Here is a 144,179-nt window from a genome sequence, read left to right on the forward strand (position 1 = left end):
GTTGACACACAAGTCCTGATCTGCTATGGGACGGCTCCCCAAGTACATTCAGGAGGCAGGACTGAAGTATGGATTAACACAACTCATGTGGGTCTGTGCAATGAGTACTCTCAGGAGCAGAAAACCACACACACAGAACATATTGGCACTGGCACACAGGGTCCCCAGAGAGTGGAGTTTAGCAGGGTTTAGAAAGAGTTTCAACATTCACACATACGGGACCCTAAGAAAAACTGTTTATTTTGCCCATGAGCTAATCCGTGAACCACCTGGGTTAGTAAAGCTCAAACTGACTACAAGAGCTACAGATCAGTTTTCCCATTTGACTCAACGCTTAAATAATGACCCAAAAAGGTCATCCTGGGCAGTGCTGCAGCACAAGGATAAAACACGCCTGCAAGAGATGCCTTCCTCAGAGATGATATTGGAACTAGTCCGGTTGTGCTGCACATTTTGGAAATTTCAAAATGTAGAGTAGGTTTTATCCTTGTGAGACAGAAAATTTTGCTGGAGTTCATGCTATTCAGTTTTGTAGCACTTTTAGTTATTACAAAGAATCATCTCACCTTCTGTACCATGATATCACATTCTCCCGTTCTCCAGCACGAGTAGGTGGAGATGTCTGAAGAGACGGCAATGGAGATTCCCTTTCCTATGCAGGCTGTACCAAAGACAGCTAGAACAGGTGTCTACAAACATTTTTTACCCAAGTGGTTCAGAGTTCTCTGGTCTCTCCTAACTTATTTTCAAACCTATGTCTGCCTGTATTTATGTCAGGTTCTAAAAATAAGTGGCACCGTTCACATTTTGAATTTGAGTTATCTGCTGAATATCTAAAAAGATAAGCTGGAACGGGAAGCCCCTCTGTGAGCAGAAGTACAATCTAGTTAAAATGAGTGAAATTTATCAGAAAAAATGAGTAATAAGCAGTGAGAAAAACTGCCTCATTTCGCTAATTTTACTTTATAAATTATCTGATTTGACATTCTGTGCTAAAAATCTGCTTATGAACCAAGAAAAGCAAGGCATGTGCTCCACTTGGTCAAAACAGAATCTATGGCTGCAAAAATCTTTTCTGCATTAGTACTGCAGCATGAAATCCTGTGCCACCAAAATGAAGGCTCTCTTGGTTGTTTCTAGATCGCTGTGTATTTAGAAATAACTGGGTACACCAGGCTTCAGGTCTGAGTCTACGCTGAGCCCCCTGGTTATCTGCAGTCACATCAGAACTGCAGTAATTTCACCACGCAGGTGTCATCAAAGCACGGAAGCATGCAGCAAAGCTTTCCTTTCCCCTACCTGCACCCCATTTCAGGAATAAAGGAAAAGATAAAATGAGTGAAAAGATTATTCTTAATCCTTAACTGCTATTTAATGCATTTTTCATGAGCTATATTGAGACCATCAGCCCATTTTATTTGTGCACTTTTGCCTGGGACCGGTAATGAACTTTTAATATTAAAAGTTTTTTTCACAAGAAAGAGGTGAAAGGCTGCCAGAGTAGGCTATAAAACTAAGCATGTGTAAATGGCATCTGTTACAAATAAGGCTGGATTCCACTTTCCATTGTCTTACTCCTTTTTCCTCAAGTTGTTTAAATTTTCCAATTCAAAAGGAATTTGGCTGAAGATTTCCCTTACTTGGTCTTGAGCTCAAGGAGGGCTGCTTGCAGAAGAGTTGTACAAAACCTACTATGAGCCTTTAAATAGTGGAGTTGTGAGAGGAAAGGAATACAGTTGTCTTCTGGGATGTTCAGAGTAGAAGCAATTAGGTACAACAAAGAAGCCCACCCAGTCCCCCCATTTGCTCCCCAAAAAGTCCTGCAGCAGATCTGTCGATACAGCTGCTCCAAAAGCTGTTCTGTGCAGTGATAAATACCACAAACTGTGGCATTTAAGTTACTCACCAAGGCACATTGTTTTAAAAGACTTCAAGGTTGCACTGGTGATTCTCCAAAGGAAAGCCCCCTTGGGTTGTCACGTAATACTGAAAGGAGTATATAATTTACATGATAAACACCTTGTTCTGAAATAAATATACCATTTTGGACCCACTCTCTTAATACCTTTGTTAAAGACAAGCTTTTAGATCTCTCAAAATAGCACAAGAGAAATGGAACTGAATTGCACATATCTTTCTTTAACCCTTGGCAGCACTATATAAAACCAGAACTTAAAAAAGGTGAAGACAGAAATGGCTATCGTGTTCCCTTATGAAACTGTTCCCTGTTACTCCCAGTTTTGCCTTTTATTTCATGCCAAAAGAACTCTAGTAAGTGATGCTAAGTCAGAAAACAGCCTGTTGACCACATGAAGCCAAAATACTCTTAACACGTAACACAGCTTGTGCAAAATTATTTTTGCTTATAATTAACCATCTAGCTCCCTTTTTTATGGCTCTCTTTAAGAATGTTGAAAGAAGCAAAGTGTCCTGTGTTTGCACTGCAGAAGCATTTCTAGCTGTGGCCAAACTCATGTGTGCACAATTTGTACTAATGTTTGATACAGAAAGACAGGAGAACTGCTAATGAGGCCATGGCAGGTAAATTAGATCACCTCTTTATCACTACATGGACAGGCTGGAACATATCTAAGGATGTTTTTATCTTTGAACGGTAAACACACCAAATTATCTCCTAAAAATCTCATAAAGGAATTTCCAAGTTACAATTATTTTTATTTTCAGAGGAGCGTAGCCACCCAGAACTCCTCCAGTTACACAGCTAGACCAGAAATGCCAAAGGACCAAAGTCCTAGTTGAAGTCTATCACCACGTTAAACAAATTCCCAAATATTTCAACCTATATGGAAGGCTGAGTAATTCAAATCATATTTGCATCTTACTAGTTAAATAATGCATGTGCTGTGGCTTGCTTTGACAGTAGTCAGTGTCTATTACTAACTCCTGACTAATGCTAAAATTTTAAGTGCCGTACAGGAAGTACAGTTCCTAAGAACCAGAAGCAGATTGCAGATGCTAGATATCCTCAGGGGTCTCTCCCTCTATCCCTGGATAAGATGCACCTCATCAATCAGATCCAGAGAGCCAAAGCTTTACAAGGTTAAAGATCCAGATGTGAATTCTGAATCTCAGGCTTCAACAGGGGCACTGCATTAAGTTTTCAGTTTCAATGTGTTCTGATGAGATTAAAGATATTTTCTTCTATTTTTAATAGATATTATGCAATGATAAGAGCAAAATAACAGTTATGTTTATAGTGTGTAAAACATGTAAACCCCCTCCTTTCTAGGGAGTCCAGAAATCTGTTTGGATACAAAGATGAGTATTTGCATCCATTGATAAAATCAATATTTAATATCCTCAGGAAAACAAAGCTAAGAGTATTTTAGCTGGACATATCCAAAGTTGTGGTCTGGAGTTGACTTGAATGTGGTCTGGCAGTAGGTTTGGAAGCATAAATCCCCTGTGCAGGACTGTCTCTGATGATCATGGTAACCATGAGAAAAGGTTCTTGAAGTTTCCTTCTTCATGGGGCCAAAACTGTATCAAGGAAACTGCAATCTTCTACCTTCTTTTAGATTAGAAACAGAAAATGCCTATCAGGACCTTCAACATTAAAAAGGAGTTGGATTTCAATACATTCAATGTAAAAACGGAGTTGAGTTTGTGAATACTTTTAAGATAAATTTCTTAGGGCATTGCTTAGTTAAGTATTAGACTTTTGCAGGTGAGGGATTTTTTACTTCTCAGGCTCAGCAGTGAAAGAGCTCCATGAAATTCTCCTATCATGATTTTTTAGAATATTGCTATTATCTTGCCCTTTATATCAACAATCAATTCTTATTTTTGTCCCCCTAAACATACATAGGCCTCACTACTTACCAAGAGAGCAGGGAAACGTGCTTTAGAGATTTTTTTTTGGTTCTGGAGGTGAAAGGCTGCCTGGGTAGAAAACAAAACAAAACAAAAAAAAATATCTCACCTTCACCAGAAAGTACTCTCTCTTCAGGGAGATGCAATAGCTTTGGCAAAGGTTAAGAGACTGGACCTGTTTTACAAGGCCAACACGTTATGGAGCAGCCAAAAGCCCCCTGCAAAGCACAACTGCTTCTTATTTCCTTCTCTGTTGCCATACAGTGAAATTAAACTGCTCCAAGTCCTGGGAAGATGCAAGGGGTTTAGCACGCAGAATTCAACCTGTTTGATCCTCAATTATCTCATGCCTATTCTTATCCTCAAAATTCAGCACAGGCATGAAAAGTAGCAGGACTGTCATTCTTTCTATAATTATAAACCAGGAGGCTTTTAAAAAGCTATAGGAAGATGTTAAACTTGGACAATGACACACTATGAGCACATTTCATAAATGATTTCTAAAGCATGTAAATTAAAAAAACATTTTGTGAGTGAGAAGGAACAGGATTTCTTCATTCTTTTACGCTACTTATTTGAGCTGTTCCATTAAGTTAACCCCCAGATATGTAATGACTTTTCCCTATATTTACATTTTTTTTCCCATCACTTTACAGAGGGATTAAAACTTTTTTTCCTGTGTTGCTCCCTAATTACATCAATGCAGCATTTGTGTTTTACTTCCTCTTTGACTACCTTTTGAACTACTCAGGACTACTCAAAATAAATGTCAAAATATAATAGAAGAATGCCTCAACATCTCCAGAGGCTGAATATCTCAACACAGCATATTATGGTTGAATTTTCCTGTAAGTCTCTACTTTAAGTCAGATATATTTTACAGCCTTATTACTTTCTATATTTCACTTAAGTAAAAATAAAGCACTCTAGGCTTTTACTTCAATGACAATTTTTTTCCAGTTTGTATCAATTTTAGCTCTTTCTAGAGGTTCAAAGTTCATGTAATAATTCACTTTATTTTCCCTTGTACTGTTTTCAGCATTTACCTTGCTTTAAATGTCAGAGCCTTTCACTTCTGTTACTTTGATTTCCTTGCTGTGTCTCTTCTCTGCAAGCTGTAACTGACGATGTATTCTGGTGTGGTCTCCCTGTCTTTTCCCACTTTCAACAACCCCTTTTAAACTTAATTGTACCTTCTAACAGTTTTTTATTGCAAAACCCACACTGACCACTTCTTGTTTTTTGTAATGTTCTTTTCAGAGGAACTGCAGCCTGCTCTACATTGGCTATGAAGCCTCAGGAGTCCCAACATCCCTTCTATGCAAAGGGATTCCAATACCCCCTGTTGCAGCATGATGCTCACTGACTTCCTTAATCCACAAAGTGGATTTATTCAAAAGCAGTGCTCTGACTTGACTGTGAACATTTATTCATATCAGATGGGATTCAAGGAATGTTTTGATTGATTCCACATTATTCTTGTTGCCGCCAACGAGATGTTCTGAAGCATAAGTTACTTCAGAGAAGCACCTACACGAAAGTCTGGCTTCAGATTTTAAAGACAAGCAACAAGCTGCTGCAGTAAAAGATGAGTAAGAGAATGATCTTACAATACAGAGATGTCTGAATGTACATTAAGACAGTACAGACAACAGAATAGGTTTTCAATACTTAGAACATGTCTGATACGAATACAGAAATTGTAGACTGGCAAAATTCAAAGAAATAATACTTCTTGGAAAGTGAGGAATTCAAGAAGAGATTTTGACCATATTTCTTAATATTTTATTATTCTGAAGTGAAATCTTTTACAGAACTGGATGACTGTTTCAGTTAATATCAGCAGTTCAGACTATGACCACCGCAGAATGGACAACACTTAACAAAACAACATTGCTCCAAGTGCTGAATGATAATAACATATACTTGAAGTCTCACACTTCCATTCAACATGCTGCTACTACTTACACAAAACTTTTTAACAAGTAACTATGTGTGCATCAAACTTGCCCCAAAATTGCATTTTATAGGAATTGTATGCTGCATTTGTAAAGTACATAATTGAACTGGCAGAATAAATGAGCTGACATTAAGAAATTGTTTGAAAACTATGCATCATTCCTGAAACGATATACCCAAAATGACCGTAATTACAGAAAGAATATATTATTACTGCATTACTTAATTCCAAGCCATGATATCAATTATAAAATAAAACCCATTTGTTACCCCCCCAAAACAATGGCAGCAAAACTGTTCTCTCCTGAGTCCCTATTTCCCCCCATACAAATCCAATAACTAGTGAAGAAAAGAGAAAAAGAGGACTGACTAACACGAAGAAGACAGTGGTAGTAAGCCTGTAAGAGCAAGGAAAGACAAGAAGAGTAAGAAGCAAAACAAATGATGTGTTGTGCTCCTCCTTACTATGTGAGAAGCTGTTAACTATTCTACTCCTCAACAACGAAGAATATTTTATCTGGACATTTTTTCTACTGATCTTATAAACTTGGAATGCTTTTCTGGTAATTCCCAATGAAAGTAGATTTCAGATGTGAAGATTACCATCAATACTTGAATAGAAGGGAGAAACATGAAAGGCAGCAACATGTTTAATTAAAAACAGGTAAGAGAATAAAAGCCCCCAAGAAATAAGACTTACAAACACCAAAACTGTAGATAAGAACAGAAAAAAAAAAAAAGTTACCATTTTTAAATGCAAAAGAAGCAGTGTACTTAATATGGTATCTGGACATTTATTAGTCAGCTCTAGGGGGCAATGCTTATTACATACTTTTCTATAGTTTATTGAATTTGTGTCTTCCCATCACTTCAGTATCCTCTACACCTAGAAATTAAGATTGATACACTGAACAACATGAGTAATACTCATATTTAAGCTGACATTTGCTAAAAATACCTTTCCATGTATTTTTAACAAGTGAAACTGAGACTGCAGAACAGTGATGAATATTTCTTCATGAACAAGTGTATGTAAACAAAATTGACTTAATTACCTCCACAGAGTGAAATACAGAAGACAGAAAACCATTTTATCAAAGTATGTAGGAACACAAGTCTGACTCAGCAGGACACCACATAACATTACTGAGAAAGTTGTGTCTCAATTTATTTTCCAGTGGGATTATTTTTAGTTTTTTTAGGGTGTTCAAAGGAGTTGAAGTAGTCCAGAAAAAATGTACAATGTTTAAGCACATTTGTCTGCATTGTATTGTTGTCTATGTTTTCATCATGGCTGATGAAGAAGCTTGGAAACAGGTCAGCTGCAAGTGCATGCTGCTTTTGAATTTGTTTAGCAGCTCTTCTAGTAACCTGCAAAGGGAAAACAGTTACAATTTTAGAAGATTCTGAAAAGGGAACAATAACTGCAAGTTTTGATTATTCTGTCTCTGACTTCAGGTACGCTGTCTGCTTTTCTTGCGTAGCTGCATCGCAAATTTGGGTTCTCAGGCTTGTTTTTGGGAGGTCTTTTTTGGACTTCTCTTAAGTATTAGGACTGAAAGATCAGACTGTTCTAGGAGAAACATTAATTCACCACAATCATGTTGTTTTGTCCCTAACAGATAAACTGTGTATGAGTTCATTTAGGGGCATAACAATAGTTAATTTACATCTACCCAGCTGTCAAGAAAGTACCTGGTGTAGTGGATAGTATTTATTATAATCCACAAACTACAGGTGTAGGAGCAATGCTGTTGATGTTGATTGTAGAAAATATTGATTGTAACACTGAAGATGCATTAAGTTATTTTAAGGTCTTGGCTGGGTGTTTTATTTTCTCCCTAATCTAGGGAATAATGTGATCTCTGAACTTTCTGCCCTATTTCAAAAGCAAGCCATATTAGGCAGACTTGTATCACCTGAACCTTTTGGCATGCTGCATTGTTGAACAGCAAGTAACAACAACAAAATATACTGTGTGTTAAAAACAACAACAACAACAAAACTAGCCCAAGAATAGCAACTTAAACCAAAAAAATCAATATCTGCTTCCTCAGTGGGTCCTCTGGAAAATGATCACGTCCACATTAATAATTTAGCATCATAGTAGTGATTGTGAATGAACACACCCAAACAGCTCCCAGTCAGAGGACAAATGTGTTATTTTACACAAATACATGTAGATTACAGTAAGCTGCCTGGAAAAATGACAACTGACATGTAGTGACCTGGGAAACAGAACAAGTTCTGCACTGTCTGGGGCTCAAAACAATGAGGCAGATGTAATAATGATGCAGTTCTTGATTGTCATTTGTCTCACGAAGCTCAGATGCTTGTGACTAAGTGAAAAAAAAAAGTCTACATTTCTACAGGTGTTTTGGAAAATTTGAGTTAAAAGATCTCTCCTTACTCAAAACTGATTTTAACTTTAATAAAGCATAAGAGCTAAGTAAGATGAGGAGGTATCTTGAGACTTCTTGTGGTTAGCGAAGAGCAGGTTTGACTACATAGACAGAGGACATCTGGAAGAAGGCACAGACCATGAGCTGCACTATCTCTTTATGTGTCTCCAAAATATTCTAAATTCTGACTGCTAAGTGCAAACTGATTTGATGCAGGAAAGTACAAGGAAACCAATCTCTAGTTCAAACCATCTATACTAACACTACTCTACTCATTACAAATCTGTCCTAGTTTTACTCTTTATTATGCTGTGGTTGTAAAATAGACTACCGTATACCAGGCTGGACACAGCAAAGCAATCTGTTTGTCAAAGGCTGTTGTGGTGGAAAAGGAAGAAGCCAAAATTCCTCCTCCTGATGTTAACTAAGAGCCACAGACCCTTCTTATTTGTTTTTGAAAGGAAACATGCCAGTTTTATGAGTTCGCCATACATCAGCTTGCAAAAGCCAGAACTTTGTTCTCAACCATTTTTTTAATTGCTACTAAATTCAGTGAAACAATACAATGGAACTCACAGAAACCTTATGATTAACAAGGAAGGCTAAAGTAGACAGACACTACAAGACAAATACAAAGCTACACTGAACTGATAAGACTAGGACAGGCAAGCAGGATATGTCACAAAGCCATTGGCTCCTCTAGGTAATTTAATAGGCCATGAACAGGGCAAGGACTGAGCTTTTTCTTGGTTCTGTCCAAAAAGGCTTCTGCTCTGTAATTCAGAAGGGATGATAATCAAATAGGATGAAAGTTAACCCTTTTATAACAAAGTTTTCTTACAAGAGTAAAAAGCAATGGCTCCAAAGACCATAAAGGAAACAAGAGGATGCATTGTACTCACTTTCTGTCAGTTCCACTTGAGAGCTGAGGCAAGGCTTCCAAAGCTTGCTTAAAGCTTGATCTGCAAGGGAAACAAAAACACTCATATTCTGCTATACAAGACTCAGCATTACAGTTTCTCTCTCTAAATCCTATGGAGAGATGCTATATTTTATCCATTCTTTTTTTCAATAAATTGACAAAATATTTACATGAAACCTGACATCCATGTGCAAATTGAACATAAAATAGTTATGGGGTCAAGCATGTATCTTGATATTCCTAAAGTAAAGTACATCATATATCAACAAAAAATGTTAAATCAGCAGCTCACTGAAGACTGTCACATACTGGACTGCTCAAAAATTAACAGGTAGTGGCCAGCCTGCCTTCTGCCTAAAACTAAGTGACCATCAGTGTATGAAGAACAGATAAAACACTGATTTTGTCTCTGTGCTTAGCAGACAAACCACCGCATTCTGCCTTACACAAGGGTGCCTACAAAGAGTATTCCAGTGGTTTGCATTGAGGTAACATAGAGTCATAGAATAATTTCGGTAGGAAGGGACTTTAGATCCAGCCCTGATCTCAAAGTAGGGCCCATTTCAAAGTTAGAGGAGGTTTCTTTGGGCCATTATCCAGTCAAGTGTTGATAACTCCAAAGATGAGTTCCTACCCTGCTCTGGGCAACAGAAGTGGAACAGAAATGAGGAAACAATGCAGAACCTGCACAGATAGGTGGAATCTTGTCAGCAAAAGATTAATATGGTGACTTATGGCAACTACTACTAGTTACAAGTTCAGCAATAAAAAAACCTCTATGAAGCTCTGGCTTTCAGGGTTCACTGTACTTTGCCCTATTACAGACAATATAATTTTGATTTTATCCAACCAAGCCAGTGCCAAGTAGTTTTCTTTTAGAGGCCTTTGTCACTATCAGAATAGGGAAGTGAGTACTCTGAATTGGAATGCAGTGACACTATCTGTGGACACCAGTGGACACTACGTGTGACTCTATGAAGACACATTAAGACTGCGTTGTCTCCCACAAAACTGTTGATTAGGTAAGATGATCAAATTACCACCTGCAGGGACATGTAATGCCAATCTTAAAAGAAGTGAAGGTAATTAAAATAATGAATGAATCTGCCCATATCCAATTCCCACCATAAGCACCTAGAAATTTCGATCAATCAGCTTTCCTCAAAAGTGCTGAGAGCTACCACAGCCTGTTTTTACAAGCCTTGGCTGCATCAACCATTGATGGTGCTCATGCTTTTCCTTCTCCCTTTATATGAACGTGTGTGAGTGCTCCCCACACTATTTATCTTCGGTCTTGTCTCAGTGAGAAATGATAAATTGCTGAAAGCCTTTTGAAGGCATTGACTCTAGGAGACAGTGTGAAGCTGAATTCCCTTTCCCTGATTAGGTGTATGGAGAAGGAGCAGGGCATTATATAAGCCTATGGAGAGCCCTAATTCTCCATACAGTTGTAAGGGGGCCCTGCCAGTACCTGGGTCTGTAGACCCTCTGATAAATCTGGCAGGTTATTTATGTTTTATGAGAGTGCTGTGAAAAACTGGATAAAACTCATCAAGATCTGCTTGTGTCTGGCTTTAGCATAATTATCCTCACCAGCTGTACTGCTGTTAAGAAGTTTTACCATTTGTTTTTGGTGGCAAATATTAGTTTGTGTCTAAAAGTCCACATAAAAAAACAACAAAAAAGTAACCATTTTCTCTCAACTGATAAAATCTTGCTAGGCATCTGGTTTTTCTACATTTACACAGTGGATTGTATATTCTATTTGAAGCAAAATTCCTTCATTCTAAATTTACTGTATGTGTTTTTGCATGTTTACCAAGGATTCCATTACACTGCAAAAAGTGACATTACAGCACATCTTACTTGCTTTCAGGTGTTAGGTATATGGCCACGGTATCCCTCAACGCACAGATTTCAAGTTTTGCCTAAAGACAGAAATACAAATATTGAAACAATGACACAATGTCCTTTCACCAACTGTATACAAGTATCCCAGAGCATCACCTTTTTGAGAGGCAAATACTATTGCACACTGCCCTTGTAAGCAGCCTTGGCTTTTAACAGTTTATTTCCTGTATTCTTTGTTGCCATGCTACTCTGTCAGGAGACTGCTCAAAGGAACAATGTCATACTTTTGATTCAAGTCAAACTGTTTAAATGGTCACTGTGTAGTAGTCAAAAAACACTGGTTTGTCTCTCAGTAACAGTAACAAATCTTCACTTCTGTTTCACCTTTTCTGTACTGTGATAGAAAGATAGATGCAACTTTTTTTTTCTTTTTTAAAAAATTAAATACAGTGAGCTTAACTTCTCACAGCGCGGCTTAGCCAGGGAGAAAGGAAACACAAAAGTACAAAAATTTGTCAATACACATTTTGTGCTTGGTTCTTCTGGTGAATTTATTTTTTTCCATCAGATGAGGAAGCAGAATTATCATACTTTGTTTCTTTTGTGTCACCTGGCAGGCAGAAGAGCTTGGGGATTTTATTCCTGCACTGTACTGTGTGCCCAGGTATTGATTTTCACTTAGGCAAACTGTGGAGGAGACTGAACTCACAGATTAAACCAATTTCATAGACCATCCATTGGACTTTGAAAAGCAAGCATTATCATCATAACTTTTATATGAAATAGAAACATTCTGCAAGAGACTATGAAATAATTTCATTTAAAAATACAAAGAGTCTTTTCTACATTTTAGGAGGGACCACTATCCTATTCTCAAGTACCACAGCCCAAGTAAACCTGGTGGAAGGGTGAAAGGTGAAGGGTGAAGGAAGCCCTGCAAAACTGTAGGTCATGGGATGTGGGAATACAGAGTGAGGCTTAAATGATAATTTCTTGTTCAGTCTAACAAGACTTGGATGACTCTCATGCTGCTGCTGTCTGTCAGAAAGGATTTTCCATGTTCAGAGGAACAGAAAACGACCATGAGTGACAAACTTACAGTAAGGAGAGAAAAGCCTTTCAATTATGGGCTTAGGCAGCAAGTCCCTACAGTGGGCTGTTTAACCAGACAAAAGGCACATAGGTGTAGCTTTGTTGTTATTCATGGATTTGGTTTAAATATGGAGTCAATCATTTGGCTATGATCTTCCTATACTAATTCTTTGTCCAATGTCATTACTAGCAGCAATTGGAAAACAAGGCTTACCACTGGATATTATTTTCCCATCATAATGCAAGAATTCTGTCATGTACAATGAAAATAGGGAGTTTGCTCTTTTTCTGTTACAGCCATAGCAATCTGACTCAAAGGGATTTTTTATAAAGAGGTGTTTTTCTTTGAGTCCTTTAAAGCTTACCCAATAGCAACACCATTCCATCTGTAAATAAAGACAGCAAAACTATTCTACCCATGTTACAACTACATGGTATTGTAGAGAGAGTAAACCAAACAGGTGACTAGTCCTGCAAAGTCTTACAAGATCCTACTGCATCCTGTTTTAGGGATTTTTAAATCTCAAAATATCACAACATTGTTTTTTTTCTTTTGAAGTGATTTTTTATGTCAGGCCAAAGAGAATATTTGACAACATTTCAAACAGATATCATTATGATGCTTTTTATTTAATGGAATACAGGTAGCCTTTTAATGCTGTCTAACACAAAGATAACCCTAAAATATAATAAACCCAAGAACCAGTATCCCAAAGGGTATTCATCAATAAATCTGAAATAGGTTGTAAGCTAATCCTTTTTATCTCCTTGCTTTCACTGCTACAATGCATCAAATACCCAGATTATACCTCTGTCTGTTATTCTCAGTTTTCTAGATTCAGATGTTTGACAGTACAAAGTATTCAGGTACCTGTAAAGCTCCATTCTTGCTGAAGGATGAAACACACTGCATCAGTCGACTCAGTTCTTCAGAGACTGCTTCTACAACCCTTGACATTACCCGAGGAACTAAGTCTTTGGAAATGGTAAACACCTAAGTTTAATGAAAGAAGAACCATGAGCACAACACCTGCATTAACATTTCAATAAAAACCATAAACATCTTTGACTGAAAGTCTCCTTTATTTTTATCAACATGCCAAAAATGCAAAAGAAACTAGAATATGAAGGATGCCTTTTGATGCTTGCCCCGCACTTCGACCAATCCCCTCTGCTAACAGCAAATTTGGCTATGTGATTTGTGATAACCTTCTTGCTATACCAAAAAGCAGCTAAACTTCAAAATATGTGCTTTTGGCTGATGGATGCAGGTAGTCAGGTGGCTGTAGACAGACTGCTGTCTTGTAGATAGCACCTTTAATTCAGAGTTGGGTGTCTGACTGACAGGTACACATTCAGTCACTTTTTACCCATATATTTTGCTATTTCTTCTAGACTCCTTTATATTTGACCACTGTTAAATGGCTAGTATCATTATACTCTGTGGCAGAGATAAACATTTGACAGCTTGTGTGAGTATGAGAGTGTCAATGGATTTTCATTTAGACTCTGCCACTGCTGCCATTTATTAGTTCCCTGGCAAAAAATTTTAAATCCTACTGGTTTTCCCATGAATCAAAATCATCTTTTTAACCACTTATTTGTGTAACTTTTAAAAGTTGCATATTCAGAATAGTAACTGCAACACAAATTTATTAAATCTACGCTTGAAGCAAAATATGAAGAGACCAATCTTCCTTAAAGGGAGTTTTACAGAAGTGAGAAATTGTTGTGGATTTAAAAAAAAAAAAAGTATGATTTTTCTATAATGAATTCGGGAAAATGCAGACCAAGAGGCTGGAATACAGGAGGAAGTGAGATTATAGGTTAGACACACCAAACTTGTGTCAAAGTTTAAAGGTGATGATAAAAACTGCATTAAATTGCACAGGGCTGGAAGAGAAGATGACACATGAAGCTGGAGTGATGTATGTAAGCTTAAGTATGTGACTAAAGTGGTACAAGAAGGAAGATGAGATGTATGAAGTTTTGAAACATTTCCCCAGTTTCTGCTTTGAAAAACTCTAAAGAATTAAGTAGTGGACTGTTTTGCTGAAATACCTTTGCTTTTATGCAAAGTTTAGATCCCACGTATGACAAGGAAATTTACTAACTGAGCGAAGATTTTAACACATACCTGTAAAAATCAACAAGGAAAAAAAAAAAAAAAACAAAGAAAAAGATTCCTGCAGAGTTTTCAGTGATTTAAATAATTGTGTAGCAGGCATCCCATAAGGCTGACCATTCCAAAAAACAGGTCTGCACCACAGGCCAAGTTCACCGACCCCATAAATCAGCTACCAGCTGTTACCAGTGCTGGAAAGGGGTAATCTTACTCAGCACCAAACACTGGTGACCAATTCAACACAAGCATACCAGGAACATGCCCAAAGATCTTCTCCTGAGAAGAGACTATTTCTGCCTGCAACGAGCACTCTTGAAGTTACTTTACAGAATCCCAGAAAAATAATTGTCAGCAAGGGTGAATCATCACAAATTTGCAATAAGAAGCCCTTATTTTGATTTCGGCAAAATTTGAATGCAATGGTAGAGAAACAATTTTCTTTCCATTTCAGTCTATTCTTGCTGTTCATCTGATAGTTAATTTTTGCTGTTTCAAAATACAGAAACTTGTTGCCTTGCTAACTAAACTTACACCTGACCCAGCTTAACAGAATTTCACCAGTGGAAATGGGAGTTTCATCTTGACACACGTTCTGATATTTCTGCGTATTTCACATCTAGATATTTATGAAGCAGTGCTATTTAGGCCAGAATCAGTATCGGTCTCAATGAAGAGAGCGCATCAATGTACCTTTCTGCTGCAGCATTTTAAAAAGTATGCATGTTTACAAGCCTAGTTCAATAAGTCACAAATTACTTTATATCTTTTTAAAACAAAACCCCTTATTTCCATTTTAATCAATTTCCACTACACTGAAACGCAGTATTAAAAATTGGTATTATGTTGGTGTATGTTTTTAGTGTTTCTAATTGCCTCATTTGGAAGCATTTGGTAAAATCACAATGCTTCTGTGAAAATGCTTCTGCTACAATATAACACTGAAATAGTATCAAAAATACTGCAAGTTAAATTTTAAGTTCCTGAAAATATTTTAATTTGTAAGAATCCTTGTTATTCAAGAAGGAATAAGATAAGTAAAAGCCTCAAGTGAATTTCATTATATTTTAATTACAGGGAAAAGGTAGAGCAGCCATACTTGTGGTGTTTTGGAAGGTAAGAGTGATATTACTACCAATGCTTCTACCAGGAGCAACAGTAATCTGTTAACACTCTTGATGATTAGAAGGAGTGATTATGTAAAACACAGGCTCTAACTTAAAGAGCCATAGAAAATTCCTGCATAAAAACCCAAAAGACTAAATAACTGCAGCCCCTCCGAGCTCATTATGTTATAAGCAGTGTTTTAACATGCACTCGCTAGCCTAGGTAGCCATTACCTACTGAGGTATTTCAAGCAGTATTTGTGCTTAGAAAGACTATAAAACTTTCTGTGTTTAGCTTTCCTATTTCCATTGGATGTAGAAGACTGACATATATTGGCTTTTCACTCTGAGTGGCATGTGTTGAACATTTCCTTCAAGGTGAAACAGAAGTTAATTTACAGATGTTTTGGAAAATAAAGATAATCAGAGAAAGAGAGCATCATAACTAGCTACATATCTATATATTATCTGCATGGAAAGGGAGAATTTAACTTTAGCATTTGGCTTTCCTCTTTATCAGATAATGGAGACAAAAAGGTGTAATGGAGTGATAGAGAGGATAAACAGGAACTACTCATCTCCGTCTGCCCATGAAAAAGTTACGCGTTGCATAACAGGTTGGCTAAACCTAATCTAAAACACATCAATAACAAAGATACCTCAATAAAAAAAATCCAGGATTTACCAGCAAAAATACACTGAAATCATATGAATATAAGCATGAAATGACCTGAAGTTTCTCCTCACCTCTGCATGCACAGCAATGATATTCACTAATGCTTCTTTCAAGTAGTTTCTGACACCTGAAACAAGAGAAACAAAATAATTACTTTCATTCTGTTGTCTCAACAACACCATAATATTCTGCTGTTCTTTTATTTTCATTTACTGTACTTTTTATTTTCATTTTTTACTACTACTTTTGCAATCATAGGCAGAAAGAGAAAGTTCTATAGCCACACCACCAGACTATTTCCTTTTTCAAATCAAAGGGAGAAAGGCACATTTCCTTACAGCAGAAGGTTAAAAAAAGCCAGTAGGTTCCTGTTTTAGTGTTCTTCTCTAGCAAGACAATTTCATCAACTTTGCAATTTAATAAAAAAAAACCTAGCATTATTAAAAATAAATTCTGGATGCTTTGCTAGAATACACACACCATGGCACAGAACATGCACCACAGTCTGATAAGTTCTAAAGAACAAAGTCAAGGGGTTTTGTTTGTATAACAGTCTTCAAGATCGTACTACTTTATCAGCTTCTCTATCTGTGAATTATTACAGATAGGAATAGCAAGGTCTCTTGTTTATCTGAAAGCGGTTCAGAATATATTACTCATGGCAGTTTATAGGAGATGTCATGCCTTAGTAGAAATTTCCTTTTGGGGAAGGTGGAGAAGTCAAATAAGCATTTTCTTGCCAAGCTTATGAAACACTTGTCAATTTACACTAAGAAGTGAATTCTAAACAGAACATCCAGCAGCATGTGCTTTAGTTAGGCTCTTAGTACTCTCTGCTGCTGTAATTCTGTAACTTTCCCAGCCTGTAGTCCAGTCATCTAAGATTTAAAGTAGGCAAAAATCTAAAACTGCCTCACTTGTTTTTATGGCCACTTCACTCTGTAGGCAAAGGAAAATCAGAAAGCATTCAACTCATTAAAGCATGTATAAATGCTGTAAGTACAAACAAAGTAATGAGAGAGGGTTAATGATCCACATGACCTCAACTTGTGATTTAGATTAGTCTACCCCAAATGAGAGAAAGTGCAATGACCCCATCCCTCCCTTCAATAAATTCAATCAACAGTAAATACAAGAATCATGGACAAAGCCTGGAGAGACCATACAGCTCAGAGATCACAGTGTGATTAAGACTAATGCTATAAAAATTACAAAGTGAACCTTTAATCAAGTTCATCTTACTTGCTCTCAGATAACACCAATGCAGAAACTTAGTCCTGATACAAAAAACAGCTTTAAAAAGGGTTACCCAAGATAATCAAAATGAGCTGTTCTGTGAGAAGAGTAGTATCTCACTACTGCCACCTCAGTCATGCTCATATCTTTAACCATTGATGCCAGAACTTGCCTCAAGATCTAAAAAGGTGACACTTTTTCTTTGTTAGACAATTACGGATAAAAATGTTATCAAAGCAGGACACAAGGATGGCAGGACTGTCTTGCATGAGGAACAAGCATCTACAATGAGCAGTGGGATGCAGCCTGGACGTCAGAAAAATACAAGCCTTTCTCCACACATTCCAAAACATCTCTAGTGCTCTAGGTGCCTTTTCTCTTTACACCTTTATTATTCCCCTTGAAAATTTCAGTAGTTTTTTTCTGCTTACATTAATCCAAAGACAAGTCAAACAGTATCATATACCTGCTTGCAAACTTAAAATTTTTTTCTTCTTAGCAAGGTAATGAGGGAGGAATAAAGCAAGACCAGAAATTTTGCGAAATTGACTCTTTTTCTCCTGCCCTGTAACCTTGCAAAACAAAGCAAGAATGTTACACACCAATACTTGAACCACACCAAAAGATCACAGGTATACGTGGAAATGCAACACCCCCTTCCTTTTTCCTCTTGTACTGTTTTCCTACTTTTACTTCACTCTGCCCCTGTTTAAATCCTCTGCATACTTTATATCACAGAGGTCAAAATTTCTATCACACCCCAGAAACAAATACAACTTGACCAGACACTGAACAATAGTATGCATACCACATCAAGAGGTATAGGGTGAATTTGGGAGCTGGTTTGCAGTTAACCTCAGGGTGCAGTGTTGCTTTTGGTCTACAAACCCATATGGTATTCAGCTTTTGGCTGTCTCCCAGCCTCATCTTGTGACAGTAGGATCTTTCACGGGGAAACTGTGATTTTACATTTGCACAAATGCTGAACAAGATTAAGACTTTGACAGTCTCCCTTCTCTAGGGATACCTGAGCACTGCCACAGCACCTTCCTCAGTCAATCAAAATTTCAGTTGTGACCTAAGCAGCATTTCTTTGGCCCAACTGAGTGTTCCCTAATGAAGTATCTCGCTCAAACCCTGCTACTGCTGGGGAGCAGCAAGGAAAGTACAGAGAGGGGGCTGCCATGTCAAACAGAGAGGGCATGTGGGTCTCCTGTAGAGGTGGCCAGCAGGCTGAACTGGGAAGAAGTGTTATCAACGAGGTGAGTGAAAAGCTGGACTGGATAGAGACTGAAATGGGTTGTATAAGAGGGTGATGTGGTTTCAAGGAAGAATCCTCATTTCCCACCCATCCCACCTAAACCCCCGAGGTAGCGAGCCTCTTCTCACACATTTGTGCAACTTGGCTCAGGGTAGGAGCTGCTAATTCTGTCTGCTGCTGCAAGCACCCAAATTAAACAGCTCTTGACTGTGCTAGTAAAAGTTGCCTATCACTGTATCTGCAGAAACTTTCCGTAACATATTTCACGAAGAGTGAGTTACCAAGTTGCCATCACTGCTATAACTACCTAAGTACTGTTATTTCATGCTTTTAGAAATTACTAGTATCAGCAACATTAGCGCCAGGTGTTGAACACCACTGTCCGGTGGTTCTCAGCTAAGGTAAAATGGTAATTTATGTCAGAGCTCAGAATCAATTCAGTAAATGGAATGGAGATAGAAGCTATGGTAAAAATGAAGTGAGAGTAGTTTAGTATTACGTATTGTTAGTGTATCCTAGCTGCATGATAAAATAGTTAACTTAAACCTCAGTGAAAAGGCATAAACAGACATATTCCATCCTTGTACCATGCACAAGGACAAATGGGTGAGCTAAGAACTTAAAGGAGATAACTGCTACTAGGATTCCAAAAAATAATTAGGTGTTCCTGACCTTTCATAGCAGGCTCAGTCCTGCAATGACTGCAGGATCAGGGAGCTCAGTACCAGCACAAATCTTTCCTCAGTTTCTTCGACAGGTGTTACAATTTAAGAGCAAATAATTCAGCACAAACTGTACAAAGCTATGCAGTTTAAAGACAGTCTATGTACATGAAACTGCAGTTGCCTTAATTGCAGCGTTTAATAACCTGGAAGACCTTGTCGTGGTAAGCTAAACAAGCCAAAGACAGAAAGAACACGCAATTGCACTCTAAAAATGCCAGTTAGTGGAACCAAACAGGGAAAGAAGGAAGAACTGTGCAAGGTGAAGAATAACACAGTCACAAGAAAGAAAGGAAGGTATACATGAATGGCCATCAGTGAACTTAGGCTGGAAATTAAAGGTCACTGAGTAAAGGTTTGCTCTAACTAAGTTATGAAAAATGTGGTTTTATGACAATCATTGCTCTTGGGGGGTCAGTTTCCTACCACAAATAGAACATAAGTAAAAAGGGCATTTCCCCCCATCCCTCTCTTTTGTCTTATTTGTGAAGGATTTAATTTTTGGATGTGGAGACAAAACCAAACAGATCAGAATGTCAGGACCTGCAGGCACAGTTAATAACTGTATTATATTTTGAAAAGTTACAATTAAAAAATATCCCATTTCTGATTTATATCACTGTACTGTTTGTGGCAGGCTTTGCTGAAGCAAAGTATTACTTTTCTGGAGTATGATTCACTGGAAATACAAGCAGTGGCATCCAACTGTGAATTTGTTGTGAAATTCATTTCAAAATGAAAAAAATTCTGTCTAGAATAGAATTTTTGTGCAGCTTTCTCTACAACTGTTCAGCAGCCCACGCAATTACAGTTTTTGGGACACCATGCTGCCAGTCCTATTATACAGCACAGAAAGCTAATGCACCATGTAACTGTAGATTGCAACTATTAGGCTAATCAAGTGAAACATAACATTCTTAAGTCTAAAATACCTCTTATTTAGCATATTGAAGGACAAATACAATGCCTTTCCACTGCTTCTGACAGAAATGTGTTATAGAAAGTCTCAACAAGCCCTTGCAATTTCTCTGAAGAAAATGTTATTATTCTGTTACAACATAAATGCATTCCACTCCCACTCTATTCTTAATACCAAAGACTGACTTGCTGGAATTCTAGCTGCCACTAACAAAGCCCCAGCATTGCTCTAAAGAAAAATGAATGGGAAGACTTAAGAAATAAAAATGAAGGACAATTTCAGCCATCAACTATCACAATGGCTGACAAACTTTAAAATAGCATCTTCCAATTTTGGACTCTCCACTGTACTTTTTATCAGAGAAACATATAACAAAATTATCCATTAATCTCCAGTTTATACCACCTATTAATTTTTTTCTTTTTTTTTTTTGTTTACATCTTAAATGTGTCAGTCTACATTTCAAAGCAATTTTAGCAACACTGTAAGGCTGTAGCATGGACGACTGTGTGAATGATGGGAAAAGCAGAAGGGAAAAAGGTTTGTGGTTCCGAGGAGTAACAGAAACCAAACTTTTAGCTTGCTAATGCAGGAGTCATTCAGGAGATCTTCAGATGTTGTAGTGCTACCAGTTGTCCCACTTGTAGTTAGTTCTCAGAGATATGTTTCCCCCAAGTACTTATATGACATTGTTATACTACGAAACCCCCAAAGTGACTGAATAAGCATGAAAGAGCTGGGACTCCAATACCACATGTGTAATTCTAGAACACAGAGAGGTTACAAAAACTTGCGTGCAAGAAAAGAGCAAAGGTTGCACACACAGTAAGACTGAACTCATCAGGCTGCTTTTTCTGTGACAGAAGTTAGCTTGGGGCTTCAAATGTTCCCAGTCCTTCTACAGTAAATTGATAGCCTGAAGGATGATATGAGCTTCAAACATTTTTAAGCCTTCTGCAGACTCGAGTTCAAAGAATGAGCTCAAGTTCAGTGAGGACAACTGAAGCACACAGGAAATTTTAACCCAGGCAGATGGGGTTTGACACACTTTTAACTTTTGTGAGATTGGAACCTCATTTGAGATGGACACCTGGGAATCCAACCTTGCTGCTGCCTCTTACCAAACCAGCCTTTTAGCTTGCCTTTTGTGCAAAAAGGAGGAGGAGAGGATAAATGCACGTAACTGTTTAGAAAAAGCAGGTGATGTCAGCAGGTACCTCTGCTTATTAGCAGTAAAACATGAGGACGAGAGGCTATGAAGGATCAAAAGAAAAGAAAAAAGGCAAATTTAGTTAGAGAAATCATGCAGGAATATTGAAAGCTACTGTTCCTTTCTGGAGGAGCTAGAAAAGTCATCCACAGGAAATTCTACAGTTTGACAGCTGCCACTTTTTTTTTTTAAATAAAGCAGAGAAGACTGAACAGTTCTTAATATGTTGACTAAGCTACCAGTCCTGTTTCACGACTGAGTTGACTGACTTATTAGAAACCTAAGCTCAGAAATGAGTGTTGGGTAGGCACAGAGCCACCAATTTAGGCAACAACAGAGAGCATTCTGAGACCATTCTGTAGGAGGTCAATACTTAACTGGGCAAGCAACCGCTGCTGGTGGTAGCAATGTTTCTTAGTGCTTCTGAAAAGAGAACACTAAATTTGTTGGCCGTGAGGCTTGAGCATGACTTGGTAGAGATAGGAAAACTGATGCCTGGGAGTCTGAAATTTTGCATTTTAAGACACATCCAATTGTACGCAATATTTTTTACAATTTATTGTTCTGTTTGGTGGGTTACGCCAGTAACAGTCAATCAGTCTGAAACCTTTTTCCTGATTAGTTTTTAATGAAAACTTTCTGAAAAAATAATAATGTACAGAATTTGGCGATCCAAAGAGATTAATATTTTTCCTATTTAGCTGCAGAACAACAATAATTGCCTGTTCCTGGACATTTCATTTGTTAGAGGAGGGTGAATGCAAAAAAGTATTTAATCTGCTCTCTTCTAATGAAGGAACTGGCTTTTAAATTTTTGTTTAATATATATTCTTTTTAGTTACATTACATCCTACTGCCAAATTTAAGCAAAATGTTATTGGAAATGTTAATTTCTAAGCTTCAGATACAGCCAGCCAAACTTTACAGCGAGTCACACACAAAGTTTTCTGAACTGTCAGTTAAGCTCCCACAGCTCTTCTGTAAGTTTTTAATCTGCTATGTGAAACTGTTGGAAAAAAAAAGCTGCACACATCTACTGCAAGTCGTTAATCAGTGCTGCATAGTGTACATTAAAAAAGAAACTAATGAATGGTATCCAAAGCCATGTGGATGTAACTTCTTTAAACAGTCTGATTTTAACTGTTAAGTTTCCTCTAGGTTCTGGCTGCACTGCAGCTGCAAGACCAGTATTTGATGCCTGCTTTTACTAAAATTATCCTAGCACAATTTCTAGCATGGTCACATTCTTCTCCAATGCAACTCCTGTTGCAGAAGCAGTGCTAGGGGCTAGCAGGATTCCTTTTGGGATGGCAGACAATAATTTGTATTTCTGCAGCTCTTGAAAAGGCAGTCTGTGCTCTGCAACACACCAAGTGAGCCCTGTCCTGCCTGTGCAGTGTGAGAATTTCAAGCTCAGATGGATGCCTCCTGATAAACCAAGCTGCCCCACACACACCACAGAATTTCACTTTTCAATCTAACCTAAACAATAACTTCCAGCTAAAATCAAGTAATCTCTTTCCAAACCCCAAACATTTCCACAGGTAAGGCAGAATGGGTGGGAGGGGAAAGAGGCTCTACAGAGTAAAACACTGAGGTCACAGCAGGTCAGCAGGGCAGTCAGCACTGCCTCCATGCAAAAGCTTCGGGAGCAATTTTTAAAAAAGGTTAACTGTGCAGATGTGTCTTGGTAGAAAAATTTTAATTTACAATATCTACAGATAATTCCAGGCTTCCCATACTTACAGATCACTGCCTGACACCTCCAGTGCGTGCGAAGATCTATCAACTATCTTATCCCAAGAAATGAACAGGAAGCAGCATAGACTAAAAGTGAAAATTCAAATGAACACCAAAATATTTTTATTTTTAGGCTGCAGAATTCCATATAAACATGACTTATAATGTACCTTACAAGAAAACTATTTCAGAGACTCAGGGTACTGGTCTGTGAAGTACATATATCAAAAACCAGTTTACATTATGCTGGTATTGGGAACGTATTTATGAAGGAATATTCCTTATATGAAGGAATAAACTTATTACTTGAATTTTTCAGAGCACTTAACTTGGATTTGAAAAAAAAAAAAAACATAGACCAATTTGGATTTAGAATGAAGTGCCCAGGATGACATGAAAAAGGCTGATATCTATCTAAGAGAACCAACAGCACAGCATGCCTGAGGCTGCATTAAATGCATTTGAAAAAAGGTGTTGACCCTCAAAACTATTCAGAAATCTAACATTTATAAGCAGGGAAATTTTAATGTGACTGATAGTCTGTTTAACTTTGTAAGTTCCCAGAACAACAAACTGTATTTGCCTCATTAGAAAATTTGCCTCATTAGAAAATGCCCTAAATTATTTAATGTTTCTGGAAAATTATTTTGAAAGCTAGCAACTATTTGCAATTACTACACTAAATGTGATACCCCATTTAGAAAAGTAGTCTTTTAATTTCCAAGCAGCCTACACCTTGCAAGATAGTTCCCTAACCTAGAGGAACAGACAAACCTGTTTGCATGCATAAGCCTTCCATGAACTACAGCACTGGTACATGAGTATTTCATGCTGTTTTACTGAAGTGCCCCCACCCACACAGTGATATCATCTAACCTGACACCCCACAGATGCTAAAAAAATATATATATTAAAAAAAGTAGAGACGTGACTTGGAATTTCCCCATGGACATAACAAAGCAGCTCACCTTTACAGCAGCACAAAGGTTTCTCCCTTAAAAGACAGTTGATAGGAAATCAGCTTCAGCTAACGGCACTACCAGTGGCCTGTTTTCTAAATTAAGTCAGCTACACAAGCCTGCTTGTTTCTTCCTAATTACTAAAAATACATTTGCTATCATGCTTTGTTGTTTGCCCTGGATAAAAACATTTCCAGAAAACTGCTTGCAGGATATTGTGAGCAGAAGACATAGTGGCAGTAGCTCTCAAAATACAGGAGATCCACCAGGTCACAACCTTTACCACCACCTAAGTGGCCTTATTTGTTTATTATATTCCCTACTTATTTCAGCTCACTAGTATTATTCAAGTTGACTTAAAAAAAGTTAATAATTAGTAGCTGTAAAAAAACAAATAATAAGCAGTGCAATTAATGGGTATCATTTACTTATTGCTTTTGTTTGCCCAAAGAAATACAGACACCACCTCTTAATTCTAGAGAATTAAATGGACATTATCATGTTCAGTAAATTCCTTACTTCACAGTAAGATTTATGCAGTCTGATTGATAACACTATTTTAACAATAATTTTACACAATTTTTATAATCATGTTGAAGGTTTTTACAACCATCAAACATGATTATAAATATTTTTAAAGTATGTGCATAATATATTAATAATACAGATGATACCATAAATACCATAAAAAAAATACCGTATATAAGAAAAAGGTAAGCTAAAGAAAAGTAATTATTTAAAACCAGTCTAGAATGAAAGACATAATTACAGCATTCACAGAATTTTATGGATCCATACGATACACCTGAGCCAAGTTAAATGTCACACAACTGCTCCATTGTCATTTAAGAAGAAAAATCCACTTAAGTACAGGGACTCCAGAATATAATTTCAATTTAAACAAGAATGTGAAATTTCTCACTAGGCCACTTCCTGCTATTGCTGGAAACATTCCCTCCTTTAAACGGAGATGGATTTCAAGGTACTGTACTTAATGTTGTTTTGAAAGTATATTAAGAAGAAAATGTGAACGTGTAGGCAAACTGGAAACTCTCTGGAGAGATTACCCACTTATTTAACCACATTTCCTGTTTTTTAACCCATTTGTCCTAAGTCAGTCCTTAGACTACTGACAAAAATAGATACAAGTGTGCTATAAATAGTTCATTAGCAGGTTTTTCTCAGTAAAACTGAAAATGTTTTGATAAATCTATTGTTCTTACTAGCTCCATACTAATTAAACTGTGAATCAGATTAATGTTTTCTTGAAATTCTTGTCTGCATAGCTCATGGTAATTATAAATATAGAGTGCCTTAGGAATCTGAGAAAAAGTCCCGAGAACTAATAGTGACCTAAAAAATAGCTATCAATAATTGAAATTTAATGAAGAAATTACTGGTAACCTATGTGGCAAAGTGCTTTTACAAACAACAGTTCTGAAGCAAGAGAAGAGGCTGATCACACAAAGTCACAACCTTTCCAAATATTTTGAGATCTGAAGGCCTGAATGCTACATCATTGAATTAGTCACCTTGCACTTATTTTCAGCCATGGTAGTGTGTTGATCTAACATAGTGAATGTCATTTGAAGGACCCGACACAAATAGCCACAAAACTAATTTCTAATAATATTAAAATGTGAAGGCTTTTCAGACTTATGTTACCTGTAGTTTTTGAACTACTTTAATTCAATCAATTTAAATTATGTCATGACAGTCAAAGAACCTGAAAGTTTCTGTGCTTCAGCTGCCTTGGACTGGCAGGAGCTCTAAAGATAGCCAATACTTCGATTAATATCTTCGTCTATGCATTCACTTCAGTCTACAAGAGGAAAGCACCAAGAGAATAATACTGGTTCTGTGCCTTCCTGCACAGCCCAAACTGAGATATCTTTAAAATTGAAGCTGCTGAGGCTCTTCTGAACTTTCTGCTACCCCATTAAAACCACAGAATGATCTGAGGGACTGTTGAAGAGGTCTACCCAATATTACTGCTTTCCTTACAGATAATAAACTCCACTGCTTCTGGGATAGGATAGAATAGAGTTTCCTTCATTATTAAGAAGGAGCAAAATCTGCAATTGTCAAAGACCACAACAGAAAATGCAAAATCCAACAGTGCTTCACTTGGGAAGGAGAGATGTTTGCTTGCATCAAATATTTAAAAGAAGAGCAGGTAGCTGAAGGCCAATTTGATATGTATGCATGTTCTTGCAAGGATTTTGTTAAGAGATGGATTTATTTTCACTTCTTCCTCCAAACACAGAAACAAAGCATAAAAGGCATTTTACCAATGCACATGTGAAGGTCTTGAGCAAAAGAAGCTGCATATCATACTTGGAACTGAACCATGAAGACTGTCAAATTACTGCACAGTCAGCAAAATTTCAACCTACTAATCAGATAACAAAGAATGTAAATGGTGAAGGAACAACAAACAAAAAAGCCCCAAACCCCATAAACCAAGAATTCCGATGCACTAACATAAAAAAAAAACCCCAAAAACAAACCAAAAAAAACCTACTTCAGAGGTTATAGCCATTCATACCTCTCCATCTAAGCATACACCGGTTTCAGCTCACTCCCCACTGGTAAAGAAATGCATTGATGATCGTTAGATGAACCCAGTACTTGAGATACATGACCCACAGAAATTTGCCTTTTTGTTGCTGTCATTTAAATAAGAACAACATGGTCTGGCAGAGTTACAGCCTTTACAGTGCTCTACAAGAGCAAGCACCAATGTGTAGCTGTAACACATAAAAGCAACCTGGTGTCAGAACAAGAATATAAATACTTCACAGCCAACAGTGTGCTGCTCTATAGATTTAGCATTACTAAAAAAATACCTTACTGTTTCTACTTCAGCATTAACAGCTTTGGGGATGTTGAGTCTTTTTTTTGTTGTTGTTGAATTAAAGTGGGTACAATTTGACTGAAGGGAAAACCCAACAGTAGAAATGAATTACAACTATTAGATATTAAAGTAGGTGGTTTGAGGAAGATGAAAAAAAAATTGCACTACAAGAAAAGACATTTCACCTGACTAAAACATAACATCTAAACCAAACCCATTTTTTTTCCTGAATGTAAAAAAATCCAGGTTCTGAAGAACGAAATTTATGCATGAGACACTCAGATATAACAAACACTCCTCCTTGACACGAAAATGAAGACATCTAAGGATGACTCAGTATTACCTGAACTTTATCTACCAGCAATCCATTTGCTGTAGAATGCTGCTTCATTTTCCAGAAGAAAAAATTTTAACAAATTTCTTCTCTCTTCCCCCCTTGATTTTCAGCATATAAAGGTCATAGCATATAAAGGTCATAGCATATAAAGGTCATAGCATTGTGTATTTAAGTATGTATCTATCACTACATTTCCACTGTAGGAATAATATTAGTGCTAAAGGATTTTATTTTGATAAAGCAGAGACTACTTATAGCCAACAGGTAAAAACAGTGTGCTGAAAACAGGGCACACATCCCTGGTATGAATAAGTTCCTACTGGTTTTAGCAATTTATAAGACAGGACTGTGATCCTTCTGTGTGTATCCAGGAAATGTAGCAGAGTGGAAACTTAATGGCTCTTTCCTGGTCACCGAATGTTCTTAAGTTTCCAAAGTTTGTAGGCAAAAGAAACACTGAGGGACAACACAATATTGCACATAAGATGGAACAGACTACAAAGTGTATATAAATATTTGCTATGTATTGGACATATTTTCAAATAGCTGCATGCATCAACAGTTTTTTCATGAAATAAAGTTAGATTATGCTGACCAATAAACTGCTCTGCTGCTTAAAAGCTGTCTTCCTATTTTTTTTTTCAGGTTTAAGAATAATTGGGAAACTGTGAAACAGACCAGCTGGTGGGTAGTAGACAAATGAAGAGCATCATCATCTTGTAAAACTAGTGCCTACATACCTCTGAAGCCTGGCACTCACATAATTTCCAGTACTGTAACCTGTTTGCCATTTATTTTCCAAATTCTTCAAAAGTGAGCCTCTTAAGAAAAAAAAACCCAAACAGTTGTACCCCTTGACAACTTTGAAATAGGCTTCCAAAAGTCTGAGTGTGGTAACTCATCACACTTGGGGGTCCTTGCCACTCCCAGACGTCTCTCACTTTACAGAAGTGAAGTCACACGTACCGTGGTGTCCGTGGGGGTCAACGCCAGCAACACGGACAAACCCCTTCAGACTGCCCCCAGAGGTCTGCACACAGGAAGACTTATGACAAGAATGCCAATTTAAAAAGGTGTTCCACAGACAAAAGAGTAGCTGTATTCACCCCATAAAGATAAAGGATGACCAATTCAACAGGAAAAGCCAGACACTCCTTTAATTGTAAGGTAGACTAAAAACCAACATCTCTATCAAAATTGTGAACAGTTGAATCTAAAAATCTCAAGCAGTATTTCCTTTCATTAACACAAACCAAGCATAGTCGGCAAGAATATTCATTTATTTCTTTCAAACACATCAATTTTAAGGCACCCTGAAGGTGTCCTTTCATGATTTTATAAAACCTAAAATTATTAAAACCTTTCAAAACACAGACTCACTCAGGAAACTGTGTGTTCTTCTCATAATTCCTTAAGTCACTGGTACTGTAATAATAGCCTGTCAAATGCAAAATGACAGCAATTTCATAAATGAAGAATGGGCTTAGAGATATACTATGTTTATGAATTTACTTTGGTTGTCACTCAAATATTATTATCATAAGAAATGAGAAAACTGAAGTCAACTGATCCAAAAGAGACTAATTTCACAAATAAAGTGTTTGGAACAATACAGACACTAATAATTTTAGTGCCCAGTTTTGCTCTGCATGTCTCTAACCTTCAAGTTACTGAAAAAAATTTAATTACCCATGAAACATGTCCTGCATTTATTAGAGTGACTTACGACAGATATACTTGGGTAAGTAAAAGAAAAGGCAAAATTGGCAAGAGAAAGTATAGACATTTTAAAAGACTTTTTTAAAGTAAGCAACTTCAAAAGTGGTGCTTTGAGAAAAAGCTTATGAGAAGCACTAAGATCCACAATTTTCATGGTTTTACAGTATGTTTTGTTATTAAAATTGATGATTTTTTTTTGAAAGTTGCTATTTCTATTGAATTACACAAATGTATAATGACAACAAGTAGGTGTCAATGCATAACGTAAAAAACCCAATACTTCTGGAACCTGATTCTGCAAAGGTCAGTGAGTGCTCTTAACTCAAAAAATTCAAGCAGTCACCACACTGAAAAAAAGCACAGAACCGGTTCTTAATATTTTTACATACCTTCTTCCAAATTGCTTTGTGTACCAATTGTACATGAAATGCATGAAAGTATATGAAATTTTTATGCGTCTTAAGTAACTAAATTCAGCAAATTGGCAACTAAATCAAGGTCACTGTATTAACTTACAAACACTAACAGGCAGCAGTATTTAGTAGGCAGGATGGAAGTATCGCATCATGGGAAAAAGCTGACTGAAGAAAGGGACTTTGATTACAGATTCAGTGGATTCTTTGGAAAATGTGGTAGGAGGTTGTGCTCTGCTTCATTTCACCAAATTCTCAAATTTGATTTCTATTGCAAAATCTAGTTGTTTGTTTGTTTTTTTTTTCCACAGACTTGGTAATTTGGGATGACCTTGAAGGGGCAATCACCATTTTGCCTTTCAGACAGCTCTTACTTCTACCAATGTACGTATTTAAAAGCTGCAACATGTACTGCAGGCAAATGCACATAGATCAGCATATCAGGAATAATTACTCACAAGAGTATGCCTTATTTATGGCAAAAAATGTCCTAAGTTGAATTTTATATATATCTTTACTTATCTGTCTGCTCAAATAACCATGACTTGGAACCAGATAACAGCAGCTTTTAGAGACGTTACTGCAGGAAAAGAAAATCAACCAAAACCCCAACAACAAAAGCACCCAACCAAACCCCAACAATCAAAACAAAAAAACCCACTGCACCTTACTGTCTTCTAGTCTGCTATGACAAAGGAGAAAATGAGAGAAAATTGTTGTAGGAAACATACAGTATTCGATGAGATCACATATTAATCCTATTTATTAATGTGAAGGTGAGAACTTGCACTGACTTCCAGTGTTAGTATTTCACTGTTTCTCACTTCCAAGCTTACTGAATCCCCTATAGCATTCTGAAAAGGGCATGGATTTGAAATGAAGAATGTTTCTGCATGACCTGAACAATAGATTCTTAAAAATTATTTAATCCAAAGTCAACATTTGGAAGCTATCTTGACTCAGGAGTGACCCACAATAACTGGAAAGCTTAAGATTTTTCGCAGTTCAAAGTAAAGGCTTTTAATATTTTTGAATTACTTCAACTGCTGAACAATCCCAACACTAATTTCATCCACACATCAATAAAGTTTTAAGTGTTTCATTAAATTTAAATTGCTATGCGTGGTGTAAAGAAATTTTAAGCTAATGAAATGTTTTTTATTACAATGAATTCGTTGTACTGTTAGAAGCCAATCATATTTTCCCACTGAAAAAGTAACAGTTCAAGGGCTTGATAACTTGGCTACTGAGAGAATATGCTCCAGGCTGAATTTTGTATAGAAGTTTTGTATAGAGAAAGCTGAGGTATTTTGTTACACTAGAATTTTTAACTTAAAAACACGCACACCCTTGGGCAAAAAGTGTTATGAAGTACTGAGGAGACAGCTGTTCCCCACTGTCCTACTAGGATTCTGCAAGTCTCGCCAGCTGCAATGTTCATTTTGGAGACTATTTTCATCAGTGCATTTAAAACGTTAAAAACAACAGCATCCTTAACTACTGCATACATTCAGGGCTTGGAAAATAGTTTTTTACTACTCCTCCTTCATCTTGAAATCAGTATTATTTTATGTTTGACCACAGACCCCTTACGCAAAACTTCAAACCATAACTGAGAATGTGAACTGACCAGTGGGCTCACTAAGGACATCAAGGTTATTGGACCTCCTCTGCTGTGCTGTCTGGGGCAAATCCAACATGTATTAAGATGATTGTCTGCATCTGCACAGAAGGTAGTATAATGCTGTATTTTATATGGCTCTTGAAGAATCTCCACCACAAGACACTAAGCACCTTTATCAGGAGAGATCACTGTTACGGATTGTTTCTAAAGAGCACCTACATGCTAATGGTTAACAAGACAAAACCATTTGCTAAGCAGAACAATTTGAATTATAGGAACTACACAGGCAGCTCCATGCACAGAAAAATGGGTAATTTTGACAGAGCTGAGTTTATTTGGACAATACCAAAGTTTTAACTTGGGACTTTCCATCTAAATATCACACACAAATCCCTGATCCTTTATAATTTGAGCTAGAGGACTATGACTTAGCTACAAACACCAGCAAACCAACCTCTCCTACAGATGAGCCTTAAATGGGAGCCACATTCACCTATGAATAGGTAACAACAACACAATTAAGTTTCACAAATATTAATCGTGACCTGTAAATGCTTCTTGATCTCACAGTGTTCCCATGCACACTGCCTTCTGAAACCGTGATGATGACCCCAGTAAGATCTGGGTAAAGATTGCCAGAGGGACTTGGAAACAGTTCTGGGTAGAAGAAGAGAGCACTCACAAGACCTTTTAGCAGCTAACACTACCCAGCTGCATATTCTGAGAAAGAGAAAAGTGCCTACAGTTAGCACACCTGTGGAAAAAAAATCTTTGAAGGAAGAGAATAAATCCAAGCAAAAAAGTCTAACTAGGAACTCCAGAACAGATCTGATACCAGAGTTTGGGACTACAGGTAATTTTACTTTTCATGTGACTTACTTTCGCCACTCCACTAGTTTCATTACACATCAGTTTGTTAAACATTGCCACAGAAACTACCTTGAGCATTACCAAGATAATAAAAAATCTGGTTTCTAAGAGTAACAATTGAAGGAGCAGTCTAACATAGCTCACTCAAACACCTCACTTACAACCAAGGTTTGAAATTATTTTGGCTTCTAACCCAGCTAGTAATGAAATAAAACCAAGTAGTAGTAATAGTGACTATTGACTTGGAATTCTAAGCTTTTTTGCCTATTATCTTCTCATACCTCCCTCACCTCCCTAGTCTTCAGTTCTGGTTTCCAAACCCCTCTGAAACAACCCCATTGAGTTCGTCCTCTCGCACACTTCCATTCTTTCACTTCTGCTCAGTTATCTAACCTGCAAACCCAACCTGCCTGTGCTCCAAAACTGCATCATTCCATAACATTGGGGCTCCCAAAGAATTTAGTAAATCAGACAGGAAACATAAAAATGCCATTTGTGCCTATCAAATGCAACATAAACATGAAAGCATTCACTATGCCAACAAGCTAGACCACGGAGTATTGTTTTGTTGATGACACAATTTATTACTACTTTTGTTTTACTGAAAGGGCTGAGACAGTACAAAACTTGTGTGGATATACCCTCATTCGTGCTTGTAAATAGTGTGCTGGAAGAGGGGGGAAAATATGCTTGCCCTTTCTCCTCTATGCATTATCACTGATTCCAATCTCCAATTAGCTTTCTGCTTTGAGCAATGCAGGGATTAGATCCTATTACCAAAGACAGTCATAAAAATACTAAATGATATTAGAAGATCTTAAGTGTTTCTCAAAGAGAGTATGCTTGAGGGGCTAAAAAAATTTAGGTCGCCTTGTAACAAAATCAAAACCAAAACAAAACGAAGGCTATTGACATTAACACATGTCCTCACAAGACAGAGGCTGACTGTATAAGCAAGAAAATGCTGAACTGATGACAAGTATCATACAACTTCCTACAACTGGCTAGACAACAGAAGAAGACAAGTCAGAAGAGACTTCTGATTTGTCAGACATGCCTGATAAGTAAATCCTCTGAAATTGCAATAATTATAATCTTATGCAGGTATTCAAGTGACTTGTCATCAGTTAGAACACGTACTTGAGCACAGAATTCTCAAGCTACAAGCCTAAGCTTCTGTCTGACCAAGGAATCACAGCAAAATTTCATTTTGGAAGTCTTTAGTCTTTAGCAAGGCACAGACACATAGACAGAAATGCCACAAGGTATCCTAGCAAGAAGTTTGACAGGTAAAGCCAAAGAGAAGCTGGAAGAGTGATGGATAGCAGTCTAGTAAACAACTACTGGTAGGCTTAATAGAAGAAAAAGCCACAAATCAGAACTGTGAGTGAGGGAGGGCATGTGAAAAGCAAGAGGAAGCATAAGGTATAAACCAGGTAAGATGCAGATAAACTCTACCGTACGCTTGTACACGTGGAGTCTAGAGGCTGCTGAGAGCAGTCAACAGAAACTTCAATCACAATTAGAAGCAGAAAATCTTGCATGCAAGAAGCTGGGGAAGCACAAGAAGATATCAATAAAGTGAACATACAAGTGCAACTCAGTGTGTAGCAAGTAGGAACTGAAAAATGTGATGTCTCTCCAGGATGGTTTCTAATGGGATTGCTATAATAGTCAGAAATTCAAGGTAACGTGTTGGTAGAAACTACAGGAAGCTGAAGCGCCACTGCTTTCTTCTGTTGCCACCTTTTACAAGGACAATGTGCATTCCATTTCATCAGCTACAATAATCCTTAAATTTTAAATTCAGTCATGAATATAACATGATAATACAATCTTGTGAGAAATGAAAAACAGAATGAAACCTAAATGCCTCAAAGTGAAATTGAAGAAAAATTTCAGGTTAAAATGAAATTACACAAGTGAAAGTATTTTGAAACATGCATTGAAATTTGTGCTTATGTTTTAAGCAGTAAATTAATTTTTTACAAAAAATGGCAAGGCTATAATATGAGGGCCCCTGACATTACAATTTTGGTATATGATTCTACTCTGTGAAGAATTATGTGTAGTAAACAAATGTAAGAACTGTAGTCATTCAACACATGGATTGTCATACTTGCTTACTGAATGGGTCATTTAAGGATGAATTAATTCAACTCATCCAAATACAAATTTGATTGTTATATAGTTGGTATTTCCTTACCAGAAGGACAAAACATCAATTTACTAATGTATGTTGTAAGAGCAGTTAGCTTGAATGAAAACCAGCACATTTTAACTGGACTATTTAAAGACTGCTGTCTATAAGAACCCTCTTGTGTCATAAACAAACTACTAGCATTTTGTAACAAAAACCCCCAAACTGACAAGTCCTTTAGCAACTTCATTTGCCATTACAGAAGACTTTTTTCCCTTAACATCATATGCAACAGACCTGCAAAACATCGTTTTCTTCCTGTTCACATACATGGCACATCATATCCCTGCACCAAAATGCAGCAATCAAAATTTGGCCTTACTGAAGCATAAAAATTCAGACAATTCCTAAAGACAAAACATCAACAATTTGAGGACTGTTGGAGCTCAAAATCATCTACCTGATGTAAGTGAGATAATTCTGAAGCCATCCTTTTAAACGGTTAGGAGAAATCTAAAGGGTTACAGAGATTTCAAACAAAATTATTTTGCACATTTCAGTCAAAAAGTAATTGCTTATTTCTAACCAAAAAAAAGGAAAGAAAGAAAAAGAAAATGATTTGTACTATATCCAAATGTTTTTAAGATGCAAATGCACTTGTCATCTTTCACGTAAGCAGGGTGCTAGTGCCCTAAATTAAACAAAAGAAGAAAAGTTAGGGTTGACAAGTATGTCGCTGCGTAACTACAAATTAAATATGCCTTTTGATATTTAATTTTTAACTGCTGAGTACCTTTTCATCAGGCTATTGCCATTAGAAGTTTTTTATTAGATTATTAAATTAGACAAATAACAGATAAAAGATGTGACAAGTATAAAAAATCTGATTTAGCAGATGTGACGCACTTAATCTTTTACTGTGATAGTGGCATTTCATATATTTGAAATGTTTCAAACAATGATCTCTTAACACACCAAAGAAGAAATTCAGCTATAACTTGACTATATTCAATTTATGCCAAGTACGGAATGAATATCTAAAAACCACAAACACCTTTCAGTTGAAAGTGCAAAATCACCTAAAACTTTCAAAGCAATGTGAAATTTTAAATACTACAACCCCCCCGAGTATCTGACAACACAAGTGAAACACAGAAGACACATATTTAAAAAAGACTGTTAGAATAGCAGCTGAAAATCTGTATGCTTGTGAACTCTGAGTGAATGCTGGCTAGATTGCACAGCAGCCAGCATTTCAAAAGCAAGTTATAAAGAGATATCACCATTATCTGAATTGTTCAGAAAAATAAATGAACATCAACCTTTTGTGTGGTAAACAAATCCTCACATACTACTGTCTTACAGAAATTAATACAGTAGTTGCATATGTAAACAAATTAAATATAATCAGGCTTGCCATATTATGAAAAGTAATTTTCCATTTGCATGCAAAAGCTCACATTAATATTCTAAACGACTAAATGCTCACATACTACAACTACCTTTGATTGTATTACACAAACATTAATACACAGAAATATTTTCCACCCAAATTCAGAGCAACCACCTCATTTACTCTCCAAAAGTCTATAGCCTTGCAAGTCAAAAAGATCAATTTTTTAATATTAAAAAATCATGCAAAAATATAAATAAAAAAGCTGTCTAATTTTGTTACATGACTAAGACATAACTTATGCTTTTTAAATTAGAAATAAAAAACCCACAACAAAACACAATTTACCACCAAAACAGAGATGTATGAATAGGAACAAAAAAACCCCTTTGTATGTTAAACTATCAGATTGACCAGTATATACAAAAACCAATCTAAATACACACTTGGCAACTGATTAACACTATGTTTCCTTTGTTTCTTTCATCTATTTTAATTATGTTAATAATGTAGAATAAATCAGAACAGTGTTTCAAACAAGAGAAAATAACTAAACTAGATTTCACTGCTGCTGGATGTTAAAATTGAAGTCTGTCTTGTAAAGACTCAGAAGTCTACATTGAAATTAAAGTGAAAACTTGAATAAGTTATTTATTAACAATAAACCTAATTAAGTTAATAAAACTGCCTTCTAACACCAGCAGTCACACCTTAGATCAAAATAAAGAGCCAAACAAAATCACCTTGTGCACAAGTTCTGACATTTAGATCTTTCTTACTGAAAAGCACATGTATGTTGAAAAACTAAACAGTAAATGTTTTAATACATAGGCTAAATTAAAATTTGCCCCTTGCAAACAATTAATTCTTTTTTATATTTAAAACTGTAATAAAAAGCATATGTATTAGGAAATATCTGATAATTATAGGACAATTGCTTAAATGAGCAAGGCATAAGCGTCTTCCACACTGACAGAAGCAGAGTACCACACATGAATAGTATATTTTTCATATTTTTCAAAGCTTGCTCAAAAGGCAGGCTTCTTGTCTTTATTCAAAATTCTTCTTCAGAACTGTTCATTTAATACAGTTCTTCTCATTCTTGTATTTTCCTATGAATTTTGTGATGCAAGAAATTGCTGTCCCCAGTACTTACAGCCAGATGCCTGCAGAGCTGCCAATGATAAATAATGTCAAGGTTTTTGGATAAGATTTTTCTAAATGTTCTATAACTTACAAGACTTTAGCTAGTCAAATTAATCATGAATGTTCAAACAGACAGGATTCAAAGAAGGTGGTAAAAATAGGGAAAAATGCTTAAGTGAGTTATTTACATGGCATAGCAAACTCTGTAGACAGAAACCTACCTGCATCTTATTTCCCCACCCAGATTATGCTTCACTCATTTCTCAAATTTTGTAACAGCTCAGGATAGATTTTTGCCTGCATCAGTTCCACTTAATATAAAAACCAGTTGTATTTCCAAATCAGCTGTCATTTTACGAAGCAAGTCAAGTGCACTCATGTGGGAAAAAACATTATTTAAAGATGGAATTATAAATTAGTTAATTTGTGTAGTTTTTCTTTGTGCGTGAGTTTTACTGATACGGAAAAGGAAACAAACCAAAAACCAGACCGGAAAACAGCAAATTCTCTTACTGCATTGGTCTACATGGCTCAGCAACAATATTGGCAATAAGTACATTACATTTCTGTACAGGAAATTAATGTGGATTTCATTCATTTTCCTGATGATATAGACCTTGACTTTTGAAGCCCTGATTCTCAGAAAGAAAAAATGTTGGTAATGCTGTCAAGGCATAACATTTAGGTAATTGCTGTGCTACTCAGTGGTATTGCCTATACATAGCATTGCCGGTAGTGTACTCCAAGAATTCATATATAACTTCTGTAAGCTGTGCAAAGAAAGCAATCAGTGATATTAATAGGCTGTTATCCCTAGAGGATGAAAGTGCAAGATTGAGGGGATTTCTTAAATTACACAGCAGCCTCTGGTAAGCTCACTTGTCTAGTGAGTATCAGATTTCTCTGTCCTTTTATTTGCACTTCAAGCCTGTCTCTTGTTTGAATAATCCTGTGCAATCCATTTATATTTCTAAATAAAAATAGATTAATTATATTTAATTTAATTTCTAAATGCTACCCTAATTTATGGTTTTAACTTGCTCATCCAGTCCTGGCTTCTCACCTTGCTCCATCTCGACTCCTTGCTTGATAACAAGTCTTCATCACAAGCTTTTTGTTCCAGTCTCTCTCTCTCTCTTGCAGTTACATTATTCCCTATCTCAGCATTAACATCCTCCTCCTGAAAAACTCCATCTACCCAAAAGCATTATTTCCAATAGTCCAGATCAGGTGGCTTCTGCAGAGAACTGTTCAGAAACAGCTGTAGTGTTGAAGCTCTGGACTGGACAGGAAATTCACCACCAGAAAATTCTTCATATTGTTCCTAACCAAATCATGAGTATTTTCATACACATTTGCAAAAGATGTGTCATGGCATCAACATGCCCCCAGTTCTGGTCAGATTTTCAGTGGCCAGATGGCTTGAAAGTTTCAGACCGAATCAGGGAAGTTATTTACCTTTTCCTTGTCTTTTACATATGGACAAATTGATGTTTTGACCTCCTCATTCCCTTCAGAAAAAGAACTGTTCTTGTCAAAGTTCACCTTTTTACTACCATCATTAGTACTGTTTGAAAGCTGATGCAGAAACAGCACATAAAAAACTTCATGCCCAACTCTAATGTCCTGGCAATCATCCAGTCAGGATACAACACTACACATCACTGATAGCATCATTCAGGAACACAGCTGAGGCCGAAATAGTCTCCCTTGCCATGCCTTTTTCTTATAGTTTTAAAAATTAAGACTTTGAAAGTCAAAATCCAAACCAGGAAAATGAAACAAATCAAATATTTACAATTTGCAGACATAAAGATTACTGAAAACAGATAACAGTTTCCAATATACAATTTTTTCTTAACAAATCAATATGTCACTGTTTAAGAAATCCTTGAATGAACAATGTGTTTGACTCAAGTTAGACCCACTCCTCGTCATATGTATGGTATTTCAGTTTAATAAAGTAGGTATTTTCAATGCTGTTGGAGATTAAGCGTAACATAGAGCCTCGTTTGTTTTGGGATTTCCTAGAAAGAAAATAAAAAAGATAGCACATCTACTGCAGTATTAACTGCATTGTTTCGATTATGTATGAGTATATTTTTTCAATTAAAATCTTACATACAATTTAAAGTTGTTTGTGAATACCAGTTTATTTAAAAAAATCAATTCTATGGCTCTTGGGTGATCTTTTTTTCTTTTTTTTTATTGAATACTGGAAAAAATCTGATTCTCATTTGCCCCACAAAGAGGCTTTTTTCATCCAGTCCTTTTCAATTATGAAGTTCCTCTACCTTCATGAAGAGGTTACCTATTAATCACTTACAAATTTTATCTTCAGAGCAACAAGTATTTCCAGGGTCAATGAACCATTGCTATAATCAAACAAACTGAAGGTCCTCAAAGCTACTCTTTGTCTGGGTTTTGGCTGGGATAGAGTCAATCTTCTTCCTAGCAGCTTGTATAGCATTTACTGTATTTAGCATGAGAATAATGTTGATAACACATCCATGACTCAGGTGCTGCCGAGCAATGCTTACACTAAGTCAAGGACTTCAGTTTCTCATGCTGCTGTGCCAACGAATGGGTAGGGATCCATGAGACTCTGGGAAGAGACACAGCTGGGCAGCTTTCCCTGACTGGATATTCCATACCACATGACATCATGTTCAGTATGTAAACTAGGGGGAAAGCTGGCTGGGGGCAGGCTGGGCATCAGTCAGTTGTTGGTGAGTGACTATTTTTCATTTGCATCACTTGTTTTTCTTTCTTCTTCCTTGTGGTCTATTTATCTCTTTGTTATTTTCCTTTTCATAAAATTTATTATTATTATTTCATTTCAATTATTAAATTGTCCTTATCTCAACACATCTGGTTTTTTACTTTTACCCTTCTGATTTTTTCCCTCATTCCACCAGGGCAGGAGAGGTGTGAGAGAGCAGCTGTGTGATGCTTAGTTGCTGGCTTGTGTTAAATCATGATACTTCTATACCAGTAGTCAACAGAGTTAACATTTAACAGATGTTAATTAATTGGAAAGGTAATTAATTATCAAGGTGGAGAAGCACAGAAGTAGTGTCTGTATGTTCCTTTTTAACATGTCTAGCTTGGGGATTAATAAAAAAGCCCCAAATGACTTTTCTACTATTTTTAATTGGCCAACACTATGATATGCAACCTGAAGAGGCGTCTCTAATATTCACTGTCTTCACTTCAATTTTTGCCACAAAGTTACAGAGAAAGTACGTTAAACCAAAATTAAATTGGACAACAAGAAGGCTGAGGCCTACCTGCATTAGAAATGCAATATTCCCTTTAAACAAAGAAAAGACTGTAGAATTATCCTAAAGGCAATGTGAAACTAGAAAGTAGATGCCAATGCACTAGATCAAGAAATGAGCATATAAAAAGCTGACACAATGTCTTGGTTAGCTGGTGGGAATCCAAATGTGCCAAGTGAAAACATAGTTCACATATGATGACAAGTTATGTATTATTCAAAAACGTTTTTGAATGTGCAAGATGAGTATCTCAGTTATTTCCGCACTACGTTGTATCACAGCATATATTCTGAGCACAAAAGTATTAACAAGAGATGGAAGACACACTTCTATCTAAAGTAATAAACCCTAAGATCCTTTTGCTTTTGAGCAAACAAGCACCTGCAGCTCTTGATTCACAGATTACCAGTGTGTCCCTTGTAATTACCTCCATATCCAATTTTCAAGTACCACAGAATGTTTACCAAGTCTGCCACATACAACTCCATTAAAAAATCAAAACAAGAATGGACAAATTGATTAGGACAAGATCATCTTCAAAATGCCATGCAATATGTCACTGCAACTTATTTCTACCTGGTATTAACCAGGCATTTATGTGATAAGGAATTCAAATGTATCAATTATGCACAGGACAAATTAAGTGTTCAAAGGGCCTAAGAGTGCACAGTATTCACCGCTGCAAGAAGAGACAAATTTACATATTTTTATATATTATGCTCCTTCAAAACAGAGGACATTAAAGCATTTAAATAATGAGTAACATCTCAGTCATTTTAAACACCTTATACCTGCCCTTCGATGGTTTAACATTCTTTGCTGAACTACTGTTATAATATGCATTTTCTCATAATTTTACCTTTCGAGAACTGTAATTACATCTATTATCAAAGTAGCCAGATTCTATTGGAAAATATCCCAAACTACCTTAGTGAATTTCATAAGAAAATAGCAAAGATGGCTTTTATAATTCTTTCTATTATATACAAGCAATGAAGCAAAATAATCACAAAAAACAAGTATTAAAGAGATTATCAATAATGAAAGCAGCTTTAATCATTTGGGGGTATTTGAAAAATGATTTAGGAATTAAGCAAAGTCTGTGAGAAAGAACTCATAATAAGAACATGTCAAAAGTTAAAAACACAGACTAGAAAAAAGTTTTTAATTGTACAGTATATTTTAGCTCCTATCAATCACTGTTAAAATCATTTGAGTTTAATAAGCAGATATTTACCTGTTGGAATGAGACAATCTTTCCAATCAAAATATCCTGCATAAATGCCAGGTTCTAATGACCCAACTATTGGATCTGCCTTGAATTCAATGTACATTTCAAACAGTCTTTGATCCAGCTCTTTCAACGATTCCATACTAACCTAAAAAATTAAACAAAAAATGAAAAGAGAAACAACATAGTAAATAGTCATTAACTAAAAGAATTTAATCACATACCCAAAAAATAACATCATCTTTAATTTCAGCAAAAAGCAGCAATTACTGACATATTTCAATTCATAATTACGTATATAAAAACTTCAGAATTTCCATATTATCTGTCCATCCCACCCAGTATAATTTTTTTTCCTGATTGTATTCAGCAGTAGACATTTCAATGAAAAATACAAGGAATGCCTAAGCAGGCAGATCATTCAGTAACTGTCTACTGGCATAATTTTTTTCCTGCATGTCAGGAGGTGTTTATCTTGCAAAGTAAACAACTGAATTTTGTGAAAGCTTTAAAATATACCCATAAAAATTTCAATCCTTAAACATGAAGATTTTTGTAAAATACTTTAGCTTTATCAATTTTAATTTTACAATTTCTCACTATATTAAAAAAATACATTATTTATTTAGAAGTCTCTGTCCTCTGAAATTGAACCTATGGACTTTCCCTCTCTACTTCAACAAGTGTCTGTACAAACAGGAACAGACGGTGCTGCTCATTAGCATCTGCAGAACTCTTTAACAGCTCTCCATGCGCTTCTTTGTAATTCACACAACTTAACCACACTGAAAGCTAAGGGGATATGGACAGTTTGTTCATTGTATCTGAACAAGTTTAAATTTTATACAAGGCTTTTTATTAAACAAAGGTACCCCCTGTAATTATAGCTTCTACAATGATTCTGTAACACAATGCATATCACGAAATGTTGAAGCAGAACACTAGTATCTAAACATGGTAATGGATGCTAAATGCAAATAAAATGAAATTAAAATTAAGATCAAAATCTCACATGACCTGCTGAAATGTATTTACTTTTATAAAAAAGAGCTTAAGCAACACAAAAATAAAGCTTTTCAACTAGTGTTCATTTTCCTCAACAATTAGGGGAAAAGGCGCACACACACATATATATATGTATGTATGAATAATAATTTCCAGAAATAAACGGGTTTAAAAATGAGTTCTGCTTTAAAAGCAGGTCTCTAGATCAGACTGGGATTTCACAAAAAGAAAGGACTCTTTATCATTCCTTTCTAAGGATTTAATACTGCAAACTGTAGAATAAGGGTTGAACCTTATTTACTAGAGGAATGTCTCTAAATTGTGCTCTACTCTGGTATTGCCTACATTGTTAAATAAAGAGAAAAAGGAACTGCAATATTTGAGTCAGGAACTGAAGCAGAGATGCTTTCAGGAAGGAGATCACAAGTGTAAGGGAAAACAGTTGTTATTGAGTTTAAAGTTGATGTTAGGAAAGTTGGGATGGTGAAGCTGGTGCTCAGAAAGAAGACACATGACTTCCCTGCTTTTCTAGGTGATGAAACTTCTTTGATTTGTCACAAGAGGATCTCTATCCCAAACGAAAGCTCTCTACAGGGCAAAAGAAGATCAAGCCTATTTTCTTTCTCTTTTCCTTCTACCTGACTGCCTATTTTTAAATAGAAGAGTACACTTAAAAAGGTACAGAAATCTTGCTCTTTTTTCCTCTTACACACATATCAAGACATTTTTCACTTCAATTTCTTATGATTAGGGAGAACAACAACCCTTAGACCATTCCTATTTAGCTTTGAACTAGTGAGAAAAGTAAGTTTGAGTGCAAAGCCTCTGCAAATATACACCCATTCAAAGAATCCGTGAAAAAACTGCTTGCTTCAGTGTTCCTCAGCAAAGTGTTTTAGAATTAAGTAATTCGACCGTCCACTTTTGCAGTCATTCAGTACAAAAGGTCATCTGCACATTCAGTACAGGCTTTTTTGTTTCATAGGAGTTCTCTTCAACCTGTTTCAAGTCCAATACACAATTAAGATGTGGTAACCTGGCTTTTCAGCTGGTGGAAAGATTGCAAGAAAGAATGAACAATTAATCTGAAAGTAATTTTGAGCCCAGGATTGGGGGAAGGATGCAGAGCAGAAGTCCTTAACATCCACTATGTATACCCATGTCCCTGATCCTCAAGTGGGCTAAATGCTTACAAAAATAGACAATTCTCACATTGTTGCCTTTCTGCTATGAACATCCCTGTGACTACAGTTTTCATTTCTTGCATAAAGCCATTTTGAACCTCTACTCTTTAAGGTTATCTAATTATCAGAACAGTGGAAACAACTTCATTCAGAAGCTTAATCAATAAGCTGGATGAATTTTATGGGACACATTTTTTTTCTACTTCCTAAATGACTAAACTAATGATAAGTTGAATTAAAGAATCTTCACAGAGAAGTACAAGAGTCATGAATATGCGCCAAGGTAGCATGTGCTAAAAGCACAGTGTAACGTTTGGCTGCTTTACGTAATTTTGTATTTGGCACACTAAGAAAAAAATCTTGAAATAATTTTCATATAGAATGTAATGAAATGTTCTTGGCTCAGTTATACCATTTATAATTTCTGTACTTCAGAATATTAGATAATAACAATTTCCCTACTAACAAAGGCAACTTAAAAAACATACAGCGCAGTGTAAGAACAGATAGGTTTTTAATAAAACACACTACCAAACTCACTTTAAATTAAATTTATAAAGCTGACAGAACTTAAAAGTATTATTAAGTTTCAGTCTTTTCAGATAAAAACTAATATTTTTAAAAAATTGCCAATTCTTTATTACAACTTTTTAATCTAATATTTAAATAAATTTTAAACTTTCAGAAGTTTAGAAGTTTGGTTTTAAGCTTTCAGAACATAGGTGACAGAACAAAAAACTGAAACAAATCAACCCACCCCTCTAAACATCTGTGAGCTTCCAACCTCATTTAAAATTAATAAAGGGCTCAAAAATTGCCCTCTTATGATGACTATCTAATCATCCAAATCCCCCTAGCTGGCATGACCCATTGATGTGTCCCACACATGCAGTATTGCACCAGTCAGAGTTTTGAAAGGGTTAACACAGATTGGGAATTAATCTGCCCCTTCAACACCTGAATTTGGTAATTTATAAATGTACCAAACTTTTAGTGGCAATACTTTGATGTGGCTGTGCAAGGCAGGGTGTTGAACACATACATAACAGATGTCTTAGCTGCTTCCAACTGTACGGAGCTCAACTCTAAGTAGCAAAAAAATGGCAATATCCAGAATAATTTTCTACATTGTACTAACCACACAAATCATAGAAATTCCTTTCAAATGCTATTCAAAACTACTTAGGCTGTAGAAATTCAAGCAACATTCAGGCATATTGGGACTAAGGATGTACTACATAGCTGAACAATCAGTTTGAGTGAAATACGGTACTCTGTACTGGAAAAGATAACACTTTACTTCCAACCAACAAATATTTCTGTAAATAAACTAGCTTTATGGTCCTAAGGATTAAGTCACAACATTTCTCATAAGAAGTGATTAATCTTTACAAAAAGGCAGGAAAATGAGACAGCTACTGCCACCCACTTTGACATTTTCGTTCTTTGAAAAAGAAAAAACAACAAGAAAACCCCCCCCAAAACACAACAAAAAACCCATGAACTAGTTTACGGACAAGAGCTATCAGTAATGCAGATTTCCAGATGAAATAATTTATCAAGTATATTCCTCAGATAACAATCTTTTACTCTCTGCATTGAGAGAACACAGTGACATTAAACAGCCTTACTAAGAAATCAGATAAGCTCTGCCATTGAATACACAAGTCTTGAGCAAGAGCTCGCATTTTCTATACCAGCTACTTAAGCCCTGTATGAACACACAGAACCATATCCTTGTTGTTGTTATGTCCAACCAACACTTGGAGTCCCACCTATTTGTGGAAGGCTCACCCAGGAGTCATTCTGCATGTTTGGACACTTGCACCTACTTTTCAGAGAAGGTAAACCAAATAAAAATCTTCAAGCAATGCTGCTTCATTCCAGTGCTCTCACTTACTTGAGTTATTTTATCAACACCTTGGAAGCCATGTTTCTCAAAATGTTCAGCTATATTTAGGAAGGTATGGCGCTCCAGGTAACGGCAGTTACTGAGTGCAATTAAAAGTCTCTGCTCCTAAAAATTAAGAGAAGAAAGAGCATAACAGTTGAAAAAAGAAGTATCATCATAACCAACACTGCAAATGCATATAGAGTATTTTACTGACTGTCTGTGCATAATAAACATTCTCATAAATAAAGTAGGGTTTACAAATACTTTTGTCAACAAATTACTGAGAACTGAATGAATATCAGATATGACGATTGAACATGATGCTTCCTCTTATAGGATCCAGAGCATTAATTGGAATAGTTATGACTAATACAGAACTGTGGCTAAGACTTCTTTACAAAAATTGGGTTTGGACAGCTTCCCAGGAAGCTGTTTCTGGATTTTACTTCGTTTTACTTCAAGAAATATACTAAGAATTATGACCATCATAAATATACTAAGAATTATGACCATTATAAAATCAACTGAAGATCATCTTCACTTTCCCATGAAGCCGGCTAAAACAAGGGAAACAGGTACTGAACAAATGCACTCACCAACTCTAAAATACTAGAAGGTTCTGAACTACATTATGTAATTTCAGCAGTTCAAAGAAATTCTAGGTTGTTATAACTTATGTCTGTTCTTCAATGATATTTTTAACTACAAAAGAGTCAAATACATTCTGTAATTTAGATACTACAATTGCCTTTCCTTGATCTTGATATAAGATATAGCTTCTAAACAAAGAACCAAACAAGACAGAACTACTACTGAAATAGATTAAATAGATTGCCTCTTCCCCTCGCCTCCTTTTCATTCCAAACTATTTTTCTACCTCAGATGAAAGTTAAAAATCAACTGAGAAAATATTTTAAAAACAAAATTATTTTGGTGACAGTAAAGTCACCATAACAGCACTGATCTGATTAAAAATGGTACTGGTTTTCAGACCCAGAACTCCTGACAGTTTTGTATTTCAGTAATACGATGACTAGGACTGAGAGTTGCCTTCTACTTTAAGTTATAACCAGGCAGTATGCAAACTATTCGAAAAATGAGAATTTAAAAAATACAGTGACCGATCTTACTCCAATCACTCACTTTCTCTGTTCTCATTCAAGAAAGTGAAGACAAAATGTCTTGTGATTTACATAAGAAAATAATACCATGGAACCATGGAAGCCAGACACTGCCTAAAATCACCTTTTTTTTTTTAAAGCATTTATACCTATGACATATAGGAAGAAGCCACAAGTCAACAATTACTACCAAATCTGTGTATTGCAAGAATAAAATGATATAAAGAACTAGTTATTATAGTCTACAATTCAGAAACTTGCCCCAGTTTGGCAATCTGTGATTCTTTATTGTAGCAGAAATGCTTATTACTCTTGTAAATTAGCAAAGCTGGGCTTCTGACAACATTTAAAACCTCTACTAAGGAATATTAATTTCACAAGAGGTTCTCAGTAAGTTTCTTGCAGGTAAAATCTACATTTTTTCATCAGCTGCTTAAATGGAAGAAAGTACATTAACCAAAGTGTCAAGAATGTTAAAAATCTTTTTCCAACTTCCTAAAAATCCAAAATCAAACAAGCCAAACAAATAACCAATACTTATTCTCAGTAAATTTTCTGGGGGAAAGAAGTATTACTGTATCTTTGTGGGTTCCAAAAAGTAACTAATAATCAGACTGATTCTAATCTGAAATAAGGTGATAAATCAAAAGTCAAATCCCCAGCTGACTTAACACCAATGCTATTTCCACTGATTTCTGTGATGTCATTTTAGTTTCTGAGGACCTGTTTTCAAAAACAATTTTCATGAGTTACCTTAACAAGGTACACTAAGATACCATAAAAACCAGTGCTTTCAACAAGAGAAATGCCTATAGAATAAAAAATTATTCTCTAGAAAAAAAGAAAACAAAATAAACAATATTTGCAATATTGCAACAATAAAAAGGAGAAATATTTTCACATCAACTTTTAGATACAGAAGCCAAACTTACTGAAGAAAGACTTGATTCTTCATGAATGCTTCCAAACAAATCTGGAGACGAAACATCAGCTGAAAGACTAGGAATATTGTTTAAAAAGTGAGTATATACAAAGGTATAGTGCTTTTTATTATTTGATACATGGTGAATTCAAATCAACAGGAATGAAATGCAATCCTATTTCAAACCCCCCTTACATGAGATGACAAAGCAGTTCACGTTGCTCAGTTTTTCCAAGATGCCCACAAAGCCTGCAGGAGGAGCCTGGTGGTCTGATAGCACTATTCTAGCTACAGATCTTTCCTTCCTAAAGCATTTTTCTTTTCTATAATTTCTCTGTTTTGCCACACATTCTGTTTTCACACCTATCCAGCCAATGGTCATCTGAATAGGAAGAAAAAGAAATTTCATTAAAACCAGAGTTAATTTGCCCTTTCCAATCCATATTGCTGTATTTGCCAAGTCTCTGGCTTTTCACAAATGTGCCTGGAAGCTCAGGCTGCCCTGACTTGTTTTGCTCTCTAAAACAAGTGGCTCATAAGACTTTATTGAGCAAACAACTTTCATTAATTTAGCAGAAGTACCAATACAATCAGTAAAAAAATAGAAGGGAAGAAAGAAAGGCAGGGGATGTTTCACCATGACTGGACATTACTTATTGACAAGTACAACTGAGTCCATGTAAAGTCATGTCAAAACCAACACATCTGTTTCAACAGCACACAACTTGTGTCACTGAATAAAAGGGTATAAGTAATGTAATATTAATTATCTTGTATGATCTTTATTACATGATGCCACACAACATTTTGACACAAAAAGTACCTGCTCTTATTTCAAAACATCACTTTTCAGAGGCAAAAGTATTCACAAGAAATATGAAATACAGAAGGGATAAAACCACAACCCCAGTGAAATGTAAGACTTGCACACACAATTGCAGAATACTACACATAAATCTTATTTCTTTTTACTTACTGTGATGTATCTATATCACCATCAGGTTTAGTGCTTAGTTGTTCCAAACAATCTATAAAGCCCTAAAAAATAATAAAGCAAGATCTAAATTTTCTGCCAGAACTAAAAAACGTTCTCAAATTCACTTTTACTACATTCCATAAAAGCAGAGCAATCATCATCACCTGGTTTTGTCTTAAACCTTACATAAATATAGTACGTTTAGTTGCAGCTTTTGAATGCATATTTTCTGTTTTGCATGCATCATAGTGTACTTGTAGGAAAACAGTAATTTTTAACCCTGATAAGTAGTTTTCATGAAGCATGTTTAAAATTATGCAGTGATAATTCACTGATTAGCATGATTAACAGTTTTTATGTGCTCAATCTGAACAGTGGATTCCAAGCAAAAATTGCAGAAGCCTCACTATATAATCCTTTTGTTGCTTTGGCTCATCATTTCTTATTCGAGGAGACTCTTTTAAAATGGCTCAAAAACCTAAAGAATGTTATTACGAAATTTCAAATAAATGTAAAAAAAATCAGATTTTGTTACAAAGAACACTGTTTTCTGCTACAGGAATTAAAAGCCAGATCCTCAGCTGATGAAAACCAGCATTTCTCCTCTGACTGCAGCATATAGATGTTAGATGGCATCAGCTCAGGAAGCATCAATTGTCAGTAAAATCTCGAACAATCAGTAAAATATTTGAATATGTCACTTACTCTCTCAGGATTTGCCATCACCGGATTGAGTTAGTCAGCTCTACCTACTTTTAAAGTCAAACATTTCTCAGAATCCCTGAGTGTACCACAGGAATAACAGACTCATCAACTTAAGCTACCTTTTGGGAGGTGGGTAATATACAACACACACATTTTTGATCATCACTTGTGTTGACTATTTCATACTTCAAAGTGATCAAGATACCTGCATGATCCCAATGCTTAGTTGGCACACGTCCTCCTGTGTTTTCTGATGCTGGAAAACCTGAGGATGCAAGCACATTATTTCAGCAGAACAACTTCACATGGCCTTATTTTCAAGGAAGGCCTGAATAACTTATCCCTAAAGAGATGACACAATTAAAGGAATGGCTGCTAGGACACTGTTTTCTCATGGATCAATTTCAATTTTTCTCCATCCTAAAAATGGGAGAGACAATACAAGTCCCAGTAAACAGTTTGATAGGCATGAGGACATAACACAGTAAAAGGAAGAAAATACTAGCACATGTGGTAGGCGTCATTGCTGGCTAATGGAATTGCAGCAAAAGCTCCCAGGATATTTCAAGATCTTCATGTCCTAAAAAGAAGAATTCATGCAGATGAATTCACTGCAGATTCTTTTGAATAATGTTCATTAAGAAAACAGACCAGCTAGTCAGAAAGATTAATGTAAATGAGGAGAGAGAAACAGTATCTATACACAGGGCCCCAAGGGAGTTTGGAAAAGCGTTAAACTCCCTTAGAAAGAAAACATCAATGTTTCAATCAATCAGGACCTCAAGGTACTGAGTAGATGGGGACAAAAAATTGAATTTAAGTTCTTCAAGTAATTTGGATCTAACACTGAGTGAAGAGTAACTCCTAGGAATGGCCTCTCCCTTTTTTAATTTAGATGTAATGTCTACTGCTATGTGAAAAGTACATGAGTAGCATTTTTTTTTCCAGAAGAACAGTTTTAAGGATTTAAATAGAGGTTCCATCTGCCCCATAAACACAAATTACCCTTAATAAATGAAGCACAATCAGAAGCCTAAGAGCTAGCACAAGTGAAAAGGTGTACATGGGAAACAAATACAGAGGAAAGTTATACCCTTGGATCAGTCTCTGAAAGTTCTTTTCACATAAATTACTATTGGGTTTCAGAAGAAGAACAAAAATGAAAGCATAAATCAAAACTTACACTGGCTTCTCCAGGTTTGCAGTCCAACACAGTTTTAAGAGATTGCAAGGAACGAATAATGCACTGTTCAAACTGGGATGGCTGAAAGTCAAACAAGTTGTAAACTGCAGATAAGCATGTTAAATATACACTACACAAATACATAAAATCTTATAAGGTGTATAGTAAGCTCTTGATTTCCAAATTATCCCAAATAAGGAGTGGGAGGGGAAAAAAACCTAAATAATCACACTTCATGTATTACCAGAGGATCCTTTCATAGTGATGCGCTTTTGTATGTAAATTATCTACAGACTTATTACCATAGATCAATGCATGTTTTTTTCTCTGAATGAGACTTTGATATCCAACAGCCTTGTATAAAAGGCTTAGGAAATATTTTTATTTCTGTGGTAGTATTACAGATGCCTGTTGACACACTCCCTCCTCCAATCCTTTATCCAAGATGGAATAGAATTTCACCTTGGATGACCAATATTTCTGCATTGCATTTCAACAAAAGATTTCTAAGAAAATCAGACTGAAGCTTGCTTCAAATGGAACAAAAAACAGTTTGAGGGGCTGTTGTTACCTTCAGGTTTCCAAACCTGAAATTTGAACGTCTGGATAACATGTATCAATTTCATCCTGAAAGTTCAAACAAGTTCACAGCAGAGTCATTAGTCACTTTTTCCTTGTCTTTCTCTCTTCTCTGATAAGCTACACTTCAATTCTTTAATGCATCTGTCTGCTGGTATTGGGCAGGAACCTATTTGTGCAGGGCAACATGAAGCAGTCATTGCTCCAGAAAAGCGAGACATCATCTTACTGGATTTGGGTCAAAGAAGTGGACAAAAATGTTTTTAAGTCCTGTAAAGTTGCTTTTCATTCACTAGATAGTTTATGGCATGCCAGCAACTTTAGGCTTAGGAATAATTTTTATTTCTGTAAATGATGGAGGTGGATTGGAAAATTGATGCTCACATGGCAAAATAAAAAGCATGAAAAAGCCACTAAGACAATATGTATTTAGTATTTTTGGATCCCTTAAAAGAAGGCCAGCAGTAAAGTGCTGCTCTTGGGTTTTCACTTCCACACTATAAAACATCACATCTCAGGAGAGGAAAGTTGTTTGGATATTTGATTCTTTGGCTATTACGAAGCTGAAAAAAAAACCTAACCCAACTTATTTCTGTACCTCACAGTTGCTTTTACCTGGTATATAAATACTGGAGATGTCTTCAACCTTTCCTACAAACTTAAAATAAAGTTTCTACCTCAAGCTTAAAATGTCCCCAAAGAGACTGCCTGATCCTTTCTTATACTGGTTAACCTTTGCTCTAATATTACCCCAATAAACTATACTTTAGTAGGTAAACAATCTCTCTGTGACAAAACACTGTCAGCTTCCACTATTAAAATTTGGCATGTTTCAACCATGGCCTCAAAAGGTATCTAGTGAAATACAGTATACAAGGAATGAATGGATGATTTCTAAGCACAAAAATTACTTGAGCAGTTTTTTTAATACGGATGGGTTAGGCTACAGCACAAGCATAAAGAAACAACACTTCTGTGGGAGAACCTTCCCCCTGCTTTCATTCAGCAGATAAACACGGTGAAAAACAGAAAAGTTAAGGGACTTGCCCATAGCAGCAGCAACTGAAATCAAGACCAGAAGCTGTAAATGTGGTTATAGTACTACAATTGACAAGAACACTCCTTCTTACGGTATGCATATTGTGACTGCTTAATGTCCTCCTACTCAACTTCAAACACGTATTTATAGAAGCAAATAAGAAAAACTAAGAAAGCCTGTGGAGCATTCCCTTAGATAACATACACAAAGCAACTGTCCCTCCCACAGGCCTTTTCTGCTTTCGCAGATTGCATTTAAGTCACACCTACAACACGCTTGCTGTGTTTTAGGCATTACTCATTACTGTTTATTTCCAGAAAGCATCTAACTAATTTATCTGAATTTGGTTTCAAGTCACTGGTTGTTTGCATGTAGGCAATATCCTAAATTAGTTGCTTTTCAGTTCAATTTCTCATTATAACATGTAAGTGACCTATTTATTCAGCTACAGACCAACTCCATGTAGTGTGCCTACTAAGTAATGAAGCATTTCGATGTGAACTGAACTTGTGACCTCAAGTATGACTTTTTACTCCAGTAAACCATTCAAAGAGGTAACCATTCAAACAATTAAAAAAAAATTAGCGCCCCATATTTTCGTATTTTAATAAAACTACAGACACCAATATGCACCCACAGATAAAGTCCAAAGTAATTCAAATTTTGGAGAACGCAGAAATCACTTTCATTACACATGCAAAAGAAAGAAAAAATCCAATAATGGCAGTGCCTACAAGACACCAAGTATACCCACCAACGATGTCAAGCCTTCATTGTCAACAACCCAGTCCTCCTTTTCAGCTAATCTCTTTATATCTGTAGGACAGAGTAACAGGGGAAGCATGGGATGGGAGGGTGGGGAGAGAAGGTATAAATTTTAATTATTAAAAACTCCTTGAACTTGAAAAGAAACCACAGACACTGGAACTGCAATGACTAGGCATACAAGCAAATAGCACTACAAGCTTCAAAGCCTTCAGTACTCTCAAATGACTAAGAATGGAACTCACACATGGTGTGCTGCTGACACCACACAGAGAAGCACATCTATGACACATGGCAGGACTTGCATGAAGCACATAGTTTACTGTAAAGCTTAGAATTAAAGGAATATTGCAAAGGCTTTGGCTTTTTGTTTTGTAAATTTTTAATCACAACATAAAATACTTCAACTAAGAGCCCAAGTCTCTAGCCTATAATGCTCTAGCTCTTAATGAAAAATTAAAGAAAATCTGCATAGCATTTTAGCAAAGACAGAAAGAACAGCATATAATTCATATTCAGAACTATAAAGGAGGCACAGGATCTCCACTCAGGGTCAAGGATTCATGGTGCTACATTTTCTTCAAAGGTACATGAATGCATATGCAAAAAGCACTCTCTTCTACTACCCAGAAGGTGTTAACTTATGCAGGCTTACTATATAACTATCTATTGGGATGTGAATCCAAAACTTATGCACTATAAAAATACAATTCTTCTATGGATGGCGTGCATCATGCATCATCACTGTGTTTTGAGCTTAATTGAAGTGTAAACAGAACAAAGATTAACTGTGTGCAGTTTGCGGGGCTTTGACATACAGTTTTCCCACACAGAAATTGCTCATCATAAGTGCATGCACATCACAAAACTCCCTTTCAAATGATCAAAAATTTCAGTGAATTACCATCTCTTCTAAAAATCCAAGAAAAAAGGATAACTAATGCATGCTAAAAGTTATCTTCAAAATCTTAGTGCTTTCTGTAGCTAAATTAAGAAGCTTAGTTACAGTGTCATACTCTGCAACTCTCACAGAAGTATAGGCTCAATGAGGATAAAAGGCATTAAGAGATTGTGTAGAATAATGACTCTGTTCACTTTCCTACTTAATTCAACTGATACTCTTCTAAGGGTTTAGATTGCACTGGTCAGCCTTTACATGTTTCTGTGGCTGCTCACTTTTGCATTCTGTTCTTAGCTGATACAAATACAAAACCCATCAAATTTCTTTCTCATATTTCACTGCTCATCAAATTCCAGTCAAATACATTCATGTAAACTCCCTGTCTAGTCTGGCATTCACATAATTTGTCTTTCATGACCTTTATGACCAATGACCACATACAGGAGGGAAAGAACACAGACTGCCTCTCAGGGCCAGTGTGTGTACAAGGTGTTTATCATAAGACAACAGAAAAATTTCTGTGTGTGGGCAGGTTTATCATCTTTGAAAAGCTAAAGTGCTCTAATGAATATTTTAACTACATTTGAATATTTTAACTATATCTGAATGCTTTTACCAACTTACAACATGCAGCAAGAGATGGGACTGAAGTTTATATCAGCACTCTACTCGCATTTCAGAGTTATTAGGACCCCTCAAGTCCAGGAGGAGCCTTTTTGACTTACATATTGCAGATATAGCTACTTCTGAGACACATTTACATAGCTCCTTATGAATATCCATTACCTGTACTTTCACTTGTTCCCCAATAGTAAGAGTTTTTTCAAGGGCCTAATTAACCTAGTCATATGCAGAAAAAAAATCCCACTACCTTAAATACATTCCAGAAGTACAATTTTCTTTAGTAGGCAAATAAAAAAAAGGGGCCTGCAGATAAAGCATGCAATACAACAGTACAGAATGAGAGTTATGGCACAAGCAGGCATCTTTCCTCATGCTTGATGCTATAGCCAACACACAGAACTGCTTCACTGACACAGGATGGAAGCAGCAGCCAAGGAAAGCTGCTGTTATGGCTAGACAAAAGAGAGCTACATTATCCAGCCAATAACACATACCAGCATCCCTAGGGATCTGCTTTATTTTGATTCAAGACAGAAAAGTATGAACTGCTTGTATTAAAAATTAAGATGCAGACAACCACAAGAGTTTTTCCTACACAGAATGCGTGGCCAGCAATCAGAACATGCGGAGCAGAATCTCTGCATGTGAACAAAGAACTGGGCTATTGCCTTGGTGCAACAAGTAGGTAAAACCAGTAACACAACAGATTTTTTCATCATTGGTCACATATTGGAGCTCTCTGCACTGTGCTGGAGAAGCTAGGTAGGTAGCTAAGAGATTCGATGAGGACTGTGAAGAAAACAGCTGAGAGCTAAATACTTCCTTCCTTTGAAACAGCAGGACTCCCTCACAGTTGCCAGACAGAAGAATAAGTCAGTCCAATAAGATCATCCTCATATCACAAGTAAAAAGAAAAAAATCTCTTACACCATTAAGAAAAAACAATTGAACTCAATTCTGCTAAGGGTTGAAAGCAAAAAAGACTTTTTCATACTTTATGTGAAATTTGAAACAGTGACTATACTTTACAGAGTTTTAAGAAGACAAGACAATGTATGAACTTGTTCAGCCAGCTTGCTTGATATTAATGCAGAAAAAAAAAGTTAATTGTGAAATGGGATTTAATAAAACAAGAGCCAAGAATGCAATTCATATCAATATTGTAACAAATAAACCATAGATAACTAATGATTTGTTGTCACCAAAAGTTTAAAAACTTGCTTGATATAGCCACCTATGATTGGTATACTTAAGCCCAGAGTAAAACTCTTAGCTTACATAGAATCATATGCCAAAGATTAAAAGTGACTAAATTGTAATATTAAAAAGCCATAATTTTTTTTAACATTGAGGGTAAGTAGCCTTTTGGAAAAAAATCCCATGCCCTGCTAAGAGAATTAGTAGATCAATCTGCCCTGAGGTTAGGAGAGACACTTATTTCCAGGAGATCTACTTAACTGAAATGTAAGTTTCAGAGTTGAATGCAAGATAGCAAGAAGAATGGCCTCGGATGGTATAGAGTCATATTAGATTTAGAGACTGTGTTAGGGCTTTCACAATCCAGACATTTATGGCAAAAGTTGTGTACACAGCAGGAAACCCTGGGGATTACAATGTTAGTAAAAAGCCCTGGAAACTACACAACTAATATAAAGGCCTGTGGGTTGTTTTTTTGGGCTTTTTTTTTTTTTTTTTTCCCTTGGGAGTGGGACACTGCTTATTTAATTCTTCATGCTATAGAAAACCTCAAGAAAGAAAATATATTCTATTTCCAACATGGAAAAGCTGCATCGTGAAATAAATCACTTGCATTGTAGAACTATCTCAACTCAAAAGAAACAAGTCTGACCTACTCTATTTATTGGACTGAAGGAAGAAAATACTCATTACTTATTTCTGGCAGAAAAATGAAGTATTCCAGTAACCTTCATGAGAGACTACAGAATGAGGTGAGTGCACCGCCACTACAACATCTGTAACAAACACAGTTATATGTCAGACCATGGTTTGGCCTAATAAGGGACACAAAGAATGACAATGAGCAAGGGGACCTGCAGCCTTCTATTACCTTCAGCTGTGTGTTGTAAGGTCACGATAATGCAACGTACACGAAGGTCCAGAATAAGATCCTGGATGATCTGAAGCATGTCATTGGGTATCTCGAGTGCAGTAAGAGACTCAGAACTAAGCCTAGAAAAGAAATAAAGTTAGGAGGAAGTGTAAATCTGAAGGTTATTTAAGCTGATATGACTACATTGAATTTTTCAGACATTTTCTGCATAAATAAATACAACAGCTCCATTCTTGGATTATCTTTGAAAATCAATTATCCCATTCTGAGAAGATTAATTATTTATCTAAATAAGAAGATGGTAAATACAGATTTATTTTTCTCTAAGATTATAAAAATGTCATCACAGCAACATGCCACCTTTTTTCTACCATCTTCGTACACTTCCCTGCTTGATCTCCTGTCCTATGATCCAAGAATAATTCTTTTGGAGCAGAAATAACTTTTTTGTTTTGTTTTTAGATAAATGCCTAGGTCAAATACAAGATCCACAACTGGGTTTCTGAGATATCTTTTTACTTGCATGAAAACAGTAACCACAATTAAGCTGCCAGAAATGGTGATGTGGCTGTGCATCAGATTGCTAAGAATATACATATTCAAGGAGCCAAAATACTGCACCACAGGCAGAATAAATTAATTCACTGTTTTGCTTCCAACTCTGACCAAGCACAAAACACTGGTACTACAGGTGAGGATGGAGACATTAATTTCTGTTTTTTTCCTTTAGAAATAGTAATACAGCAGCTACTTGCAAGAATTAACATTTCAGCTTTCAACTAAAAAGCTGCAGCTGCACTCAGACTTAGGGGCACAGAGGGTTGTTCACTGTTTTTATCCAATTCCTGGATATATAAGCAAGGAAAATTCAAAGGCAGTCACTGCCATCTGCCCTACTGCTCATACTGAGGCAAGTACAAGTAATAGGAAGTGCCAAGGTGGAGGAATAGGAAGGCACAAAGCAAACAGGTGGAACATTTCCAATCATCCTCCTGTAGGCTCCAGTTCCATTCCCCTGGTACTGGACACAAAGCACAAAACTCCCACCATTAATGAGGCTGCTCTCCACCCAGCACAACTACTGAATTAGTAGATTAGAAAAATCTGTACTATCTCAGCCAGCCAGGAAACAGAATGTAAATACCCATCTGTGAGAAATGTAAGTTACTTTAGACTGAACAGAAGCCCTGTACTTTAGAGTTGATTCCACTGAGCACACAGCTGTCACATCCCTAAGATCATCCTTTTTCTCTCATAATACACCCTAACAAATACATACCTTTCATACCTTTACAGTAAGGCAAAAATCTTATCAGCAACGGCTCACTTGATTGTATAGTTCTAATATATTCTCTGGAACCTATTCATACTGGGCAATGACAGGATGGGGTACAAGAGAAAAACTGTGCCACCACCTGTGTGATACACACAAATATGTATGTGTGATATCAGCTGTGTGAGACATACAAAGGAGCAGAAAAATTAAGATCACGTCACACAGATGTAAGGACAGCTCCTTGTTGTCTAATGCTGTGAGTTCTAGCACTCTTAAATACAAGCAAAAAACAGTAAATCATTTGTGAGATGAGAGAAAAGAGTAAAATTCTATCATGTGCTTCATAACGACTTTTAGTTATGAACTATGAAAATGAGGCTTAAGCTCTTACATAACTTTGCAACAAATAAAGGTCTTAGGCAATGTGTAGACTCCTCTTGGTAACAGCCCACCTTCATCATTAGCGAGTCACAAGAATTTTGTCAGACTGTCAAAGTGTGGGGGCTTGAAAATTAACCTACTTGCAGCACTTGCGCAGACTTCTGACCTGGTCATAACTGATCAGTACTCCATGAGGACATGTTCCATTCCTCTTCTCCAGATGCCCCTTTTATTCTCTACTTTTGATCACTTTGCAGTAAAGTCTAGCCCACTTTGCTCAAGTGCCATCACTAAGAAAACAAGGTGGGGAAAGGAGTAGGAAGGAGAGAGGATTTCCCCAGCTCTCAGTTCAGTTGTTCATTACAATGGTAGTGCCCAGAAAGCAAAAGGAGATTCTCTGAAAGAGTCTTCATGTTGTCTGGAGCCTCAGCCTGGATCTTATCTCAGATGGCAGGAGCACAACTAACCTTTAGAGAACCATTGCTTACATTTCCAAGCCAGTACTAAAGTCTAGAATTTTATAACTTGAGTGAAACTCATGGCTTGCTTCTCATAAAAGGGTGCCCCTTTATATCTCTTCACCAAGTCAGTTCCTTCTTAAATTGAAAGTATTCCATAAAACACAGCCAGAATAACAAACTTCACATGGAAATATTTTTCTATGTGGTTACAGATAATTTAAGTGACAACAGAGTGACAGAAAGTGTTAAACAGACTTGACAACAGGTGTGTATCACCCCATCCACACTAAGAATATCTACACGATTATACCCCTTTCCTTTCTTCATGTGTGCTTCGCCTGTTACCTGCTTTGAAAACTCAAGATAAAAAGTACAGTATCATACCCAGGTATTACTCAAAAGGAGTAGTTACTTTACAAAAGGTAATGACAATTCTTGTAGGCCCCACAGACATATGCAAGCAAATTTTGTATATTAGTGAGTCATTTTGCAATTAATAACACGTACATCATTAATTTCATAAAAAAATATAAGCTGATTGACATTATAAGCATCAGTATCACCTTCCATTAAACAACTCTAATGGTAAATTGTGATCTAAGAATAACTACAGTGAAAAACATATTTTCACCCATTTTGACAAAGATAGAAAGACATGTAGCAAATGCAGCAAGTAATTGCTTTATACTCTAAAGAATTTAATCGTGTTTCAGTCACTGAATGCCTATGCTCTATGCTGTGCCAGGCAAATATTTTGTTCAAACTTTTTCATAAGACGCTATGGGAAAAAAATGAATATATTATTATGTAATAAGACTATATCATGAGACACTGATAATTACACTTGCACATAGAATCCTAAATCTGACATAAACAACTTTTTTTTTGCAATCCTATTTTTGAAAATGTTAACATTCTGAAAATTCAGGGTATTTAACACAATGAACAAAACATTTCGTCTTAAAGCACACACATTCCATGAATAGAATGATTTTATGGGTCCAGAGATGCATTTACCTTACAGTCTGGATAACATGTGTTAGCCACTGGCCAGAAAGTTCAGATTTCATCTCCCAGCCACCATACTGTCTTAATTCTCCTTCTCTGAGGCTGAATGGAAGCAAGGCTCCACGTATAAGTTTTACCAGAGAGTGCATCACTTCCTGAATCATTTTCTGCATCAGAAGAAGGGGAAGATAAATCAAGGAAAAATCTCTTCCAAGATGCTTAAGCAGCCATGAACTTGCTACATACAACAGGAGAAATGTTAGATATACAGGTGGCTCCATATGGTAGAGAACAGAGGAAAAGGAGGTATAAGGGTACACAAATTATTTAGGAAATATTACTTTATTTTTATATTATTTATTATAACATTATTTATTAGGAAATAGACATATACAAATGAAAGAAATAAGGGCTCTCCCCACCACATCTCTCCCAACTACTTACCTTGAAATCATTTTGCCTTTGCCTAGCATTTTTCTTTGATCTCTCCATTTGGCCAGATTTTTCAGCAGTCTTGTGAAAATGAGAAAATTGAAAAGTGTAAGTATCTTATAACCACTGTTAAAACAATTCTGAAAAAGGGGGTTTCAAAGTAAAGAAGTGAAAACCAATGAGTTTATGATGTAATTATAAAAATGAACTCAGGACATTTCAGTAAGCAAAGACTATATATATATATCTCAATAAACTCAACTTACTGTAGCTAAGTACCCTTATGTTTAACTCCAAGGAAAAATGTGTGCTTAAGACAAAGTCAGAGACAAGCATAAAAGTAGCTCAAGCTGCACAAACTTCCTGAGGTTAAAGTTTTCTCACTACAGTGTTAGTGAGATCTAAAACATATATAGTCCATTTGTGCATCAAATTTACATGAAGAAACTGTATTTGTTTAGCATGGAAGCTGAGCAGAGAAAGACATCAATGTGAAGTGGGAGACAAATTTCAGAACGAAGGCAATTTGGAAATACATCATGTGAGGGGGAGGGTTGCAGGGTTTTTGGTTTAGGAACAGTATTTTGTTCCAATGCTCTTTAAATAGTTCTACTAATTGTAAAAGAGACTGCAAAATAAGCAGCAACTTTATTGTCACTTCTTTGAGAACAGAGGAACATGAGTACACTTTGCATGAGACAGTTACAGTTGAAGAAAAACATGATTTGACTAATAGTCTTCCTGTTTGTAGTTCTACCCTTCTGTGAAGAGTACTGAGATCTCAGAGTAAATTACACTGAAAAAGTTACTTCAAATCCTAGGTGAAGTGCAGATGTTGAATTTTATACTTAGAAAATCTCCTATTTTATGTTTGTACAGCAACATCTACTGGACAAGAAGTGCAATAACATGACAGGAGTGTGTCCTCAAAGACAATCAGTTTACTTTCAAATGATTCATTTGAAATGCTCTGTTTTTCAAAATCCTTCTTTAGTTAAAGCATTTAAGATTTTTAAGATAAAAGAAATATTTTGAAGTGAGCAAAAATTAGAGAAAAACCAAACTGCTTAACAGTTTTGGAAAATACATAGCTATAAAACTCTTGTACATTAAAGCTCTGCATTATACCATTTCAGACAAGGAGAACAACCTTCAAATTATTGCTGCATTTAACTCCCACTTCTCTGTTCTAAAGCATTAAAAAGAAAGTAAGTTGTATTCCTTGAAATTTCAGATAGCAACTTTAAATTCACACTGGTTTACAGCTGGATTAAACAAAGCAATTCATAGATCCTTGATACAAATTTTCTTTTTTTCAGTGGTTTTGCTGAAGACCAATCTTAAACCTTTCCTGCACAGACAGACCAAAACTATCTTGTGGTGAGATCAACGGTTACTACTCACATTTGTGACTTCACCTAGAGTGATTCAAAGAACTCAACTTTTCAAACTGTTGAAATACCACACACATCTAACTGACAATTTTTAAGGCATAGAGCTAATCTCTCAGAGGTAAAAAGAACCCCCTCCCTGCCAAAACCCTACAAACTGAACAACATAAAATACATCTTGAAATGCATATGTAGAGATTTTCTTTCTACATTTTTAAATGCCTTCAAGACTTAAATAAGCTAACTGAAAATAACCCTGTATACCATTTTTAATAGGATGCTTCTTAAAAAAAACGTAGCAATTGCCTTGCTTCCTGAATGATGATATATACCAAGCAACATAGTAAAAGAATTTTCTTTGTGGACAATTAAAATTTGTACTGTTTCTGACAGCAAAACACAAACTTTCAGTCTTGAATGCATTGTGATGACAGATATTCTTAGGTGCTCTAGAAGTCTTCCAGCTTATGCCACCCCCTCCTCTCACCCATCCTCAACTGACTGTGGCATGCAGCGCACACAGGAGGAATGGATTCCTTCCTATCTCCCCAAGAACTTCTGGGGCTTCTGTAGGAACCAAAGGTGTGGAAGAAATCAAATGTGTGGGGATTAATTTCTCAGAAGTTCAGAATTAGGCCCAAAGATAGAAAAGCATATGTACCTTACAGACTAGCAACAAAACTACCTCTTTTGTTTTTTTTTTTAATGCATTGATACAGAGTTCTGTTCAGGCAAGACAGAAGATCACTACAGTTTCCACTTGCAGTCATTTTTGTGAGCAAGATTGCTTAATCTTGTTTACAGTTCAAGTCTTTGTTTCTCTAGAAACTACTTTCTACTTCATTGCACACAGAAAAAAAGTCACAGCAAACCTAAGAGGTGAATTTGTAAAGTACTGGTGTCAAAAAGAAAGGTTATCATTTCCCTTATGAAATAAATTATTTTTGTGAAGTCAACAGTACTAAGGCTTCGTCTTGATTTTATTTCCTACACTGAACATTAGGTGTAAATGTCATATCTTTCTTTTGATTTTTATCACGTAAAATGAGGATCACACATAGCATCTATTTCACTGAAGCTATAATGCTCTGTATATTGTGTTCAACATGTAAAGGGCTATAGTATCTATTAGTATCATCATAAAAGCAGTAGCAGTAGATAAATTATTTCCAATTCTTTGGAAAATAAGAACATAAGCTTCCAAATGTTCTTTTTCAAAGGCTTTTGTTTTTCCTACTAAAGCTGCAAAGAATAGTAGATAGACATGATGACTTCAGAATTTAAACACGCCAGAACTGAGTATACCACAAATTAATTTATCAAAAATTAATTTTGAGAGGTATCCTTTCAAACTCTGTTAAGAGTGTGCATATAAAACCAGTATGTACCACAAATCATTACTTTTGCTTTTCTCCTTCTTCTTGCATTATCAGGATGATTTGGAAAAATCAGGTCATCTGAGCAAGAAGGAGTAGGTACACAGGTAGTTGCAGCTGACTAACCTTCCAGACTAGACTCCCTATAATGTGTCCGTGAATTCTGCTCAGCGCCTTGGTTATTTTGCAACTCTGCTCTTGAACCTAACCTCACTTCCAAATACTTAAAATTCAAGAAATGAGTACTCCTTTTCCAAAGAAAGGAAGCAATATTTTTTCTGTATGACTCTGCCTTTTACATATCTCTGCCCTTCATGCAATGTGTTATTTCTTCAGATCACCAGTGAAGGGCCAGCTATGAGTAAGAGGTGAAAGTACTCAGATATTATTGAGTCCAGCAACAGGAACACAGCCACAGCCACACACACCATCCCCACTGTCAGAATTTAAGGTAATTCCACTGTATGCTTACGTTCTTTTAAAAAGAAAAATCTCTTACTTAAAGTAAGTAGTTACTTCTACCAGTGAAATATAATACTCAAAATATAATTATTACAGACCTTTATTACTTATAAGTCCTTTATATAAAAGAATCCATACCTCACTGAATAAACTTCCATTCACATAGGAAACCCAGAGCTTCCAGAAGTTGGGCAGCTGACTCACAACAAGTTTTGTCAACTTTTCAACAAATACAACTTGCTGAGGAGCTTTGTATCGCCATGCTAAAAGGGGGAGAGGAGATGGAAAAAGCAACATTAACAATTTTAAAAATAACAAGAATGTACTAATAGCTTGCTGCTGTACTGTCTTACACAAGTGACTATACAGTATATATAAAACCTTCTGAGTAAAAATAGAAAAATTTAAAGCCTAGTGCAAATACATATTGGGATTATTAAAGTGCTCCAATTCTCCAGTTTTCCTTTGAATCTTGGTATAAATTGGTGTCTACAGAATATGCAAAACTTGCTGAAATTTAACCTTTTTCAGTTTGTAAAAGGTAACAGATCTGTAACTAAGACTTTAAAAACAAAATAACTGAAGTGGAATTGTCAGCCATATATGCAATTAAGCCCCTGCTCATGCAAAAAAATTCAAACAACGTAAAAATAAACTGGATTTTGGGTGTTGCTTGCTACATTAAGTGTAGCATTCATATTGTTAGTGGATGGCATTCAAAAAGAAACAGCAATTTAGTGTTTTACTTTGTAACACTTTTTAATCACCTCCATGCAAGGCTTTAGGCTGAGAAATGACAAGGGTAACAGTAAGACAGCTATTTCAGTAAGGAATGATCTTTTCTGTGAAAAGCATGGTTTCTATCTACTGTGATGTCACCACTGAAAGCATCCTGAGAAGAAGTTGTTTGGCAAGGGTATTGATGACACACACAAGGCCTCAGCTGATTGCGGATAGTCTAAGCTTGAGCTTAGACTAACATTTTCTTTCCCTTTTTGGGTTTAAAGAATCAGAGAGCCAGATATGTGAAGTCATAGAAGGTGCAGTTGCAAGGAGAACCATCTTAGCAAACACACACAAAAGGTATAACAAGCAAAATGTAGTAGGCAGTAGGTGGCCATGCATGCAAGAGAAAATATCTGTAGAAAAAAATACTTTTACTACTTTAACTACATTCTAAGAAGCAAACTTTGAACTTGAATTTTATGAACAGCTCTTTGCTTGCAGAAAACATGGAGGACTTCTTCAGTAAGCAACAATGGTGTATAAGAATAAAGAATTGTATTTCGTAGCGATCAAAACCAAACACACAGTATGTGGGTTTTTGTTTGGGCTTCTTGACTACACCACACAGTGGGGCCTGCAGCTTTTTTTATTTAAAATAGGACAGATGCCTACCATCATCACGGCCAGACTGAAAGCTGCTGCCCCGTTTCAGTGAAGCAGTTTGACTGAGATGGCCGATCGGCGATGGACGCACATCGCTGTCCAGGTCCAGCATGGGGCTGTGGAGCAGTGCAATGCCTGGGCAAAGGGGAAAAAACCCAAAAGTTAGAACAGTTTTGCACATCAGTTGACATGAAAGTGCATGCTGCATGTGGAATTCTAATTTAATTCAGTGATACAAATGTTATCTTACAAAAACATTCTTAATCTTGCTTTATTTAGACTCATTGTTCATCTGTATCAATGCTATTCAATACCACCACTACTGACTCTGTAGCAAAGCCCACAAGTTTCCCCACAAGTACCATGAGGAAAATGCCATTCTTTGGACTGTATCTTTCTCTGTTTATAATTAATGCCCTGCAATTAACAAGTAAATTAACAAGTTCCTTGAAAGCCATGGATAAAAATGTATTTATGCCATTAGTGACATTGTCCATGTTTTTTTTTTCCTGATCTATGTCCTAAATATACTTTTCAACAGCAAAAGTTTCTTTTGTGTCTAGCTGAAGCAGTTAAAGGCAGAGTGTTCAACTATTAGCTGTTTTGGCTCTACGAAGTTCAGGTAGAGAGAATCCATCCATCAGGAAGCAGATGAACTAATGGCACATTTCCTTTGTAAATGTCCTTATTTATACATAACTACAAACCCACAAAATATTTTCCATTATCAAACAATTATTTTTTATTTTGGGTGCCTGTCCACATGTAGGTCACTATTCACAAGTCTAAGTGAGGATCTAATCTGATGGAGGTAGATACTTAGAGTCTAACATGCATTTTGAAAAACAAACATATAAGAAGAATAAGAGGATTATGATAATTTTTTAATGTACTGTGACACTGCCAATAACTTTTTTAAAGTCTAAATTGCTGCTTCATGCATTTCACTTTATAGAGACATTTCTGAAAGTAGTCATCAAAAACTACTTCAGCATTGCTCAACTGAGCTGTAACAAGTAAACTTAAATCAATCAAAATTCCCAGAATTATAGAACATCCCAGGTTGGAAAGGATCTCAGAAGACCATTTAGTCCAACCTTTCATGGGAAAGGGAGCCAGGGTGAGATTATCTAGCACTGTGTCCAGTTCAGTGTTGAAAACCTCCAGTGATGGCAGCTTTACAACGTCACTGGGGAGCTTACTTCAGTGATTGATTGTTCTCAATGCAAAAAAATATTTTCTTATACTGAGACGAAACCGCCCCTGGTAATTAATCCTGAATTTTGTAGTGAGAACCCCAGCATTTGAGTTTATACTGTTGCTCTTTTCCATTGATACCCACATTCACTTAAAATAACAGGAAGGTCACAGAGCATGACCACCGGCTGTAACACTGAAATACTCACATTCAGGAGTAACAAAGCAAAAACTATTCAAAGCACATTTATTCGAGTGTCAGAACAGCATGGCAGAAAAGATACACCTAATCCTTTTACCTCAACAGCTGCGGTTTAAAGAGCAATATAAAGTATTGTGAAATTTATCACAAACTTCCAATAGGTGACAGTATTGGGTTTTCATTTTGAAAGTTCTTTTATAATCCCTTAAAAGGTTTTAAAGAAATTTCCTATGGTCTTTCACGGCAGCATTATCTTCACCAAAATAACTGTCAGTTCTTCCACTCATCATCTTACTGTTCACAGTATAAGACACATAAGTAAATAGATCCAATTTGCTACATCATTCACAATTGTGATTGATACACCGTATTAACTGACTCGGTGAACTCAGCCTTCCTGTCTTTAGGCTGTGCCATGATTCTGTTCACTGCATAACTCCTACACCACTTATTAAAAACAACTCGTCTTTATGACAGCTTTAAAACTGATGAGTTTTCAGCAACAGAGAATCTGCTGCAGTAATTTAAGTGTATTAGCCACCGTCACCACAGACAAGATCTAGAGTCTGTAGATCTTGTTCAAGAGTTTGAACAAGAGTTTGTGGAAAGATTTTTTCCTTTTGAAAGAACTAAAAATGCACAATAATGAGAAACAAAAAACCAAAGCTCCGCAGTAATCAGCATCCAGTAAAACAACCCAGCCATCTTACAGAATTAAGTAAAACCAAAACAAATTAATTCCTCCTCAGATAAAAAACAAATAAAAGAATCATTATCTTACAGAAATTCTACACTGAATAAAAAGAAAATTGTAGAAGACCCTGAGAAAATGTCAGTGTCTCACATAATTCCTGGGATTTCAGGAACATTTGAGTGAGATTTAACATATTTGCACTTTATTTGGAAAAAAAAAAAGAAAGTACGTCAAGAAGGCTAAGTCAAAATTGTCACAGGCATTGCTATTTAAAACATATTTTATTAAAAAATTAAAAAAAACACCGGCAAGAGTGTAGCAGCGTTATTTTCACAAAAACTACAGCAAAAAAAATTCCTCTGATCTCTCTGCATAGAATTTAAGTTCTCAGATTTCAGACAGCGTGTTAATATAAGGAATGTCTTGTAAACAGATGGTGTCTAAATATGACAGTGCCAATTAAGCCTCAGAATTAAGAAAAACAGACACTTACCAAAACACCTTAATGTGAATTAGCTCAATTAAAACCACTTGCTCGAGGTAACTGTATTGCTGCTGTTGCACTAAGCCCATGCAGCCCAAATGGTTTACATATTCACCATGTAACAGAAAACATGTAAAGAATACTCTCTTGTTCCACCAGAAGAAACCACATCATCAGTTTGCTGGCGTACCAGGAAAAGAAAGTTTAACATGAACTAATTTCTTAATTGGTTGTCTAGCATTACAAGCAAGTATAACACAGCAGCAGGGAACTACAACAGCACATATACCCTCAGGACTAATAAACATCTGGACTACATTAGCAAAGCTGATCTTGCTCTCACCCTACCAGAAGATAGCGCTTGAAGACTGCACACTAACACATAAATCTTGTACAAAACACTGAGAGCTAACTTACAAACAATTTTTCTTCCATCCCAACTCGTTCCCTCTCTGGAGCCAGCAGCTTAAATTTAGCAGCGTAATGCAATACAATGAATTAATAGTAGTATGGACTGCAGACAATAATATTTATAAACCTAAATAAACTAACCAAATACTAATTTACTGCCCACTCAGCATTTGATTTGTGTACTATTTTTACATTCCTAGATCCTGAATGTAGGACAGCAACAATTCAACGTTTTGAGAAATTAACTTTTTACTGTGCTAACAGGTTTCAAGAAGTATAAACAACACGGAAAAAATATTCCCACTGGATCTTTACTTTTAAAAAATACACTGCATCTTTAAAGCTACAAAAGTACTTCTTTTCCAAAATACAGCATCTACATGGAGCATTATCTGTGAGTGACTCCAGTGCTAGGCAGTGAGTGACTCCAGTATATTTAACCAAGGAAACACAGGAAACAAAAAGTACTACATTCTCTTCTTCTACCCAGCGGTAAAGACAAAACAGAAGTATAATTAACGGCTTATTACATTTACAACTATGTAATCATGAGAGGATCAAATATGAAGTTTTAAGGCTCTCAGTACTGCTTTAATTTTATTTTTTAAAGGAATTTAGTAAGGTTCAACTATTTGCACACAGATATTTTGAAGGTGTGCATTCAGAGGCTATGTGAAATAAAAATATTTCAGTGGTTTTGTTCACTCCTCTTCTGTTCTAGTGCAGTAAGGTCTTACCAAAATAAGAATTTAAAGAACACAGTAAAAGTACAATTCTTTTTGATATTATTTCTCTAACTTTCTGTAAATCAAAAGCCACCTGCACTGACCCCTAACTGCAGGTTTATCATACTATAGGTTCCTACAGTACCAAACAAACAGTACAGTTTGTCCAAAAAACCCCATTTTTTGGATTGTTACCTGCAATCTCTTGGCATGCAGTGCATTACAACCTCCATTAAAAAGACAACTGACATTAAATTTGCCTAAAATAAGTATTTCCATGGTATGCAAACCAGTCAATGATTTAAAATTTTAAAAGCTGTTTTACCTTCATATTCCTAAATTATTACCAAACTGAGTGTAAAAATTGTTCTGCAATATCCTCTGCTCCACAACTGCCTGGGTTTTTCCCCCCTCTGAGGTCTCGCAGGTAGAGGTTTCTTGAAGGAGTCACACATCTCTCACCTCCCTCAATAATCCAGCCTCAGCTACTCTGCAATTCTGCCAGCCTAGTGCATCAATCACATGACTTCCAGTAAAGATTTTTACAAAAGCTACTGGTGATCAGGGGATTAATATTGTGCCAGTTCTGCAATTCTGCCAGCCCAGTGCATCAATCACGACTTCCATGTAAAGATTTTTACAAAAGCTACTGGTGATCAGGGGATTAATATTGTGCCAGTAATTCCTTCAGTGACAAATAAAATTGTTAACAAGTGACCAACCTTAGGTTAAGCAATTTTTTAGTGAGATTTTCCACATTAAGTCAAATGTCAGTCATTACACAGGCTTGCTCATATTCAACACCTACATCTACATACAACACATACACGACGTATATGAGCAAGATTAATTAAAAAAAAAAAAGACCCTACAAGATGTGCAACCAGGTGAATACAGCTACTGTGTTTTCTCACCCATTATGTATCTCACAGTGAATTTTCTCACAGACTACAATAGCGAGGGAAGGCTGATCTACAGCCTCATGACTCTCTGAAGGGCGGCAGACTTCCTCACCAGCCTCAAACACCTTTGAACACTTTTTCCTGTGCACAGCGGGCCCTTGTCCTGTGCTACAGCCTGACCACCCACTGTTGCTTGTTGACCAAACACACAGTGCCTGGAGCCCGCACCGACACAACCAGGATAAGATTCCTTTCAAGGACACCGCGGTGAGAATTTCCATTTGTCTAGGCAAGAAATTAGGCAAGGAAAAATTACTGAAAAGTTAACCTGCTCAGCAGATGAATAACATTTATTCTTATATTATTCTTATTATTCAGCAGATGATTAGCATTTTATTCTTTTTCTTAAGTACTTTTTCTTTCTCACTGCACATTTCATATTGATCAAGAAAAAAACCAGATTGTTTTTCTATAAAAGAGATGAGCATGGAAGATTTAAATTTATAGAAAAAATGGTTTTGGGAGATATTTAAAAATGAATGCTTTTTTAAATCTTAAGTCTAGTCTTCATTACTGTAAATGTGTTTATAATGAAACTGTTTTTTAGTTTACTACAAAAAGGGTAACTGGGCCTATTCTAGTGGTGTTCTAAGTATTTCACAGCCTAAGGATATGCCTTATTGTCAGCCCTTCAGACCAAAAAGTTCTGAAACAAGAGCCAAGCATTAAAGTTCAGCAGATAAATAAAAATTACTTCATTTTACAAGCTCCAACAGACATTAAGATCATCAGCACTTTTGGAAAAACTCACTTTTACTCCTGAAAAAGTACTGAAGACTGGAGTAGACATAAAGGTAAAATTTGGGCCACTGAAGAGTTTTAATCTATCTTCATTCATAATAATCTTTGAAATTTTGGTTTTAAGCTACCTGTGTTGCTTCTTAATCCCAACAGTTACTCTCTTTATAGTACTTTAATATTATTTAAATATTACATAAAATAAGAGTGCCCCCTGAACTTCTGAACATGCTGGATTCTACTAAAATTTCTAAATTACAGCAAACTTACAAATGCCGGTAGTAAAGGAGGAAAATGAATCTGGCTATCCATTTTTGTACTGATCAATTTTTATTCTCTCTCACTTTTTTTTTTTTTTTTTTTTTAATTAATAACCCATTAAGGGTTTGCTTGACATCTGCTGTCAAAAGGGTATTTCTGCTATGGACAGGGGATGTGGTTTAGACATGAAATGGCTCCCAGCTGCAAGAATTCTTCTTCCAGATGTACAGTAAGCAAAGGCAATGGAAGAGAACCAGCTGCTAGGATAACAAATTGAAAAGGCCCTTTTGACACAAGCCTTGCTGGCCTGTCTGATCTAACAAAGATGGATCATTCATTGCAAGGTGAATAGAATCTCAGTGTGGCACAGAAAAAAAGAGCAACATGGTCTAACCATCCATTTCTCTCTTTCACACCAAGTACAGCTGCTGTTACTCTGGCACAGAAAAACCCTGCAGAATTTTTTATAATATGTGGAGAGCTGAGCATCATACTAAGTGCTGCAAAAAATATATATTTTTCTCACAATATGAACTAAAAAAATTATAATAATAATAAAAAAATCACAGTGACTGTACTATCATACTCCTGTTTGGAGAGCTGGCTCCACATTAGAAACTTTAAATAGGTTTCCACATAGGAAGCTTTAATGTATGTATTACATATTTTGCAAACCAAAGGGCAGCAGAAAGATCACACTACAACCATGTCAGTGTTTCCATTTAAGCTTTAGTTTCTAATCAGGTTAGCCATTAACAGGTAGCTTTTTTCAATAATATTGCATGAAATCTCAAAGATTTGCATTACAGATGAGTGATTTAGGTCACTCAAAGAATCACCATCAAAGGTATTGGCAAAAGTGGTTTTAATAAGAATTTGTAGGAGTGAGACTTGACAAAGTTTGCAACAACCTGTTAAGAAATAAAAGATTTCTCAGCCAGTTTGACGATAACTGGATGGCAGTCCATACCTATTTTAGTTGAAAGGATCATGAAACCTACTAAGCCACTATTAAAGTCTAAGCAAATAACCACTGGCCACACAGAAAATAGTCTTAAGCTCCACAGCTTCTATCCTTATACTTGCATTAAGAATCCCATTGCTTAACTCCTTTTGGCTATCTGCCCAGTGCCTCAGGAAAATTTTAAACTAAACCTCATTTATTTACATTTATTTTCATGTCATTTTATGTCATTATGTTCTTCATGTTTCCTGCACTCCAACAAATCTGGGAAGCATAAACCACAGTAAAAAACTACAATTATGATTTAATAATAAATTGCCAAGTATAGTTGCAATTTAAAAATATGTAAAATCTTAACTGAAGGAAACCATTTAGCATCTAGGTACCAGGTCTGAAAGTCCCTAGATGTCTACAAATCATAAGATCATAGATCAAAAGCAGCAATTGGGGCTTTAGCCAATACAAGGCATCAAACACCAGCACAATTCAGACTACCATTCAAATATTTCTTCCTAGAGATCTAATAAATACTCCTTTGGGTGAGCATATGTTCTTCCATTGTAACCTTTATATTCATGGCTTGAAAAAACACTCTTTTTCCATTTTTTTCTGTCTCATGCATCTCCTTAACATATCTACATACTAAGTAAAAGCAGCAAACTGACTTTACCTACTTGAAGTCCTCCCAGTGGAGAGAACAATGGGATACGACTAGATAGATAACACTAATTCATCTATGCTTCATGAAAATTTCATAACCATAAAAATAGTTTCAAAAACAACAAAGGAGCACAACTGCCTATTCCACGAGTAAGGCAGATAGCATTTTAAGTTTTCTATTTAATGCAATAAATCCATATATTTACAAGCACTACTACATACGCAGCGCTAGAGCTCTAGCCAATTGCACATGGGTCCCACGGCTGCACCTTTAAGGAAAGAACCTGATCATCAGAGAAGCAGGACAATGCCTTAACACAAGGACAGGAGCAAGGGAGCTTAATGATTCCGGCATTCCCAGTACTGCCTCACTATGCCTTAGGCAATGCTGTTTGGTCTCTTTGTCCTGGCTACTTATACTTCAGCACAGGAGGAATTGTGATCTGCTGTCTTGTCTGCACTTTCACTCACTCCTTAAAACATGTGGGCTTGGAGTCAAGCAGTTTCTTACAAATAGGAATACCCCATGCCTGCTTTTTTTTTTTTTTTTGCCTCATAAATGAGGAAGGTCTGCAATAGCAAGAAACAGACAGGCTAAAGGCAATGATGGGTGAGTAACAACAGCCATATCTTAGCACATAATGAAACATTAATCTACACAATGCAAGATTAATCAGCAAACCAACAGGGTTGTTTAGACTGAGGGGAAACATTACAACCATACACATACAGAGTTATTCCTCAAGGGAAACAATACACTCCAAAATGCTGCTGTGAAGTACTTCATACACAGGACTTGAGAGAATTCCCTGTCCTACTTGTACCCATTGAAATAAATGCAACCAATTAACTATTGATCAGATGATGATAGATAATCAATGATAGATAATCACCTAATAGATGATCAGTGTCTGTTAAAATCAAAGGAAAGATTCAATTAAACAATTTGCTGCTGGCAGTTGTCAGCTTCTTAAGTCACAATGCCAAATCATTTGACAAAGCTTAGCACAGCTGGATATGCTCTTTCAGTTTTTGGAAATAATATTAACACAAGTTGGATTAACTGGAAACAGACAGCATTGGAGTCACACAGGATTTCTGCTGATCCCTGAAATAAAATATGAGAAAGAACTCCAAGATCATTACAGTCAAGTAAACTTGCCACAGTTTCTTCTTCCAGGTTTCATCAGAGACTGCACCAAGATATGATATGATATTAAATGGTACTTTGCACATCTAGGAGATAATTGCAATTACTGAGTATTTTTTACAAAATGAAGTTCATCTCTGATAATATACAAGCCCAGAGGTTTTAAAAAAAACTTACTGTGATATAGTGAGGGATTCATACTTAGATCAAAAATACATATTTTGTTAATTGTTTAAATACATATTTGTTAAAACAAACATGTATTTAAATATATCTTTAATACACAAAGTTCTGATAGCACACTCCAATACCTTGGCATCTAAAATAGCTCACACTTATCCTTCAATTTGTAGACCTTTGGCATTTATTAACAAGAGGTCAATCATCAGGTGAGGACCACAGAGAGGATGTAGAAAACTAGACTTAATTCTTGTCAGTACTGGGGCTTTTTTCTGACTGCCATTACTATTGGCCTGGATAAGTCAAAACCTCTCCCAGACAACAGGAGAAGATGCTATTTCTATATATGAAAAGGACATCATTTCAGTTGTAGTGACTAATGGGTCCGCCTTCTTGTTATGTGGACACAACTGAAACAATTTTGTCCCATATAATACAATGTTGACTTATAGTAGTGACTAAATTTAGAGTAAGTTCTTGAATTTACTTAGAATTGTGTTTTAGCTTGTGTAACAAATAATTGCAGTGTAAGCCTTCCCTTCCTGAATACATCACGGCCAGCAAATAAATTCTTTGAGAATATTTGCAGTTTGACAATCATCTGCAAAAATCCTGTCCAGAATGTCTAATGGTTTAAAAAACCCCACCCATATCCAGGTAAGAAAAGCAGAGACTTTGTCTAATTCCAAACCTATTTAAAGTAGTAAAAGTCATGTGTAATGACTCAGAGCACAGTTCTCTTTTCAAAACTAACAAAATAGTAGCAAAATACTTTGGCAAAAGCTCAGCTGAAAGGTGAAAAATTTTGCAGAAATGTAAAAACAGATACAATCTGCTACTGAGGTTTAAGTTTACTATGCTGAAAAGTTTTGACTCAATCAGTTCGAACCCACAGATTCAGTTGGCAAAAGAACGAAGGTGAGAATAGCCAGAAATAGCTAGTATGCCCAAGGTGGAACTACAATTACTGTCTGCTTGTTTCAGCATTCATAATATGAAAACTGCCATCTGCTAGAAACAATGGAAACCTATTATTTTCGTTAGAATACCAGTCTTATGACCCATCTCATCCTCCAAATGCTCGATAAACAAAAAAGTAAATCTTTTTTTGAAGGATGTATTAGATGGACAACTTACATGTTTGAAAACTTATTAACATTTTATCTTAAAATGGCTTATGAATTTATGAACATATAAATAACATGTCTAACTTGTTTGAGTTGATTAGATCCCACAGTCTTGCATAACCAAACTGAGCAAATCTCCAAACCTTCCCTGTTTGAAAAGCATACACCTATTAAAGTAGATTAAAATGCATGCCATGCCTCTGATCACAACCAGCAGTGTTCTACTTGGCTGTTCAAACCAATCCTTCTGAATTCTCTTTTTTCCGTCTCCTACCTGGAGTATGCCAAAATTAAACAACTGTGGAAAGTAAAAATCATGTTCAGCAACTTTCCTTTGTCCTACTAGATACTAAGCAAGAAATTCAATCAGCCAGGATTGATTCTTGAGTATTTTAAAACTGTACAAAAAGCTATAATCAGTGGAACACCACACAGAAGGCTTGAAGAAAATGTCTGGAATTTGATGAGCTGTTAGCATTTCTTTCATACATGCACAAAATATTAACTATTGATACTTTTATTCACTGGGCATTCAAGTTATTTAACTTCCCTCTTCTGTGAGTCAAACAAAGTTGTATCATAATGGCTCCTCTGACATTATGGCTGAGGCAAGCAGTTTTGTTGCAAGAAAAATACCAAACATGTTGAGATTTTTCAAAACAAATATAGGAATTAAGACACTTTTTCCACTCATTCATTGGAGCTTCCACATAAAAATTACATAGACTACTAAAACAAAAAGTATCAAGCACTAAGTATCATCATGTCTCTATTTGTCTCGCTAAAAAGCTGGAAAATGGCCATACAAAATTTTTTAAGTGAGAGAAAAAGCAAGCACAGAATTATTAACCATGGATGTTTTTTCACAAGTGAGTTTTGCTCCTGATAACTTAATGCTGTGAGGCTGATGGCAGTGCCTCATGAGGGCTTTTGACAAGGAAAGAAGATCAGGGGGGTTTGGAAACATTCTGAATTTTGACCAAGACACCAGGAAAAACAGTGTGGCATTCCAGCTGGTTCCACAGCACTTCACACCGTGTAGTGGAACAAGGATGGTCTGTGCACACTTTTAAGCTAAAACTTACTGACACTTGCTGTCACAAGTGATGCACCCCGTGAACTCCACACCTCATGTCACAACCTGTGCAACAGTTCAAGCCTCTGCAGAAAATTTACAGCACATTTCTACAGTAGCTCCAACTCAGTAAAAATGTTGTGATTTCTCAGAAAAAACCCCTTATTTGGCTTGGGATATGCATGCACTAAAACTAAACATGGGAGTTACCTGTAAGTCAAGGGATGCCAGATTCCAACATGCCTATTCATTTCAGAACTGGCAGCAAACTCTGTAAGACTTCTTAAGAAACAAGGCAATGCTTCTATTTCCTAATTTGAAAATCCAGTTTTGAGATTTTACTACTAGAAATGTCAGGCCAGCAACCTTCCACCTCCTGGAAGGCTTTTTATATGTAAGCTAATGTGATCATGTTAATTTGTAGCTAAATTGCAGCCACAGCGGCAAGCCATACCTACACTTTTCTTTAAGGAATAATGTTGTCAAAGACAGAATATAACTATGTATTCATATTGGTCTTAATAATAACTTTGCCTAAATATCCCCTTTGTCCAGCTCAGAGACCTGTGCATATTCAATGCAATCTGAATTTTGAAACTGCACACAAAGAAGAAGAGGACTCCAAAATATCATTCACTACATGGCAAGGAATTAAGCATTATTCCACTGTGTCCCAATGTCCTGGGTATCCATATACTAACAGAATATCTTGTGACAAAGTAATCTAACCAGCAGATTCACAGAACAATCCAACTTGATATGACCTGAAAGAAATGTTTCAAGAGAACAGTAAACCACAGATAAATGATTGAAATTTAATGCTTTTCCCATGTAAAGAGCTTAAAAGTTATAAATTAAGCAAAAAGAAAACTCCAACTGCTGTTTTGTGTTTAACAGAATAAAGAAAATAGAATAAAGAAAAAAATTAAGTCAGTATTCAGCTTTGTAAAAGGCTATCTAAATTGATGGGGAAATCCTAAAATACCCTCTGTACACTAGAATCAAATAAAAGTAAATGACAAATTCCTAAATGTCAATGGGTATATATATACACATATATATATAAAGGTAAAATAAAAATGTATCCTTGCCTTTCTGTTCTTTAACATAGCTCTCCTTGCAGTTGTGCATGAGCTGCAGAATCCACTGATGCTGAGCACCAATGCACTGCCAAGCTGGGTCCCCAGGCGCATGAAGATCAGAAAGATATCTGTAAAATCCAATCCAAAAATCACAGTTCTGACCTGACACAGTGAAGGCCTCATTGAAACAGACCAAACATGTACTAAGAAGTACTTTTGCTTTTGTTTACATAATTTCAAATATTCAAGAATAGTATTAAGATACACTCACATTCACTGCAAACAGGTTTGCATTTTCCCTTCTTCAATTAGTGAGGCAAAATTCCACCAAGAAATTTTATACATAAAAAACCCTTTAAGATCATATTAAAATGTATTTTCAGTTGTGTCTCTAGTGAAGTATGCAGGAAACCAAACTCTTTATCTGCAAGGTTGCAGTTTAGTGCTTCAGATTTGAGGGAAACCAGTGATGGCATCTCAAGCACATAAAATATAGTATTTTTCTTCCTACTGATACTATATGTATGTAATCTTAACAAGTAATTAGAAAAGGAATTAATTTCTGGCAGCTCATTAATTTTAGCACACGCATGCACAAACATATGTAAATCAAGCTCCTGCGTTGCCTCTTTGTTTATTTTGGTCTGGTGGTTTTTTGTCCACGCAGAGTCTGAAAAAAAAAGAAAGGGGAGAGATAACAGAAAGGATTATGGCTTCTAAATTGCAGAAGCAAGATACTGTCTGTCTTTAGGGAGAAAGGAGTATTAGAAGCCAGCTATTGTGATTTCAAAGAGAACACAAAAGGAATGTAGTGTCATGTATGGCATTCAAGACTATCTGACAACAGGACTTCCAAAAGAGTATTTTCAAAAAGTGGTAGCTGCTCTACTGTTTGAGGCACTCTGTTATATTTTGCATTAATGAGACTCAGGACAGATTAAAATAAGTCAAGTTGCTTAAGGTGAACTATACTGATAAATTATCTTAAGCAGCGCAGGGAATGTTTACTTCCTCACAAAAGCTGTTTTACTACTATAATACCTAATGTTAATTAGGATTGTGTTGAATTCTGTCTTCTTTGACAAACGTCTGCAGCACTTGAAGAAAAAATAAACTGTCAAAGTAGGACTGGTTGGATGGATGAGAAAATTATACAACTAACCATTTTGACAGAGTAACATTTATAAATTATGAGCTCAAGTCCTTTTCAATGTTATGGAGGACTTTAGTCTTTTCTTAGGCACAAAACTAAAAAAAAGAATTACCACTGATCTTGAAATACATACATCTACTCGGATGCTAAGTGCTATGGTAAACTATTTCTGAACAGTATAAAATAATTAACAGTGTGAATACCCTAATACAATGAGAGGAAAATATTAATTGAAGCATAATTATAAACATTAAAGGAGAAAATGAAGTATTTTAGGTCTTGGTCAGCCTTCAACTTCAGAGACATACAAAACAAGTGTATCAAGGAAGAAAAAACCCTCATAAAAACAGTAGGATTTATGCAAACTATTTTACAATTTGGATTTTGTTAGTCTCATTTTTGCTGAAGTCCCCTGAAAAAAATTTACTTTATACCTTGCCTTCAGAAAATTTACACTAATATACCCACATATATTTAGAGTAGTGAAACTAATTTAACAGTTTTGTAGGCTGGGATTCTGTTGATTCATTAGAACTAAATTATTTCACATTCATCCACTCCCTGCTCTTCTTTATTATATACTTCTACATATGGAATACATTTGGTTACATTAACAGAGTCTGCTTTAACATAGTCTGGGGTATTTTTAAAGATTCAATAGTTCAAGACAAATGGTTAGAAAACAAAACACCTTAAAAACAATCAATTAAAACAATCAACCCCAAAAACTCAAGCAAGAATCAATGAAACAGAACCAACCAAAAAAACCCCACAAGAAACCCCAAACAAAAACCTAGAATCAAGCACATGTACAACTCTAAGTCTTTCAAAGAACCATTAGAGAAGGTCCTAAGACCTGGCTTAGGTTAAGCAGCTGCTCTTTAACGTTTTCAAGTGTCACAGAGAAAAGGAATAGCCAGTGCCACCTTCACAGACATAAAACACTGAACTATTCATCTTAAAAAGCAATTCCAATGAATAGGCAATATTTGTGGAGCATCCAGAAGAATGAGAAGCACTCTACATAAATGCACACAGGTCACTGTAGTCATAAACTCACACGATGCAAAGGGACCCAAGACACCAACACCACACTTGGGCCTGGTGCACACACAAAACACTCAAGACCTCGTGCAGGTGTCTGAATTTTACAAATGCTTCCTGCACAGCACATTTGGTCTGCTTCTTTTACAATAACTGATAAAAACACTGAGATTGTCAAGACATACTAGCAGTCCTGGTAGCATCCAAATCTCAAAAGCTTTTTAAATAAAGCCATCAAATGTTCCAGAGCACTCTAAAGTTTGGCACCAAGGACTGAAAGGTTGAAGTCTACATCAGCTTATCTCAGCAGTCCTACAACAGACATCAGTTTTGTGAAAAACAGGTAATCTGTAAATGTTAATGAAAACTGGGCAACTGGTTCACGTTCATGAAATACAAAGGAATTTTGTTGTTTAGCCTGAGCAGTAAAAGAGCTAGTATCACTTTCAAACAACAGAACAGTCTGGATCAAAGCCTCCCTGTCATCTGGCTCAGGACGATTCCATTTCAATGTCAAGTCAAGCTGAAGTGTAAGACAAGTTAATAAGAAATCCATTTTGAGGTATGCAGACTAGGACTGGTCATTTCAAACACAGCTTGCAATATGTCTTATTAGAGAATGCAACAAAATCTCAGAGACATGCCTTAAAGATTCAAAAAGTTAAATTCAAATCTCAGTTATGCTGTGTTAAATTGCTCCCATTCAAGAACTGTTTTTTAGTCATTCAATAAACAATCCGGTACCATTCCATTGCCATTATTTACATAACCATGAAGTCTCAAAATATTCACAGCTTTAAAATCAGTATTTAAACCATAGTAAAACTAGTCACTAGCCTATTTAGGAAACACTTAACACCATATGTCTGGATGAAGGCACTAGGCAAATGATTACCTTATATAACGTTTCTGATCATGCAATGTTGATGGAGTTTCAAGCAGCTTATCCAACAGAAGTTCTCGTAAAGCTTCAATTCTGGTTTCAACTTCAGCATAATCTAGGAATAGGGAGCAGGAATAAATCCAATGTGTCCTTAAGCAGTGTCATGAACCAAAAATTACATTATTTTCCTAGGGTATCAGACACTTCTGGAGTTAATGTGGAAATCAATATAAATCATTTTATAACAAGCCACATCTGAATATAGTATACATGACAGTTTTATAAAACCAGAGAATTAGACTTTCAAGTCTTTCTAACAATATGTGAGAAAGATACCCAAAGCCACATTTTAATTGCTGTAATCTTTTTATATGTCCAGTAATACTAAGCCTAGATAAATAAATAAAATTGGCCGTGATTCCACATTTTGTAGTATATACCTCACTAAGAAAACTTGCCAGATATATTGCCTAGAATAATTGGCACCTATAATTCTGTAATTTGTATGAATGAAAATCTGTATCATACTCACATAAAGCTCTCTGGTCTCCTGTGTGATTTTTAGCCTTTAAGCTAAAAAAACCCGAAACCATTAAATAACAGAACCCGTATCTTACATTTTTTGAACACTTGAACCTCTGTCTTTCCGAAGAGGGATTTGGCTTTTTCGTAGTCATTAATAACCACATCATAATCGCCCTTAAAAACAAAACCAAGCATTTACATTGGTCAAGAAAAAGACTAATGTCAAAAGGCTACTTTCAGCAAACAGAAAATTATTTTTGAAGCGTTATACCTTCTGGATATTTCTTTCAATGTTTAAGGGAAGATTGAAAAGAAATTTAAAGCGCTGAAGAACATTAAGCGCATTTCTCGTTGAATCAGCTTTGTCCTTGCGACCCAGCACTTCTTGAAATAAGGTATCTGCTGTGTTACTGGCTCCTATTTCAAAAAGGGGTGACAGTAAGAAAAAGTAGAGTAAGTAATCAGTTGAAATCACAAACACATTTTCTTCTTTTTAATGAGTTATTCAAGGTTTTTTTAGAGCAAATGAGTAATTATTGCTGATTTTCATACTTTTTTGTTTAACTGTGTTAACATTTTACAACTGCTGAAATTCTATTTCAAAGTGAACCACTTAGCATTTTAATGTGGTAAGACCCCTGTGAGATTAAAAACAATCACTCTTTCCTATTTCAAATGCTTAGCTTTGCTGCAGATATTTTATAGTTTGCTTTGGCTCCAGATGTACATTTTACAACCAAATTATGCATCTCAGGATATAGAAAAAATCATAGAAAGCTTTACTTTTAAAATAAGTATAATTATATTTTGGTAATTAATGTCAGAGCTTTTAAAGTTATCACTGAGTTTGGCAAACAATTGTTTTAGGTTTCCAAGTCAAGTCTTAAAAATTATAGACAATATTTGAACCACTTAAAAGTACCGATGGTCATGACAAAGACAACATCATGACTAAAAACGTCTAACTAGCTGGTTACTGTAACAGAATGAATACAGATTGTCTCCACATTACATTAAAACTCTTACTGGATTCATCACACACAGGATGAAACCTTAGTCAACAATTCCATGTATTTAAGTCTCTATACTATCTACGAATACTCTTCAATAAATACATTAAATATTGCCCTAAAACCTTTTCTATTCAAACTAAAAAGCCTTCTGTTTTCTAATAAAGATTGTTTCCTAACACAGAATAATACAATTTCATTTACAGTAGAGAAGTCTTACACTGCATATGAATATTTGCATTTTTCAACTTATGACTTACTTTTAATTAACCAAAACAAAACAAAAAAAGGGGAACTGCTTTAGCCTTTTTGATCATTGCATGTAGAAGTTTCTACATTATCTGGTCTAGTGACTATACTTTAAGCAAAGATGAAAAAAATTACATCAGTCTCGCTGGGTGGCTTGCATGCCATTTTCTCTAGTCAACACCGTGGGTGGCCTGCTCATGTTAAAAGTAGTCTTTGTAAAATAATTGTTATATCTAAATAATGTTTAAACTTTGTTGAAATTTTGAAGCCTTGATGTAAAAAAAGTTTTGTCAGGACATCTATTTCCACCACATACTATTCTGCATAGAATACTTTAATCCATTAAGGAGAAATGCACAATGAAAACAGTCAGCTACACATTTAAATACAGATCACGTTAAAGTATGATTTTTCTCAAGTTTGTAAGAAACTATTGTTTTGTAAATCTTTCTAGTAAATAACATTTTTTTTTTGTTTGAATTCATATGTTTCTTGTCCATTCTTTTAACAGCCCAGAAGCAACGTGCTGTACCTGAAAATTGAAGTAATATTCATAAATTTCTTTTTCATTTTTTGCTTTCTTTTTGATTTAATGCAAATCTTTTTTCAAAGGTAATTGACAACTGCAGGAAGACCACAGTGATTTATATTTTCATCTCTTTATGAAATCCTCAATTCAGGTAAATTATTCTACTTTTTTTTTAAGGGTACTTTTTCTGTTTTATAAGAAATTGAAATATATCAAATTACTTATTCATGTATTAATGAAATTCAATACTTCATGCAAAACAGGTCTATCTTTTTAGAATTAAAATACTGTAAGATTTCTTGCCTCCTCTCCTCATTCCTCCAAATCTTTTCTACAAGAACAATCCTTATCTCTTGATTACTGATTAACCATCCATGGATAAAGTTCCAGTTCTTATACTGACTAATTATGTTTTCAAAATGGATGATTCATCTACAGCACATGAATTTTTTTACTTCAAAATAAATCTCTAGTTATTCAACAATTGTCTTAGAGCCTGACAAAAACCATACATAATGGAATTTGATTTGCCTCCTTTAATATACAATTCTTCATTAAATTAATTATAAGGTACTGTATGTTTTTAATAAACAATTTAACAGCTTGTTTAGCAATTAAATTGAGCAAAAATTCCAAACATCTATAATTCCAGCTAAAACACCAAACTGTTCTTTTACTATCCCATGCCACTTCAATTCAAGAATTTGGAACCCTCTTAACACACATTCAGATGCTGTGGAAAACATGCTCATTTTTAAGGGTTTGTAACCAAGCTCACACAACAGCAGTTGTCTCTCAAAACATGGACCTACAGTCCATAAAATGCATAATTCAACTACAGAATTAAAGTAATCTTTGAAAGCAGTCCCTGCTACTTATGGATTATGGAAGCATTTCAATGGTCAGGCAAGAAACAAAGCTTTGATCCTAAACTACTTTGCATAATATTATTTACTCTTTTTAAATCCTTGTATTCCTACTTCCCTGCCTCCCACCCATCATGACTTGCAAAGCATCGTGAGGAAAAGCAGCCAATTCTTTTCATAGCAGAGCCAAACTTCAAACCACTCTGAAGTGTCTGGCACAAGTTCCTCCACCGTTCCAGCTTGAAAAAGACAGCTTGCATTGTCTACATACAGAGTTCAGCCACCGTTTATCAAATGAACCAGTAATTATATATTATAGGTAAATTTGTCTTATATTAGCGTATACAGGAAAATAACACAGACCTAAATTTTTGCTTTTTTATTTAAAATACGTTACACAATTTAGTACAAGGGAAAGTTCTCCCCAAGGAATCTGTGCTTGGTGCATGACATGGCCTAAATACAGAGCACTGAGGATTGCACTGGAAAATTTCAACAAATGCTTCTTTTTCTCCTACCTAGATGTACCAAATATTCTGCACACAGACACATGCTACAGTCTTTATATAGAGGTGTGAGGCTTGATGCGGTGTTTCTTGGTGATTTAAAAAATTTTTTGCAGTTTGTTTTTTTTTCATTTCAGGCATCAAGATGAGGGAATAACAATGTTCAAACTACACCTTTATTGTGAGCATCAAGGAATCCCTACTGAAAAGGGCTAGAGCTGTTCACAAAACCCCCTGCTTTCTTTGTGCTCCCCACACAAACACACATACAGTCACTGCTTTCTTCATACAAGAGAAGAAAAACAGTGAACTTCCATGTCACTTTCTTGATTTCATAAAACACAGTCAGACTTTCCAACACTGAGTCAGCTATCTGCATGTCATTCCTGCTTATTGATACAGCACTAAGGGAAACATCCCTTCCTCTGTGAAAAAAATCACAATGAAACAAAGTAAAATTATCTTGGCAGAAGTCCCAGAATTTAAAAAAAAAAGGAACTTTTTTGATCTGATGAAACACATACCAAACTGCAGCAAATTTAAGCTACATCTCTCAATACAACCTTACAGCTAATACAGAGAAAAAGAAAACTGACTGCTTTTCATGGTTTCTAGAAAGAATGCTCATGCCAAATAGTATAAATACCACCACACTAAGTGGAAAATATCTGGTCAATAGGACCTTGCTACTGCAAATATCTTATAACTGGGTTTTTTTCTGCCTTGCTTGAACATCTCACAATCCTGGTATTTAGCTCCGATTATCCTTCTACACTTCTATCCACGTAGTTCCTCTGTTTTCCTCATCCACTCAAAATCGCAAGCCAACCAATATTAATCTAAAGTAAACACTTTAGAGCATCTTTATTTTGATTTTTATTTGCTTTGTTACCACAAACACTGCCAAAAGTCGTGACAACCGCTTCTACTTATTTCAAAAGATGCATTATCACACCTTGGAACCACTATCACCAAATAGGGAAGGGATGAGAGACTGTTTTCTGCTTTCTGCAGTATTTCTAGGAAAATATTAAAGCCTGTTAGAAAGTCCAAAGTCCATAAATAGTTGCTGCTGGAAGGACAAAACTTACTGTTCAGTACATTCTCCAGTTTTTGCGTCATGGATCCTTCTACTTTTTCCGTTCCATCCGCTTCCAGTTTTTGATGGATTGCTAGAATAAAGAGTCTAGTTAAAATGCAGAACATTTTAATAGGCGGGAACACATTACATCAAAGTGACACTTTTAAACATTTTAAAAATTAAAAATAAAGTGTTATTTTTCTCTTTAGACACAAAAAAAATACAAACATGTTTCATGGCAGCAGAGCCTAGTGGAAGACAGGGCTTAGAGCCAGACACTAGAATTTTAACCATTACTTTGACATAGACTTCCTGTATCTTCTTGAACAAGACAGTAATGCTTAAGGAAAAAATCCACAAACATATGGACAGAATAATCTATTAGTTATTATAATCTAAATTAGCCATCTTGTACAGGTATTAATTAAAATTTGTATTTTGAAAAGTACCATTTAAACATATAATACTTCTGCTTTGTAAGTCACTGATGTCACAAAAAAGAAATCAGCAATAATTTAAGGATAGAAAGGGAGTCACTTGGAATCTGGATAATGCCAAAATCAAGTGCTACAACATTCCCCCATCACTTCTTTTCATCTATAAAAAGGCACTCCTAAATACAATTTTAAAGTTTCTTGAAGGATTAACCATTATCACAATCTTTCTGTGTGATTTTGCTCAAAACAACAGGAAAACAGAGAGGGGTTTATTTTTTTTTTAAATTATGCTTTATTTTTTTAAGATGCTATTTTTCTCCTGTCCTAAAATGCCAAAATTCTGAACTCTTATTTCTGTGTGGCATTACTAATGGAGGTGGAAATGCACAGTGCCAGCACTAATTTATTATTTTACTATAATTTACTCTAATATCTTTTGCAGGGAGGGGGAGACTTACCAGCACAGCCTAATGACACTATCTTACTCCAAAAATACGAACAGTGAATGTAGTGTAGATAGTCCTTTCTTCTACTTCCCCTCTATCACAGAGCCCTCCTTCCCTCTTCTACTGTTCAGCATAACCAGCACAAACCAGTATTTCTCTCTTTTAAAGTATTATTCCTCTATATATGCAGCACATATAAAATATGATTTTCCTTTCAGGTTTTTAATCTGATAACATGCAAAATCTGCTCAATCAAATAGCCATCAGCTCCTATTGCTTTAGATATATTTGAGGCTTAAAAAAACCTCCTACTGCTTTCCGCTGGTTCTCAGTAGAATGGAGTAAAGCTAAGCTACTCCTGAAAACAGTGATACCCATTGCTTTGAAAAAAGCAAGTAATGATGTATTTTAGTTCAAAACACAGATACACTTCTGAAAGCAGCTTTTCAACTATTCCAGCTTATCTTGCTCTGGTTTGTATGGCAGAGCAAACTGAGCTCCTCAGCTGGATTCTTTTAAGGTGAAACAACATTAGAAGAAGCTCCCCAAGACTACACCGGAGGTGCTGAAAGAGATATCTGGAATTCAATCCACTGGGTGAAATTTGAACTAGGTATGAAATATTGCCATAAACTGCCCATACCATGCATACAGAGATGTCATTGCCAACTGGTTCCCTCTCCAGTGCCATCCCTACTTGCCCATGCCATGTAGATGCAAGCTAACAACTGAATAAGGACAGGAACCCTGGGGCCTCAGTCCTACTGCAAGGAGTGATCCTGAAACAGGATGGCCCGTTATAGTCTCCAGCCTCTTTCAAAGGAGCAATTTTCATTGGGGGAAAATAGAGGAGACAGGTGAGTAAGGCCAATGTATAATTTAAAAAAAAAAAAAAAAAAAAAAAAAAAGAGAGAAAAAAGAAGGAAAAATACATTATTCTCAAACATCCAAATTCGACCCTTCCATCCCTTGATCCTACACAAAGAATTACAGGAAGCCTTGCTTTCATGAAAATACAAGAGCAACTCTATTTTCGTTCTTAAAGTTATCAGAGGGGAAAAAGATCTAATTAGGACACCATATTTCTTAAGATAATCAACCCTGAAATGAAATGAACTAAAACTGACAGATTCCTGTACATTTTAAGGACTAAGAGATCTATTTTAAGATCTATCTATCTTAAAAGATGGTGTGTTGTTATCTGTCGCACGTATTTTGTGTACAATGGGGACAGCACTTGCCAACAAGAATACTTCTACAATTTTATAACAAAAGCATTAGTGGCTCTACTGACATGACTCCACTTCTATATATCATTTTCAGTCAGAGGTAGTCAATTATTGTAGTGCAATTAACTTTACATACTGAAAAGCAAGTTCAGCAGAACAGCAACCACAACATAAACATTTTAAAGCCAAATGTTGCAAGTACTATTGGAATCACATCAAGCTGTAATGATTTCAATTCACATATCTTGAAATCATTCTATGAAACATGCTTTTGAAAGATACTTTAAAAATAGATGTGGATTAAAGTCTAAGTTACATACTGCCTCAGAGGTTTTTAAAATTTAGCATTTTGGAACCTTTAATTACATACCATTAATTGCTGACCAATGCATTATCACACAGCTTCTGAAGGGGGCACACCTAAGCATTTCCAAAAGTGAACTGTAATATCTAAACATCTATCAAAGCATACATACTGGCAACAAAAGGTAAAACATGATGAGGACTTCTTTCTTGTACATAAGTTTTGGAAGAGCACTATCTACCATGTTAGAACCTTCAAAAAATCTCAAAATGTAGCTTCTTATTATAAAGGCAGCTTATTTAGAAATTACGATGATATTAAAATTAAAATATCATGAACTTTAACCAGTTGCTGAAAGTTAAAATACATCTTTCCAAAACAATTCTCTTTCCCATCTTGTTCATAAAAGAACATACAATAGCAATATACTATTCCCTCCTCTTCCTTTTAGAAGGCAGAAAGCAATTTCTTTTCACATTGTGAAAAGAATGCTATTCATTGTGAAATATGCTATTGTGCATAGCAACCTGGAAAACAGTATTCAAGAATCTTAGTTCAAAAATTTTGATGTTGGGAATCCAGGAAGAATAGTCCTATTAAGTCAATTCAAAATGCACTTGCAGACAGAGAAAAGTATGCCAGCCGGGCAAAAAAAAAACAACAAAAAACCAAGGTGTTGAGTTTCAGAAACATGGAAAACATTGCAGAGTACAGATAAAGGGATATTAAGCATACGTAACTAGCAGTATAAAAAAAAGGCGTTTTTGAACCATTGTCTGAAATAAGGTATTTTAGGACATTCTGTAAAGTCTAAACCTACTTAAATTACTCTGTGTTCACACAATAAATTTGTAATATTTCCTTCTACACGTTTAAGCTACTTTGTTTACTGTAGTTATTTTTACACATCATATTCTGATTTAGCAATAGAGAACACATTCATTGTGTTCCAAGGCTGAGTTACAAAAGAAAAAAAATGTCTTAAGTTTCCACAGTGAAAAAAGCTTCCTGATAAAGTCTGAGCTTACTCCATCTGCATCAAATGATTTTGAAAGTGCATGTTCCTTCCATGAAGACCAGACAAAAAGTCGTTGATTTAAAAGTTTAGACAAGCCAAACTATATGCAGTCATGAAAAGTATCTGTAGACCTCATTTTTGAAAGGGATCTAGAGACACTCAAGTTATTTTTTTCTCTTAAAGCACTAAATCCATCTAATAGTGGGATGATACTGTTTGGGACAACCCCTGTTCTCCTGTACCCAAAGTGCTTCCTTTTGCTGGATCTAGCAATCACACAGCTGCAGGGCAGCTGCAGTGAGATAATTTGGTGCAAAACCAACTCACCAAGGAAGAAATGTTGCTTTACTGACCAGTGAGCTTGCCTCAGTGGCAGCACTGCAGTATAAGCAAAGGAGCGTACGGCCAAGGGAAGGTGAAAAGACATCCTGTTCTTTCCCCACTACCAGTACTTAGGATTACCTTCAAATGCAACTTCTTACTCTCAACTCATCACTGGCTGCAATAAGAGTAAGGAGACAATTTTAGGTCTTTGAAGGCTTGAAGTAAAGGATGGATGGGATTTTTCTTGAGCTGCCACTTACCCTGGATTTACCTGACACAAACTATACAAGTTAGAAAAGCAGCTGGAAAACCAGCAGAATCTGTTTGTTATTTTTAGGAGCTTTACTGAAAGAAGCATACAGTAAATAAAAATGAGGAAAGGCTACATCTGGATGCCTCAGCTAAGGCCAGCTAATTAATTGTATTTTGTATCATCTTTGCCAGTAAGTGTTCACATTTCCTAGCTAAGTCAGGATATTTAAAGGCTTGCAAACTCCACAGCTGCAGGCAGAAACTGATTAATAATAGTGAATAAACTAAGTTCAAAACTCACAACCTCTAACTGCAGCTAAATATACCAGAACACATGCAAGGTTTAATCTGGCAAATAAGCCATAATACAGGCCTTGTATTAAAATAAACTGCAATTAATTCATTGCTACTTGTGTTGAAAATAATCTTATTTAATCTAAGAAAGGCTATGGGGCTTTTTGTTAGATTTATGGTAACCATGAATCTAGTAAGTTAAACCACACTTGCCGGGATCATGCAGCTTTTGATTTGCAAATTTCACACTTGATTGCCTCATTAGATATTTTTAAAAGGTATTTTGAGATAGACACCAGGCATGGCATTCTCAAAAGTTCCTCAGCCTCTCAGCTCAAAGCAACACATATGAACATCTTCTACCATTTTCTGACTAAAGGATGGTTAGAAATGCATTTGGCATTTGAAAATCTTACTCATGTCGTAGAATCTCGGTTAAAGAAAAAAGTACTTGAAATAAATCACATCCTTTTAGTCAGATGCAGAAATCAGGAGGGGGAAAAATACAAGAAGCGCAAGGCTGACAGAAAAGCATTTAAGAAGACCGGATGTGGGTAACTAAGAACCTGGCACCAAAGAACAATAATGGAGGAACCAAGAACACATTAGAACATTGCCAGGATTCATGCCTTATGCATGAATAAAAATGCCTTAGGTTTCCTTTATTGGAAGACTAACAATTTTTTGTAATTTTAGCAAAATATAAGAAGGTCATTGATGAGGAGAGCATCCCTATGTAAGGTAAAAACTGTTCTGAATGGATTTAACAGGACGGCATGGCTGCATATAAAGAGGAAAGCAATAAAGACAGCATGCCACTAACAGAGCTCCTAACACATTACTCTATGAAAATCTAGAAAAAAAAAAAAAAAGAAGTATTTTTTTTTCCTTTGGCCATTAGTTAATAGTGCTAAGTCTAGTTTGGTTTGGTCATTCCTGCAGTGCCCCATGAGAATTCTAGATATTTTTGTATTGGCATAGCAAACTCAGCTTTATTTTGGTAAACATTATTAATCCTAGCAAAAATGACACAATATTGAATGAAATGCAGTATTGTCTTAAGTTGTCTTTTTGTGTTTTGCTTCTCTAGCATTTACTTTTTCAAGCTTGTTTACCCAACACAGAGGAAAAAATCGAAGAAAATGGACAGACTTAACATGATATTTTAAGGTAATTGAAGCACAGTGCTAGGAAGGGAGGCTTTATTGATATATAAATCACAAAAATTTTAGTCTAAAAACATGAGACCAGACAACTTGTTCTCAGATGGACTTATATTAAAGCAAGTCTGATATTTCTGGCAAATATCTTGGAAACAGACAGGAAAATGTGGCTTATTATTCTGCCTATGGATGCACTAAAAATTCCAGGACTGGATCCAGGCCTTTGCCAGAACACTTCAGATTTAAACAGTACAGAAAATGCTATTCTCTCTTTACTGGTGCTAACTTTCTGCATCTCTGAAAGGTAAAAATAGTAAAAACAAAAGTAGCTTTTAAATGTTGTATTTAAAAGGTGGTATGGAAATCAAAATGGAAGAAAGTAGCATGAAATTAAGGTGGTTTTATGGCTTGCAGGATAAGCCTGGATTAAATTTAATCACAGGTAACTTTTTTGCACACTTGCAATCAATTGCAGAATTAGCTGTTTGAAAACTGCAATTGCAAAACATGTTTCTCTTTCTATATGCTTTACTATTTTTCAAATTCAAACTGAAGAGTTAACCTACCTGAAAAATACCCAAGTTCATAAAATATGACAGCCACACAGTAACTATAAGCTGTCAAAGCTACATCCCTTTGAAGAAATTCTGCCAGCAATTAGCTCACATCTCTAAAACAGTAACTGATGAAGAAGATACATGAGCAGCCAGCATGAAAGCAGAACTTGGGCAGAGAATTTTCACTATGACCTGTGACAATTGCTGCCGTTTCCCATGTTTTCTAATCAAAATTTCTCTTGCTTGAGACAAGAAAAAAACCCAACTCCCTACACTATACCATGCTGGGACCTGCACCAAAGGAATGTTTGAGCCTTTTATCAATTGTGATAACTTTTGATTTTATAAAACTGCATTAAGGTAACAATTGGTATGCTACAAAAATTGACTGTAAGAACTGCATGAAGAGGAAGTATTCACCCAAGACTAAACTATCTACCACCACATACATACTTTATGGCACCCCTTTGTCAGGTCATCTTTCTCTTAGAATACATTTCTCATTTTAACGTCCCTCTTGTTACCTAGTACTGAAAGATCAGAACACAAGTTTTCAACAAGCAAAATTAAATTAAGTTTTATTTAGCATGGCTATTTTTTATTATTATTTTTAGAATGCCTAATTTAGCACATCTATTTTTTTCATTCTGAATGCTGAGGAGGCCTATAAATGTAAGGAAAAATATGAAGCAATGATAGTACTTATCCTTCTCATTCAGTTTCTGCCTGTAAAGGTAGCACAAAGATGATTCAAGTATTCAGATAGGAGGATCCACTTGGAAAGCTAGACAGTGAGCAGAGAGCACATCAGCTATTGCTTCATGATGACTACATGGAGACATGATTATAATTCTTACCTTGAAATAATGTAACTTGCACCTGCTATAGGGCACACATATGCAGAGGAACTGCTACTCTGAAGTGACTGATATGCTCTCAGATATGTATCTGATACATGCAGTATCATTTTTTTATTCTTGCCAGCTTGTTTCCATGGCCCTATTCTTTCTTATAGTCTACAAATTATCATCTTTAAAATCACTAGCTGTAACAGCAGACTGCTCTCACCCTGAAAAGACAATATTCTACCACTTGAAGTAGGAGGAAGAGGATAACATTAATAGACACAGATCGCACAGAGAATTAGAAACAGAGCTATTCCAGACATTTCAAGTCACCTGCACAACACTTAGGCAGCAATCATATATTTGAATTGGATTTACTCAAATTCATAGGTTTATGAAAAATCCATACTATTTGAAAAAAATACATGAGAGTAAAGTAAAGCAAAAGTGTGAATTAGATTTGTTACAAAACAGCAATGTGACAACAGCAAAACCTGGTATACCATCCCAATCCCATGTTACCAAGCAAAAACAGTCATGCACTAACATTTAATTGGAAAAAAGAAAACCATTTCAAAATTATTTATCAACAGAATCACTAATGAAAAATTTGGCTGGCTCTATATAACCTCTTTAAATTCAAATACAACAAAATTCCTCAAAAGTTTGAAGTGAAGGGATACATTTATTACAGACTAGCATCAGTTTTTAGCTTCTCAGCTTCCCAGTCTGACTCAGAATTGAATATAGTTCAGGAGATATTTTTTGTATTACTTTAGGAGAAAATGAATTTAACAGACATAATGGCAGCAGCACAGACTTATTCAACCTGAATCCAACCCTGGATCACTAACATGCTCATACTAGAATGAGCCTTAGGGAATGAACTGTAAAAATAGTCTACTGGAAGAAAAAACCTAAACTAAATAAAAAACCCCAGGTATTGGCCAGATTAGGATCATTTCAGCCAGGTCATTTAAGCCATACCATCCTAGCTCATGTATTAAGGAAGGTAGAAGACAAAAGGCCAACTATAGTCCAAGGTCCCTATCATGCAGGTATTCCCACAGACCACATATCTGAACAGGAGTAGGTAACGGAAAAAAGGAACAGTGCTGTAATAGCCAGTAGTGCTTCTTTTGTACAGACTTCTTCCTGAAAATCATAAAAAATGTGTTTGTAGTTGTAACTGCAAAAAAACTGTAGCCATGGCAAACTAGAGAGCCAAATCTAAACCTCAAATTTGCCCATGATATCTGTGTTTTAAAGGCATTACAGCATCTTCTTTACCTGCCAACAGAGATGTCGTACTTACATGTTTTTGTGTGAGAATCTGAAGTAGTCATTTCCCTATATTTTTCCTGTCATTTAAATAAGAAAAAACTGCAGCCTTAGGTTCATTGCAAAGAGCATTTCAGAAAAAAACACACTGAAAGAAAATTAATTTGCTAACTTTCCTAACAACTTCTGTGTGGGACCTGACTTGCTTGTGACGGTAAAATACGTCTGAACTACAAACACATAAACAGCCACCCTTTTAGGAATGCTACTTTCTAGGTTGCACTTAGAATTACAGGAAATGAACCAGCTGAACTCCCTGACACTGACAAGTAGGTCAAGTTGAGATAAACCTTGCTCCCCTCAGCTCAGTTTACAGCTCCCTTCAGCTGACGAAACAAACTTCCTGTTGAACATCTCCTCTGCAGAGTCACTGTCAAACTGTCAGCCAAGCTAACAGCCAGAGAGACATGGGGATCTGATAAGGCTATTCTATTTTCCCAGAAATTAAACCAAACAAGAATGTGTTCTGGTCTATTTGAGCTCTTATTTTCTCAGCAAACAGCCTCTAAATCACAAAATACAATAAACATCTTAGGACTGCTTTTTATGCTTTCCATTGCTTATTTATGAAAATATTAATAGTCGTTTAAATGTGTAATAGAGTCCGATAGTACACTTAAGATCAGACAGAACTTACTGGTCCTAACTAATGAAACAAGCTGCACAATAATCAGTGATTCAGATTTCCTTAATCAAGGTAAATATAGATTTGCAATAAACATTGTTAAATGTATATGAGTTTTAAAAAACATGTATAAAAGCTGTAGAGGAGTATGAAGTAACTGGGCAAGCATTATACCTCCTAATGTGATCCTCCCATGAAAAGTTATCCTGTACTAATGCAGGGAGACTTAAGAGAAATAACTGCTCACAAGTAGCTCCATTCTATAACTACAGTGCAACAGACCTGCAGTTTATGAAGCATAACCACTGGCGTTACAAGACGTGTTCTAAGACATCTGAAAGGGAATATTGAGAGTCTAAATTTTTGCCCTCAAAAAACCCTACATTTAGAAAATAAATTAGATTTTAGAAATCTTCCTAAAGCAAGAGAGTTAAAAAATATTTAAACAAAATGAACCAACTCAGAAAATTTAAATCATATTGGAACACAGAAAAAATGTATTCAGTAAGGGTTTCCCTTAAGTCACTTTTCATCTGTGACAGTTGTATGCTCAGCACCAAATAAAAGTTTGCAGAACAATGGCTATATCCTTAAGAGTTTGTGCTGAAACAATTGTTCAGCTTTCAAATATAAACTACTACTCACTTCAGCTTTCTTGAAATGCATACAAATTCCAGTTGCACTTTTTAAAGAAGAAAATAAGACATAAAAATTCACCCTTAGATGTGTAAGGGCAGAAAAGTGCCATCACATCATCTTGCACAATCACTGTCTAGCCAGATTATATTTTTAATTTAACGTTCTTCTGTTAAAAAGCTTGAATTTGATAACTGCATAATGAAGAATTAATGGGGGGTTGTTTGCTTGGGGGTTTTTGTTTGGTGGTTTGTTGTTGTTTTTGTTGGTTTTCTAAAATCTTCATCTGAGCTGTTTCTCTAGAACAATGTTAATAATGCTTACTCTTAATTCTCAGCATTTTTCATCTGAGAAAGCTGTAGTGATCAAATGTTCTGGAAAAACCTTTGACATCTAGCAGTAGGGCTGGATGATGGCACCAAATAAGTCTTTTTTTTTTCTTGCTACTGGAATCAACATCCAATTTAACAGCTGATTGTACCTATCACAAGTTCAAGTCCTTAAAAAGCTATGCCATTTTTCCAAATATACTCTCTCAAAAATATCCTGCATAAGGAGGAAGAACAGGCAAATATGTAGCTCTGCATTCAAAACTGAAATTCATATGCAATAAAAGAGTGGGTTTATTGACTGAAAAGAAGTAAAAACCCTTCTGCACATGCACTTAGGATAACACTTCAACAGAGAAATGTCTATTAAAATGCTACAGAAGAGAGCTGTGACCTGTACTGCATCCTCATTAAGAATTTGGGTTCCGAATTTAAAAACTAAGTATTATATTGATGCTGCCTTTGAACTTCATTGTTACAGTTTTGAATTTATAAGAGTGAGGCTTTAAGTCTATAATTTTCTTTTACAAGAGCATTAAGGCCCTTCTTCCATTATACCACTTTAATTCACTGTATAGGCTGAAAGTCTGCTTCCTTTTGAGCACTAAAGGGAGATCAATGAGGAGAGGACAAAGCCAAGCCATTTTGGTTACAGACAAAAAGTGACACCAAGAGCCACTTGAGTCATCCCAAATTTAAGCTCATAATTTAGCTAAAGGACTGCACTGATAAACCCTGATTTTAGGTAAAAATAACACTGATAAAGGTAAAAGCCACAAACCAATATTACAGCTTACATTTTTTTTCAATTGAGACTATAGTAGTTAATAACATAAACAAGGTTGCTTTCCCTACCATGATTTTATTAATATTTCTCATATTACTACTTGCTTGTTGACCTCCTCATTTATCGGAAAATCAGTCTCCACAGGCAAAATGCTACTAAGAGGTGGAACAAAACTAAATTACTCAGTTGTGCTCAGCTTTTCTAAAACCTCACATTTATGGTTTGCCTTATCCTTCTTCAAATCCTGCTAAGTATTTGCTGATCCAAAAAATAACCTTACAACGTAACACTGTTAGCACTACTTTTTATCCATAGCAGCAATTTCTTGAAAACAGAACTCAGTTTTTTAGAGTATGTGATACTCCTTATGCAAAGGAAATTTGGTTGTGCAAAACAAGCCACATTTCAATCTTTATTTTGGATTATGCTTGAGACAATTAAAAAAAAACAAAACAGGATTTCAGTATTTCCAAGATATAAGAAGTACAAGGAAAGCCTATTATTTTTCCTAGCATTTAATGAAAACTCAGCTTAAAAAGGTGAAACAATACCAAGTAACAGTTCTCCTTAGAGTATTTTCCTATGACTACCACCACATTCTTTAGATTTTCTGCTAAATTCTTTAATACTTTTGTTATTGAACCTTGTTAGATTTTGGCCAAAGGGGCCAATGACCAGGATGGATAATCAGCATAGTGGTAAATGACAAGCCTACTGGGGATGGTTTCCTGTTGCTGTCTCACCCAGACCAGAGCCTCACTAGACAGGACTACAGGGGCCCACAATGAGGTTTGACCTGTGAGACATTTAATGCTTTAAGAGTGTCTCTGTGTGTCTATATACAATAAACATGTATATATAAATGACAATTACAATCTCACTACTATGCTGCATTCTCCCAATGGCAAGCAGAACACAAAGGCTCTGATTTCCCAAAGTAACAAGTGTCTGGATATTCATATAAATATTACAATTTGACTATTGGATAAGGCATCATAAAATCAAAAGTTTTCTGTTGCTACAGTTTCCAAGCCATCTTAACTCCAGTTTAACACTTCTCTTTCTTGCATTTGTGGTCTAGGCAATTTGATCAAATGCCTTTAATTCCTGTAACATACAGTTGGTGACATCTTTTGCAAATAAACCACATCAATGACTTAGCCAGTTCTAGCTTGTGACCAACACAGCACAGATTTTGGGCTCATTATTCAGTTTTGGTACAGATCATGAAGAGAAACAGTATTTTTGGTATTATATTCAATCATACATGCACATATTTTCTTTCTTGTACCTAGTAAGTGCAAAGCATCTTTACCTGACAGAGCATCCTGTGCTTCAAAAAATGTGCTGAGACCTCCTTTGACATAAGCTAGACTCCCTTCATTTTTCTTATTGGCTTGTTTCTTCAAATTCACAACAGCTGTTTTGAGCTGATCAAAGCTGAAAACAAACAAGAAAACCTCAGAGACATTCAAACAATAAGGTCATCTAATAAATAAACAGAACAAGCTACTTGGAAAATAAAGCCACTTACTTTCAGAACAACTACTAGGGGCAAAATAATTGCTAATGAGTGTGCATTTCAATAATGAGACTTGATTCTTAGTCCAAAGACTTCAGTATTTTAGTTTCAACCCCAAATAGAGGGATTCTATCACTTGTGATGGAAGAGATCTTCACTTGTGATGGTCAAGATTCTTCTTCTAACTATCTGTACTATATTAAATAGAATTCACCACACATAGTACACAGTAGATTAACAAGTGAGATGTTACAAGTCTCTTAAATAATGACATTTGTTAAATTCTGCAGCTTTACTCACAATCCTTTCTCACTTTTTTTTCTGAATTCATTCAATATTTTTATGTTGGTTTGGACATACAGTTCAGAATTGAATACAATATTAGTGCAAACAAAAAGAAAAGCTAAACAGATTCAAGCTTCATGAAGGTATGGTTTTTATATGCAATCTGCTGAAATATTTTTGAAAGACACTTCATAAGGCAATATCAATTGCCAACTCACTGCTGTTGGTATGGTAGCTTTCTTTTTTATCTGATTTTCCTAATATTGCTTCATTTTTGCCAGTTTACATTTGATTTCACATCTTTATTTTTTGCAAGCACCTGCAATTAATTGAAAAGCCTTATATTGTGAATAAATCTTCATTATTTGTATATATTTTTTTGGTTGATGATGATTAATACGACCTCAGTAATTATATTGCTTGATTAACTATAAAAACACCACCATGAACAAGCTCAGAAATACAAATATAGCACATTATTTTCATCCCTAAAGTCGTTCTTCTGAGCTGCCAGTCAAAGCTATCTGCCTAATACAAAAAAGAAAAAAATGAAACAAAAAACTGCACTACAACTCTGTGAGGAGAGGGATCAAGGAAGTAGAAAACTAAGACATAAGACAATTCCATCAATATTCTGGCCATTTTAAAATAAGAGTTAGTACAAAAGGACACATTAAGAGAATAAACCACGTTTTAGCCCAGGCAATGAGAAGGCTATCACACCTGCAGGGAGACAAAGCACACTGGTACACTTAAAAGCACTTTTCCTTTTATACTGATGATGTCACAAAATTTTGCCTAATTTTCTGTTTCCATCTGCTGGACAGAAATAACATTACTCATTACCTGGATTGTTCCACTTGGGCACATGTGAAGAACTTACCAGCAGCATTTTCAAAATAATGAAAATCTGTACAGTTCTCCTTTTAAGCACTGTTTCATGTTACCTGATGATCTCACAGCATGTCAAAATAGTTCATTTTTATTTAACAGGATATTGCCAGGATTAAAAGAATTAGTAAAAAGGATGTTATACTGATTTCTTAAAAAGAATATCCTTCAAGGATAAAACAGACATAAGACAACCAATATGTCAGTACACCACACATTTACCATTTCCAATAGCTAAGGTTACATAGAGGACAAGAACTAAACCACTGCTGCATTTCCAGAAAAACAGCACAAATTATATGGGATGATATTTATACAATTCCAGAATATTTTTAAGACTACATATGTTGAATTGGAAAAAAAAAGAAAAGCAACCAAAACAGTTTTTTGCTTCTTTATTTAAACATACTTATAGTTAAATTCAAAACAGAACTGGATTCACCCTACCCTTTGAGCATTTATTCCTCTTGAGTTTTACACTGCTTTTGGACCTTCAACACTAAGATTTGGATTTTATAAACCAATATAAATGCAGTTAATATGCAAAAAACTCCAGATTTCATTTAAAAGTACAAATTAACACTTTTTATGTCATTGGATGGAGGCGATCATTACTTGAAACTGTCGACATGCAAAGACACAAAATGATGGAATTTTTTCAGCAGGATGAAATACTTCAGCTGATACTAGACAAAGTGTTAAAAACCTTTTTTCTCTTCTAAAAGCACCTAACTCATTCAAGCTGTATAGATATTTACACTCTCCTGAGCTTGTGGCTCAGCTCTCACATCTTTCATATAGAAGTGGCCATAGTTGGGCAGAGCACTTCAACTGCAGCTTTAACAATGCCAAGCAGAATAATCTCCATATCTTACCTAAAACATTGCTGCTGATACACCTCAGAAGATGCTTTGCACTAGACAGTCAACTTTTACAAACACTGGATTGTCTTCTATATGACTGCTTTCCAATCCCAGGTGTGTACTCTCCTGCTTGCCTTCCCCACACCCCTTTGAATCTTGAATTCAACTATTTCACAATTACTACAGCCACGGCTGCCACTGGTTATCACATCCCCTGCCTCGCCTGCAAGAATCCTACTCAGAAGAGCAGCACCCTGAAGGCCCACATTCCAGCTGTGTTAGAAGTCATTCCCAGAACTCCTCACAAGCCTCCTGGGATTGCTGCCCCTCCTGTAAATATGAAGGACATTAAAGTCTTCTACAAAAACCGTGGTCTGCTCTCTGGAAAGTTCTCCAAGTTGCTTAAGGAAGATTTTGTTCACTTCCTCATGCCACTGCAATGTCACCCATTCCAGACTCCTGAACAAGATCTCAACCATCCTGCTCCACAACAGGTCCCATACATTTATTCCAGCTGTCATTCACATGAAGGTCAAGTCCATCTCTTCTTTTCTGGGGATCTTCTTCAGGTGGCCTCTTGCTACCTGAGCTAGCCCACTTTATTCCAGTAGTATGTTTGTCTAATTCCATGTGGAGTTCTGTTTCTTACTTTTTTCTCAGACAGCACATGACTGTAAAGGCACTTAAGGTTAGACACTTCAAGCTAGTTTTGTAATTACCTACAGCATTCTTAATGCTGTCATTGAACCCACAGGTAGCACTCTGTCCCTTCATTTTACTGCAGGCTGTTATCACCATCCCCTGATAGTTTGAATTTGAAGTTTTTGACGCCAAAGTGCAAACCTGCTGGCAAAGATGCTCCCACACTCCCACCCCACTTTTTCAAATTAATTCAATTTCTCACTAGCAGTCTTTTTTCTTTAGTCATGGACCCAGCTACAGAAGCAAAAAGTGCTGCTTTTGAAACCAGGGGTATAGCCATCTGTCAATCTACAGGATACATCCCTATTACATGAAGATTTCCCCATCACATATAAATCAAAGGGATACCTAGGCTCCCACATTCTCCACTGTTGTCCCCAGTCTGCAATCACTTGTGATCTGTTCTGCATCTCTCTGGGCAGTGTCACCAGTGCCCATGTGGATGAGCAACAATCTAGAAACAGTCCAAGGGCCAAACATCGAGAAAATTTTTTACAAAGACCTACATCAAAAGCTGTTTACTCTTTATCACTTAATTATCCCGTAATTTTTTTTTAAATAAAAACTTGATGATCCCCAAAGTTATCAGATTCTGACAGACAGAATTAATTTGGAGTAACTCCTCTTAGTTGCTTGATTTCAAAAGGTGCTGTCACCGTACGTGTATGCATTAGGTAATCATGTTCTCTTGCTATTCTGACCCTTTAAAGTACCATCATTTTGAGAGGAAATTTAAGTATTTCTCAAGCAGAGTAAATGGCTGTTTCTTTAAAAACTAAATATCCTCCCAGCCCCAAAACGTCTTCCACTAGTAGGAAACAAAACTAAAACAATTTGTAAAGTTGTATTTCCCTTTAAAATAGCAATCTGAGTATCTAGCTGAAAACAAGAAATGAAGCTCATCTTCTCTATTAAAAATGGCTTCCAGCATTATGTGAAGACATAGCAGATATAAGCTCTGGAATTCAGTTATACATGCAAAAATATATTTATATAATACATTCATGTAAGTACATACTATGAACTGTATTTCTAAATTAAGATTTTAATTGTCAAGATTTTTAAGGGATTTACCTCAAAGATTCTACTTGCTTGTCCAACTTCTGGTACTACAACATTTTCCACAAGTGTTAACTACAACCTAATTGTTACGAACAATTTTAGTAATCTGTTCAGTGCCTATAACCTGAGTCTCTGTTCATGACTTAACACCTGGAGATTCTACTCAAGGCCAGGCTAACTTCTTGATTCATAAAGTTTGAAGAAAGATAGCTTCCATCTGACACTGGGGGTTGTGAATATAAAAAAAAAAAAAAACAACCATCATAAATTAAGTCTGGTTAAAAACAAGGTCTTTCTCAGAAGCAGATTAAGCAAACTGGTTAATTCATGTTTCAGGCCAAGCAGACACACCAGAGACAATTGTGACTGTTTTACACATAAACCACCATTGACACATCTACTGCATAATGAAATACCATCAGTAACTTGCATTTAAAACAATTACTTATATGACAGCAACAAACCTTGTTGTTGAATGATTCTCAATCAGGTACCAGGCAGCAGAAAAGTTTTCACTTGTGAAATCAGCACTCATCCCAGGAAACAGTGACTCTAAATCTTTTTGAGGAAATCTGCCCCTGAAAAATGAATATTCATTTCTTCAGTGAGACATAGCCTTGTAAACAGGCCTTGTACAATTAAAACATTCACAAAAAAACCCAAACTAACAACAAACACCAAATCATTTCCCTATAAGATGGGAACATTAACTTGTAACGCACCTTGAAATTAAATCTGCTATTACACACACATGTAACGTGACTGGGAGAGACTGAAATCTATTCTAAGCAAAACTAATTTTACCATTTTGATTTCACTATTAAACTTAAGACAGAAATTTTGTCTGTACAAAGTGCTTCTACTTAACTTCAAAATGGCAAGACATCAGAACTTTGGCAGCTTGTAAATGATCTCACACAATTATTGTCTATTGATTCCTAAGCAGCAGAAGTAATAGAAACATGAAAGGGAGATACACAGAATATACTTCCATTATATACAAATACTGGAAAAAGTATAATACTGAGTTAAAATAATTCTCTTGCAAAACAGAACACACTGATCTGTTTGTTCACCATACACAAAACACAGGAATACCAGACTTATCTCAAGAGGCAGCCAGCAGGTTCTGTAAGTTTTTATTCAGTCTTACAAATGCATGAAGAAACCATGTGAGCAATTCCTTGTGAAAACAGATTCTCTACAACAGCATTTTTAAAACTATAAGTAGTTTCTAAGATACTCATCCAGAAAATTTATTCCATTTACTTTAAGTCTGCATAATAAAAATATTTAAAGCACTTTTTGATGAAAACATGACAACCTTCATCCCTCAGTCTGGACACACACTCAACACTTGGCCATATTCATTCCACCCTGCACTCAATACATCACCAGGTGCACTCCCTCCTCTCATCTTCACCACCAGCTGCATCCCATCTTCAGAGACTAATTGTGGCAAACAAATTCACTTGTGGTCAGCCCTAAATGGGTCAGTTAGTTGGACTAGATGGACTTATATCCCTTTCAAGCAAAATATTCTCATCTATTCCAAAAATTTACTATTTCATTTTTGGATCACAACATCCAGCTCAAAAGACAATGAAGTCCCTCTCTGATGCTCACAAGTTAGGTGAGCTTTGCTATACAAAGTATACTGTAAGCAAATGAAAATCTGCCATACTTTGCATTTGAGAGCAAACTTGGGTGGGAGTAGCAATACAGAGTCAGTTATAAAGAATTACATTTAACACACAGGGAAAGCCATTTAAATGGACACAAAAGCAGTGATTTGTTAGTTTAAGTTTTTTCTAATCTAAACATGTTTCAAGATAGTTAAAGCTGTTTTTATTACAAAAAGCAAACAGCAGATTAAGTGAAACAAATCTAAAGGCGGGCACATTAAAAAGTACAATTATATAGAGAGGAGTTGTTTCCTGGAAGTTTCTTTTCATACCAAATGTCCATTAGCACCAGCAGGTACAAAGGACCTACGTACATAATGACATGGTACAGAAGTCTTTCATCAGTAGCACCTGATTACAGCAGGGGCATGAAACAATACTTTCTAAAAACCAGAAAAAAAAACCCAAATGAGATTCAGGGAAAAGTGATGACAGATATGAAAAGTAGAGATACGGGGAAAATAGTGTGAGAAACAACTGCAGCAGGAAAAAATGAGGGTCCCAACATTTGCCTGTGTTCAATGAAAAAATGATGATGTTAAAATAAAACTTAAGACAGAAGTAGTGAGATTCAGGATTTTCAATGACCTTAAATTTCATGAATGACAGTAAGCAGAAAATGCTGATGGATGTTAAAAGGAAGTTTCAATTTATTCTTCATTTAAAGACAATTTAAGATACTTTCTTTTACCCTCCAATTAGTCAAAAATGCCCAGTAGGAACATGAACTTGAAGAATAGCACTTCACAAGCGATACACAGTACAACTGTACAAAAAACCATTTATATTTGATCCACACATGGTGACATCTTTGTGGACAGCTGCATTTTTTAATGCTAAAAAACAAAACCAAGAAAACAAATTTGAGTTTTTGGGAGAGATTTAGACATTCTGTGCAAGCACTATTTAAGTGAATGCAATCAATACAGAAGCAGAATTTCGCTCATATTTTCCGAATTTCCATGTATGTTCTCCAAAACCAAAAGAGACAGATATAATACAAAAAGCACACCCACTCAAATATGCCAATACCAAATGCTACTCATAACTGCAGGTTTGTAAGGGATATGCATGACAATTTAAGCTTATGCATGAGCTATACAATTCCTAGGGGGAAAAATGAAACTATTTTTTAATATATACATACATATATATATATGTATATATATATATATATATATGTATGTATGTATAAAGACCAAGATAGACTTGAAATCAATTACTGCAAATGAATCTTGTCTACAGAGGGACACAAATGAAGGAAATTTTTTTCAGTTTGATGCTTGGCTGCCTTGGAAAGTTATTAGGAGGTTATTTTCCAGCAGATGTACTTGTGTAAAACCATAAATTAACAATGCTTTTATCTGTGCAGACATATTTTAGACATAGTCACAACAGACTAGAAACATGAATGGGAATGTGTGAGGTATGTTAACAATATGTTATACTGTATGGTTTAGTACCCCTATTTTTATCGTACATTTTACCAGTAGTTTTCCCACTAACAGATATGCTACAGCTTGCTACACACAGACTTGCTACAGCTGTCTTCAAAACAAAGTGCACACTAAAATGCTCACACTGAAAGCAATTGTATTTCTAGAATGTCTGGCCAGATGCATCTAAAAGGAGACTGACTCCACATACACACAAGTTTGTTTCATTAACTTCCATTAGTAAATTAAGTAAGTCAGGTTTTGTAAGTTTTTTCTCATGAAAACTTGCTTACTGTTTACTTATAAACAAGCCCATATGAGGCTTGAGAAAGTATTTCTGGTTTATTCTTTTCAGTGTTATAGGGTGAAGATGAACCAGTAGCAAAAGTTTAGATTACAATGGCATGCAATTAAACTGTAAATCATTTCTCTGTTGATTTGCTCATTATACAAGAATCACTTCATGAAGAATACTTAATCACTATTTAAAAGTAATCACTGTAAAAGAAACTGAGAACTCCACAAATTGAATCCAGAAAACCTCAGAAAAAGAAGAGTGAAGCTTACCACCCTTGACAACCCCAAGTATTACACTACCTTTACAATTTCAGCCAAGGTACAAATACTGGATTTGTATACTAGTACTTTCTGCTTGGCAGACTATTTTTACCTAGAATAGAACTAGATCTGATACTAGACCTATAGTTAACATTTTAAAATAGTCTTATTTATGCTTCAGCAACAATTTTGAATACAAAAGAAACTGAGAGCTCACATTGTGGTTATATTAATGAGAAGTATAATAAAAATACATTTGGTTACAAGCCACGATACACTTTCACTTCCATCAAACACATGTTGAGTATAGTTAATAGAGTCATACAACATTAGATGTAGTGGTCCTTGCTTCCATGTAAAGGCCATGCACATTTACTTTGGATTCAGAACAGGTGTTCAATTCACTTGTACCCATCAATAGAAGTCCCTCCTTGCACTACTCCAAACTTCAGGTTCTGTATAGACTAATAGCAATAAACCAAATTTAACAGTACAGGACACATGGGCTCTTAAAAATTCTCCTACAGAACTTGTGTCCATACACAGCATTTATGTTCTCCAGAGATTAGTTGGAAATCTCCATGGGTAATCACAGCCTCCAAGCAGTCACAACCAAGTAATAGCAACAGAGTGCAACAGATACTAATTAACAAAGCATGACAATGAACGCAGTTTACTAAGTAGCAATTTTTCTGCAAAATTTGTTTTGCTCCCAGAACTTCAGGATCTTATAGTAATAATTTCAGCATATCTGACAATATTTGCAGATTAAAGGTACATCCCAAAGCAAGATACAGACACCAAAAAGTAACTTGAAGCTCAGTTCCACAGGAGTTTACAAAAGGTCAAAAGGAACAACTTTAAATAAACACAGATTCTGAATAGCAACCAGCATAAACAAGCTCCAGCTAGAGCTGCTGTACACTCTCCCCTCTGTCTGGTACCAGTCAGACTCCTTGAAGCTGGCTTTGTACCAGCTGTACTGTGTTAATAATGCATGCAAAAAGATCAGCGTAAGGGACACTGGTGTAGACTAAACATGACAAATCAGAAGGTGTTAACAAAGGTCTCTCCAACAGCAACAAGGCAAGGGTGTACTCTGGCAATTCCTCCCCAGTAGCATTGGGTTCATTAGAAATACGAAAACAAAGTGGCAACTGTACTTTAGAGCTGGCAGAATGTGGTAAGAGAAATCTACTAAGAGATTATAGGCTGGTAGCTGTAGCTGATGTATCAACCTAACAAGCAGTAAGTGCTACTTTATATTTTGATATCATAAAGCTAGGACTATACTGCAACTCTCTTTTGTAGCTTTCAGAATTTTTTTGTATGCATCTCTGTGATCAAGTTTCCACATGCCCATCACATTCAATGATGAAATTTACTGCATTTCCATACAAGCCATTTAAAAATAAACATCTCAGCCTCCAGAAAGTCTTTTCCTGTCTCGTGGTAGCAAGCTGATGTTTACCATTAGGTGGCAGCGCAAGATCATCTGTTTCTTTCTCCCGAACGAACTGTTTTGGAAGCTGGCGTGGGAAGAGGGAAGCATCTGTATTGAGTGGGTGGATACAGAAGTATGTGGAATGTACTTAGCATGTCAGCCTTTGCTTTCATGTACGAGATGGATCCACCAGAGTGACCTCTGCTACATGCAAAACAACAAACACTACTCAAAAATTTTCTAACCATCACTAGGTCTGACTGATGTTACTGTTTTGCAGAGAATGAATTTTCTTAGCCTGACAGAGTAGTTAGAGGAGTCAGGGAACCCTTAGTTAAACAAGGACTTATCATGCAGGAGGAGGAAGTATGTGGTACATTGGAACAGCAATTCATTCACAAATATCATGTATATCTAAATTTTCCATCAACATATTTAACCGGTGTCTACGAGACATAATGTCTCCCAGAACCATACAAAATTCTGAATGATCTTGTGTTACCAACCTGCTTTTGTAACAGCTCTAAACTGCTAAAACCAATCAAAGTACATTGCTGCTAAGGTCAGAATTTTCACACCAAGTTCCGCATTTCTCATACTGAGACAACTACTCTGCACACTTGTTTTTCTTCCTGCAATCTGTTTAAGATGTCGCCTGCAGAAGCTGGCAACCCAGTGCTTGGACAGGTGTACTCTTTTCTAGATTAAAAACTGGATGGCCATGCCTAGACAGTGGTGGTGAATGGAGTTACCTCCAGGTGTTGGATGGTCACTACTGGGATCCCCCAAGGGTCAGTACTGGAGCCAGTCTGGTTCAGTATCTTTATCAATTATCTGGACAATGAGATCGAGTGTTCTCTAAGTTTGCACATGACAACCAGTTGGGTAGGAGTATTGATCTGTTGGAGGATAGGGAGACTCTGCAGAGGGATCTGGACAGGCTGGATTGATGGGCTGGAGCTAGCTGTATGAGGTTCAACAAGGCTGAATCTTGCTTGTGTCACAACAACCCCAGGCAGCTACAGGCTGGGGGCAGAGTGGCTGTAAAGTTGCCTGGCAGAAAAAAACCAGGGGGTGCTGGCTGACATGAGCCAGTGGGCAAGAAAGCCAAGCGCATCCTGGCCTGTATCAGCACTTGCGTGGCCAGCAGGACCGGGGCAGTGACTGTCCCCCTGTACTCAGCACTGGTGAGGCCACACCTTGAGTGCTGTGTCCAGTTTGGGCCCCTCGACTCAAGAAGATTGAGGTGCTGGAGCACATCCAAAGAAGGGCAACAGGGCTGGTGAGGGGTCTAGAGACTAACTTCTCTGAGATGCTGGTGAGGGAGCTGGGGATGTTTAGCCTGGAGAAAAGGAGGCTCTCTACAGCTCTCTGGGAGGAGGGTGTAGCCAGGCGGGGGATGGCCTCTTCTCCGAGGGAACCAGCAACAGGACAAAAGGACACAGCCTCAGGCTGTGCCAGGTGAGGTTTAGGTTGGACATCAGGAAGAATTTCTTCCTGAAACGATCATCAGACATTGGAATGGGCTGCCCAGGGGAGATGGTAGAGTCACTGCCCCCGGAGGTGTTCAAGAAATGGCTGAACGTGGCACTTCGGGATATGGTTCAGTTGACAAGATGGGGATTGGTCAAAAGCTAGAATCGATGACTTTGAAAATCTTCTTCAACTGTAACAATTCTGTGATTCTATGATTCAATGTTTCTGTAAGGATTCCTGGCTACATCTGCATAACACAACAGCAAGGAATACGCCCTGGTGAGGAAGATGGCACAGACCTGCTCTGAACTGAAAGTGAGCATAAAGGTAGTGATAGGACACGAAACCTTTGTATCAGTCTTTACCCCATACTAAATCTTAAAAACCAGAGTTCAAAGATTAAGTATTTTAAACACTTATTTTCTGTGGGAATTGAATATCTCACAGCATAAGCACAATAGTCACTAAGTTACATCAATGCCAAAAAACTCGTATCTGACTGGATCAGCTCTCTGTTTTAGAAGATGAATGAGCAACTTTTAGGAAGAGAGGAGAACAAACATGTGCAAACACTCTTCTGCAAATACATTTGTGACTTTAAGGATCACCACCACCAAAACACACAGACCAGCAAGTTCATGTTTCATTACAATATAATTGATTTTTTTTATAAGCAAGTAAGATTCTTAGCTACATGATACAGGAACTGCAACTAATATTAGTAAAATGTGAAGAACTTATCAGCCAGCAATTACATGTACTTACTACTTGCTAAACCTGCAGGCTGTGAGATGATGGCCTGAACATTATGTATACACATGGAGTTAAAATATCTTGACTGTGTATGTAACATTTAAAATATCTTGATTATGCAAAAGAACAGCCAGGAGGATGACTGTATATAGATTGTTGCCTTTTTTGCATCCTTGCAAAATCTGAATATGAAAGGACAATTTCAGTGCATATTCTGAGTTATGTTACTCCTACAATATATCTATAGGCAGTATTCTAATTATTACTAGAATGTCAGACCCACTATTACATATTTCCCTTAATTCATAGTTCAAACTTTTTGTTCACCTAAATCTCAGTCACTCCCAATTAAACTCCAATCTTCTATCTACTGAGTCTGAATAATTTTTTTTTGTCTCTGTGCATGCCTAATAATTTAGCAAACTGCTGTACTGAAGCTCTTTTCATTACGCACAAGGGCTTTTTTTCTCTTATTTCAAGGCCTCATTTGCAGCACCTTAAAAGCATCCACCTGAATGGTTCAAAAACTACAATTAATTTTAAAACAGATTTTAATTGGACAAAGTACTATAAAAATGTTTTAAAAAGCCACAAAAAGAACTTTTAAAGCCAAGCATAACCCATATTAAAAAAAAAAAATCAAAACAAAAAAATCCCTCAAAAAAAACCCCTACATCATTCCCATGCTGTAGCTTGTCTTTTCTGTATCATTTGCTAACACCTGATAATCACTTTCTACAGGGAGGGCTTCTTTCTCTTGTAGTCTGTAGTCTAATCACCTTCCTCTGCCTTCTCATCAGTGTGCTCCTATATACTTCATTCCTATTCCATTTTATCACATCTGTTTTTCACTGTTTTTCTCCCTGAGTTTCTCGATTAATGTTTCTTTTGTTTACCACTATTTTCATAATCAACACAAGGCACTCCTTTCCCTTCCTTTTCAGCCATCAGGCTGCAAGGGTTGTAAATCCCAACAAGTCAGACCAATGCCAAATGCTTCAGCTTCAAAATTAAAATACATACCTATTTGCACATGTTTAAAGAAAACCTTCAAAGAAACCAAAGGTATGAATAAAAGAGAGTCCCATAATGTTGCATACACATATCCTTTCTGCATACACAACAGTATTATTAGGATCATATTAGGATGTCTTCTATTTTAAAGCATCCTAACAACTTCTATCACTTCTAGTGACAAATATTCCTGTATCTACTAATGGTTATTGCTAATTTTTTGTGTATTCACTCTTTCTTAGTTTACAATTGCCTTTTTTCACTACCTTGTACAACTTCTCAATATTTACCCATTCCATATGTAAAGTATTTGCAATCGTGAGTTCAGCTAAACTGTATGGTATTAAAGTTTATTTTATAGAAAATAAATCTCACATTGCTCCAATTTATCAAGAAAATTATGGAAGATTTTCCATTGAGAAGGCATTCTTTAATTAAACCCAGAATGTTCATCTATAGTCAGAACTGTGCTGTCAACCCTAGCATGAGGGCAGACCAGGCTTTTCCTCTCTTTCCCCTCAGCACAATGTAACCATTCAATTTCTCCACAAAACTACTTGTTTTATTGCTCAGTGATACATCTCTCAAACTGGTGCTTGCCATAATCTTCCTGCTTCTCCTGCAATGAATCTGGGAGATCAAGAACAATGAACTAGGCTTGATATGCTTGCCCAAAGATCTCCTAATTCCCTCCCTCTACAAAAGATTATTTCCTAGTATCTACATGTTTCTGATTTATTTATTTTCAAACAAAGCTTTAAGTTTCAGTAACACATTTTCTAATGTTTTCAGGAAGAAACATTTTAAATTTGTTCAATAGAAAACCAATAATGTTAAACATCCAAATAGATAATTCTAAATTAAGCAAATCCTAAACTAATGCAGTTTAAGCTTCTATATGGTAATCTTAATCTATCATATGGACAATGTCTTAACTATAAGTAGCAACTCAAGTGAATCAGCTAACAAAGCACTCACTGCTAGTTGCTGTGTAGCACACAGCAACTTGCTGTGTTGCTGGTAAAATGGATTGTTATGATGTTTTTAATTTACAAAAAGGGGAGGGAAAGTGGAAGAGTGACAGAAGTCTTCTAGTAACACATTGGAATGCTATCCATAATATGAAGGTCCACATTTTGTCAGGGTTTGGAAAACTAAGGACCATGAAAGAATTATCTGTTACACCAAAGAAAAAGACTTTAACAGATAAAATTTCCAACCTATTACAAAAAATTGGGTTAGTACTTTGAAAAGAAAGAAAAATATATATTTGAACTAAGAAAGAAATGCACAGCCAGAGGCTGGAAGGTGGTGTGGATCCACTAGAAATTCCATATGGATTTTGGGAAAGTGCAGCTTTCTCATCAGAACAAGGTAACAATGGATACTGCAGATTTTTCCCAATGCACTTCCCCTCATGAACAAGAGTATTCAGCAGATGAGACCTTCGTAATAGTTTAATTTTAAATAGCCTTTTGTTTGGTAGAGCTGGTATCTTGATTGAGAGAAGTATTCCTGATGCTATTTCTAAGAGTTGGGCAGGTTTGAAGAGTGTCCCATTTAAAGACCCCTAATTCCATTTATCATTCACTATAAAGTTACTATTTCAGACAAAAAAGTCATAAATTCCACCACACTTAAGAACTAAAGTAATGAAGACTGTGTGCTGGAAAACAGTATTCGTATTTCAATTAAAGTAAACTAGCTGATGTGGCATAATAAATCACATTTTACAGTGCAATTTTAGCAACAGATAGCAATCTAATATCCTTAAAAGCCCCATGAAACTCAAATGCAACAGTAGGTATTCTGTAACTACAAGTATAAATCTGTAGCCTTAGGTTATTTACCAATCCTCACAATCAAAACATCACTGGGGTTCAATATATCAGTCTTTTGGATTATCTCCAGTTCTAATTGATGATTCAAAATAGAGGATTATGAGGCAGGATACAATGTCCACTAACAACTCGGAGTACCAAATAGAATACTAGCAGCTAATAGATACATGTGTTTTTAAATCCTTCACTGCCCTGCAAACCATTAAACTTTCCTGGAATTCACAAAGACACATATAGAGAAAACCACTAAAAAAGGGGATTAAAGGCATTTGGTACTCACTTGTCTATCTCAATACCAAGCGGATTAGCTGGACGTAAGGACAAGGGGGGAATCCCTTTGTTCCTGTCAGTGCGCATGTCATAATAGTTCATTTCATCCACCCAGACAGCAGACTGATCCAAGATACCTAGAGAAAACAAAGCACAGATCCTTAAAACAACAAGGGCAGTCCAGCACCATCAACTTCTAACATACTGAATTAATTTGAAAAATCCTGATAAATATAAAATGCATGCCTAGGTAATATATTGAAAGATACATGGCAAAACAACCTGGATGCAATTATGCCAAATTATTTTATTATAGCTGCTGAAAAGGTATTCATGGCTGGGCATCAAACATTATCCTTTTGCAGAGTGCACAGTTTCATGTACATTAGAAGCTATTTCCTGACCACAAAGTATTAGTATTTTCATTCCTGCAAGTATTTTGGTTTCTGTCCAAACCTTGTTATCTGCTACTTTCAAAAGAGCAATTAATTGAAAGTCTTCTCATTTGCATATTTTAGGGAAGATTCCTTTTCTGGTCCATTTGCTATTCAAAAGGTAACTGAACTTTGGCCACATGCCAAGATAAATGACTTCAAGGACAGAGAACTGACTTTGCTTCCAGTGCCTTAGCACAGACAGTGCAAAAAGGTGAGGCACAATACATTCTGGAATCTCAGCTGAAAATTGGGCCAGCCATACCCTTGGCCTTACCCTCCTTTAACATACCCATCAGATGCAACACCAGAAATTACTGCATCCCCACACTTTCCCATATTTTCAAAGATTAATTCTCCTCTCTCATCACCAAAAGCTCCACTGTATAACATTTGCGCTTCCACATTTCATCTTTCTAGTATTAAGATATTAGTGCAGCTTGGGAGAAATTACATATTATTTAACTGTCACTGAAGGGCTGAGAATAAAAGCCTAAAACAGTTCTTGTGGGAACTCTTGTGTTAGGAAAGATAACTATCCAGCTCATCATTGAGGGGTTCTGAGAGAAACATTTTCAATCCACAGGGTATTTAGACTGGATTCTAGGTTAAGCAGAGGTCCTAGACTGCTTGGCAAAATAATTTCAATGGTTAAGCATCTCATGAGAAATACTTAAGACTTTGTCTTGCAGGATGGTTTGAATTACAAATAAGAAATGGCACTGAGGACTCAACTTTCTTTAAAGGATTAACTGTCAGCTCAGGATTTAGGTGTAAAGCTCATGAGCTGGTCCAGATTTTCTATTTATCTACTCTACACTTGAGACTAATTACTAGATCTGTTATTAAGTTTTCTAAAATTTCAGAAGTTTAGAGCCATTCCATAAAGAAAAATAAAGGGCGAATTTTCATTCATCACTGAGGATTTTATCAGGATATTGAAAAAGGAATAATTTTACCTATACCCTGAGTTTCTATCTCTATATATGTATGGATATTTTAATTATATACTCTACATTTTCTAAACAACTGAAAATTGTCCGGAGGTGGATCCATTCCAAACATACATTTCACACAAAGAGACATTCAGTCATAGATTTTCTTAGCAAAGAAAATAGATGTGGATTTGAACAAGAAATATACCTATTTTTTCAGGTTTAAGCAGTTTGAAGGAAACAGTTGAAGTTCCTTTGCCACCAGACTTTGTAGTAACAATAATGTCTCCCTTGTCATTTTTAGCCTGTCCAACTCGACACACAATTTTACTGGCAGACATCCATTCTGCAGTGAGGAGACAGTTGTGCCCACAGATTGTTAAACCTGGGAAAAAGAAAAAAAAAAAAAGCAATATAATTCTGTGAATAGAAGTATCTCTTGAAATTCTGCAATGCAAATTCATTTATGATGATACATGTGTTTTACATAAATATATAACCCTTCACCAGTCTCCTACAGTCAATTACAGTAAAGGAATCACAAATACATTTTTCAGATGTTTCCTAGGTGACTTCAGGTCTTTTGTCCCAGCGACAATTCATAAGACACAAGCAGTGCAGTTTGGAACTCATTTAACCTCTTCCATCACTTTTGGGCTACTGCGACTTTTACTTCACATAGAACAATAGATTTTCTGTCTGGAAGACACTGGAGAACTGCAGTTCAGTATTGCATTTCTGTCAAACTTCCCTTACAAGCTGCATACAGCAAATTTTTCACAAGTTCAGTCTATATGACTTTGCACAGAAAAAAAAAAAAAAAAGACTCTCTGTAAAATATTTACAATAAAGAATGTTTCTTCAACATTATTTGTTTAGCAGTACTTCAGTGGACACAGAAGGCTGTTTTGGCTGAAGTAGTATTAATTGACAAATATTCCATCCCAACCTCTTCTGTAAAAAATCCATAATGCAAGATTGATTCCAATGAATAAACTGCCCTTGTTATAGGAAAGAATAATGATGTAATGCTCATCTGTTCCCTCTTCAATACTTTTTCACAAGAAGGATGACAAACTATGAAATACAAGAAGGTCTTTTCTCATTGGAAGAGACTGACAAGCTTCAGAGTTCAAGAACACCTCTCATGACTTAAGAGTCAAAGTGCACCTTAATGTAAGGCCCAAGGCTTCCTGAGATTTCACATCAAACTGGTCTGATTGATCAAACCAATCATCAACCAACCGACTGGTTCTGGTCAGATCAGGACTCTGGATGCTGGAATAGATGGATTGTTTTCACAGATCTAGAAGAACAATTTCCATATTCGTAGCTGGAGTTCTGCTGTCCTGGAAAGCTGGCAAGATCCTAACTGCTCCAGTATCAATTTGGAGAACAACTTCATTAGGTTCTTCTTAAATAACACCCTTAGCCAGAAACATTTTTCCTTATGTCCAAAAGAACAAGGCTGTACTAGTGTGTTGGCTGCACTGGAGTATAAATTAGTCAGGCAGAGCAGTTCCTCCCCTGCTGGCTTGACTTTTGTTTTTAATTTCTAGAAAGCTCTGACCAATTTAGAAAATACTTAAGAGACAGAAAAGGGCCAGCATATGTGGCTTAGTACCAAAGCTTCACACTTACTTTCTCTTACAATTTAAGTCTCTGACATGACACAGCAGAGAAATTTGGCAGTTTTCACGGCTGTCAGACATAAAAATGCATTACTCCCTGCCAAAAACTATCTTGAAAATGAAATCCAAAAATTAAAAAAATGGAAAGGCACTGAATCTTATTACAACTGAAATTCATTTTACTTGAGAAAGGACAGATTTGTTTCTTAAATATTCTTTCTGAATAAAAGGGGGGGGAGTGAGATGAAATAGGATATACACACAGAAAGACTGAAAAAATATATTGCTTATTTATGAGCAAATATGATTTGCTCATAAAATTTTAATCAGGTCAGGTTTTAGTTTCATGGGGGAAAGAAAAAAACCCATATATTACGATGCATATTACATATATGTAATAATTTAACCTTATTGTATATTGCTATATTATTACATCTCTTACAGATTTATGCTAGCATCTTCTCTAAAGGAAAAAAGATTGTGACAGGAACGAAGACTAACTGAAATGCTTTGCCCAAACAATTCAAAAAGATGTTTTCACCCCGTATTTTCTGAATTTGTGGTTCAACTTAGCAATACTTTAAGCTATAGGAACTGATTGAAGATCCTTGTATCAATTATTGTCTACTCATCAGAGGTTCCAAAAGCTCTCAAGACATCAAGATACAACGTCCAGTACTTTTGAAATGGCAGGAAATGGCCTTTGCCTGTATCTTAAAAATGCAAAAGGAAGTTAAGTCTCTATCAACATTTTATATACCACATGAAACAGTAATGGCACAACACAATTTCTAAAACATATAAAGGCATGTTGGGGAGAAGTTTTGATAGCACAGTTACCACATTTCTTTCTCCAGAAATAGGAAACATCCCTTTAAATAAAACTTAATTTGAATCTGTTGCATGGTATAAAGATCTCTGAGAACATCATTCTCAGCTTCCAGTATTTATGTGCCTTTCTATAAATAGGCATAAGTAATACTCTTATGGAGACTTTCTGATTTTGGTAAAGCTCATATATGGACAACTTTACAATGTCTAAAAAATACAGCTGCAAATGTCTTAAAAGACAAGCTAAACCATGAAAACACATGTTACAGGTACCTCCTGGATTTGACATTTTGCACCATGAGCTATAGAGTTACAAATAAAAAGTTTATTTGGTTTCAAAGATACAAAGAGATTACTAGAAGGTTCTCTCTTAAATGAAACCAAAAGAATGTTCTTCTATTATGTGACACTGTGTTTATACACAGAAAAAAAGTTTCTTGTTTTTCATTTTACACTAATGCATCTCAAACTTTTTAAACTTTATAAAGACCTCACTCAAACTCGCTTAACTCTCATGCCTACAAAGCCTCACTTTTCCAAGTATTTCCATTCAAGTAACAGGGAATATTTACATGACTAATTTAACCATTAAAAGAAATCTTTACCTATCTGGGGCCTTAGTCACTTTCTGGAGAAAGCAGACAACTGAGCTAAGGAGAAAATAAGGCAATGCATTATTTATTTTTACCTCGAAGCATAAAATTATCAGCAGCTGTGTGTTACAAATATTACTCTGAAAGAAATATAAGAAGAAATATCAGCAGCTGCTCAGCTGTAATACCGAGGTACAGATCAGGACACGTCCTCATTCCAAAAACATAGCACTGATCATACTAAGAGGATCATACCAATGAACTAACGAGGCTATTGAAGTACATCAGCCACACAAATACACAGAAATATACTCACCCTAACATGATCATTATGTTATTTGAAGATTTCTCGATATGAATTCTATAGTGTACTGGAATCTCACCTAGCAGCTCAGGAAAATACTATTTCTCCTTTTGAGAGACAGCAAACTGAAGTGGAGTGGAAAACTGTAGTAGCTTATGCTTGGCCATAAAGCTCATTGTGGTGGCCATGAACGGAATTTGTGAACTTTGGTTTACAGCCATGAAGCGAAATATTTTTTCTTGCAAAGCCAAACAAAATTCCAATGGCCTTCAGAGGAGTCATGATTCCACAACAAATTAGACAAATTGTATTTAACATGACTACTGAAGTACACATATGCATAACTTACAATAAAAAAAAAAAAGGGAAATTCCAGTAGTTATAGTTAACTTGGATTTCCAGGAGCTTTTACTGAGTCTTTCTTGAAAGGCTTAAGAAAATGATTGAGCTATACAATACAAACCTCTAATGGATAAATAGCTCACCAACATAGAAATAGGGTTACAGTAAATTATTCGTTTTGACTGAGGAAAGTTTCCACATGGTATATGCCAAGATCACTTGTGTTCAGTACAATTATAAATGACAAGATAAAGAAGTTATAAAGTTTGCTGATGATATTCATTTATTATATTAGAGCGTGAAGACCATAAACCCCAGAAAATGCAAGCCAGAACTTATTAGACCGAGTGATGCACTATAATGTAGATATTATAACACAATGGCTGAAATTCACTGAACAAAGGCAAGATGCACGCAGGCAAAACCTTAAATTCATAGAAGGCAGGCTCAAACTGACCACTAATCCTCATGCATTTAATCATGGAACTGTAGTAGGCAGAACAACAAAAACATTAGCTTGATTCTCAGTAGGAGTTACACAGAAAACAACTCCACGGCTGAAATACAAAACAAAAGTGAAAGTATAATGTTATGCCACAGGGTATTCACATCCTGAACACTGCACACAACCAAGATGTGTCCCCCACAACTGGTAGTGAAAGTAAAAGAGATTCATTGAAGAGCAAGAAGAAAGGCCAAGGATGCATGCAGAAAAATTAAATAAGCTAAGACATTTCAGCCCGAAAAGGAAGCAACAGAGCAGTAATGAACCAGGTCTGTGGCCAGGAGAATCAGTGAAAAGATCTTGTCCCCTCCTTCAGCACAGGAGCTACGACGATTCTAATGAAATCACCATGTCAAAAATCAAAACAGTAATGAAAAGGGTTCTTCACATATTGTGTAGCTAAATCACTGAACCTGCTTTATCATAACCGCTACAGACATATAAACTGTCTTTAATTCAAGACATAGCAATGTCCTGGTTCAGGGCAAATTTGGGAGAAAATCCCCAGTGACTATCTAAATACACTGAAAACACTTCTGACATGAAAATTTCAATGACGAAATTCTCAGTTTCTGAGAAAGTAACAAAGGAGCATCTCATTATGTCTACCCTCTTCTAGTCACTGTAAAAAGCACTCATTCTTCGTTTTCATGATCAGCACAGGATGATGAGTCAGATTAAGGGTTCATCTAAAAAGGTACAGTCAGTCTGGTTAGTTGCACATTGGGCAGCATCTCTGAATTTATGGATTCAAGTGCATATTAGTGTAAAGGGCATTCCTCATAACATCCCACAGAGATTCTATCAAGCAAAAAAATTCATCTCTAATCATATCCGAAGTGTTACCTTCTGCAGTACCAAAAGGTGTTTTTTCAACTTACCTAGGAGGTCTGTAGGTCCAGTACCCAAATTTTCTCCTCTAATTGTCACTTTTGTCCATGCGATGCCTTCATTGGGAGAGATACCGGTTACAAGTGGGGGCTGCCGTGCTCGAGACATGATGACTATTCAGTTACTGCAATCTGAGCTGCTTTTATCTGTTCATCAAGAAATAATAAATTAAAACCCCATTAATTATATAAAAATTATTAAAATAATATTAACTTGTTCTTCTGAAATGGTAGGGAAATACAAATGTAAACACCACTCAAAGTATTTTTCGACACAATCATAAAACAATAAAGAAAAATTATACCATCTTTGCACTATAAAAAAAGGTAAATATAGCTTTCTGAAAGAAAAAGTATATTAAGAAAAATATTAAACTTTCTGAATGCTTAAGGAAAATGTACACACAGACTCCAAATTACTTATGCCAGAATTCAAATGAGTCTATTACAACTTCTATTTGAAAATTATTATTGCATTCCTTAGAAAGTTCAGAACTGTTAATCTAAGATAAGTAATAGACTATGATTACATATTTGGACAACTTCTCCATCAAATTAAGACCTACTGACATAGACAGTCCCATGTGAGGAAACACTAAGCACTTATTTGTATAAAGCATCAATGCTAACATGCACTGAGAAAATTAGAAGACGACTTGCAAATACTACACTAGCAGAGATCATCAACAAAACAAACAATACCCCAACATATCAACAAAAATGTAAATAAAATTATTGAAGAAGCATTTCTTCAGAAGAGTGTTTCTTTGCACCTGAAATTTAGTCAACTCAGATCAGTTTAATTAGCTCTGTCATTAATGAGCTCTGTAGCTCAAACAGAAATATGGTACCAATGTAATATGCTCTATATTTGGTTTACTATGCCACTGATCACAAATGCCTGGTTTTTATTAGCAGTTTCCTTTGTGTAGCTCTGCAGCTATAAACACCTGTAAGAAGCCGAGTGTGTATATATGATCAGTATAACCTGAATTACAAGTCTTATTAAATACCATCACCATCCCAAAACCTCAGTTACACACACACAACAGTTTAGTGTAAACAATTTTGGAAGTTCAGGTTAGTAAAAAAGATGTGGAATATAAGCCAAGCTTCATAAGGTTCCTCTTAGCTACTTTTTTTTGAATCAAAATGTATTTGCTACTTTTATTTGCAAATGGTCAAGTCCATAAAACCCAGAAACTCTCTAAACCATCTCCAACAATAAATAGCAGCAAAACTGCAGTTTCCAAGTACCTGCCATTAAGACATACTAGAATTAAGAAACACTTGTTTCAGCTGCTTCTGCATATACAAAATACTTTCACTGTACCAAGATACCCCGTGTTTCTACACAGCCTCCCCACATTTTTCACTAGTAGTATCTAGATCTGACACAAGAATCAAAGAAGCTCCCACCAGCTGATTTCATTCTTCACATTCCAAAGTTGGAACACACACTGAAAATTAAGATGGAAATAGACAAGGCAGGAACTGGAAGGAAGATCTCATGCTAAAAGTAATCAAATACTACCCTCAGAACAGGATCTCCTGTCTATGTCTGTCCATACCATAGGTTCATAGCAGGTCACCTATAACAAAACTTTGAATTCTGATCCAACTTCAGAGCCCACAGCCACACCTGAAGTCAGTGTGAAATTCATCCTGAATATAGGGAATACTACACAATGCTCGGATATACTGAGGTCCTAAACAACCACCTCAATTCTATAAATATGTCTGATTTCAAATGTCTGTTTCTTTGTTTTACATATTTAAGATAGGAATGCTATCACTCATTTCAAAAGCTACTTTTGTAAACAAATTCATTAACATAGAAAAAGCATTTAGATACCCTGAACACAACAGAAGTATTAATACCTTCAGAGAGCTTTTCAGACTGAACAGTGTGCAATGAATAAGAGATGTAAATTCATGTTGAACAAACAAGAACATAGTAAGCTGCAGTATGTGAGCCATGTCCAGTGTATGAAGAAAGGCTGTTAAGGGCCCATGATAACACATACAATGCATATCTAGTTTGCCTTTGTATCTTTCTGTGACAAACCTCGTAATACTTCTTGACTTTAAAAACTATATAATGTGTTTAATAACATTGGTTTCTCTGTTTTTTTGCAAACAATGAACTTATGAAAAAGGAATTAAGTTATATAGAATTACATAGGTGCTCTTAATAGCCTTACATGTAAAATATCGGAACGCTTCACATGAACCCAACACGAGGATGGAGAAGCAAGCACTCAACAGATGCAGGCTATAAGGGTAGAACAGCACTGAAGAAAAGAACTGTATCACCAGATTACAAATCCCTGCTTCACCCCAAAACTGAGGCCAGGTCCTCATCTTGCAGACAAACTGTTTCTGCCCCTATCCTACCTACCAATTGTCCCTCTGACTTTTTACCCATAAGTTCAAGCAGGGAGGGAGAGGGATGTTACTATTCCATCCTCCCTTCAAGTCCAGACACCTTGGTAGTTCCTCTTACCTGGCTTTGCCTACTCTGAGCCTTCTAGTCCAGATACATCATCAGCACAACTACTGATCCATGTACTCGCCACAGGTGAAAAAGACAGACCTCCTCTTCTGTCAACATCCCTAATCCTGGAGTCATAAGGCTTGCCCAGCTTTCCTCTCATCTGTGCTGCATTCAAAACTACACCACCACACCACTGCCCAACAAAACAGTGGGCAGCACAATAGAAATATGATGCTAGAGAAAAATCAGGCCCCTAATTTTACCAAGAGGGAGGAGAATAAACTGCATCTATTCCTCACAATCTTATCTATGTACTCTTTGCAGCTTTTCTTACAGATCCTCAGCAAAGCTCAAGGATACAAAACAGCTGTAAAGGAACAGTGGTATTAGGTCCGTCCATGCACAAAACCACCTTCTACAAGAACCAACCAATATAAAACACCTCTTTTATTTTGGAGCAATTTTTTGTAAATGTTTATGTGGAATATTTATCAGTAACACTGACACAAAAAAGCCATCTTCAGTAACATCAGGTAATACGGATAGGAAAAAACCTTGAGAAAAAGAAGTAAAATAGAAGCCTACTGTGGTATTATTTGTGTGGTATCCTTTGGTTGACCACCCTCCCAAATGTTATAGTTCCCTTGCATCGCAGCTATTGCTGCTTTCAAAATACCCAGGCACACAGGTAATTGGCTTGTTTCAATACCAAAATTCAAAAGTAATATTACAACATCTTTTTCTGGATTTCAGAAATTGACACTAGATCCCCCTTCATGATGAGCTAAATAAATGTAATAAAAACGCTGAGCCTCCTGAGATCTAGTATTTCTTCTAAAGTATTTCCATGCTTACTGCAGAATTGTTTTAAAATACCTCACCGGAATGAGAATACCACAGTAAATCTCAACACATTTCAAAGCACTACAGCACTGAGATGCTCTGTTAAACAGCAATTGCTTTCATTTATTTCAAAGAGTGGAACTATTTGTAATATGCCATTATTATAAATATCAAGGAAATGCTTGGGAGCCTTCAATTCATTTATAATATTTCCTCTCCTTCCTAGGATAGATGTCCATAGCTAACATGACTGAGGTGCTTACTGGGAAGCCTAGTCACTATACTGCTATGGCAAGTTCCTAAATTTTTAAAAAGTATTTAAGACAAATCTGACAAAAAAAATTTTTTTTCATTTTACAAAGCATGACAACCAGCTAATTCTGAGCTTTTGTTGCAATTCTGTACATTTCCCTAAAGAGAAAATGTATTCTTTACAAAATATGCATTACACATAAAATAGTATTTTTATTAAAACAGCCCTCTTCCTGAAAGACTGATTCTCATGCAGACAAGGAGAGTGCAGAAAAACAGGCTTCTATACAAGATCTTTCCTTTCAGGAGCCAGGCTCACTGAAGAGGTTTCAACAAGACTGTTTTTTACAATGGACAATGTTCTACATTAGCAGAGCGCTCTCTCTCCCTCTTTATTTCTCCCCACCCTTTTTTAACCTAATTTCCTCACAATATCTCACAATTTAATGTGGATATCTGATTGACTGGTCCCATGATCCTGCCCATACTATTCTATTATTCTGTCATAATTCTTGTTATAAAAGCACAAGGAGTTAGAAAACCTCTGCAAAGACCACCTACTACAAAGTCCTCTTGAAAAATGCCTTTCATAAACAACGCCTTTGTCTTTGCACCAGTTTCTCCAATAAACTGTCCTCTCACGAAGATTTGGTTAAAAAAAAAATCCAGACAATTCTGAGCATTAAAAGCTTGCTAAAGAGAGGACATTTTCCATCTTTATCCTAAGAAAACCCACTTTAAAATAAATAATGAAGCAATGAAATATGCCCCAGCATAAGGGAAAGCACAAGTCTATTTGGTTTTGAGGTTTTTTTAGATTTGTAAGCCTTCAGTTTTATGTTGTTTTGAAATGAGAGTTCTAATATAGGTTTCCTCATTCAACTTTCAGTGGCAAACAGAGAAGGAGCCCAAAGTAAAATGCCAAGAGCTACCATACCTGCTCTGTAAAGCAAACTACTTTCTACATTTTACTACACTCTGGAAGTACCACCAAAATAAGAAGTACATGAACAACCAAAGTTCAGGATTGATATTAAATTGGCTGGTAATTTCAAATCCCAAAGGGAAACTACAAACATCTTGAAGGCATGGAACTTTGGAAGATGAGTAACAATATGCTGCCACCTTACAAACGTCATCAGTGGTAAAAATTAGGAGTTGAAGTGTTTTAAAACAGAGTTTCAGACTTCCAAAACAAAATACCAAAATTGTTCCACTGACTTAACTTTAATTAAACTGATTAAATTCAGTTTAATTAAAGTTTTCAGTGATACTTTGTCACAGACACTGAACTTAAAAGATTCTCTTTGAGGAAGGCAGACTCAAGATCAATGCAAGTGCCATGGTCATCTAGCAAAGGGAATCAAACCTGTCAAGAATGGAGGGAAGAAAAACCCAATTTGTCATCACTGAGAAAGCCTAAGTTACAAGAAAGCATTTAAACCTTCAGGTATCAGATATTTATTTGTTCTTAATCATATATATGTGACAGAATACAATTTAAAAAATGTTGAGGCAGGAACAGCAAAGCAACACCCATGTGCAAATCACAGTATGCTTCAGATGTGGCTGTTTACTTAAAAAAAACAAACAAACAAAACCACAAGAAAACCAACCTGAAAACAGTGAGTTACACTAGCATCACAGCATAAAATAATTCCCAAATGAAAAGATTTATGACATGTCTTTTTAAACAAGCAATAAATACTCAGATTCCAGAATGTAGGTGATGGCCTTTTAACCTTAAACTACACAAACTTGTGCTTCTAGTACATAAATCTAATAATTTGTTTTAACTAGGAAACCCAGAGAGTCTCCTGAGTGCAACACACTATGACTAAGTCAGTGAAGGGACACGGCAAATGACCCCAAGAAGAACAACGACAAAGCAAAATGTTTCCTGGATGTTTGTACTCAAAACCATTACAAAATGATGAAAAACACTACTACAACCTTTTCTGTGCTTTATCTTCTCAACAATATAAATTCAGACAGACAATCTACATAAACCAAGAATTAAAAGCATCCAAAAAGCAGCACTGTGAAAATAACTGACATTTATTAACCCCTCTGGAGATCTTCAGTGCCCTAGAATTGCCACAGCCTTCAACACTGCATTAATAATATAAAGTCCATTCCTGCAAGCCTGCCAGAAAAGACTGGGAAGTGAATAAGCTAAACAATGCTGAAATTCCAAGTGATATTAAGAATCTATGCATGTTTATTTAAATAATAAAAGAAGACTTGTCAATTTAAACAAGAAGCGCTCACGAATCTTACATTTAGGGGGAAAGAAACTCTTCATAACACCACTAAGCTACTTATAATGAAAAGATGAACAAACATAAAAAAGTGGGTAATTTCACTGTCACACAGAAAAAACAAAGCCTCATTTGTCTTGCCCTGTCATATCCGGCGTGTTGATTCAAGCCAATATTAACGCTGACAAACATGTTAACCTACAACATTACATGCCAAAAATCAGTTCCGATTTGGGAAGATGTGCAAGTTTTGTGACAGAGAGGGCAAGCAACAAAAAAGAAAACTTGCAGTATTAAATGACATAATATGATATCCCGTGATTTTTCAAAAGGCTCCTAAATATTCCAATCAGCCACAAAGAGTACACTAGACATTTTAGTTTTAGGGTGGACAAGGAAGGAGTGCAGCAGTTTTGCTTTCACCACAACCATCTTCACAAATTCCCTTCAGTATCTCAGAGGTCCCGTTTTCCTTAACCCAGCAAGGTACATCTTCATTGCCATGTATCTTGACGGAGTGAAAGCAAAATAATCACAGCACTCAGCGATGCCATTAACATTTCTCAGTCACAAGGGATTAAAAGGCTTGGACCCGGGGCAGATGCTGGGAGAGCCCTCGGCAGAGGAGTTCACCGCCCGCCGCAGCCTGGGCTGCAGCTGCGAGGGATTGACACCGCTGACGGTGGAACCCGGCTCGGGAGAAACTCCGGGCACAGTTCCGGCATCCGAAATAAATTAAAGTAAACAGTGTTGCTCTCTCTCATCCACCCTGTTAGCAGCCTCTCGATTGAGCTGGAGACCACACACCCAGACCACACAGCACCAGCTGAACTCACTCGCACGCAACATCTAGAAGCTGTCACTCTGCTGAGGTATGAGGAGGGAAGAGGGGGGCTGGAGTGCGAGTGTGTGTGTGTGTGTTTAGAAAAGCTGCTTGCTCCCTCCTCCTATCATTACAGCTGGTTATGTTTTGTGGGGCTGGGAAGGAGGGAAAGAAGGAAGGGATATAAGAAAAAAGACCTATAAAGCTCACTAAGAAAACATACTAGCCTTGGCCTTTTGTAGTAATGATTTGCACTCCTCCTGTACTAGTTTAGTAGCTGATGAACGGCTAACAAAGCATCCATTTAACATCAATTAACCTTCTATCCATCACACGTCAAAAAAAAAAAAAAAATCTAGACTAGTATAAATCCATTTCCTTGTACATTTTAAATTACAGCATCCAGTCAATTACACTGTGAAAAATACCTATATATTGATCTATTTTTACATCAGGAGTTCTGAGATGTTATTTATTTGGAGAGGGGAGAGATATTCCCCACAAAGATCAACCACACAGATGACATTACGACATCCAAATACTGAATTTTCTCCAAAAACATTCCACAGTAAAATAAAGTTTTGTTCATTAGCATTGTATACCATAAACCTAAAGGAAGTTAATGAGCCAACATATAACACTGAGTTTGCAACTCATCAGAAGCAAGAAGTAAAAATAGCAAAACACTAACAATAGATTGAAACGAACAATAGCCTATAATACAGATGAACAGAGACTTTTAAAAGGGGGAAGAGTTCTTTGTTTCTTTTAGCTCAGAAATAATTTCATCTGCCAATTATTTCACCTGTTCAAACAGAGAAAGCGGAATAAAATGTTTGAGGACTCATAAAATCTATTTCACTGAGTTGACTTTAAAAAAAGATTTCCTTCCCTCCGCTCTGCTACCATGAACACACATAGCTCCCCCATCAAGCTCACCAGCACACAAATTTAATTTCATACATACACATCTGGACAGCCCAGAACCACAGTCACATTTTCACCTCAGTTCAAAATCTTTGTACCTAAGTGACAATGACAATCTCCAAGGGCTACTACTAAACAAAACCATCAAAACTGCAATAATCCAAATGGCAGTAACAGCCTTATAAACTTGGATGAATATATTTGTGCTTGTGAAAATCTGGAGAAAAAAAAAATTCACCTTACCAAATACATTTTAAAAAATGTTAGCTTCAAAGTTCTGTAACTTCACACTGAAAATAATTTGTTCCCCCAATTCATTGATTAGGTCAATATGCTGGTTTATACCAGCTCTTGAATGAAGGCTTTTGCTGATGTATTCAATGTAACAGCACCTATTCATTACCAAGACTCAAGTCAAATCATTTTAAGTGTTCTGAATGCCTATTTTGCTCATACTGGCTTGCCTAGAATAGGTCAATAGCATAGAAAAAAATATAATTAAAGAATTGGAACACAGATGTTTCTCCCCCAAATTTCCGCTACTTTCCTTATAAATTACATTGCAACTCCCCAGAAATTAATTCATCTACTTCTTAAAAGCTTCCGTATTTACTATGTGACACATCACTATAATCTAGCAACATTGTAAAGAAAAGTCCTAAACATCTATATATAAACATATATATATAAAAAGTCAGCTCAGCTTTATACAAAACCATATCACAGATGGTCATAAATCTCCCATTAATTTCTAAATTCTCACCAAGCACATCTTCCTACATCTGCTTCCACCTCCAACATTCCACAATGTTTGCTTCATCCAGAAGTCATTATCCTACTCTCTTCCAGTTAAGCCATTCATCCCTCTTTTGTTCTAAAGTTATGATTAATTTTTTGTACATCATTTAATTAATAGGAAAATGGTAAAAAATCTTAACATCTCATTATCCTTCCATCTTATGTTATTCACAGGCAGAAATTCGAAAACAATACTTCAAGGATCAAAATCTTTTAAAAATGTTTATGCAAATGCATTCAGAAAGATCCAGAAGTTCAGAAAAATAAACTAAATGAATCCCAAAGGGATGAATTTTTTTTTCTAGAAAAAAGAAACAAGACACCACAGATTTTTTTTTCTAAGCCCTGTAACTATATACAATATTCTTTATAATAACACTATATAACCACTGTAATTACACAGTTCACATGGCTGAAGTTTTAACTTGGATGCTTGTATGTAAGACCGCAACACTTACCGTGTCACGATTTTAGCAGTTCTTTTTGTTTCAAAAATATTTAAAAGATGAGACATACACTTGTGTTACTGAGATTCTAGTATTTTTCATGTTCTCTCCCCAACACCTCTTTCTGGCCTTTGCTCAGGGATGTACTCAAGCCATATGCTAGAGTGTTTTTCTCAGTTCACATGGTCCAACACACACTCAAGTACTTCCCTGACAGACTGTGTGCACAGGTATTTTTGTAACAAAAGCCTCTCTTTGCCTTATGAGAAATGAGTCTTCATTTCCACTCATCTGCCTAAAATCCCATCTCCTGTATGGAGCGATCACATTTAGTAGAGTTGTGAGGTTGTCTTGCGAGAAACACAATCTCCCCTGCCTTCTCTGCTAAGGAAACATGCAAACAACTCATCTGCTATATACACAGCTTCTTAATTTTTTGTCAAAAATCCAATGTGAAGTCTTCGAGCAAGAACCAAGGTATACCTGTTAAAACCAGTGTGAGATTTGAAATGTCACAGAATTCTCAAACAGAAAACTGAAAGTAATTGCTTTTTTAATTGAGACATTTCATGAGTACCTCAAAAAAATTAGTTTAGTTTGTCCTCAACACAAAAGTGGCAATTTAAACAGGAACTTTTACTTAGAATAGTCTTAATCTTTAACTAATGCGGGGTTTTTTATGAACTTCCAGACATGGGGTACATCGCTTTTGGGTTATCGACAGTGTCAAAGGAAAAAACCCCAAGTCTAAATATACCTAAAAATCCTTGATTTATACTGTAATCTGATCCACAGACACTTTTACACTGCCAGAGATCCCACTGGTTTGTGCACAATATAGCCTAAGCTCTGTCTTTGAGAATAAATCTGAAAATCTGGGAATCTGCAGTTCTGTTAAGGTCAAGGGAAAATCAAACCCATTAAGGACTTGGTGTCTCAGAAACTTTGTTTTCCTTAAAAACAAAGCAAGCAAAATAAGAAAGGAAATGTGGGCTTTCACACTCATCACCAGACGTAATCGCAGTATATTCTAATGAACATGCTGAACATACTTTCTGAAGATTAGTAACGTTAGTCAAGAAAAGGCTATGCAGACCAGGTTCTTTTTGGAGAAAAATGACTAAAAACTTCCAAAATAATATAAAAAGTACAATTACAAAGAATTTCTCCAGAGCAGTGAAGTGTACGACCTGGTGTTGTTTAAAATAGCAAACGTTTATCTTACCTTTCCCTATGCAAAGCCTGCAACACGGCAATCGCACAATAAATAATTATTTGCAAGCATTTCTGTCATTACTTGGTTTCTAGGGAAGTTGCTTCAGGGGGGTTTGGAGGTTGTTGTTTTTTTGGTTTTTTTTTTCTCCCTGCTGCCCTTCCCTTCTCTTTATAATTTTCAACACTGGGAGAATAATCCTTATGCTGAAAAGCTGATTGAAATTCCCCAAAATAATTTTCAGGGTAAAACACAAAAATTTTTATCAGCCAGATTTCTGAACTCATACTTTGCTAGCTGTAAACACAGACCTTTGCTTTCATGTTCAGCACAAAAGATGAAACATAAATCTGACGTGACTGCGCTGTGCATGTGCTGTCTCATCATCCCTCATCCTCCAAGCACCTTTACAAACAAGATTCCCTCCATTACCAAACATCATATTTCTCCCCTGGGAAAAGTAATTTGAAAGACAATGTTGCACAGCCTAGATTTACAGAATGTAGGTGGTCCAAGACAGAAGGTCAAAGTTAAGCTGAAGAGCTAACATCTGACTTCTGCTAAAAGATACTAATTCAGCTGTTTCTGGATTTTGAACATTCAGCTGGCTTCAAGTATAGCAGTAGGTTCCACTTTGTCTGAAAAACTCACATAGAAAATAAATTCCCTGAAGCATCTACAGTTCTCTGTGCACTATTTTCCAGTCCCTGACTGGAAAATGAAGTACTCTGACTTCTCCTGCAGAAAGTTTTCTTTGCCTGTTTGTAGAAATAAATAGTGACCTACAGGCATTCAAAATACATGCAGGTAGTGCCTGTATGTGCTTCACCAGCTTTTGTCCTGGTGCACAAAAGTCTAACTGTATTATTTCATGGATATTTTCCATAGTTGTCAGAATCTATGTTTTAAGAACACCTTTTAAATTCAGTCTTCTGACACCATCCTATCAAGATAAATACTTTTTTCTTTTCTTTCTTGGTTGTTTTTTTTATTTTATTTTTTTTTTTAAGTAAAGTTGGAAAGCCGAAAAGCACAGAATAAACAGAATTAAAATAACTCAAAACTGATGTTCCATTTCAAGTACAGTGATTAAGTCTTACTGAATGACAGCTAAATATATCACTACACTGAAAGAAATTGATTAAGTATGGTTCAACGCAACATATCTGAAAGTTTTGATTAATAAATGAGGTCAGTGGCCTCTGCCTTTCTAGTCAACCTACTTATTTTGCTTTAGTCCAGCTTCTCTGGGAAGAGCAGCATAATAAAGAATGGACTGCATCAGTGGATACAGTTTCATTCTAATAACACCTCATAATAATAATAAGGAAAACAATTGGTGAATTACAGATTTTAATGCCTTTACTGTCCAGTTTTGACTCAACTGCTCTCAACAACTAGCACAGAACCCTCGCTCACTCTCACAAGAAAGCCTACACTTTTAGATTTCTTTTACCGTTCATGACTTAGAACTTTACTTTTTAAAAATTCATTTGGAATTTCATTAACCTAGACTGCTACTTAGCTCTAAAATATTAAGAAGCAATTAGAGCATTAAAAACAATCCAAAACCATCAAGTCTGTAAAAACATTTTCATTTATTGAATGAAGACCAGAAAAATACAAGACGACTTTATACTTTTTCTAAAAAAAAAAAAAAAAGCCAGCATAAGTTTGATGGATAACAATCTTTTAAATAAATTGCTTCACATCTGACACATCCTAAAATATGTTTTCCATAAAGAAAACCACCATTACAACTTAAAATAATTTTCACTGAGGTAAGTCCAACCAGTATAATGAAAATAACCGCATATGTTTTAAATGACGCTGCAGACAACAGAAATTCCCTCTAAATAAAAACACTGTTGTCCAAGGAGTGGGCATAAACCACAAGAACTGTAAACTAAGCTATCCATAGGAAAGAAATCAGCAGCAAGACATGCCTCTTGCTGCTTGTTGCTGGGTGAGTGCAAGCTGGGATAAGATACAATAAAAGCAGGGAAGTAAGAATTATAGAGCATTCCTTCTTCAGGTGAGCAAAATGTAAAGGAAGAAAATGGACCTGTTTCTCTAAGTCACAAGTTTGTTTATTTACAGTCCTTTAACGGTTCTGACAACTTTATCAGAAGCAAAACCAAATCATCAAAAGCAAACACAAAAAAAAATTTTACAGCAGTGAAATGCAGAGGAATCGCTGAAGTAGAAAGGAGACTGTTTACTTGTTATAAGAATGACCAGAAAACCTGGAAAACTGAAGTGAAATTATGATTTTAACTACATTTTAAACAATGAATATTTGGAGTTTAGGTTCAATTTGATGTTCTGTCAGAGCTATGATGGCTTAATATTCTACTGGCTTTTGACTCAGAGCTTTTGAGTCTATGGCTAGAAGCTGTTAACCCACAACAAGCGAGGAAATGGCAGAAGGAAGACTATTTAAAAAACCAGTGAAACTGGACAGAATGGCAAACTCTGTTCTGGAAAGAAGATCATCCCAAATTTCAGACATCTACACCTTGCTAAGAGATAATTTTCAAGTTCCTAATTAGGATATTGAAGAGGCAAGGAGGAAAGATATATGGTCACCCAGCTCATGGACGCTGCTGGACTGCAAGGCAGTCTAAATGAGGGAGAAACGTAGCACTAGGTAGGAAGTTAAAGAAAAAAAAATCCAAGTCTCAGAGAAGTGTAATATCTCCAGACAGATATGAATGAAAGCAACCATCTCTCAGCCAGCATGTTATTTCAATTCCTCCCACATTCCTTACCCTGTTATTTTCCTATTGCACTTGCCTAGGTACTCATTTTGGGGAGCTGTATCTGAAACTTGATGGCACAACTAAATGCGAAGACAAAAAAACAAAAAAACCCCAAAAACAAAACAAAAAAAACCCCCAAAAACCAAAAAACTAAAACAAAAAATAAAATCAGTCCTGCAAACAACCAGCTTTGACTCACCTCTCTACCCTGCTTATTTCCTCTATCCCCCACCCAGCACACCCACACTTCATCGAGCCGAACGACCCCATCATTTCACATGGGTCGGACTGGATGATGTCGGCACTCTTTTCCAACCAAACTGACTCTGGGACTTCGCACAGCTCCGGCCCAGCCCGGCGGGCCCGGGCGCTCCCCCGGCCGCTGTCAGACACAGAGACACAGGCAAAGGCCACGGAGCTGCTGCTGCCGGGCCCGGGCTCGCAGGGACGGCGCTGGGAAGGGCTCCCGGCCCGGGCCCGACCTCTCCGGGAGCGTCTCCCAGCAGGACACCGAGCGCCAGCGGGGAAGCCGCAGGCGGCAGGAGCCCCCGCCCCGCCGGCAGCGCCCAGCGAGCTGGCGCGGGGCTGCCGAGTGGGAACAGCCGCTGCAGCCGGGAAGTCACCGGGGGACAGACGGCCGCAGCCCAGCGACGCCCCCTGCGCCCCGAGAGCCACCGCCGACAGCTCCGTCCCCACGGAGCCGGGGCGGGGACGCGACGCCCGACCCCGCCCGGGGAGCGGAAGGCGGGGGGAGGACGAAGGGAGGGGGATGGCCTCCGCCCCGGGGAGGCGAGAGGGGGGGGGAAAGGGAAGGGGCCGGAGCTGCCCCGCAGCGCCCGCCCGCCGCCGGCAGGCGCCGCCAGCCGCCGCCCGAGCGCATCGAGCGAGCGCCGAGACACCGAGGCGGGCGGAGAAGGCCGCCGCGCCCCGAGCCGCGCCCCTCCGGAGAAACTCCGCCCCCAACGGAGACCCCGCCCCCACGGGGACCCCGCCCCTCATGGAGACCCCGCCCCCTCCCGCCCAAGGTTGAGCGGGGCGGCCTGAAGGCCTGTGGGGGGAATGGGCCATGGTTCTACCGTGGGTGAGGAGCAAGGGAAAAAATACCAACTTAGTTATAACAGCCTTGACTACGGCAAGGACAACAATGACAGGACCCGAGGGAGCGGCCTGAAGTTGTGCCAGGGCAGGTTTAGGTTGGGTGTCAGGGGAAGGTTTTTCACCCAGAGGGTGTTTGGGCACTGGAACAGGATCCCCAGGGAAGTGGTCACAGCATGGAACCTGCCCGAGTTCCAGAAGCGTTTGGACAATGCTCTCAGGCGCATGGTGTGACTCGGGACAGTGCTGTGCTGGGCCAGAGCTGGACTTGGTGATCCTTGTGGGTCCCTTCCAGCTCAGCAGATTCTGTGACTCTGTGAACAGCAGCAATAAACGATAATAAAACTGCTCCCAAGCAGTGTCCCTACAGGCACAAAGTCACCCAGCAGTAGTGTTGGGACTCCCAGCCTGAGGTGTGAGGAAGGCTGCCCAGGGAGGTCATGGAGTCTCCCTCTCCACAGACATTCCAAACTTACCTGGACACATTCCTGTGTCACCTGCTCCAGGTGGCCCTGCCTTGGCAGAGGGGTGGACTGGGCAGTCTCCAGAGGTCCCTTCCAACCCCAGCCATTCGGTGATTCTGTGAGGGGAGGTGCAGGAGGATGGCACAAATACTCAAGCAGTGCTGTCAGCGCCAGGTGACATAAATCCATCCTCCTTTTGTGATAAACCAGTAAAAATGTTTCTTTCCAAACCCATTGGCTGCCTGAGGGGATTCTGAACACAAGGTCTTTTCCTTATGGAAAGAGTCAGGAGATCTCCTTTTTCAGTTCTTGCTGGTATTGTTCGATATTTGTTTCCAAAAACCAAATTCAGACAAAATCTTACTGGGAAGGAGAGGAAAAGCTATGAGACAAAAAAAAACCAAAAAAACCAAACCAACCAACCAACCAATCAACCAAACAAAAAAACCCCCAAAAAACAACAACAACAACAAAAAACAAACAAACAAACAAAAAAACCAAAAAAACCCACACACACAAAAAAACTAAAACAAAACAAAAAAACCCAAACCAACAACAACCAAACAAAACAACAACAACAAAAAACCAAACTGAAACAACCCAAACAAATAAAACAAACCAAAAAAAAAAAACCAAACCAAACCAAAAAAAACCCCAACAAACAAACAAACAAACAAAAAAACCAAAACAGAAAAGAAGAATCCATTCCTCAGTTATGCCAACCCAGCCCAAAGCAGGACATTAAAGGGAAAGCAAATTACCTTGCATAAAACCTTAAAGCACCATAAAAAAGCATTATGGCCGAACCCCACAAATTTCCTAACTTTTTTTCATAGGGTAAAGCTGCTCAGGTTAAATTAGTAGACTGGAATATGTCATACCATGAATAAGCAATACTCTTCTGATTCTTTCCTCTTCTCTGTAAAACATTGCACGGTATCTTTCTGGGGGGAAACAAAAGCAGATGATACCTATCTTTTCTATAATTATTTCCAAAGTTGTAACTAGTAATTGCACTTTTCTGCTGAGATCCAATGCAGAAAATTAGCTCCTCGGTTCTCCAAGGAAAGTAAAATTGGCATCAGATTAAAAAAAATGTGCAACCATTTGCCACCCATTTCAAAATTATATTTTTCCTTCATGACAGCTTGTTTGAATTTTCTCATTGAGCGCCTGTCACCAGCTGTGCCAAAGAAAACTGCTCTTTGAGAGGTTGGTGGGTTCAGAAGGCCCCACCCAGCACACTGCGTACCTGGGTCCCAGCCCAGTGCCCTCTGAGAGGGGATACCTGTGCCCAAAAAGCCCACTGACTTTTGTGGGAGTCCATAAAGGGAACTGTGTACGCAGAACGTTCTCTAATAAGCAACCATGAGTTTAGATTTAGCTCATGTGATAAATTTCAGTGCCAAACTGCAGCTCTGTTGCAGATTTGATGGAATATTCACCTCTGTTGTAAGTGAAAAGACCTTAAATATGTGAATCATTAAGAGGGAACCTGAACTTGAAAAGAGTCAACCTCCCCAGTGTTAACCCCCCAAGTGAGGACAAGCTGACAGATCTTTTGCTTGTGAAAATGTCACCTAGCCTTCAGAGATTTTAATCTGCTATTTCTAAAGAGCTGCTCAGCAGTGGTTTTATGGTTTGTGGTCCTTGGGAATTTGTCAGAACAGCACAACCAGGGTAAACTCTGCAAGAACAGAAGCCTTATAAAAGGCATGTGTCCTTTCTTCACTGGCATCCACACAGGCAAATCCTCCTATTTCCACAAGCAGCATCCAGGAATCTTATGGTCTCTAGGGCCCTGGATAATACTGTCAGTGCAGAACTTCCTGTGTGGTGCACTTTGTTCAATCTGCTGTGGGTGGTTTCCCCAGCTGATGTTTAGTGACCATCACCTACCCCTTTAGTGACTCCAGAACAAAGCTGACAGTGACTGACTGCAGATGTGACCCTCTGGAGAAAAGAAACACCACCCCACAAATCTCTTTGGAACAAAAGGAAGAAAACTAGTGTGGTTAAAAAAAAAAAAATATATATATATATATCTATCTGTCATATATATATAAGTTATGATGTATATACCATAATACATAGTATATATTTGCTGTCATATATAATGCTGCTAATATAAATATATTACTCTATGGAACTCCAGATGCTGTTAAAGAGATTAATCTATGCAGTTAAAACTGAGGAAAGAAGTGACAATTTGTAATGTAATGACCTGGTAAATAGTAAGTGTTATACCTCATAGAGGTCACAAGAGTAATTGCTCATTCATGCCTTTTTCTAATCCATTTATGCAGATTTGACAGTGATCTGTAAACATTACATCTCTCTACAAAGTTGGGTAAACAGATTTGAAAGCCAGAGAGATTATTATGATCATCTTGTCTAACCTGAATATTGAAAGCTGTAGAATTTCCTCCAGCCATTCCCACACCAAGGTCTTTCTGTAGCTGTTTTTAAAAAAAGACATCTTCATTTTATTTCAAAGAATAAAATTTGTTATTTATTTATTTTGGAGAAATGGCAAATCCATCACTGCACTTCTGAAGATTTCTCAGTGGTTATGCTAACATGTACCACACTACCTTAATGTGTTAAAAGAACCTGATAGAAATATAAATGTTGTTTGAAAAGGTAAATTCATCTAGCTGCAGCATCTGTCCATTTCAAGCCTGCTTCTTGTTAACAGAAATATCTTTCTTTTGAAGATGTTTGTGAAATGCAGCAGATTTACTCCTTCACCTTCTCTTGACAAACTGTATGGATTAACTTTGATTCTGCACTGTATAAGTGCCTTTACAGAACTGTTTTCTAAATGCCCTCAAGCCTAGAGCTATTGCCTAAATTTTTTTTGACATGTGAACATCCAAACCAGACCTTCTCCTACTCCTGTTTAAATTTGTGACGTGAATATTATAACCAGGAAAATCTGAGGGACAGAAAAATGCTAAGAAGCATAAGGTTGAAAATGACCTTAAGAAATCACCCTTTCCAGTTATTTTCCATGCCCCAAGACAGGATCAACTACTCTTCTGTTGTAGCATAACTGTTTTTTCAATCTTGTTCTTAAAGGCTTCCCAGTATGGTGCTTTTGCCATCTCCTCAGGCAATTTTTCCCAGTGTTTCCCAGTGTTTCTACCCTTATCACTAGAGGCCTTTTTTTCTAATGTATGTTCTAAATATGTCCCCTACTGCAATTTCAGTCCATTAGTGAAAGGTCTGCCTATGCTGGCCTGGAGAACAGACTCTCTGCTTCCTCGCTGTAGCAGACTTTTCCATATTTAAAGACCCTGTATCTTCTTTGCCTCATTATTTCAAACAGTCCCATTAATATCCTGATATTTAACCTTGTCTGGACTGGTAATCAAGCTTGGACTCCCCTGCATTCTTCTGCAGACACCCAATGTTGTTCTGGAAACAAGCCAAGCATGATTCATGTGAAAAACTTGAAAAAAACCCCCAAAATACTAAAATTTAAGCTGTACCATGGGGTAGCAGAGCAAAATAATTGCTTTGCCTATTTTGGAGGCTGTTTTCCTGTTTCTATCCCATTTGTATGGCGTTTTCCTTTTTACAACAGCGCAACAGTGGTGATTCGTGCTTAGCCTGTGATTCACTCTACATTTTTTCCAGGCAACTGTAATCCTGTTTACTTTTCCCCATCCTGTATCTGGGGAACTGATGATGCTATGTGTATTGCACCTATTGAATACCACCTTTTGTGTTTTTCTTAAAAACCCCTCATAACCCGTTTGATATATTCCCTCTGAATTCTAATTTTGTTCTCTAACAATCTTTTATCTGCTCTCTTATTCATGTCCTCTTCAAATATATCAAGCTTAGTCTCTACTCCGTTCTTTGGATGTTTTATAAGGAGTATCAGATACAGGATAGACCCTTGAGAAACCTTTTTCAACACATCTCTCCTTTTGATAATGACCCCATTTTGCTAACTCTTTCTCAGAAATGCCCCCATCTTTCTGACACCATGGGGTTTTCAATTTGGACCATATTGTCTTTGTTTATTCACAAGAAACATTGTCTAAAGCTTTACTAAAATGAAGATATATGACTTTTAAATACTTCTTTTCTTTGTATAACACCTATTACCTTATTTTAAAAGGAACCAAGAGCAGAGCCAAGAACCCCAACACATCCTTGCCTGCTCTAACAAATCCATAATCACTGCACAACCTTTCTTCACCTCATTGGTTCCACTTCCCTTTAGTTTCCTGAACCATCAACATAACATCCCTGTGGATGTTGGTTTCTAGAAGTTCCCATAGATTTTATAAAAATTCATATAGATATTTAAATTTCCAAGCAGATTTCCTGCATTGTATTTTGTTCCCAAGATCAGCTGCTTTCTGCTTCCTCCTAAACTGAAAATCACCTGGATCTATGTTGTCAAACCAGCATCCAGGAACTGATCTACTTAAATCTTATGGCTCTATTCTTTTAATACATAGATACAGAAATAAATTCTTTGACCTTGGCAGCATTTGGCTATTATCCGGGACCTTGAGCCAGAAACTTTCATTATAAAGTGAAATATATTTATCTTTGCTGAAAGGAGAGAGAGAAAAAGAAACAACTTACTGATCAGTGTTTTCTCCCAGATGATTTCTGGTATGCTTCAAGAGAAACAACATATAAATTAATGCACACAATATTTTGAGTTTTCTTCCAGAACACGCACAGTCACTTTTTCCACATCAAACAAAAAATATAGTCTTTGCACTTTCAACCATTTCCAACAGTACACAAAATTCTCTCACTCTTTTACTTTCTTGGCTAACACCACCCTAATTCTTCCCTTTCAAGACTTATCCAAGGAATCTGTGCACTACTGACCCAGAGGCATTGTTTCTCTAAACAGCACCAATGAAACAAATTACTAAATTACTTTGTGTAGCTAAAAATACTGAATGCTGTATACCACAGCTCTGTCAAGAGTGTCACTAGTAAGTTGCATCAGTTTAAATACTTCTTGGGACCAGCCTTTATGTTCTGTGGTTATTGTAAAAAAAATGGATGGGGAGAAGTTGAAATTTAAACCAACTTGAAATTTTGCCCCTTTTCTTTCTCAAAGGTAAAAAAAAAACTTCAAAGGCTGTTTGGCAGGTTTTGTCCTTCCAATTCCAGGTGTTTCTGGATTCTGTTTCTCTTTTCCATAAGAACAAACTCTGGCACAACTGCTTGAATTTCCATACTTTGGGAATAAGCAGAGAAAACCTATTCATCAGATATTTTTTCAGACTTCTGAAATCATGTTGAGTGGGCAGAGAGATCAGATCTCCTGTTGTGAACTGAACTGTACCCATTGGACCGTTCATTACTGCCTGAGCACCCCGGGTCCACTCCACTGGAAGGGAGCACATCTCTGCTCGAGCAGCAGCCAACACTTCCTCATGTGACCTAGTGAAAATCAACTTGAGTAACAAAGAACTACTACTTAGTTATCAGTTCAACTCATTTTGATGGAACCAAATTGTTTCCTTAATTTGCCCCATTCAGTGTCTCTACAAAACTGTATTTATTTTAAAGGAAATGATGCAGGAATTCTTGTGTTTAATATTATATATAAAGGTTCAATCTATTACTAAATACCTTCTTGTTTGCTTTTTTTTTCTTTCTTCATAATTCTTCCTATCTGTCTCTCCTTCTTTCCTCTTTTGGTTTTCTTAACTAACTGATCTATAAGTCTCTTAGGGTGAAAAAGAAAAGGAAAATACAAAATAGGGCTCAGAAAAAGGGGATAAGAATGGCAAAAAGTAGATAGATAAACTATGCAACTGGGCCAAGTATAATTAATTTTTCAAAACTTAACTTTTTAGATAATTTATGTTCAGGTTAGCATCACAACTATGCCGTTAGCAAGAGGTTGCATTTTACATCAGTTAGGTATAATTATTAAGTTGCTTTCAGAGAGAAAAAATATGTTAGTATCTCAGACGAGCAATTAACATTAAAATGTGAATCTTGGCCTGTGCCTTAAATGTATGATCAAAGGTACCAGATCATCTGAAACCTGTTAAACACATGACAATATTTAATTTTAATGAACTACAGTTCTAGTCTTTAGTGTTTCTTAGTGACATTTATTCTTAGACACAGAAGTCCAAGGGGTCTTTGGCCTTGACTTCAGATCTTCAGCAATTTCCACAGAAATTTCTGAGAAGAATGTTAGCCAATGTTTTAAAACACAGAGGCCTAAATTTAGACTGTTAAATCTGTATTTAGCCCTGCAATGTGCTGAGCACTTGGGCTGTGATCCAAGAAAGCACTTATGAGTTCCCATTAACTTGAAAACACTTTCAGGTCTATTATTCACTTTACCAAAAATACTGTACTCAAATACTTAAAATTATGCATGCACATTAAGTAGCCTGTTGGACTTAGCCTTATACAGTCCCCAATTCAGGTCAGCTCATACCTGAGACCCTGACTCACTTTATTCTTTGAGACACACATTTCAAAATGTGGTCAATATTTGAATACCTTTATAATTAATATTCTGTCCTGTTTCTATGTTGCTATTATATAATAACAACAACAACAATAATGATAATAATAATAGTGTTTGCATGCCCAAATTCTGCATGTGGGAAATAATCAACCACTTCTGAAAGCTGGAAAAAAGTTGCATTGCAGTGGTTAAAAGTTAGTTTTCCGTGTCTGGGAGGGACAGGATGATGAATAGGAAACACTATAGCAAAGGCATTTGGAAGAATTGTAACACTGAAGACAAGGGAATATTGGTATAGATTGTTTAGGGAATCCATTGAACCTTGTTCATTGGAAGCCTTTAAGAACTGGCTAAAGCACCTCCAGGAATAATTCTATTCCTGGAGCTATAGTCAGTCTTTCCTTAAGAGGCAGGATGTACTAGGCACATTCATAAGGTGCCTTTTAGCTCTGTGCATCTTTTAAGTTTTGACATCAGGCTTGTGTTTGCTCTTGCTATGTACTGGCTGGCTTTCTATGCTGATATGATTACATTTGTCCACTTAGGACCTCTGTCATGATTCAGTTGTGAGCAAGCAGCAGGAGTAAAAAAACAAAAATTAATTGTATACTTATACAATTTCTAGCCACAGAAAAAAAAAGGATGGCTTGTGAAAACTGGCTAGAATACTTTCCATTCCATTTGTCCATTTCCCAAAGCTATCAGCTGCAGTGAAAGGCAACATCAGTTGTGATCTGACAGAAACCCTGGTGTTTTCTCTGAAGGCATTTGCAGAAAAAAAATTACAAAATCAGAATTAGAGGAGTTAGTAGTGGTCATTTGTGAATGTGACAATTGCTAGTTATTCTGCTGTAACAGATACAACCTCTATGAGCAGCAAACCCACTGCTAAAAGTGCCCCATATGCCCACCACAAGATGCCTCCTGTGCTGTGTCTCAGCTGTGCCAAATGCCAAGCTGATGGTGTGACTGTATCCTCAACAAGGTAGAGAAACCTTCATGGAGGAGAGACAAGGCCGGAGGAGCATCCATTTCAACCCATCTTTCCCAACTGATTGCTGCTGTCATTTACAAGGCAAAATTAACCAGCTATAAATAAAAAAGCAAAGTCCTCTTTGTCTTGCCCTTCATAGAATCATGGAATGATTAGGGTTGGAAGGGACCTTAAATATCACCTAGGTTCAGCTGTCCTGCCAAGGCCAAGGACATCTTCCACTAGACCAGGTTACACAGAGCCCCATCTAATCTGGCCTTGAACACTTCCAGGGATGGCGCATCCACAGCTTCCCTGGGCAACCTGTTCCAGTGCCTCACCACTCCCACTGTAAAGAATTTTTTCCTGATATCTAATCTAAAGCTTTTAATTTGAACCCATTCCCAGTTGTCCTGTCACTACATGCTCTTGTAAAGAGCGTTGCCACATCTTTCCTGTAAGTTCTCTTCAGGTACTGGAAGGCTGCAATTAGGTCACCCTGAAGCTTTCTTTTTTCCAGGCAGAGCAATCCCAGTTCTCTCAGCCATTCACCTCAGGGAATTGTAATATCCAGCTGAAACAAAACTCACTGTTAATTGTAACAAGGCACAATATGTGCATGTGAGATACACTTTGATCGATTGCTACACAACCCTTAGCTTGAGGCACTTTTTAACTAGCAAAATCAACTTTCTCACTGGAAAATGTATCATGAGGGAGTTTGAAAATAGGATTCAGAACCAGCAGGAAAGGCCCAGTTAAAATCTGAACTTCCCCAGTGGGGAGATCTTGACTTTTCAAAGGAGGAAATTGTAATATGGAGGAATGCTTGGGCTGACATTTTGATTTGAGAATGCTTCTGTTAAAAAAACAACACCCCCCCCCCCAACCAAACCCCCAACAACAACAAAAAAGAACAAACAACAAAACTCCAAAATCAAACCCCACAACCAAACACTACAACAAACCAACCAAACAAAAAATCCTATTTTGTTACTTCATTAAATTGCAAGAAATGTTTGGTGCTTGACTAAAAGGTCTCCAAATGTCAGAGTTGTAGACAAAACCCAAAAACAGCATTGTGAAAACTCAGAAATAGGAGAGACATTTAGTTTTTTCAAATTTCTTTTCCTTTCAGCATACAGTTTTATCTCCGTTCCGGAACATTTATAAATTTAAATAGTTGGGCAATCCTAAAGATGTGTGCCTGTAGGTAAAAAACAGACTCCATCTTCAATTCGCTCTTCCTCCAAATAATTTTGGAGATACATATCAGTGCCTTAATTGTATATTTATTGTTAAACATTTCCTTATGACTGAATTCTGGGAACAAAACATAATTCCCAAAAGACTTCAATAGTTGCACTTGATGTATCAGGAAAAAAAACAAACAGGATCATGCCAACCTTTAAGTTTTGCACACTCAATAAAAAATTAACATCAAACAAAACAATTAGGGATGAAGAGAAAATAATTCCATAGACTTGAAATATTGTCAAAGGATCAGTGAATTTTTTTGATCAAAACTTGAAATTTGCAACAGGTACTCGTGCCCAAGCACGTTCATTTCCAAGCAGGGAGGTAACAGTGACATACTAACCCTGTCTGCTGTGGAATTACATTCCTGCAGAAATCCAGGGAGGCAAAGCACAATGCTAGTGCCAATGGCACATCCAGACATAGTTGGAATTTTCCTAGTGAGTGCAGGGGGGCTGTTTCTCTTTCCCTCCACACACATTATGTAGCTATTGAACTCTGCAAGACTTGCAAAGAACACACTTTATATTATCTTTTCATTTCCATGGCATCTGTACATTTGAAGTTTCATGCCTCATTGTGTCTGCATGTGATCATCTTGTACATGTATTTAAATTGCTTCTCTTGCCTCTGATCTTGAGAGACAAAAGCAACATTGAATTCTTTTTCCATTATATATTTTTACAAAAGAACTACTGTAAAAATTAATCAAAGATATGCTGCTTTTTATTGTTATTTTTTTAATTTTTGGGGGTTACTTTTCCTCATATTGCAGTGGTTTTGAAATTGAAACGTTGCACTGCTGAGAAAGTGCCATGAAAATATAACCCACTACATTCCAGGAAAATAAATAAGCAAGGCCACCCAAATTTTCAATTAGTGCTAGTGCAGTATGCAGGAAATGGCTGGAGAACCGTCAAAGGCAGCCTTAGGCTGGGTCGTGGATACGGAACAGTGACAGGAAGGTTTGAAGCAGGAATACAGGCTCAGTGTGAAGATGGCTCTTCTCCAAGGAAAACTGCATACTAATAGGTTAATACTGATTTCCTGAAACATACAGCCTGGGTATTACATGCTGGAATTTACATTCTGACAAAGGCAATTGCTGAGCCTCAAGACTTTGCTTTTTTGGTGATGAAATAACACTAGAAAGTTCAAACTGCATTATATATTTCATGTTTTAAGCTTATTAAACATTCAAAGTACAAACTGTGCACATATTTTTAAGCCACCTGAAATAGCAACAGCCTCACTAGTTTGGGAAACTAGTATGAGAAACATTACATTTCAACAGGTCAAGCTTGTCTGGAGTAATCCCAGCAAAAGATACAGATCAAGATGGAGTGATGCCACTTTTAGAATAAACCTGCCTGGAATCCAGAATTACTGCCCAATCAAGCAGATGCACTTAGTATCAGGAAGCAAACACTTTTCCTTTAGCACAGCCTTTGTAGACAAAGTGGTATTTGGAAGGTATCTAAAAGCTGAGCTGGACAAAGTACTTCAGAAAATAAAGAACTGAAAATCACAAATGAAGACACTACCTCTCTTTCTGCAAGTCAGGGGAAGGGCTCCCATTGATGACAGAGGATGCTGTGCCCGGCCTTCATCCTTGAAGTGCCTACCTAAAACAAGAACAAAATTAATAAAGCAGAGAAACATAATGAGAAAGACCAGTCCAGCTAAAGAATCCAGCCAACCTTTCCCTACAAGTGTCCTCCTATTTCACTTTATCCAACTGATGTTGCAAGTGTCAGCTGAGGGTGGCACTGCAGCATCACAGGAGACCCTCATCCCCTCAGCCAGACCCATGTTCTACCTCTGCTGTCTTTATAGAAGGTGGCTGGCACAGGAGCACAAAAAACACCAGTGGAAATGGGGAAGAGATAGCGGGTTTTTGACATCTGCGGGGCCTGGATTTTTCTGCTTATCCATCTTAACATCAGCAGGTATGTTTCTACAATTACACTAGTGCAGGCATGTTGGCATGTCACAGCAAGCAGCCAGCGGTGTCCAGCTGTGCTGCCCTGACCCTGGGCACCCACTTAAATCACAGACTGTGCCTCTAGTGGTTGATCATATTTATTTATGAGGTGCACACCGTTTTCATTGTCTTTCACTGCTCAGAGGACTGGAAGCCCATGCTGCAAGTCTTTTTAACAGTTTCAATTGCACTAAAGTCACGGGGAAATCCGCCCAAATAGAGCCTGGAAAAACTGGGCCACAGAAAGAGACCCATTATAACTATTTGCAGTAGGATGCAGAAACAACCCCTTTTCCAGTTCCTGCCTCTCCCTAGGAAATGTTCTGTAGGATTGAATTTGCTGAAAACTGCTTGGGGCCCATTGAGTGATGCACTTTCCACTTCTTCTCAGGGAACTGTTTTAAATAAGCTGTATAAAAATTTTAATCAGCACATATTATTTTAAGTTCTGAGTACCATCCCTACCCTAGAACGTTTTTAGTTTAAAATCAGTAATTGTGTCAGTTGCCTGTGAAAGTGAAATTAATGGAGCAAGGGAGGAAGTGGAGGGAATTTGGGGAGTTTGCATTTATGTTCACACATAATGATACATTGTTTGGTCTTATGTGATAATTATTTAATCAAATGGAATTTGCCCTGTGGTGCTTTACATGACACTGCTGCCAATCACCCCAAAGCAAATAAATCTTTCAGGTGCTGAAGGGAGCGTTTACTTGCCTGTCTTCTGGAGAGCTGCATGCTGTGCATGCCAAGCAGCACATCTAACACTGCTGAAGTGATCCGTGGGCAGCCATGTGGAATAGACATCAATTCAGGGCAGAATTTATGCATTTTGGGGAGTCTAGACAACTTTTGCAGAAACTTGGATATCTGTGTAAGGCTGCATATATTCTCAATAATTGTCCTGAACAAGATGCTCTGCTGAACAGAGGACACAGATTTTATGAAAAGGTACTTCTTCCCTGTAGGAGAAAGTGCCTCAATTTTTTTTTCTGCATGAACACTCTATCCATGATAAATGTTTATAAAGTTCCCCTTCACCAAGTTTCCTAACTGCTGAAGAATAAATATTTAAAGAATCACAAATGCTATAATCAAAACCACGTAAGATGCTACAAGAGTGTTCCCTTTTATACTAAAAAACAAAGAAGCTCAAGCTTGCAGAAAACTCCATTGCCTGGTTTGAAAACTGATACACTGTACAATACAGCATGTATTATCTTTGTGCAGTATTTTTATAACAATACCTTAAATGCCATTGGCTTAATTCTTACCATATTACTATAACAAATCTATGGAAGCTCTGCAGAAGACCAGTGGAGAGAGGCTTGGGGGTTACATCTGCAAGCCCCTATTTGGTGAAGTCCTGGGGATGAGACCCATGTTTGAGATTAAGGATATGCCTATGTGCCTTGCTGGATGGGAACTTGCAAGACTGAGTCCTTTGCTGGCACTGAGGGCAGAGACTTTCAACACTGAACAAATTCCTTATGTGGAATAAGTTATTATTAATAAAAAGAAATTTTAAAACCCCCCAAAAAACAACACAAAAACCAAAACCCACATTTCCTCATTGTAATAGGTAAGTAACACCTGTAACACCCAGAGAAGAGGGGGAGCACCTGATGAAATTTACCAGCTTATTTCAGAAATATAATTATATACATAAAATTGAACAAGACTTTTAGTTAAGTTATTTGGGTAAAAAACCGGGTTCCAGGTACAAAATGGGATAAATTTCCGTTTTTGACATACGGCCAGCATTTTGTGCATCCCTTTTATGTGACACAGACTGATTTGGAGCCTACTTCTGACTCTCAATTTGACTCTAATATTATGTTAAATAGCAATTTCCTATGACCAGTGGCCAAATTATCCAATAAGTTCTGCTTAATACAATCAAAATAAAAAAAGGTAGAAGTCATGTTATTTTAATGCAACTGATTTGTTTCCTGAATTTTAAGCAAATGGGACAGAAGGATCAAGTTAGTCATCCAAAAATTTACACCAATTTAGAGGTATTTTGAACAAAACCACACACCTTTGTCTAGGTAGAACTTTCTTAATTCTATGTCTTCATCCCTTCTTTCCTGTACTTGTATAAAAGTATTCAGGGAAAAAGAAAAAAAGAGGGAAGAAAAGCTCTTCTATTTAGGAAGGCAGGAAAATCTAAAGGAAATATAACCACTATACCTTTGGACTCCTGGATATCAAAGGTACTTTCCTGCTTTCCTGTCCAGACCATCATACAATTGCTCTGAAAAAAAAAAAAAACAAAAAAAAAACAAAAGGGAAAAAAGCGTTTGATAATAAAAGATGAGGAGTGT

At 36.5% G+C, this 144,179-nt stretch overlaps 1 protein-coding gene across 1 annotated transcript; it reads right to left on the bottom strand.

The window, feature by feature from the left end:
* Nucleotides 1–5,602: 5,602 nt before the first annotated feature.
* EXOC2 (exocyst complex component 2) lies at nucleotides 5,603–116,921 on the bottom strand. Its single transcript, XM_041413223.1, has 27 exons — nucleotides 116,771–116,921; nucleotides 111,892–112,068; nucleotides 110,325–110,451; nucleotides 100,302–100,415; nucleotides 95,828–95,952; nucleotides 83,936–84,016; nucleotides 79,956–80,101; nucleotides 79,777–79,858; nucleotides 79,172–79,274; nucleotides 76,089–76,207; nucleotides 64,177–64,302; nucleotides 62,917–63,041; nucleotides 59,562–59,630; nucleotides 59,127–59,284; nucleotides 55,989–56,110; nucleotides 52,385–52,446; nucleotides 50,013–50,093; nucleotides 49,035–49,094; nucleotides 48,125–48,186; nucleotides 47,159–47,225; nucleotides 45,112–45,228; nucleotides 41,029–41,170; nucleotides 16,036–16,091; nucleotides 12,932–13,054; nucleotides 10,984–11,045; nucleotides 9,098–9,157; nucleotides 5,603–7,164 (listed from the first exon to the last, which is right to left on the bottom strand). Exons 1-27 carry the CDS (start codon nucleotides 116,886–116,888, stop codon nucleotides 7,071–7,073), a joined length of 2,778 nt encoding a protein of 925 aa, XP_041269157.1. The 5' UTR covers nucleotides 116,889–116,921; the 3' UTR covers nucleotides 5,603–7,070.
* Between the last annotated feature and the right edge of the window lie 27,258 nt (nucleotides 116,922–144,179).

The sequence above is a fragment of the Onychostruthus taczanowskii genome, unplaced genomic scaffold (genome assembly GCF_017590055.1).
Source record: "Onychostruthus taczanowskii isolate IOZ18803 unplaced genomic scaffold, ASM1759005v1 scaffold40, whole genome shotgun sequence".
NCBI classification, from domain to species: domain Eukaryota; kingdom Metazoa; phylum Chordata; class Aves; order Passeriformes; family Passeridae; genus Onychostruthus; species Onychostruthus taczanowskii.

Bases quoted from the DNA above. Each gene is read 5' to 3' on its own strand.
- EXOC2 (XM_041413223.1), bottom strand. From the start codon at position 116,888: ATGTCTCGAGCACGGCAGCCCCCACTTGTAACCGGTATCTCTCCCAAT. The intron at 112,069-116,770 runs GTAAGTTGAAAA...TCTTTTTCCCAG, and splicing joins TGGACCTACAGACCTCCTAG to GTTTAACAATCTGTGGGCAC. The intron at 100,416-110,324 runs GTGAGTACCAAA...TTCATTTTTCAG, and splicing joins CTTGGTATTGAGATAGACAA to GGGCAGATTTCCTCAAAAAG.